The sequence below is a fragment of the Lathyrus oleraceus genome, chromosome 4, assembly GCF_024323335.1.
Source record: "Lathyrus oleraceus cultivar Zhongwan6 chromosome 4, CAAS_Psat_ZW6_1.0, whole genome shotgun sequence".
Taxonomy (NCBI): Eukaryota; Viridiplantae; Streptophyta; class Magnoliopsida; order Fabales; family Fabaceae; genus Lathyrus; species Lathyrus oleraceus.
The window spans coordinates 162,056,528-162,200,706 of record NC_066582.1 but is presented as its reverse complement, the minus strand read 5'-3'; the positions used below and the strand labels follow the sequence as shown (position 1 = coordinate 162,200,706).

Here is a 144,179-nt window from a genome sequence, read left to right as displayed (position 1 = left end):
TAATCGATGATGGATGTCCTCTCTGTCAGATCTTTATTATCTCCTCACCTAGTAGTAGGTAGTAGATAATAGATTTTTGCTCCTCCTGTGTTGAAGTTTATTTCTTCCCCAGTTTAGTTGAGTGCATGTTTCCTTAGTGAAATTGCTTCCCCTGCATGATTAAGGTATTTCAGTTTTATCATGACTTACTCGTATCCCCTGCAGATGTTGTTGTTTCCCCGACTGAGTCTTTCCATTTTGTATGGAATTCCTCTAGTCCCCCAGTAGTTTTAAGTCATAGCCTGGCCTACGCATAAATCCTTTATCCCCCAGAGTCTCTGTCTCCCAAGCGAGTGTTCCTTACGGAATGCATTATACTCCTGCGGACTTTCGGTCTCTGATTTCTTTTCCTTTCTGACAATATTTCCCCATAAAGATTTTACTTTTACATTCATATCATATGCATCATGAGGTCTCTTAGGGACCCAAATTTGTTTCTTTATGCTGTTATTTAAGCCTATTTTATTTAGTCGACATGAAGATTTTAACCTTCGCCTCCTCAGTTAGAATGTCCTTAAATAGGGGCAGCTGTGAGACCCCAATTTTGACCCTACGATCCCTCATGCAATTTCATCATAAGCATTAGCATTAGGATCATACCTTGGCATCCTCCTCACCCTTCTTTCATTGGGTTTGTTTTGGGAGATATCACCAAGCACTTTGTGATTGTATTATACTTGTATTTTATCATTTTACTAACCAAAATACCAAAAATATATCTTTGTATATGCCTAACCCCTTTGTAGGTAGGGCATGATCTCCATTGATCTATTAAGTTCATATCCATGGTTTGAGACCCTCATGAAAAAGAGCACAACCCTGAGTTGATCCCAGAATGGTTATGAGCATCATATATGAGTTCCATTGATCTCCACATGTCACATTGATCAATTGTTCTTCAAGAGTTTGGAAGTGATTTGCCTTGGAAACCCTAGTTTGACTGGGTATCTTGAGTAACTTCTCCAATAAGCTATCACACCAATTAATCAAATTTCTCAAGGGACACTTCAAAATTCACCATCTTATGCATATATGATCTACCATGAGCCGAGAAAGTCAAAAGAATTGAAGGTTAGCAAGTTGGTTGATGGTGGTTGGCCAAATGAATTCATCTGATCAAAACTGGGTCTCCCTAAACCCTATCTCCTATAATTTCCACCATATGAAAATTATTTCAAGAGAAACTTTACTCTAAATGACATTCCAAACAACTTTCATGTTGAGACCTAGAGCTAATTTTGCTTGAAAATCATTTTCTATGTTGAAACATTTTAGGTCATTTTGTCTAAACCCTAATTTGAAAGTCAACTTCCCAAGGCCATAACTTTCTCATTTTTATGATATGAAAGATTTCCAAGTTTCACAATCAAATTAAAGATTTATACTTCAACTTTGATGTTTGGAATGAGAGCTAATTCAACTTTTACGAGCATGTGATATAACGTTACATTATAGGTCATTTTTTACCTATACCATTGAAAAAGTGATTTTTCCAAATTTCAAAATTGCATAACTCTATCATTCTAAATCCAAATTACATGAAATTGGTTACCATTTTTAAGGTATTTGAAAGAGCTACAACTTTGATGAAGACACTTTTCTCATTTGAAGCTCACATAAAAAGTTAAGCAAGGTGGAACATTGAGATATATGGCTTGACACTTAGAAAACATTTCATCATGTTGAAATTTCCAAATTTCCACCTCAAAACTCTCCATCTTCCATGCTCCAAATGAAAAAGTGTTGAACATCAAACTTGTTCCCCTTGATCCAAGCTTTCCAAACAACCCAAGTTCATGCATTTTCGATGAGGTTTTCTAGGTCTGCGCGTGGCTTTAATAGGGCTGCATAATTGGAAAGAATCCAACTTCAAAACTTCAGTTCACTTTGCCTTGTCAATCAAGCTTCCATTCATACTTCAATTGGAATCATTTTAGACCTTTTTGCATTGCATCATGTGTCTGTACATGCCCATGCACTCGTGCCACCCACATTGCTAATTTTGAACAGATTTTAAAGTGTGCAAATATCATTCTATTTAGCTATAAATAGCATGCTTCTGAGCTCATTTGAACAACCTTTTGCATGCTAGCTTTGCCCTCCGTTGAAACCCTCTCATTCTAAAGGAAAACCTGAGAAATTTCAATTTGAAATTTGAGTTTGAATCTCAACTGTTGGAGATTCAAGAACTCCAGGATCCAAAGCCTTGCAACCTCTCTAATCACTTCCTGTTAGCTTCTCAAGTGTGATCAGATCATGTTTGGAGCAAGCAACATTAAGAGCTGCATAGCATTGAAGGTAATTTTCATAAAACTTCATCTCTTCGATTCTCTCTCAATTCTACTCAATTCTACTTAATTCTCTTGGATCTTTGGTTGTCTGAAGTCCTACCAATGCATGCAAGAAGATTGAGTTGCTTAGAGGTCAAATCGAAGCAACTCAGTTGATACACCTCAAAGTTCAACTCCTCATATCTTCCTATATATGTGGAGCTAGTTTAAATTGAGGTCAGATTCGGGCTCTACACCATTTTTTCTTTCAAATCATGTCCTCATTTTTCATTTTCTTGATGGTGATGAGTGAACCAGTCCGGCCAGGGTCATTGGAGAAGATAACCGACCTTTGGACTCCGGCGATGCGCTGAAAGTGTTCAGAGCCATTGATCTTTTTTAAAATGTTTTAATCTCATGCGTCCATTGTGATTACCAAGCCTATGTCGCGTTGACTGCAGTGCATCATGGAACGCGCGTTCTAGGCCACTTGATCTGCCACCTCAATTAATGAGGGAGATCAGGTGGCTCACGTTTTTTTTCATATTTTCTGATTTTGTTTTAATCCTTTTATTTTCATTAATTCATATAAATTTTAATATTGATCCCAAAAATATGAGAGTTTCACCAAAAAATTTCAACTAATTTCCTCTTTCATATTCTGAATTAAAATTATTTTTTGGATCATTATTAATATTTTTCAGGATTTAATTGATTTTGTGATTATATTTAATTGTTTAAAAATACTTTTAAGTCTTTAAAAATTCTGAAAAATTTTCTCCAAGGTCGTTTGACCTTGTTTGACCTATGATAAATCTCATGGCCATTTCTTTGATGTTTTGATGAGGTTTTAGGAATTTGACAAACCATATTTAATTAGAATGTATTATTTTAGTCTTTTTAATTTGTATAAATGTCAATTAATTGTGTTGACCAATTGTGATGACTTGTTTGAGTTTGACTCTTGTTGTTGGGCCTTGGTCAAGGTTGATTTGATTTTGTCAAGTTAATATCATTGGATTTAGGGGATTGATGGAATGTACTTTCCATCTCCCAAAATGAATGGATGATATTAATTTGGTAAAAGTCCTCCTTTGACCAATTTGAGTTTTGATCCATTCGCCTCCATCTTCATCTCATTCCCCTTATTTATGCATTCATCTCATTTGGTCTATGATGTCTCAAAGTTCTAAAGCTAGTTGATTGAAAAATCAACATAAGTATGGATGAGATTAGGCCACATCTTTTGCATATTCTCTTTGTGTGTGGTATGAATCATGAGCATAGTCCATTATACTATGTCTCAAACATGCATTAACACCAAAATTCTATTTCCCGACCTCAAATAGTTGTGACTTCTACATAAGTCCAATTACGATTGCTTAACATAGCGTTATATTTGTGACACAAAAGGCATAGCATTCTAGTTGGTGATTGTAAAACAAGGTGCATGAAATTTGGAACTTCGTCTGATACATCATTCAAGATCCCTTTGAGTTCATTTGCAATATGATCATTGTGAGACTGTTATTTTGAACCTGTGACTTGTGGAATTCATCTATTACATGGTCTAATTTGAAGAAGATAATGGAGTGGCTAAAGCTTGGATGTGGCTATCTTTATTTGATGTCCTTGCTCTTCAAGACTGATATAATTGTGCATTTATGTGTTGCTTAATTCTAAATATCCAAGGGATTTTGGGGTTTCTATATGGCATTCTTGCCTATTGGATTGCTAACCATCAGCCAGATCTTTTCAAATCTTAACTTTTAATTTTGTAAATAAGATTAGTCTCTTCATCTTCTCCCCATTTCTTTAATTTTAAAATCTCTCCCTCCTTTTAAAATTTTCTTTGTTTGAACTTATTTTGGTTCTAAACTTTGACGACTTTGCAAAAAGATAGAAATTTTGGCCTTATGTCATTGCATTTTCAAACTTCTTTTCTTAAATCAAACTTGTAAATAAACTTAACTATATTTGACTTAAACTTTCAAAAAGCCAAAAAGAAATAACTCATTCAAACCATTTTTAGGCCTTTGTGCCTTTCAAACTTAATTTTTGTTAAAAACAATGCATCCACTTTGAAATTTGTATCACGAAGTACCAGGTTTTGATCCCTCATTTTTATGTTGGTATGTAGGCACAAGTCCGAAGGTCTTGTCAAACGCAACAAATATAATTAATTGAATTATTTTCTCATCCCCCTATTCTATTTGTTTGTAAACATCATTTTTGTACCAAATACATATGCACACAAAAAGGGCTCCCTAGGAGTACCTAGGACACTTTGGGTGCTAACACCTTCCCTCTGTGTAACCAACCCCCTTACCTGTAATCTCTGACATTTATTAGTTTTGATTTGAAAACTTCTTACTTTTGGGCTTTGTTCGTACTTTTTTCCTTTCCCCTTGAAAATAATAAAAGTGTGGTGGCGACTCTTGTTATTTGATGTCTAGTGTATCCATAACTTGATGATCATGAATTTACCGCTACACATTTGACTTAGGCAAACGTTATGTCTAGCATGTAGTTGGTTCACCAAGGTGAGATATTTTTTGGCAACTTGCAGAGACTTCAAGCAGAATACAGAATGAGACAACCACAGAGCTAAGAAAGCTATATGTTCCACATCAGAGACGGTGTTAGTGTCTTTGTCATGATAATGTGTGATGTGAGTCAAATACGCTTCTCGAGAGGTCGAAAAGGCTATGGTATCTTCAGAATAAATCTAAGGGTCGTATACGCTTCTCGAGAGGTCGAAAAGGCTAACATCACTTCATGCAACAATTTGAGATTTTGCGATGAAGAACTCCTTGAGGAGGGAAGAAATCACAATATGGCTTTGCATATTTCGATGAATTGCAAAGAAGATGCTTTGCCAAATATGCTAGTTGACACTGGGTCGTCACTCAATGTGCTTCCAAAGTCAACATTGTCAAAGTTATCTTATCAAGGAGCTCCCATGAGATACAATGGAGTAATTGTCAAAGCTTTCGATGGCTCTCGCAAGACTGTCATTGGAGAAGTGGACCTTCCAGTCAAGATAGGTCCGAGTGATTTTCATATTACTTTCCAGGTAATGGATATTCACCCAGCCTACAGCTGTTTGTTGGGAAGGTCATGGATTCATGAAGCAGGGGTTGTTACTTCCACTCTGCACCAGAAGCTCAAATTTGTCAAGAATGGCAAGTTGGTGATTGTGGGAGGTGAGAAAGCGTTGTTAGTCAGTCATTTGTCATATTTTTCCTATGTGGAACCTGAGGATGAGGTTGGAACTCCATTCCAAGCCTTATCTATTGTTGCTGAGAGAAGAGTTGGGGCACCTATGTCCACTTTGAAAGATGCGCAGAAGATTGTTGAAGAAGGTCCTGTTGATCAGTGGGGGCGCGTGGTAGAGGTCGCCGACAACAAGGGAAGAACTGGTTTGGGGTTCCAGAAGGGCTCGTCAACCGTTAGATCAGAAGAGATGCAACTCAGCTTCCGTAGTAGAAGTTTCATTCATGGCAATGAACAACACTTGGCTGTTATGCTAGAGGACAATAAAGAGGAGACTGCACCAACTTTGTGACGCATGGACAAACATGCAACAATTGGACTGTTGTTGATATTCCTGTTATTTTGCATCGATCTAAGTAATTGCTTTTATATTTTAAAAAATCCTTCTCCTATGCCTAAGGGAGAAGTGAACATTGTTTGGGCATTTTAAATTGTTCATCAATAAAATTAATTCTATTCATCCACATCTTTGATGTTTATTTTTACTTTTTGCTTTATTCTTAAAATGGTAATCACAAAAATCATAAATAAACAATATAACTTTCCAACTGCATAATATTTGGTCACAAATTCACTTCTCTAAAAACAAAATATCAAATCATTATGCAGGTTGGTTCCTAACCCCATTGAATACAATGATCCTCATCCTTCTCCAAATTTTGAATTCCCTGTGTTTGAGGCCGAGGAGGAAAGTGATATAGAGGTGAGTGATGAATTGTCTCGTCTCCTTGAGCAAGATGAGAAGATTATTCAGTCATTTGAAGAGCAAATTGAGCTAGTCAACTTGGGTTCCGAAGATGATGTGAAAGAAGTCAAGATTGGGTCTCGACTGTGTCCAGATGCTAAGAAGGGGTTGATTGATCTGTTTCGAGAGTATTCAGACGTGTTTGCTTGGTCCTATCAAGACATGCCTGGTTTAGATTCTGATATTGTGGAGCATATATTGCCGTTGAAGCCAGAATGCCCGCCATTCAAGTAGAAGTTGAGAAGAATGCAACCTGATATGGCTGTGAAGATCAAAGAGGAAGTTCAAAAGCAGATTAATGCCGGTTTCCTTGTAACTGCTGAGTATCCACAATGGGTGGCCAATATTGTGCCTATGCCGAAGAAAGATGGAAAAGTCTACATGTGTGTTGACTATTTATATTTGAACAAAGCCAGTCCGAAAGATGATTTCTCTCTGCCACACATTGATATGTTGGCAGATAATACTGCTAAATTCAAAGTCTTTTCGTTTATGGATGGATTTTCCGGATATAACCATATTAAGATGGCACCCAAGGATATGGAGAAGACCACGTTCATTGCACCCTAGGGAATATTCTGTTATAGAGTGATGCCTTTCGGTCTAAAGAATGCTGGTGCAACTTACCAGAGAGTAATGACTACTCTTTTTCATGATATGATTGCATAAAGATATTGAATTTTATGTCGATGACATGATTGCTAAATCGATTAATGAAGAGGAACATGTTGAGCATTTGTTGAAGTTATTCCAGCGCTTGAGGAAGTATAAACTCCGCTTGAATCCCAATAAGTGTACTTTTGGTGTTCGTTCTGGTAAGTTGTTGGGCTTTATTATCAGCGAGAAGGGTATTGAAGTTGATCATGCCAAGGTCAAAGCAGTACAAGAGATGCCTGCGCCCAAAACTGAGAAGCAAGTCAGAGGCTTTCTCGGCCGCTTGAATTATATTTCCAGATTCATTTCCCACATGAATGCCACATGTGGGCCTATATTCAAGCTTCTTTGGAAAGATCATTCTTGTAATTGGACCGAAGACTGCCAGAAAGCATTTGATAGTATCAAAGAATATTTGCTTGAACCTCCAATTTTGTCTGCACCTGTTGAAGGAAGACCGTTGATCATGTATTTGACTGTGCTAGAAGATAGTATGGGTTGTGTTCTGGGTCAACAAGATGAAACTGGAAAGAAAGAGTTTGTAATTTACTACCTCAGTAAGAAGTTCATCGATTGTGAGACTCGGTATTCTATGCTTGAGAAGACTTGTTGCACATTGGCTTGGGCTGCTAAGCGTTTGCGTCAGTATATGCTGAATCATACCACTTGATTGATATCCAAAATGGATCCAATCAAGTATATATTTGAGAAGCCTGCTTTAATTGGGAGAATTGCCCGTTGGCAGATGTTATTATCAGAGTATGATATTAAATACCGATCTCAGAAAGCGATCAAAGGTAGTATCTTGGCTAACCATTTGGCTCACCAACCGATTGAAGATTACCGGTCAGTGCAATATGAATTTCCTGATGAAGAGATTTTGTGATGAACCATTGCTAGAAGAAGGGCCAGAGCCTGGTTCCCGTTGGGGCATGGTACTTGATGGAGTTGTTAATCAATATGGAAATGACATTGGGGCAGTGATTATTACTCCTCAAGGCACGCATCTACCATTTACAGCTAGATTGACTTTCAAGTGTACAAACAACATGGCAAAATATGAAGCTTGCATTATGGGGCTTGAGGAGGCCATGAATCTCAGAATCAAGTATTTGGATGTCTTCGGTGATTTAGCTTTGGTAGTAAATCAGATCAAAGGAGAATGGGAGAAAAATCAACCTGGTTTGATACCATATAGAGATTATGCGAGGAGGATTTCAACTTTCTTTACAAAGGTTGAATTTCATCATATCCCTCGAGATGAGAACCGGATGGCAGATGCTCTTGCAATGTTGGCATCAATGATTGTAGTGAAGTATTGGAATGAAGTTCCCAATTTATCTGTGATGCGTCTTGATAGGCCAACCCATGTGTTTGCTGTTGAAGAGGTCAAAGACGAGAAACCGTGGTATTACGACATCAAATGTTTCCTCCAAAGTCAGATTTACCTGCCTGGGGCATCTTTGAAAGATAAGAAGACTTTGAGAAGATTAGCTGGTAGTTTCTACTTGAATGGTGATGTACTATACAAGAGAAAATTCGACATGGTTTTGCTCAGATGCGTGGATAGAAACGAATCAGACTTATTGATGACCGAAGTGCATGAAGGTTCCTTTGGTACTCATTCCAATGGACATGCAATGGTGAAGAAGATGTTGCGAGCAGGTTACTATTGGCTGACAATGGAATCTGACTGTTGCAAGTTTGTGAAGAAGTGCCACAAGTGTCAAATATATGCTGATAAGATTCATGTTCCTTCGACACTTTTGAATATTATTTCTTCCCCATGGCCCTTCTCCATGTGGGGAATTGATATGATTGGGATGATTGAGCCCAAAGCTTCAAATGGACATCGTTTCATTTTAGTGGCCATTGACTACTTCATAAAATGGGTTAAAGCGACATCATATGCAAACATGACCAGGAAAGTTGTTGTAAGGTTTATCAAGAATCAGATCATATGTCGTTATGGTGTGCCAAGTAAGATCATTACTGATAATGGATCGAACTTGAATAACAATATGGTGGAAGCTCTTTGCAAAGACTTCTGGATTGCACATCATAATTCTTCTCCCTACAAACCCAAGATGAATGGGGTTGTTAAAGCTGCGAATAAGAACATCAAGAAGATTATCCAGAAGATGGTTGTCACATATAAGGATTGGCAAGAGATGCTCCCATTTGCTTTGCATGGGTATCGTACATCCGTCCGCACCTCAGCAGGGGCAACCCTTTTCTCTCTTGTTTATGGTATGGAAGCAGTGCTCCTCGTAGAGGTTGAGATTCCTTCATTGCGTGTGCTCATGAAAGCCAAGTTGACTGAAGCTGGATGGTGTTAGACCAGGTTTGACCAGTTGAATTTAATTGAAAAGAAGAGGTTAACTGCCATGTGTCATGGTCAGTTATATCAGAAGAGAATGAAGAAAGCTTTTGTTAAGAAGGTCAAACCTCGAGTGTTCAGAGAAGGAGACCTTATGCTCAAGAAGATTTTGACGTTCAAACCAGATTCCAGAGGAAAATGGACTCCCAATTATGAAGGCCCATATGTTGTTAAGAGAGCATTTTCCGGTGGTGCCCTGATTCTTACAACTATGGATGGTGAAGAGTTCACTCGTCCTGTGAACGCCAATGCAGTCAAGAAATACTTCGCCTAAAAAAGGAAAAGAACAGGTCGCTAAGTTTCAAACCCGAAAGGGCGGCTTAGGCAAAAATGAGCGTCTCGGTGGATTGAAAACCCGAAAGGGCGATCTAGGCAAAAATTAGACACATAAAAACAGAAAAGAAAATCCCGAGAAGATGAGTACCCCACCTTGGGGCAACTTATGCAAAAATTAGGGATTATGGCAAGTAACTGCATTCTGCTGATCTTTAGTGATATTTTGAAGACTTGTTTGAGCACAAGAATTGACGTTGGTTCATCTTCAGCAGTGGTCAAGAGCACAGTGGATATCAAGATTTGGTAGAAGGATTAAGGATCATTTGTATTCAATGTAACCCTTTTCCATGTAAATTACCATTTTTATCTTTGTAAAATCTATGGAGTCTCGTCATTTATAGACTACCATTCTATTAAATAAAGTTAAGCTTTTATCCAATTGTCTCTATTCTTATTTACTTCAGCCAATAGTTTTAAATTTTTATTATGATCATTTTAAAATTAAAAATTTTAAATCAAAAATCAAGTTTTCTTTAATATATAAAAGCACGAACTTTTCCAAAGTAAGTAACAGTAATATCAACAACATTTTAGTGAAAAAGCAAGTCCTTAAGTGTGAAGCATCTGAGGTTCCCCAAGCAGTAACTCTTCGGGTATCTCTAGACATCGGTGTTGATTCATTTCCTCAGTAGAGTACTTTTCCCCAGCTGAGTTGGTTGGTTCATTACTCTGTGGCGTATTATTTTCTCCAGTGAAGTTACCAGAATGTTTGTACATCCCCAACGAAGTTTGTACATCCCAGTGGAGTTTCTGTCTCCATCCCCAACAGAGTTTCAACCTTCCCGACGGAGTTCATTTTTCCTCAGTCGGTAGATCGTCATCAGAAGATGTTTGGTCTCTCCCTAGTAGATCTCCCTGGTGTCCCCACTGATCGTCGTATTTTTGCTCCCCTGACAGAGTTACCTCCTGGTTTCTGAGCAGCTTGTTGATTTATTCCCCAGTAGGGTTGTCTCCCATTTTTATGGTGTTAACTTAAAATCCCTTACAGTTTGGATGTTTTATCCTCAGCGGGTCTCTTCCCCCAGCCAAGGTTAAGTCTTTGATGTCGATCTCTCTGCTCTCCAACAGTTTGTCTCCATGATTTTTGTGGACTGACCGATGATTGTACCGATGGTTCAATTTCTTTTGCGACACCTTTGTATCCTTTGTGATCGTTTTGTCAGCATAATCACCATGTATACATATACATTCATATAAATTCATGATTTGCATATCCTGCATCTTCATATTTGATTTATTTGAGATTTTATTCTTTGTTATGGCGGTACTTTATCCCCATACCAAATCTGGTGTCTGTCCTCCTTCGATTATAGAGTGTCAGCCCCTAAGCAAAAAAGACTTTAACCTTTCTCTGTTTCCCCACTGAGTTTGTCTCCTCGTGGATGATTGTTATTTCAGTTTCCTCTCCAGCAAATTTTCTGGATGGAATTACTCCCCTTGAGTTATGTCCTCATTGGGTTGAGTCTTGATTAACCGTTTTATTTCTAGCTCTTACCTAGATAGATGTTTTGGTCCCCTAAGAGTATATTACCCAGTAACTGGTAATATTCTTCTTAGTTTGCAGTTTGCTACTTCTTGCCTTATACCCGACAAAAGTACCCTTTGGTCTCCAGTAGAGTCCCCTGAAAGTATATCCTTGATATGTTCACCCTACCCAGTGACGGATATCTTTCTTTCCCCCGCAGGAGTTTATCCTTGATATGTTCACTTCAATCAGTGACGGATATTCTCTTCTTTGGTATCCTACCCAGTAAAAAGGTAGTTGTAATTACGATTTTTGTTCCTCAGAGAGTTAATCTTTGATATGTTCATCTTAACCAGTGACGGGTTTTCTTCTCCTTGGGGTCTTCTACCCAGTAACCGGTAGTTGTAAATCCTATTGTTCCCCTTGAGCGGAGTCTATCCTTGATGTGTTCACTTTAACTAGTGACGAATTTTCTCTTCTTTGGTATTCTATCCAGTAATTGATAGATGTAATCCTTATTTTCTCCCCTTTCAGAGTCTATCCTTGATATGTTCACTTTAACCAGTGACGGATTTTCTCTTTGATTGGTCTTCTACCCAGTAACCGATAATTGTAAATCCCATCTTTGTCCCCTCGCAGAGTTGATCCTTGATATGTTCATCCTAACCGGTGATGGATTTTCTCTCTGACGATTTTCTATCCAGTTTTTCGATAGATGTAATTACCCTTTTTGTTCAGTTGGTATATCCTTGATATGTTCATCCTAACCAATGACGGGTATCCTCCTTGACATCCTCAGGCAAGTCTATCCTTGATATGTTCATCTTAATCGATGATAGATTTTCTTCCTTGTCGAGTTTATCCTTGATATGTTCATCCTAACCGATGACGGATACTCTCACCCTTGGTCTTCTGCCCAGTAACTGGTAGTTGTAAATCCTATTTTTCTGCAGTTTTTCCCAACAAGGCTATTTCTTACCCAGTAATCGGTAATGAATATTCCTCCTGGATTTTCCTCAGTGAGTCATCCTTTATATGTTCATCCTAACCGATGACGGATGTCCTCCCTATTAGATCTTTATTATCTCCTTACCTAGTAACAGGTAGTAGGTAATAGATTTCTGTTCCTCCTGTGTTGGAATTTTTATTTCTTCCCCAGCTGAGTTGAGTGTGTTTTCCTTAGTGAAATCGTTTTGTATCGAACGTGAGTCGAGTATTTCAATCTTACTCGTATCCCATGCAAATGTTTTTGTTTCCCCTGCATAAGTCATGTACTTCAGCTTTATCCTGACTTATTCGTATCCCCTTCATGTGTTGTTTGCTTCCCCGACTGAGTCTTTCCATTTTTGTATGGATTTCCTCGAGTCCCCCAGTAGTTTTAAGTCTTAGCCTGGCCTACGCATAACTCCTTTTATCCCCTAGAGTCTTTGTCGCCCCAGCGAGTTTTCCTTAGGGAATGCATTGTGCTCCTACGGACTTTCGGTCTCTCTGATTTCTTTTCCTTTGTGGCAATATTTCCCCACAGAGCATTAACCTTTTGCATCCAGATCATATGCATCATGAGGTCTCTTAGGGACCAAAATTTGTTTCTCTATGTTGTTATTTAAGCCCATTCTACTGGGTCGAGCCGAAGATTTTAACCTTCACCTCCTTAGTTAGAATGTCCTTAAATAGGGGCAGCTGTAAGACCCCAATTTTGACCCTAAGATCCCTCATGCAATTTCATCATATGCATTAGCATTGGGATCATACCTTGGCATCCTCCTTACCCTCTTCCATTGGGTTTGTTTTGGGAGAGATCACCAAGCACTTTGTGGTTATATCATACTTGTATATTATCATTTTACTAACTAAAATACCAAAAATATATCTTTGTATCTATCTAACTATTTTGTAGGTAGGGCATGATCTCATTAATCCATTGATCACATCTAGGGTTTGAGACCCTCATGAACAAAGAGCATAATTAAGAATAAACTCAAGAATGGTTATGAGCATCATATATGAGTCCTAATTTCTTCTACATGTTATATTGATCAAGTTTGTTTCAAGAGTTTGAGGGTGATTTGCCTTGGAAGCCCTAGTTTGACTGGGTATCTTGAGTAACTTCTCCAACAAGCTATCTCACCAATTGATAAAATTTCTCAAGGGACACTTAAAATTTCATCATCTTATGCATATATGATCTACTATGAGCCAAGAAAGTCAAGATAATTGGAAATTAGCAAGTTGGTTGATGGTGGTTGGCCAGATGGATTCATCTGATCAAAATTGGGTCTCCCTAGACCCTATCTCCTACAATTTTCACCATATGAAAATGATTATAAGAGAAAACTTACTATAAATGACATTATAAAAAACTTTCATGTTGAGACCTAGAGCTAGTTTTGCTTAGAAAATCATTTTCTATGTTGAAACATTATAGGTCATTTTGTCTAAACCCTAATTTGAAAGTCAACTTCCCAAGGCCATAACTTGCTCAATTTTTATGAGATGAAATATTTCCAAGTTACACAATTAAATTCAATGTGTCTAATTCAACTTTTGTCTTTGGAGTAAGATCTGATTCAACTTCTTTGAACATGTGATATGAGGCTACATTATAGGTCACTTTTGACCTATACCATTGATCAAGTGGTTTTGCCAAACTTCTAAAATGCATAACTCTATCATTTCAAATCCAAATGACATGAAATTGGTGACCATCTTGAAGGTCTTTGAGAGAGATACAACTTTGATTAATACACTTTTCTCATTGGAAGCTCCTATGAAAGGTTAAGCAAGGTGGAATATTGAGACATACGGCTTGACACTTAGAAAAAAATTTAGATGTCAAAATTTTCCAAACTTCCACCTCAAATATCTCCATGTTCCAAGCTCCAAATGAGATAGTGTTCAACATCAAACTTGTTTATCTTGATCTCACCTTTCCAAAGAGCTAAAATTCATGCATTTTGGATGAGAAATGCATAGGCTGCACATGGCTTGAACAGGTTGGTATCATGTGGCATGGATCAAACTTCAAATGACAATGCTCAATTGCCTTGCAATCCAATCCATTTCCAATGCATCTGAACTTCATTTTGGACTTTCAAGAAATCATTTCATGGGCCTATGCACGCCCATGCACCATGCTTTCATAATTTTCCAATTTTGGAAAGTGAAAGTGAGTGTGCAAATATCATCCAATTTCTCTATAAATTGAAGCCCTTATGCTCAGAATTAACACACACATTGCGCCAGCTTCGAATCTCCATTGAAAACCATTCACATTGAGAGGATAACCCTGATAAATTCATTTGAATTTGAGCTTGAATCTCCACTGTTTTGGAATTCAATTCTTCAGGAGTCCATTGATTCTAAGCCTTTCTATTCCTCTTCTGCAAGCAATTGAAGTAAAGCAAAGCATGATTCAGATCAAGACCTAGCAAGCTCAGACCTCCATTAAAGGTAATTTGCAGAAAATTTGATCTCTTCGATTCTCCTTGTTTCTTGCTCAATTCTATTCATTATTGTGTTGGTTGAAGTCCTACCAATGTAGGCAAGGTGTTTGAGTTGCTTTGAGGCCAAATCGAAGCAACTCAGATCATGAACCTCATTTTTCAATTCCACATATCTCTCAATATAGTTGGAATTGGAAGAAATGGAGGTGATATTCATGCTCAGTGATGTTTTCTCTTTAAAATCATGTTCCTGTTTGAAATTTTGGTGATGGTTCATGTTGACCAGTCCGGCGAGGCTCAGCGGAGAAGACAACCGGAGCTCTGGCTCCGGTGATGATGTGTCTTTGGTCTGGACCGTGTGATCTAATTCTCATGTTCTAATCTCAGCCATTCCTTTTGATTACTCATGTTACAACGCGCTTGACTAAGGTGTTGGTGGAACGCGTGTTGTGGATCATCAGATCTGCCACCTCAATTAATGAGGGAGATCTGATGGTCCACGTATTTTAGCATTTTTTGAATTTCCATTTAATTGCATTTTCTTCAATAATTCATATAAATTTAATATTGATCCAAAAAATATGGGACTTTCACCAAATATTTTCAAATATTTTTCTCTTTCATATTCTGAATTAAAATTATTTTTTGGATCATTATTAATATTTTTCATGAATTAATTTATTTTTCATTTGTTTTTAATGGTTTAAAAATATTTTTAAGTGTCCAAAAATTATAAAAGTTTTTATCCTAGGTCCTTTCACCTTGTTTGACCTATGATAAATCACATGGCCATTTATTTGGTGTTTTGATGTGATTTTAGGATTTGGACAAAACATATTTGAATTTAATGCATTATTTTAATATTTTTAATTGAATAAATGTCATTTTAATTATGTTGACCATTTGTATTGACTTATTTGAGTTTCTCATTTGTTGTTGGGCCTTGGTCAAGGTTGATTTGACTTTGTCAAGTTAATATTATTGGATTTAGGGGATTGATGGAATGTACATTCCATCTCCCAAAATGAATGAATAATATTAATTTGGTAAAAGTCCTCCTTTGACCAATTTGTGATTCCATTCATCCCTTTCCCTCTTCATCTTATTCCCCTTCTTCATCCATTCATTTTCAATTGGCCAATGACATCTCAAAGTCCTAATGCTAGTTGATTGAAAGATTAACATGAGTATGGATGAGATTAGGCCACACCTTTTGCATATTTTTGTGTGTGGTATGTTTAATGAGCATAGTTCTTAATACTATGTCTCCAACATGCATTAACACCAAAAGTTTATTGCCCGACCTCAAATAGTTGTGACTTCTACATAAGTCCAATTACGATTTCTTAACATAGCGCTAAATTTGTGACATAAAAGGCATAAGCATTCTAGTTAGTGAGATTGTAAGTCTCCCCTCTTCCATGGTATTGTGTGGAAACTTGGCCTTCTTTCCTTCCTTTGGAAGATGTTTTGGTTCAAGGATCCACGCTTATGGCAAGTGGGTTGAGTGTTCTCCAAATAATGTCTTGAATCAAAAGCAAAACAAAACTAACTATTAACTTACTAACCATTAACTTTTACTTTCAAGCTTTTATTTTTAATGCAATTTACTTTTATTGTTCTATTATCATTTGTCATTGTACATATCATTCTAATTGTTTTTGTTTATGCAATTTTCACTTTGTCCACTTGGACCATATTGTGTGATATACTTTGTTGCTTTGTTTGTTTGATTGGTCTTTGACCATTAATGCACATAATAATAACAAAAACCCTAAAAGACATTTGAGTGGACTGTTGTTTTGGTCTTGCCCAATTGGACTTAGAACTTAGGCAAAATTCCTTTGCTAATGGACTTGGCCAATGCCAATTTGTTGAAGAATCAAGAACTTGCAAGTTTGAACTTCATCTGATACATCATTCAAGATCTCTCCAGATTCATCTGCAACATTGATCATTACTAAGTTGTTATGTTGAACCTGTGACTTGTGGAATTCATCTGCTACATAGGTTCTTTTGAAGAAGATCACTGAAGTGAATAAGCTTGGATGAGGCCATCTTTATTTGATGTCTTTGCTCTTCAAGATTGATATAATTGTGCATTTGTGGGTTGCTTGAATCTAAAAAGTCCAAGGGAATTTTAGGTTTCTATTGACATACTTCTGTATTGGATTGCTCCCATTTAGTCAGATCTTTTCAACTTTAAACTTTTAAATTTTGTGCATAAGGTAGTCTCTTCATCTTCTACCCATTTCTTTAATTTCAAAATATCTCCCTCCATTTTCAAAACTTCTTTGTGTGAACTATTTTTGTTCTAAACTTTGACCACTTTTGCAAAAGATAGAACTTTGGCCTTATGCCATTGCATTTTCAAACTTACTTTCTTAAATAAAACTTGTAAATAAACTTAATCATACTTGACTTAAACTTTCAAAAAAGCCAAAAAGAACTAACTCATTCAAATCATTTTAGGCCTTTGTGACTTTCAAACTTAAATTTTGTTAAAATCAACACACTCATTTTGAAATTTCTAGCACGAACTACTAGGTTTTGATCCCTCATTTTTATGTTGGTACGTAGGCACAAGACCGAAAGTCTTGTCAAACAAAAAAAAAATTTAATTAACCAGTTATTTTCTCATCCCCCCATTCTATTTGATTGTAAACATCACTTTATACAAAAATACATATGCACACAAAAAGGGCTCCCTATGAGTACCTAGGACACTTTGGGTGCTAACACCTTCCCTCTGTGTAACCAACCCCATTACATGTGATCTCTGACTTTTATTAGTTTTTATTTGAAAACTTCTTACTATCTGGGTTTTGTTCGTACTTTTCCCTTTTCCCTTGGAAACAATAAAAGCGCGGTGGCGACTCTTGTTAATTGATCTCTAGCTTGTCAATAGCTTGATGATCATGAACTTCCCGCTACAGTGATTTTCAAATTACTTTCCAAGTAATGGATATTCACCCGGCCTATAGTTATTTGTTGGGAAGGTCATGGATCCATGAAGTTGGTGTTATGACATCTACTCTGCATCAAAAGCTGAAATTTATTAAGAACGACAAGCTCGTCATTGTTGGTGGGGAGAAAGAGATTTTGGTGATCCATTTTTCATCCTTCACCTATGTGGAAGTTGGAGAGGAAGTTGGAACGTTGTTCCAAACCTTATCTGTTGCTGATGAATTGAATAAGACTAGGGCATCCATGTCTTCTCTGAAGGAGGCAAAATAGGTTATTCAGGCTGGTGGCACCGGTAAGTGGGGTTGTGTTGTGGAAATAATTGTGAACAAGAACATGGCCGATCTAGGATTTCAATAAGGGTCGTTCAACACCAATGTCAAGGCTATGCAAGAAGTTCTCCGCAGTGGAGGGTTCATTCACAAGGATGATCAACACTCAGCTGCAGTTATTGAAGACGATGATGAAGATGAAAGTTGTGCCAATTTTGTGACACACGACGAAACTTGCAACAATTGGGTTGCTGTAGACATTCCTTTAGTTATGCACCATTCAAAGTAATTTGTTTTATTGTTTAAGAAAAATCCTTCTCCTATGCCTAAGGGAGAAGTGAAACATTCTTGGGCATTTCAAATTTATCATCAATAAAAATACAATTTTATTCATCCACATCTATGATGTTTGTTTTTACTTTTTGCTTTTTCTGAAAATGGTAATCACAAAAACCATAAATAAATAATAATCTTTCCATCTGCATAATATTTGTTTGCACTCCACTTCTCTAAAATTAAAACATCAAATCATTATGCAGGTTGGTTCTCAAACCCACTGAACATAATGATACTACTCCCTCTCCAAACTTTGATTTCCCTGTGTTTGAAGTTGAGGAAGAGAATGATGATGAAGATGTGTCTGATGAGTTATCTCGTTTGCTTGAGCAAGAGGAAAGAGCCATTCATCGTTTGAAGAGAAGATTAAATTAGTTAACTTGGGTTCCGATGATGATGTGAAGGAAGTCAAGATTACGTCTCAACTATGTCTAGAGGCTAAGAAGGGGTTGGTTGATCCTCTTATGATCAATTTGGGTTCCTACTTCCCCAATCCATCATTGACCAATGAATTCTCTTCACGTCAAATGCTAGTTGATTCATCAATGACCTTGTCTCAGATGAATCAACATGAGCCTGACTGAGATAGGTCCCTCCCATTCTATTTTGTGTGTGTGGTATGTTTTAGGAGCTTGGTTCTTTATACCAAGTCTCTAACATGCATTAACACCAATATTTTTATTTCCTGATGTAGAGGTAAATTCATGACCATCAAACTATGGATAAACTTGACGTAAATAAAACCAGAGTCACCACCGCGCTTTTATTGTTTCTAAAGGAAAAGGGAAAAAGTATGAACAAAACCTAAAGATAAGAAGTTTTCAAATCAAAACTAATAAAATTCCAAAGTTTACAGGTAAGGCGGTTGGTTACATAGAGGGAAGGTATTAGCACCCAAAGTGTCCTAGATACTTCTAGGGAGCCCTTTTTGTGTGAAAGTGATTTGGTCAAAATGATGTTTGATAAAATATAAAGTGGGGGATGAGAAAAGAATTCATTAATTATATTTTTTGTGTTTGACAAGACCTTCGGTCTTGTGCCTATGTACCAATATAAAAATGAGGGATCGAAACCTCGTAGTTCGTGGTAAATGTTTTAAAGAAGTTGGTGAATTGCTTTTAACAAAAGTTTAACAAAAAAGGCACAAAAGGCCAAAGATTTGAATAAGGTTGTTAGTTATATTTGTCTTTTTTTTTTAAATTTAAGTCAATATGGTTAAGTTCATTTACAAATTTGATTAAGAAATGATTTTAAAATTCATTAGCATAAGGCGAAAGTTTCTAATCATTAAAACATGTATACGTTAGAAAACACAAGCAAATAAAGTTTTTGAAAAAATGGAGAGATTTTGAAATTTAAGAAGTGGGAGGAGATGAAGAGACTATCCTAGACAAAAATTAAAAGTTAAGGGTTGAAAAGATCTGACCAATAGGATGCAATCCAACAGACAAGAATGTCATATAGAAACCCATTTTCCTTTGGACTTTAGCAGGCTACAAGCATAAGTAATATCCAAGCAATTATATGAAGGCCATGACATCAAATAAAGATAGCAAGAATATCCAAGCAAGCGACTCCAATAGCTATAAGTCTTCAACTTCTTCCAATGCATCAGATGAAATATTCCTTGATCAACTCAGAACAATCATCAGACCTCAATAATAATAACATTATAACAAGTAAGCATAAAGTCAAAGTGACAGATGAGTCAAAGTCCACTCAAGGTCTCTTGTATCAGATGAAAGGTACACAAGGATGGCTCAATCTTAGATAGTGGCATTGGCCAAGTCCTCAAAGTATAGGGAAATTGTCTATTCTAAGTCCAAAAGTTCATATCAAGTCCAACAGTCCACCAACATATTTTTTAGGGTTTTTATTGTTATTAGGTGTTTTAAAGTTCTAAGACCATAAACAAAATAAAAACAAAGTAAACATTATATACAATCAGAGGATATGGGTCAAGTGAGTAAAGTGAAAGGGACTGAAGTATAAACAAGTGACATGAAATGTAAATCGCAGATAAATAGTAAATGAACTGAAATTTAAATTGCATAAAGTAAATGACTTGAAAAATAAAGTAATATGAATAAAACTCAGTCAAGTGTTAGTCAAGTGTTAGTGAAGAGTCTTAATTATTAAGTCATTCGTTGGAGAACACTCAACCATTGATTCACAAGTATGAATCCTTGAACCAAGATATCATCCATGAGAAGGGCTCCAACTTGGATAATTCAATAAGTACGCCACTAGCTCTCATGAAAGGAAAAAGGTCAAGTCCTCACAATACCATGAAGAATGGGAGACTTACAATCTCACTTGCTAGAATGCTATGCCTTCTTGAGGTCGGGCAATACAAATATAGGTGTTATGTAGAAGTCACATATATGTTAAGCAATCGTAATTGGACTTATGTAGAAGTCACAACTATCTGAGGCCGAGAAATACAAATATAGGTGTTAATGCATGTTAGAGATTTGGTACAAAGAACCAAACTCCTAAAACATACCATGCACTAAAAGAAATAGGGGAATGACCTATCTCAGTCTGACTCATGTTGATTCATCTGACACAAAGTCATTGATGAATCAACTAGTCAATAGACATGAAGGGATTTCATTGGTCAATGATGGATTGGGGAATAATAGGGATGAAGATGAAGAAGGAAGGGGAAATAGAATCCAAATTGATCACATGAAGAATTTCATCTGATCAAAATTATCCCTTCATTTTGGGAGATGAAATGTATATTTCATCAATCCCCTAAATCCAATAGTATTGGTCAAACAAAAGTCAAATCAACCATGATCAAGGCCAAACAGAAAGTCAAACATCATAAGACCATAAAAATGGCTCAACACAATTTTCAAACATTTATTCAATTAGAAATCAATTTAAAAATGAATAAAAATGCATTTTAATCTGAACAAAACCTCAAATCTCTTCAAAACACCAAACAAATGGCCAGGGGATTTATCCTTAGACAAAAAATTTCATGATTTTTGAAAGTCATAAGTATTTTAAAATAATTAAAAATATGTCCAAAAACATTTAATTCATGAAAAATATTAAAATTAATCAAAAAAATAATTTCAATTCAAAATATGGAAGAGGAAAATATTTAAAGATTTTTTGTGAAAGTCCCATATTTTTTGGATTAAAAATGAAATTAATATGAATTAAACAAAATAAAGGGATTAAATGAAAAATCAGAAATTAAAAAGAAATTAGGAAAAACGAGGGCCATCAGATCTCCCTCATTAATTGAGGTGGAAGATCTGATGGACAAGCGCGCGCGTCCCATGGTACATTGCAGTCAACACGTTGCAAACTTGGTATTTAAAAGAAAGGGATCAGATTAAAACGTGAGATCATGATCAAAGGGTTTGGAGAGTGCCAACACACCACCGAAGTCCTAGCTCCGGTTGTCTTCTTCGGTGGACCTCACCGTACTGGTCCACCATCAACCACCACTAAAATAAAAAGTGAGTATACTATTTTAAAGGAAAAATGCCGAGGAGCTCGAATTTGGCCTCAATTTCTTTCAATTCCAACTATATTGAAAGATACATGGATTTGAAATTTGAGGAGCATGATTTGAGTTGCTTCGATTTGACCTCAAAGCAACTCAATCTTGTTGCCTACATTGGTAGGACTTTAGTCAACCAAAAATTAATCAAAATAGTTAAGAATTGAGGGAGAATCGAAAAAGAGAAAATTGAGAAAATTCACCTTCTGTTTGGCAGTGATGAAGCTCGATCTGGATCTCAATTAGCTTGTCTTGCTTCTAATTGCTTGCAGGAAGTGAAAAGGAAACTCAAATGACTTGGACTTCTGGAGTTTCAACTTCGAAACATAAGTGAATTTAAAACTCGATTTTCAAATGAAAACCTTCAAGATTATCCTTTAATAGAAGTGAGGGTGTTTGAAGATCAAAGCTTGGGCCAAGGATCCCTGATTCTGAGCAAGAGGCCATGTATATATATGGTTTTGCATTGCTTTTCACACACTTTCCAAAATTTTCAAAAATAGCAACCTTGGTTACATGGACGCATGGGAGTGTACAAGGCCCATTGAATGATGCCAAGAGGTCTAACATTTTGTGCTAATCAACTTGAAATGATATCATGTGATCATGGATTATGGAAATGGAAATTGGACAAATATTTTACCAAATGAAGCCATGTAAAGAACCCATGCACAAGTCCCTCAATTCTTGTCTAAATGAAGTGACCTTGAATGTTTTGCAAAGGTGATATCAAGGGGAACAACTTTGATGTTGAACACTTTTTCATTTGGAGCTTGGATCATGATGAATTATGAGGTGGGAGTTTGAGAAATCAAACATGATTGAAAATTTTCTAAGTCCCAAGTCAAATGACCATTTCTTCCACCTTGAATAACTTTTGCTATGAGCTTCAAATGAAAATGGTTTCGTCATAAAATTTGTATCTCTTTCATTACTATTAATTTTGGTTACAAATTTGACATCATTTAGATTAGGCATGAGGGATTTATGCATTTTAGAAGTTGAGGAAAATTGTTTGCTCAATGGTATTGGCCCAAAATGATCTATGATGTTTCCTCTTGGAACATGCCATTGCAAGTGGAATTTTAACTTTCACAAATAATAGAAGTTGGGGAAGACCTATTTTAATTGATTATGAAACATGGATGACATTCATATCATAAAAATTGAGCAAGTTATGGTCTTTGGAAGTTGACCTTCTAACGAGGGCACATACAAAATGACCTATAATATTTCACCATAAAAATGACTTTCCAAGCAAAATTATCTCTTGATGTCAACATGAAAGTTGTTTGGAATGTCATAAGGAGTAACCTTTCTCTTGGAACAATTTTCATATGACAAAAATTGTAAGAGATAGGGTCTAGGGAACCCTAGTTTTGATCAGTTGACTTTCTCTGGTCAACTTCTATGAACCAACTTGCAAACTTGAAGTTCTCTTGATCTTTGGGACTCATGGAGGATCATACATGTATAAGATAATATAAAATTAAGTATCCATTTTTATCTTTGACAAATTGTTGAAGAAACTTGTTGAGGAAGTCACACAAGATACCTAGATGAATTAGGGTTTCCAAGGCAAACAAGCTTCAAACTCTTGATGAATTGTTGATCAAATTGGAAAATTAAGAACATGGGGATCCATATATGATATTTAGAACCAATTTGAATTATTGTTGAATTGATCTCTTGCACTGAGGGTCTAAAACCCTAGTTGTGAACTTGGTTGGGCACAAATGAACACACACACACACACCTACAAAGAAACAAAGACATACATAGACATATTTTTGGTATTTTGGTTATTAAACAAAAGAAAACAAAGTATGATACAATCACATGTGCTTGATGATCTCTCCCAATACAAGCCCAATGGATGGGGGGTAAGGAGGATGCCAAGGTGTGATCCCAAAGCCAATGCAAATGATGAGATACCATGAGGGAATTAATTATTTGATTTGGTGATTTTCAGAATTTTTGTTCATAATATGTAATTAAAGATGATGAACACACTCAACTTGGAAAGGTCTAAATCAGGGTCAAACCCATTGTAGATCTACTGTGGGTTTCTTCTGCAAACTCCATGAACCGACTATAACACAATGCAAAAGTCTTTAATGCAAAAGTCTTTAACACAGTGGGCATGTAACATACAAGCTTTTGAAATATTTAATTTTAGGTTTTTTATTTTAGACCATTTAAATCAAAATTAAAATCACAAACGTATTGTAAATGGTATTTGTGATGTTTCTAGGTAGTTAGTTGTTATTTTTGATGTTTAAATGGATCTGAAATCGTCGGATTTCGTGCTGGTATTACAGGTCTAAAACAGGGTTGAAGTGATCCTAATAAAGATTAAAAATGATGATTATTTTTTTATATAAATTAAATTAAATTAATAATATAAATTCACCGTTAGATTAATCAAAAGAATGAGAATCGTACACCATTGTATAACACTAAATTCGTCCCCAAATAATTTTTTGAAAGTTGTCATTTGTAGAACATCATAGTAGAAGCTCCTCAAAAAATGCCGATTTGATGCTCTAAGTACATCATTTCCATATACATCATGTCACATACTTGAGTTTCACAATAGTTGTTTTTTATATAAAAAAAATTAATCAATTCAATACTTTGATATCAACTCTATGATTATTTTGATTTTATAAAAATAATTTTTAAGATTTCACTAATAATTTAAATTTTATTTACCAAAATATCTTTAATAATTATACTTAATTGAGTTGAAATGTAATAAATAAGTGTATAATAAAAAAATTAATTAATAAATATAGAGTTGATATAAAAAAAGGATAAATAATTTAAAAAATATATATTATTAAACAGGGTGAGTACTAAAATTATCATATTACAATTTTTTATTCTAAATTGAAGAAAAATATAAATGATTGATAGAGACTAAATAATTTCTCAATCAATCAAAATGAATATTGATTAATCTTGATTTTAATAAATATAAAGTATAAATTAATGGTTTTTTTACCGAGATAACCCACTTTTTCGAAAAAATTCCCAAAATACCCCACTTTTCAAGAAAATTCCCAAAATACCCCACTTTTAGGAGGAGGCGCCAATTGGATTGGCGAACCCTCTTAAAAATTGCAAGGAGGCGCCAATCCAATTGGCGACTCCCTTAAAAAGGTCTCAAATGAAAAAACCTCCAACATGAAAGTTGTATAGCTTTTCAAGACAATGAATTTGGATATATATTTTGCATAATTTGGATATTTTATGAGAAAGTTATGGGCAGTTGAAGTTGGACTTCTGATTTTTTGAACTGTTATCTGACCTATAATGTTTTGTATTATTGCATATGTTTGTGTTAGAGTTATGAAATTTGGTCCAACATAACATTTTAAGTAGACATCTTAAATTTTCCAACGCACTTGGTCCCACCTCAAAATAATTAAAAATGAGTGAGTTAGGTCCTTGCGAACTTGACCCAAAATTAGGGTTTCTGTCAAAACATGTGTATGTCAATTTTGCCAAAAGGGACCAACTTCAAGCCCTTCTGTTTGAATGATAAAAGCCTCAAATGAAAAAACCTTCAACATAAAAGTTGTAGATCTTTTCAAGATAATGAATTTGGACTAAAGTTTTGCATCATTTGAAATTTTTTTGAGAAAGGTATGGGCACCTGAACTTGGACTGTTTGACATTTTAATTGTTATCTGACCTATAATGTTTTGTATTATTGCATGTGTTTGTGTTAGAGTTATGAATTTTTGTCCAACATAACATTTGAATTAGACATCTTAAATTTTCCAATTCACTTAGTCCCACCTCAAAATAATTAAAAATGAGTGAGTTAGGTCCTTGCGAACTTGACCCAAAATTAGGGTTTCTGTCAAAACATGTGTATGTCAATTTTGCCAAAAGGGACCAACTTCAAGCCCTTCTGTTTGAATGATAAAAGCCTCAAATGACAAAACCTTCAACATAAAAGTTGTATATATTTTCAAGATAATGAATTTGGACTAAAGTTTTGCATCATTTGCAATTTTTATGAGAAAGGTATGGGCACCTGAACTTGGACTCTTTGACATTTTAACTGTTATCTGACCTATAATGTTTTGTATTATTGCATGTGTTTGTGTTAGAGTTATGAATTTTTGTCCAACATAACAAGTGAAGTAGACATCTTAAATTTTCCAATGCACTTGGTCCCACCTCAAAATAATTAAAAATGAGTAAGTTAGGTCCTTGCGAACATGACCGAAAATTAGGGTTTCTGTCAAAACATGTGTATGTGAATTTTGCCAAAAGGGACCAAATTCAAGCCCTTCTGTTTGAATGATAAAAGCCTCAAATGACAAAACCTTCAACATAAAAGTTTTAGATCTTTTCAAGATAATGAATTTGGACAAAAATTTTACATCATTTTCATTTTTTATGAGAAAGGTATGGGCACCTGAACTTGGACTCTTTGACATTTCAATTGTTATCTGACCTATAATGTTTTGTATTATCATATGTGTTTATTTTAGAATTATGAAATTTTGTCCAACATAACAATTTAAGTAGACATCTCAATGGAGTTTCAGTCAAAACATGTGTATGTGAATTTTGCCAAAATGGAGTTTAGACAAAGAAACCTAATGTTTTGAGTTTACACAAAGATAAATTTGATATAATACGAATTGATATTAATAAAATTTGGATTTTACACAAAGAATCCTAATGGTGATGACCGGGATCACCGAACCGACCTCCGGTCCCACATCCCCTAACTACCCTAACCCTTGGCCCTAACCCTCGTTGACGATTTTGCACCGGTGTTTGTTCATCTGATGGTCCAGGAGCGTCATTACCTCCTATAGGAGAAGATCCGTTGAGGTATTCAGCCAACTCAGCATAGTCTTCAGTATTCAATGATGGTGTACCGGCGTAGCTGAGCTCATGACCCATGCCAGAGAAGTTGGGGTGTGGTTGACTCATGGATGGGCGACCGGGACGGTTGAAGGGAGACATGGGTGTGAATGATGGGTCTAGGAACGGTTGGAAAGGTTGTTGGGGTGTTTGGAAGAGATATGGTTGTGGGATGTTTTGGTATTGTGATGTTTGGGGTTCTTGGCTACGGTAGGAGGAGGGGCGGTTAGTGTTTTGGCTAAGGCGACTTTGGTAGGGTGATGGTGTGGGTGCGAAGCGATGTTCGGTCTGAGGTTGATGGTCCATTTGTTGGTGGTGGTATGGGGGATGTTCTTGGTATTGGGGTTGGGTGAATGGCATGTTTTGGTTGTATGTTTGTGTGTTTGTGGAACGGAAAGTTTGACGGATAGGTGGTTGTGAGTAACCGGGCTGAGAATGTTGTTGGGGGTTAGATGTTGATCCTTCTTGTGTGTAACTTGTCTGGCGTGGGTCGTAGAGGTACATATCATCAGCGATGAATTGAAATCCAACCGATCTGTACCAAGCCATATAAGTACGACTTGGTTTTACCTCATTTGGCATGACGCGTCAGTTAAGACATGGTCATGACGGTGCTTCCACTTGTGACACTCTGATCTTGTGAAGGTTTGCCAAGGGTTGTAGTTCCATTGGTCGTTCACTTTACGCATATGCCATTCTCCTAGGCTAGCTAGGGGGGTCTGGGATATTCTGGACCATACCGAACTGCAGCTTCACACGATCGGTGTTGTGCATCTCCACTGTTGTGAACCGTATTATCGGTGTGCATGCTGTCCATACGGCTGCGTCTTCAGGGTTGACCTGATGCTCATGATCCATATTAAGGTATGGACGCCAAATGAACTGAAATGTTAAAGAGGATAGGATTTAAATGAATGTAGAAAAAGTCAACATAATATGACGAATTGATGAAGTTATTTTGCTTACGTCTGTCGGTCGAAGGTGATCCAACAGGTTGCGATACTGAGTAATACAGTGTCTCGGACATCTGCTGTAATTCATACCACGTGCCGACCATCTACACCAAAAAGTTAAAATAAATTAGTTATGGGTACTAAACTGTAAGGAAGTAAGTAAATATATAGCAATTTAAACAACTTACTTTTTTGCATATGGAAAAGTGAAGGGGTTGCTATTGACCGGTGCTAGAGACGGTAGTCTTGACCATCCCCATGCTTGTAGCAAAACAGCACATCCAGAAAATGTAGATGTGTCTTTGTGGGAGTTTTTGCACAACAAACTATAGAGATAGGCTAGACATGCGGATCCCCAACTGTAACTACCTATTCTATCTATATGTCTAAGTAAAGGTAAGTACATAATATGCATGCTAGAACCACTACCTTCGGGAAATAAAAAGGATCCTAGTAACAACATAATGTAACATCTAGTTTTGATTATTCGAGCATCTTCGGTAGAATGCTCATCTAAATATAAACTATTATAATATGACTTTAGGCGTGAGAGTAGTATACCTTGACCTCTAGCATTATCATCTAACAAATCAGTGTCTAAAAGCTCCATGCAAATTGAATTTGCATAGTTGGTCTTACCATTAACAGCTTTGCCTTTAATTCGTAGTCCTAAAAGCATGTAGACGTCTTCTAACGTCACGGTACACTCACCGGTTGGAAACCAAAATGTGTGTGTCTCTGGCCTCCATCTTTCGCATAATGCTAGAATGAACTTGTTATCTATAGACCAAGACATAATCTTGCTAATGTGACCAAAACCGGCGAGTTCAACATAAGGTTGAATCATCGGGTCCATTGGGACAAATTCGTGGACTCGAGTTCGAAACCTTGATACATCCTATAATAGAAATAATATAACACTTGACTAAGTTGGTATTTCAAAATAAAATGGGGTTGGTGGAGATGAAACATAAAAAATTAGTATAAGAAAAAACTTACGTATGTTGCGATGTTTGCAACTGTTCCTCTGTGTGCTTCGCCCATTGTGAGTAAAGACATATTGTTGGGGAGTTGGTGTAGATGAAATTGGAAGATTTTGTTGAAGATGAAATTGTAAAAGAAGTAATGTAGATGAAGTAGTGAGAATGTTGGTGTGGAAGAATTGTTGAAGGAGTGGATGAATTTATAGGCAAATGGAGGAGAGCATAAAAAATTGTGTTTGCATGGTGTCTCCACCTCATTTGGCGACCATGTACAATAATAAAGAGGGGGCGCCATTCAAATTGGCGACACCATAGGGTACATGCATGCAAGGCTAGTTCTGAATGCTTGGTTTCGAGGACTGACTCCATGGGGGCGCCATTCAAATTGGCGACCATGTACAAGCCTTAAGTGTAGGCGCCAAACCAATTGGCGCCACCATCTGCATGTCTGACACGTGGCATTGTTGTCTCCTGCATGCTGAACAACTCACTTATGGATGGCTTGCATGATTGACACATCATCTCTGACCATCTTAGGTGTCCGACACGTGTCTGTCTTGTGTCCTGCATGCTGATGACTAGCTTCTTGATAGCTTGCATGGTTGACACATCATGTCTGACCATCTTAGGTGTCCGACACGTGGTTGTCTTGTCTCCTGCATGCTGATGACTAACTTCTTAATAACTTGCCTGGTTGACACATCAACTCACACTGTCTTGCAGGATTGACACATCATCTCAGACATGTGGCTCTCTAGTATCCTGCATGCTGAAGACTCACTTCTGTCTTGACTGGTTGCCTGTCTGATACATCAACTCACACTGTCTTGCCTGACTGACATATCATCTCAGAACTGTCTTACATGTCCGACACATGGCTATCTTGTCTCCTGCATACTGAAGAGTCACTTCTTGATAGCTTGCCTGGTTGACACATCAACTCACACTGTCTTGCAGGATTGACACATCATCTCAGACACGTGGCTCTCTAGTATCCTGCATGCTGAAGACTCACTTCTGTCTTGACTAGCTAGCATGCTTGACACATCAACTCACACTGTCTTGCATGACAGACACATCAACTCATGACTAGCTAGCTTGCTTGACACATCAACTCACACTGTATTGCATGACAGACACCTCATCTCAGAACTGACTTGCATGCTTGACACATTATCTCAGAGTAGCTTCAATGTCCGACACATCATCTCAGAACTAGCTAGCATGTGAGACACTGATACCATCTATTTAAGTGTCTTACTATCAACATCCAAGACACTTCACTCACATTCATCTGCACTTGCAAAATAGTTTTCATCTCCAAAATGTCATCTTCATCATTATACAGTGTCAACGTTCACTGCAACGGTGAAACTTTTGAGTTTGAGCTTCATGGTTTTTGTTTTAGAAACACTGATACCATTAGAGTCACGTTGAAGAGAAATGAAACTTTTTTGCATTTGAAAAAAAGAATACAATCCTTTATAGGATCAGGTATTCTGTCAAAGATGACATATCAAAATCCTATATTTTTTGAGAATGGTCAATGCAAGTTTTTCCCCCTTAAGATACGAGACGATGAAGATGTTGAAAACATGTTTCTTAGTCATGAACATTCAGGCATGGATTGTATCGAGTTGTACATTACTCTACAACCATGTATACCATCTCAACAGTCTCAACTAACCGATCAGGATGCAGCTGGTGAAGATGCCGCAGATGATGCACAATGGTCAGATGAACTCAACCCAGAAGCAGAAGTAGAAGTCGACGTTGTTGATGAAGAAGAAGAGGAGACTGAGATACAGGTTGATCACATCCTGAACAATGACGATGAAGATGAGGCTCAACCACCACCAATACCTCCTAGTCATGCCTACAATCCTCCTCAACATATGACAAATATGGATCTTCACGATGATGAAACGTCCGACAGTGTCTTCTATAATCCGTATCCGAGACCAGTAGGCGAATTAAAGGTGGGAGACATGTTTCGTACCAAAGAAGAATGTGTCTTGGCAATAAAAAAATTCCACATGAAAAACTTTGCTGACTTTACAGTGAAACGCACTGATTCTAGAAGGTATGTTATCGAATGTCGTAACATGCTTTGTAAGTTTCGTTTGGCTGCATCTTACAAGAAGAAAAATGACTCTTGGGAGATCGCTTCAATAGACCCACCACACAGTTGCGTTGCAACTAACATTGAACAAGATCACCGTAAACTGAGCACAACTTTGATATGTCAAGACATTCTGCCATTGGTAAATAAAGACCCATCAGTGAAGGTGAGTATAATTATATCCCATATCCGAACAACATATAATTATACTCCATCTTACAAGAAAGCATGGATTGCGAGGACAAAGGCTGTTGAACAGGTTTTCGGCAACTGGGAGGATTCATTCAAGGAATTACCACGGTTTTTATGGGCACTAAAAACTTATGTCCCAGGAACTGCGGCAATTCTGGAGACAGTGCCAACAATGATGCCAGACGGAACCTGTGCTACAGGTAATAGAATATTTCACCGTCTCTTTTGGGCATTTGACCCGTGCATCAAAGGTTTCGCTTTCTGCAAACCTCTCTTGCAAATTGATGGCACCTGGTTATACGGAAAATACAAGGGTACTTTGCTCATGGCAGTTGCACAAGACGGTAACAACAATGTATTTCCCATTTCCTTTGCTCTTGTTGAAGGTGAAACGGCTGGTGGATGGGGTTTCTTTCTTTGACATCTCAGAACGCATGTCGCTCCACAAGCCAATCTATGTTTGATTTCAGATAGACATGCTGCCATTGAAAGTGCCTACAACAACCATGACAACGGATGGCATGATCCTCCTTCTACACATGTCTACTGTAATAGACACATTGCACAAAACTTCATGCGTTCTATAAAAGATAAGAATCTTCGCAAGAAGGTGGTGAATGTTGGGTATGCTTTAACTCAACCGTCATTTCAATATTATCGTGATGAGATTCGACTGTCTAATGAAGACGCGGGGAGATGGATAAATAACATCCCAGTAGAGCAGTGGACAAGAGCATTTGACGGTGGTTGTCGATGGGGCCACATGACAACAAACATTGTGGAATGCATGAACGGGGTTTTCAAAGGGATTCGAAATCTGCCGATAACCGCCTTGGTAAGATCAACCTATTATAGGTTGGCTTCTATATTCGCAACCAGAGGTGAAAGATGGAGTGCAGTGTTAATGTCCGGACAAGTATTCAGTGAGTGTTGCATGAAGGTCATGAAAGAGGAGAGCATCAAAGCTACGACACACACTGTAACAGTGTTTGACCGTCATAGAAAAATTTCAACGTCCAGGAAACAATGGGCAACAACGAGGGGAGACCAAATTTAGCCTACGCTGTTAGACTACACAGAAGTTGGTACGATTGTGGAAAATTTCAGGCCTTCCGCATACCTTGCTCCCATGTCATTGCAGCATGCGCTTATACTCGTCAAGACGCTTACACCCATTTATTTGATGTGTACAAGGCCAGCACCATCATGAATGTATATAGTCAAAGCTTTTCAGTACTACCAATGGAGGATTACTGGCCTCCATATGAAGGAGATATTGTTTGGCACAATGAACAGATGCGTAGAAAGAAGAAAGGAAGGCCAAACAGCACACGTATCAGAACAGAGATGGATTCCACAGATAAAATGATAAGATTATGTAGTATCTGTCGTCAACCAGGACACAACAAAAACAACTGTCCCAATCAAGGAGCATCATCTAGATCTTAAGATTTTTGTAACATTTTATCTAGATCTTAAGCTTTTTGTAACATTTTATCTACATCTTAAGCTTTTTGTAACATTGTATTTCTGTAACAATCAATCATTATATATCATTAAGTTCTTGTTACAACGAGTTTCATAACCAACATCAGTACAAAACATCTGAAAACATAAATAATTCTAACTGATTACAACAATCAAATTAATGTCGTCTCGACCGAACATCATTTCCCTAGCATCCTTATCAGTCTTCATTCGCACCCAACCAAAGATACTGTCAAGTCTCTCAATACTTCTGATTTTTTCCCCTTCTGGTATTTTCCCGTCTAACCATCGAACCAGCTCCCTCTTCAGTTGATCTAACGTGGTGATGTTCCAAAACAGCATCACCAATTGAGGTTTGTCTCTCGCATAAATCACCTTACCGTATCGGCGACGAACACCAAACATGATAGCCAAATGATTATATGAGTTGTGGAACAATAGTCACACAACGCATCTATTTATAAGACAAAAAAGGCATTTTATGAGGGACTCGCCAATTGAGTTGGCGCCTCCTTTTAAAACCTACACAAAGGCGCCAATTGGATTGGCTAAGGCACCTGCCCTAGCCAATCTAATTGGCGCCTCCATTCAAGTTTTAACAACAGTCGCCATATGAACAACTTTCATGTTCATCAAAAATTCATTTGAAACTTGGAAGCTCATCATTCATTTCAAAACATTATAGGTCATTTTGACAGAAACCCTAATTTTGGGTCAACTTCGCAGGGACCTAACTCACTCATTTTTAATTATTTTGAGGTGGGACCAAGTGCATTGGAAAATTTAAGATGTCTAATTCAAATGTTATGTTGGACAAAAATTCATATTCCTAAAATAAACACATGAAATAATGCAAGACATTATAGGTCAGATTACAGTTGAAAAACTCAGAAGTCCAACTTCAACTGCCCATAACTTTCTCATAAAAAATCCAAATGATGCAAACTTTATATCCAAATTCATTGTCTTGAAAATATCTATAACTTTCATGTTGGAGATTTTTTCATTTGAGGCTGTTTTAAGGGAGGCGCCAATTGGATTGGCGCCCCCTCTTAAAAATTACACATAGGCGCCAATTGGATTGGCTAGGGCAGGTGCCCTAGCCAATCCAATTGGCGCCTCCTTGCAATTTTTAAGAGGGGTCGCCAATCCAATTGGCGCCTCCTCCTAAAAGTGGGGTATTTTGGGAATTTTCCTGAAAAGTGGGGTATTTTGGGAATTTTTTCGAAAAAGTGGGTTATCTCGGTAAAAAAACCTAAATTAATAGTCTTAATTATAATTTTGATCTCTATTTTGTCTAACCCACGCAACTTAAAAATGATGACATAATAATGTTGAAATGATGTGTCACTTATAAAAAAATGTCAATTAATCATATAATAAATATAAGTGATCTGTTTTATAAAAAAAAAAAGACATATCATTCATTTTCAATGCAAATATATGATAAATAAATCAAAATTGTTTAAATTTAGAATAGGATAAAACAAAGGAATCAAAATTATAATTAAGATAAAATAATAATTTAAAAGAGTATAATTTATAAGCTATAATTTTTTATTAAAACTTCTTGGTAACAAAATTTGTAATATATTAGTTGTAATAGAATTAAAGTATATTTTCCTATTTTCATTCTATTTAATGATATTAGACCTAAAATGTTCCTAATTGATAATTGTTCTTTTATGCAATTAAGTTAGATGAGGAGTACTTTTGTTAATGATCATGCATGTTTGAATAAGATTGACAAGTAAATATGAGTAAAGAAAATAAAGAGTAGTTAGGTTTAATTTATTTTGTGAAAATATAATTTTACTGTTATTTTTTAGAATTTGTGTTGCTATAAAGGAGATATTAAATTAATCAGTCAAGTAAAAAAATTCACATATATTATTAATTTATTAATCAGTCAAAATAAATACAGTTTAAAAAATAAAAAATATATATATATATTATACAAAGTCATCATAACCTAATTTTATTCATATTTTTTATAGAGTCATTAATATTATTATTTAAAAATTAAAAATATACAATTTCCAAACAACTTTCTGACTATTTTATATCTTTAACAAAAAAACTCAATAAATATAATTATTACAAGAAAAGAAAAATATAATTTTAATAGTTCATACATATCTTTTATAAAAAAAAAAAAGAGAATCCATAAATATTAATGCCCACAGAAAAGATAATACTTCCTTCGGATGTAAGTATTAGAGAGAATTGAATTAAAAAAATCTGTATTTTATCTATAAATTAGACTATATGCATATATTTGTTGATTTTTCTATTTAAAAAATGAAATAAATGATTATTATAATTAAATTTTAGAAAAAAAATGTGAGTATAAAAACGCGTTGTGGTGACGGTATAAGAATGAGAGTGAGGAAGAGTTTGGAGTATAAGAAAGCGTCTTAAAGAGATTTCTCCAACTAATTCTTCATATTTTATAATCTTTAGGTTGCCCAAACAAATGACTTGTTATTGAGTCTTTTGTCTCCTTCAACCTCATTTCTCTCTCTTTCTCCCATACCTCTTCATCACCTTCTCTTCTCCTCCTTTTCTTTCTCTTCACTCCATATCCATAGCTGCTCTTCTGTCTCTTTTCATTCCAACCCAAAAATGATTTTCTATTCCACCACCTAGTAGATCACTTTTTTTTTCTTCTTTCTATATGTCTATTATCTATTATATACTGCACACACTCACATCACAAACACCAATAAACAAAACAAAAACAAGGTGAACAACAACACAGTGTTCTTAGACCAAAAAAAAATTATATTTATTTATTTACTATAGTCTTTCTTTCTCTATAGTAAATAAAAATAACTTTCCTTGTTTTCTCTTTCTGTTTCATTTTGTTTTGTTTTGTTTTTCTCTTATAATATAAATTAAACTTTTTTTAATTTATATATCTATATATTTTCTCTCTCTATTTCCTTGATGGCTGGTTTGGATTTAGGAAGTGCATCGCGCTTTATGCAAAACCTTCACAGACAAGACTTGCACCTTCAGCAGCAACATCAGCAACACCATCACGATTCCGAAGAGCAAGAATCGAATCGAGTTGGTGGCGGCGTTGGTGGTGGTGCAGCACCGTTTTCATCCAACGACGAAGATGACCGAAGCCAAGGCTTGGAGTTAGGTTCGGCTGCGGGTCCAGGTGACGTAGTCGGACGTCGTCCACGTGGCAGACCGCCAGGCTCGAAAAACAAGGCGAAACCTCCGGTGATTATCACGAGAGAAAGCGCCAACACTCTCAGAGCTCATATTCTTGAAGTTGCTAGCGGTTCTGATGTTTTCGAATGTGTTACGAACTACGCTCGCCGCCGTCAGCGTGGGATCTGTGTTTTAAGCGGAACTGGCACGGTTACGAATGTTAGTCTCAGGCAGCCGGCGGCGGCTGGTGGTGCTGTGACTCTTCATGGAAGATTTGAGATATTGTCTTTGTCTGGATCTTTTCTGCCACCGCCGGCTCCTCCTGGAGCGACTAGTTTGACGATTTATCTTGCAGGAGGTCAGGGACAGGTGGTCGGAGGAAGTGTGGTTGGTGAACTCATTGCGGCGGGACCGGTGATTGTGATTGCTGCTTCGTTTACTAATGTGGCTTATGAGAGGTTGCCTTTGGATGATGAGGAACAGGTTCAGATGCAGACAGTGGCGGGAGGTGGTGGTTCTCAAGGCTCTGGTAGTGGTGGTGCTGGTGGCGTTGGTGGCGTTGGTGGTGGGAATACTAGTCCATTTCCTGATCCATCTTCTGGTTTGCCGTTTTTCAATCTGCCTTTGAATATGCAGAATGTTCAGTTGCCTGTTGACGGTGGTGGTTGGGCGGGAAACAACTCCGCTTCACGTCAACCTTTTTGAGGATTTAGAATTTATCAATTCAATGAATAATGTTTTGTTGATGATGATGAGAATGATGATGAAGTTGGAACTTGGAAGTGATTATTTTGAAGGTCAGTGTTAATTTATGGAAGAAGATGGTGATTTAGTAGTGGATTTTGAGTCATGTTATTTACTTGTTTTAGCACAGTCTCATTGATTTTTCAATTGGATAATCTTTGGGATTTTACTTTCCTTGTTAATTGTTAGTATTATTATTATTATTACTATTATTATTATATGGATTATGATATATATGAACATGACTATTTTATATCTTTGGTTATTTACATGTTTTGCGCTTTTCTTTAGTTATAACAATATATAGTTACATGTTTCAATGAACATGCGAGTCGAATGATGAATGAATCAACCAGTTTGGTTACCACCTTTATTTCTGTGCCTTTTCCAGTTTTAATTTGCTTTGTTTATCGATTTTGAATACACCTATGAGTGTAATAAGATTCATCACATTTTACACCTATGTAGAGGAAAAGAAAAGAAAAAAAATGAAACGTGTGATGGGATGTGTAATGTGACTATATGATCTAGACGATAAATTCGAAAATCTTTTGAAGTTTATACCACCTTTTTATCACAATTTTCCCGGATGGATTCTTAAGGATACAAATTTTATATAAAATGGTATATATAATTTACATGTTAAATGTGTATTAAATGTTTGCATAAAAAATAAAAGGATTTCCTTTGCGGCTTTTAGTTATGAGAATAGAATATATGGGGAAATTATCTTGTTATGTAGAAAAAATGAATTTATTCAACAATCATATGTGAACAAAAGTTTTCTTTAAACGAAGCTTTATGTTGAACTTCGTCTCTAACTAAAATATATATAACATCATTGAAATGGAAAACCTTAATGCTTACTTTAATTTTCATCTTTTTTGTGGAAATATTAGTTTCTTATTGTTTGATTTATATTATTTAGTATGGAAAGCTGTCATGAATTGACTTATGTCATTCATATACACTTGTGATTTTCTGGCTATGTAAGAAGTCAAAATTGCCTTCTCCAACGCTAGTCAACATCAGTACGAACATATATCATGGCCTTATTGTAGCATGAAAAGCCATAGATTCTCTGAGTACGAACTGGAATTCCAGTTTTTAGTACCTCTGCCTATTAAGTAGTAGTTAGCACTCTTTTGGTGAAAGGTATGATCTGGTTAAGTTATTGGGAAGAGTCATTATTCATCAATGCCCTCTAGTGATGAGTAATTTCTTTTACAAATGTGAGTTTAACCCTTCATTTGTCTCTCCAACCCCTGAAATGAGATGACTCATATAGACTTGCAATTACGTTAACACCATACAATTAGGTTGGTAATGCCTAAACACGATGGATATCACATTGGATTAAGAACGATCATATGAGACACATGAGCACATCTTTTTCTAAAATTATAAATTAGATAATATATGAGTGATTTCACTTATAAATTACATAATATCTATATTTATATTCAAAGTCAAACTTCTAACTCGTTATAGTACGAGGATAATAATACATGAGACGATCTAATAACATGTCTTGCATATTTTTTATCACATATTTCTTTCTCTTCTTACCCTTTTGCGTTTTATTATTGTCGAGGTAATATCCAAGACAATAACAAATTCACGGTAAGAGTTGTTTAGGAGTCGTTTTCTAGTATGTTTTGAGAGAAATAAATTCTTATTATACACTTTATATGATAAGTGATTAAAAAAATGAGATAGAGTAACTAAAGTTGATCCGCATGTCAAAATAAGTGTTACTATCGTTGGCTTTTGTCCTCTAACCTTCCATTTTCCTCTTTCTCAATTATTCTATCTCTTCCTATATTGTTGATTTCTAATTAAGATTAGGAGTGACAAACAGACATATTCTCTCCGTTTAGACCTACCCCACAAATGTCTGCAAAATAATAGGGCAGGGAGTGGCTGACATTGTTGGGGGCATGAGTCTAACACCTTGATTCGTTGCGCAAAAAAAATGAGATTGGGGTGTGGCGGGCCCAAGGACACTGCACCTTTAAAGGTTAAAAATTATGTTAGTGTTCATGGCTACAAATGGCCACACAAAAATAGGGCAAAGCGGGACAATCATATTAGAAGGCGTGTAAAATCTTGATTCACTCTACAAAAATATGCAAAAAAAAATGACATGGCCGATGAGTCAGGTTCGTTATGTCGCCCCTAATTAAGATATAGACTCACTCTCTATAATTTTTATTTTTATTTTCAATCTCGTATATTTATTATTTGCAATGTTATTATAATAAAAATAGATAAATATTTTTTTTAAAAAAATTATGTTAAAGCGGAAACTACATTGTTAGGGTTTTTTACGCGCAAAGATCTATTGATATTAGTATAAAAGGTACTTTAACTCAAATACTAAAAGATAACACTTAGAAAGATTGTAAACAAAACAATTGATTATCCCCCCCCCCCCCCCCCCCCCCCCCCAATTACAATCTTAAGGTCCTGAATATCTCCCTAAATTACAAACAAGCCACCCCTTAACAAAGAGTTTTGATTTGATTCAAAATTTTGTTGATGTGTACAATATCTCCTTTGGAGATTACTCTGTTTTTAAGATCCCAAATGACAACTAAACATATGTATTTCACCTTTTTTGGTCACATTGTCACCATCATTGAGCCAATTGTATAAAATGATGTTGTATATCATAATGGGAAGCCAAAAAAATCCTAACCATTTGAAAATTAACACCAGACAACATAGGGGAAGAGGCATGACAAAATCTAGTGATTCTTATCCTCCTCCTCAAAAAAATAAAAAACACGTGATGATGAAATGATAACTCAAATATACCCATTTACACCAACAGTAACCGGGCTGAAAGACCTTTCGAGAACAATCACCAAGGGAAAAAAATACAACTTTGATGAGATGATGTTTTCTATATCCTTTTTATGATATGTTTGAGGAGAATGACTTCATCGAAATTTGCAGATTTACTGGTCATATGGTTGTATGCACTTTTAATAGTGTATTTTCCACCTATCTCGTGTAACCATAACAATTTATTCAATAAACTTGAATTCAATCTTACTTCCCACTCCAGACCTATACACTTCATCTAGCATTCTCCCCTCTCAAACCAAGAGACTATGCCTCCATGATAATGATAAGGAAACCCCTAGTTTGTTAGCTAAAATCACACATCTTGAACCATAAATGTATTAAATAAACCTGTATACAATACTTAGAAATGAGTAGGGCCACGCCATGGCTAACATCAAAATGAATAGTCAATCCCATTTCCCACTTTGAGGATCCAAGAATTAGAAAACTAAAGAGGATCAGTCATAGTAATAAGTGGGTGGCTCTCAACATGAGTTAACTCCTTCCACCATTGAGAGCATTTGTTATTGATAACCATTTCTCAAATTGTCCTGATGTTGCCTAAATTGTATTTAGAGCTCAAGAGAGGATACCAATTTTTTTATTTGTCAAACATTAAGCGTCATTTCCACTTCCCTAGTAAGGGTAAATTGAGGATATTGAGATCATTCACTTTAAGAATGCCTCTATCTTTTGGTGTGCACACATTTTTCCACTTCATAGAACAAGATTTCTTGACATTACCATCAACTCTTTATAAAAAAAATCTTCTCAACTTTTATTATTTCTTTCAACACATATTAAGGACCCCTGTAAAAAAAGAAATAATACAAAGTAAGTTAGTCAAAATAGAGTTAACCACATTTATTCTCCATGTGATGGACAATTGTTGCCCTTTCTAATGTGACAATCTTTTGCATAACCTATCGGTGACTCGTAAACAAGTGGATTTGAGCCTCGGGTTAATACCATCTAGAATGCTCAAACGATAAATGGAATGTTCCGTCTAGTGATGAGTAATTTCTTTTAGAAATGTGAGTTTAACCCTTCATTTGGGTATGCAACCCCTAAAGTGAAAGGACTCATATACACTTGCAACTACGTTGCTACAACATCAATTGGACAAATGTCACATTATCTTGAAGACTTTCAATACAACGTGACAAAAGCACCAACAACTCTATTAGTATAATTATGTTACGAATGCCTAATTACAAGGGATCATCACATTGGATTAAGAGCAGTCATCTGAGCGCCATGAGCACATCTTTTTCTAAAATCTTAAATCATTGGATATATGAATCCTCTCACTTTTAAGTTACTTAATATTCATCTTTACATTCAAAGTCAAAATTTTAACTCATTATTGTCACATCTACGCCCTTACCTTCATTTTTTTATTTATTGTACAAGGACAAATAGATAAGAGGATATAATCACATGCCATGTCCATCTCTCTTTATCACTTATTTATTTCTCTTCTTACCCTTTTTGTTTTAGTGATGTCGAGGTAATATCCAAGTCAATAATAAACTCACAGTAATGGGTGTATATGAGTCATTTTCCATTATGTCTTAGGAAAAAAAACGTTTATTATACACTTTATAAGATAAGTGATTAGAAAAAAATTGAGGTAGAGTAAATAAATTTGATCCATGTGTCAAACAAGTGTTATTATCGTCGACTTGTGTCCTCTAACCTTTCAGATGTCATTTTCATCTCCCGCAATCGTTTTCTCTCATCCTCTATTATTGATCTCTAATTACGATTAGGGGTGACAAATGGGTATGTCCCCCGCATTTAGGCCCACTCTACAAAATCCCATAATAAATGGGGCATGGAGAGGCAGGTATTATTGAGGGCACGAGTCTAAAACCTTGATCCTCCATGCAAAAAAAAAATGAGGGTGTGATGAGAAGGACCCGCGGGCACTGCACCTTTAAAACCTAAAAATTGAAAAAATTATGTTAATGTGTGCACCTGTAAATGCCGGTAAAAAATGGAGCAGGGTTGGGCGGTCATATTAAAGGATGTGTGCCTAAAACCTTGGTTCATCCCACAATAAAAAGTGCGGGAAAATTGACATGCCTAACGGGTCATATTTGTTTTGCCACCCCTAATTAAGATGTAGACTTAGTCCCTTTAATTTTATTTTTTATTTCCAGTTTCACATATTTATAATGTTATTATAATAATAGTAGACACTTTTTAAAAAAAATGATTTTGCGTTAAATCGGAAACTACGTTATTATGGTTTTTTATGCATAAATATTTATTAATATAAATATAAGAGGTACAAATACAAAAAGATACAACATATAAGGATTGTAAACAAAACAACGGGTTATCTCCCAGTTACAATATTAAGGTTATGAATACCTCCCAAATTACAAACAAGACGCCCTTAAGAGAAAAAAAATTGGATTCACAATTTTGTTAATGTGTACCAAATCTTCATTGGATATTACTCTAATTTTAAGATCTCAAAAGGAGAGCGGAGGAGGAACAAAGAGAAATCCAAAAAAGCAAAGTTCATCACTCTTCAAATTTTAAGGTAAGGGGAGTTATTCATATATGGGTGGCTAAACAGAGGAATCGTGAGGGTTCATTACCCTCATATCTTCTCACTTTCCCTATAATATGTGATTTGATTGTTTGTGGTCAAAGAGGGTTTGGGAAAAACCCTCTGAGGAGATCAATTCATAATATTTTCTTGAGTAATATGATATGTATTTTAATTTTATATGTAAAGACACTCTTTTTTATGCCTTGTTAATATGATTGCATATTTGTATATGGTGGTTGCCTATGAGTTAAATTGATAAATTATATGACGCCTTACGATAAGACAAGAGTATATTATGTTGAAGCCTTATGTTAATACGAGATCAGGTTGATAAAGTAAATTGTTGATAATCCTAATTTTTAATATGCAACATATGCGAGTTTTGAATTTGTTCGATAGCGAGAAAAGCGCATAAAATTGCAGAAAGGGATTGACCGTCTTGTTTCAGGCGTAACTTGAGTTTCGTAAGTCTGTTTGAGGTGTTGTCAGTTGTGTTAAAAAGTTAACACAATAATATTTCTTTTAAAATGGGGAAATTGAGCCTAGGATAGTTACAATAGTAGCAATTATCCAGTTTTTTATACCAGAGGCGTAGTCAAATTTCAGTTATGCATTGATCATATTATTTCACGCGTAACTTAAGTTCCGTAAGCCCATTTGAGGTGCGGTAAATATCGTTAGAAAGAGAATCTATTGATATTTTAAAATAGGGAATTTCATAACTTTATCATATGCCTATGATTTTTGGTGCTAATTTGAAGTCATACATTCTGTTTTAGAGTTGATTTAAATTAAAAGAGTTGAGTTTGATATATTTAGAGTTGAGTTTGAGGTATTTGATATATTTAGAGTTGAGCCTGAAATGTTTTGGGGATGACTTTAGAGTCCTTTTGTCAATGTTAGAGTTAAAGGTAAATAATAATGTGTTGTATTGAGTTATCTTACGTGTTATGAGTTAACCTTGTTGAACGTGGGGGTTGTAGAATATTATTGTTACCTTGTTGGTGGGATTACATGAGTAATAATATTTGTTATATGATAGAATTAGAGAATTGGAACCATGAAAGAATTTCTCATTGTATTCATTATCAGTTAATACAAAGGGCTCTATGTATATATATATGGACTTACTTAGCTAACTAACTGAGTCTGTTATAACAACCTAACAGCTCAGCAATGCTAGACTAACCGAAATACAAAATATACTAACAGAATACAAACTACTCTATTAGTCCCCCTTAGAATCTGCTGGTGGGCTTGTCAAATCAGTTTTGTTCAACACACGCAGCTTAGCACACAGAGGTACAAATTTGGCAGCAGACAGAGGTTTAGTCAGAATATCAGCCCACTGATCATGAGCTGGGACATGTGCCACAAATAGGCTTTTGCTGAGAACTTTCTCACGCAGAAAGAAGATATCAAGTTCCATATGCTTGGTTCTGTTGTGGAGAATAGGGTTATGAGCAAGTGTGACAGTGCTCAAGTTGTCACACAAGATCCTAGGCACCTGAGTGGAGCAGTGAAGTTCCCTAAGTAAAGACTGGATCCAAAGAAGCTCAGCAGCCAACTGAGCCATGTTGCGGTACTCTGCTTCAGCACTAGACCTGGCTACCAGCTGCTGCTTCTTAGACCACCATGAAACAACATTAGGACCAAGATAGACACAGGCCCCTGAAGTTGACCGCCTATCATCAGGGTCTGATGCCCAGTCTGCATCACAGAACCCTAACAATTGCATAGGCTGCTGGACAGTAGAAGGTTGGATGAGCAAGCCATGATGCAGAGTGCCACTTAAGTACCTCAAGATCCTCTTGACTGCCTTCCAATGATCCTCTAAAGGGTTGGACAGGAATTGACAAACTTTGTTGACAGAAAAGGAGATCTCAGGTCTAGTTAATGTAGCATATTGCAAGGCACCAACAACTGATCTAAACTGAGTTGGATCATCAACAGCAGCTGAACCAACGTGAGATAACTTGCTGCTAGAGACCATGGGAGTGGGCATACCATTGGCATTGAGCATATTCAGTTTGGAAAGCAAATCAGAAATGTATTTGGTTTGAGAAAGAATCAGAGAACCATTAGGGAGATGAGATACTTCAATGCCCAAAAAATAGTCAAGCTGCCCCAACTGCTTTAGGGAAAATTTGTCATTGAGATGCTTGATTAAGGAGGTAATAAAGGGAGCAGAACTGCCTGTGATGATAATATCATCAACATACACCAGAATCAGAACCTGAAGCTTTCCTTGATGCAGCAGAAAAAGACTAGGGTCACATCTGCTAGCCTGAAAACCAAGCTGAATCAGTGCACCCTTGAGTTTGTCAAACCAGGCCCTAGGAGCCTGTTTTAAACCATAGATAGCCCTATTCAACTTGCAAACCAGTATCTTGTCAGCTGCTTCAAAGCCAGGAGGTTGCTGCATAAAAACCTCCTCTTCAAGAGTGCCATTTAGAAAGGCATTATTAACATCAATTTGTTGGATGGTCCATTTATTACTAACAGCAATAGTTAAAACAATTCTAACAGTGACTGGTTTGATGACTAGGGAGAAAGTCTCTTGAAAATCACAACCAGCCTTTTGATGGAACCCTTTAGCTACTAATCTGGCCTTATACCTGTTTATGGAACCATCAGGATTTTCCTTTGTTCTAAAAACCCACTTACAACCAATGGGCTTCCTGCAACCAGTAGCTTTCACCAATGTCCAGGTCTGATTTCTCATCAGTGCCTGATACTCTTCTTTCATTGCCTGAAACCAATGGGGAGCAGCCAAGGCCTGAACAACAGAAGTTGGTTCCATGTGGGCTAAAAGAAGGGTAGGATGACGTTTGGGAAGAGTGATACCTCTTTTGGCTCTAGTTTGCATAGGATGCACATTTTGAGGATTAATGAAAGGTAAATTGGTATTGGGAGGGTTGGGACTAGGGCTGGGACCAGCTAAAGAGGAGCGATGTTGAGAGGAAGAAGGTGAGATGGTACTGGCTTCAGCTGGACCAGAAAGAATAAGGGCAGGAGAGTCAGAAGAAGAGGAGATAGGGATGGCAGTTATGGGATGGGGAACAAGAGAAACTGACTGTGAACTAGAAGTGGGGGATGACTGATCAGAGGGAGCAGATTGCTCAGGATTGAAAGCAGGGCCAGACCTGGGAGTAGTACTGTGGCTACCAGCGTGATTAGAATTAGAGTTGAGGGAGGAAGAGGAAGGAGAGGGAAAATGAGACTGACTGGCAGCAGAGGAAATAGAGAGAGGAGGGACAGACCAGGTACGAGAAGGAAATGAGGAAGAAGAGGAAGATTTGGAGGGAGTGGAAAATAATGTGGAATAGGGAAAAAGAGCTTCATGGAACACAACATCCTTAGAGATGTAAATATGTCCATCTGAGGCAAGACATTTATAGCCCTTATGAGCTGTGGAGTATCCAAGAAAAATGCATTGTTTAGACCTATAGGCTAGCTTATGAGCGTTATAGGGACGCAGGAATGGGTAACAAGAGCATCCAAAGACTTTAAGGTTAGAATAATCAGGTGGTTTGTTAAGGAGTTTATAGTAAGGAGAATAATTGTCAAGTGTAGGGCTGGGAATTCTGTTGATGGGATAGGCTGCTGTGACAAAGGCATGATCCCAAAACTTTAAAGGGAGGGTGGATTGGGCTAGGAGAGTTAAACCAGTCTCAACAATGTGCCTATGCTTACGCTCAACAAGACCATTTTGGTGGTGTGTATGGGGATAAGTGAACCGATGGACAATACCTAACTCAGTGAGATACTTGGTGAGAGGCCTAAACTCTCCTCCCCCATCAGTTTGGACACACTTTATGGGACAACCAAACTGTAGTTCAACCATTTTCTTAAATTGACGAAACTGAAACATGGTGTCAGATTTGAGTTTCAAGGGAAAAACCCAAACAAACCTAGAGTAGGCATCTACACAGGTGAGGAAATAAGTATATCCACTAGAGGATTTCATAGGAGCTGGCCCCCAGAGGTCACACGCAACTAATTCAAAAGGATGAGTGTAGACCGTAGTGGACAATGAAGAGGGTAATCTGTGTGACTTGCCAAGGCAGCACGCATGACACAGTTCTGTGGGAGGTTTGGGAGGGATAGCTAGGTTACAAATTTTGAAAATCTCAATGAGAGCATGATGGTTGGGGTGTCCCAATCTGGTATGCCACAGAACATACTTATTAGTGGCTATAGACGATGAACTATTAGAATGTGGAGAAGGTAACTCAGTGCTAACAGTGGCAGAATTAAGAGAAGAGTTGAAAAATTTGCTTGTAGTATTATTATTGGAAGAATTATTACAACGTGACATAAGATTTGGCATACAATTGGAAGTATTACAACTACTTATTGCAGAGGAACAAGGTAAACTACAGCTAGTACTACAAGTATGAAGACTGGGACAGGACTTGGACAGTTGAGACGCAGCAGGATTAGGAAACTTGTAGAGGCCATCATCTCCAACAAGGCCACGGAGTAACACTTCAGAGGAAGCCTGAGATTTGACAACACAAAATTTAGGGTGAAATTCAAAAAACACACTGTTATCTTGGGCAAATTTGCTCACACTCATCAGATTCTTGGTAATGTGAGGGACAAGTAAAAGATTGCTAAGAGTAAGAGATAGGTTAGGTTTGTGTGGTAAAGGAAAGGACATAGAACCAACAGAATTGATAGACAAACCTTGGCCATTTCCCATGAAGACTTGCTCAGTACCAGGCAAAGAAATGGAGTCAGACACATTAGAGGCCTCAGGAGTAACATGATGAGAGGCCCCTGAATCAGGATACCACCATTGATTATTGAAGCTAGCTTCAGTGCCTGCATAGAAAGCCTGTGGTGCAGAGGATCTGGGAGGTGCAGCTCTAGGAGAAGCATAAGCAAACTGAACAGGATACACAGCACGTGGAGCCACAAGGAAGGGATTGAAAGGAGCTCTATGCTGTGGATAACCAGCACCACTGGAATTGGAATTGGAATAACGATAATAGCATACTGAAGCATCATGACCAGGTTTGTGACAAATCTGACACGGCGTTTTGCCAAAACGTCCTCCACCACGACCAAAACGACCGCCTCCACGGCCATAACGACCTCCACGCGAGCCATAAGCGTGATTCTCAGCATTAGCGGTGACGTGACTTGTTCCTTGAGGAAACGCGTCAGTAACAGATTGATCAGCGGCGACCGGCGCAGGCGGTGGTGCTGCTTGAGTGAGATTAACCGTCGCCGGCTCCGTAACCACGGCTTTGCGATGTTTCTCCAGACGTGATTCATGAGCCAGTAGAGACGACTCCAGTTCATCTAAAGAACTCAATTTATCCTTGTTGTTGGCGGCGGCAACGATGGAGTCATACTCCTCAGGAAGAGAATCCAAAACAATCTCAATTAGGTTACGAAGAGGAACCGGATCCCCAATTGAGACCAGCGATTCACTGATCTCACGCGTGCGAGCAATAAGCTCCTCTATCGTCAACGTTCCCTTCGTGAGACGACGGAGCTCCGATCGTAACTGGCGCGCTTTGGTGGAGAGAAGAGTGTTGAAGTAACGGTGGATTTCTGTCCAAACTTGCCACGCGTGTTTACACTCAACAAGCTTCGGAAGAAGCGAATCGGAGATGGTGGAAAGGAGCCAGGTGCAAATTAGGGCATCCTGTTGCTCCCATTCAAGAAACGCACTGTGAGATGCAGGATCGGAAGGTGACGGCGGCGGAATCACCGGAACTGTGACAAACCGTTGAAGACGATGACCGCGAACGACTCCGTCAATCTGTTGCTTCCATTGTTTGAAATTTTTATCGTCAAGCTTTACAGAGATAAGGTGAGAAAGCTTCACCTGAGAAGAAGGAAAAAGAGGCTCCATGGATCGAAAAAGATAAGCTCACGATACCATGATAGAATTAGAGAATTGGAACCATGAAAGAATTTCTCATTGTATTCATTATCAGTTAATACAAAGGGCTCTATGTATATATATATGGACTTACTTAGCTAACTAACTGAGTCTGTTATAACAACCTAACAGCTCAGCAATGCTAGACTAACAGAAATACAAAATATACTAACAGAATACAAACTACTCTATTATTATAGAACATTACTATTGCCCTTCTGGTGAGTGTAATTGTTGATTAATAATATGTTTACTTTGTTGATGAGCAATGTTGAGCATGTATAATAATTTTATTACCATGTTGGTGGGCTTACATGAGTAATAATATGTTTACTCTATTAATGAGTATTGATGAGCACATATGTTCATAATTTATTCTGTTGGTGAGTAATGTTGAATGAAAATATAATTATATGCATGTGTTGAGTTGTTATTACATGTATATGTGTATATATATTTTGAGGTGAGTAGTTCAGATGAGGAACTACAGTTATGGTCTGTTATTGGTATAGTTGTCGGTTCAGATGAGGAACCGTTGTTGAGTAGCATATTGATATTGTCAGTTGTGTTTCATGCATCATATTTATTGGTGGTCTCAGATTCTTTGGTGGAATTTTTGGTTCAAATGAGGAACCAGAGACGAGTCTCAGATTAATTGGTGGAATCATTAGTTCAGATGAGGGACCATAGGCGGGCCTCAGACTCATTGATAGAAACGTTGGTTCAGATGAGGAAGTAAAGGATTTGATCAATTAGTAACGTACCTTTGAAATCCAAAGACTTGGTACGACATGCATGTTTAGTTAGGAGTGATGAGTCACACGGCATTACATAAAGTTACATTTGTGATATTTCTATGTTGGTGAACTATTTTATGTGGTTGTTGAATATTGTCGTTGAACTATCCTAACTACTTAAATACACCGTTAACATTATAAATGTATTTATCACCTCTTTTTGTTTGCTTGTGTGGTTCTTTGTACCAATGGTACAGATACCCAGGTAGAGGAGTATTAGCTTCTGTTGTGTGAAAGGATTGGCGTAGATGCCTACTTTAATTTATTGATGTTTTCTTGAGAGTTTGTTGAATTTATTTCCTTATGTTGGAACTAAGTTGTTTTATGAAAGTATGAGATATTTATGTTGAGTTGGTGATGTTTTAATTTCCGCTGGTTAAATTTTGAGTTGAGAAGGATGTTTTATGAGAGAGGTGTGACACCCTATCATAATTTAAAAATAACAATTTGCATAATATTTTTAAATACGCTTTTTGGGGTTAGGGTGTTACATAGTTGGTATTAGAGTAGGTCAGTCCATTTGGCATAGGTTGTGCAAATCTGTTTATTTCCCTGGAATACGACATGTGTATGAATACTGTCGATGCTCGTTTTCCTTTCCTAACTGCTTGCCAGTAGGAGCGGGATTGAAACAAGTGGGGGAAGAGCTTTTGCTTCTCTAAGATGTTTTAGGTGTGAAGGGTTGGTTCAGCATGCCACTGATTGCAGGTGTGCATGTTTTTAGATGAGGTTGTGTTTTTTCCCAAACCCGAAGGGAGTACGAATTCAAGATTCATGTTTGTCGGTTAAGTAGAAATGTCCTTGAGGGAAGACGATCAGGTGTTCGTGTTGTTCGCCTCCTTGAGAATGGAAAGCAATGTTGTGGCTAGTGTTATGTCTGCAGTGTGTGAGGTTTCTGATGTTTTTCCCGAGGATATGTGTGACTTGCCGCCGGAGCGAGAAGTTGAATTCGCCATAGATTTAGTACCTAGAGCTAGACTTGTGTCGATGGCACCATATCAAATGTCTATATCAAAGTCAGGCGAGTTGAAGAAACAGTTATAATATCTGCTAGAGAAAAAGTTAGTCAGGCCTAGTGTATCATCGTGGGGACCACTAATGTTATTGGTTAAGAAGAAGGATGGTATCATGAGGTTATGTGTTTATTATCGACAAATGAATAAGGTTATTATGAAGAACAAGTATTTTCTTCCTAGAATTGACGACCTTATGGATCATTTGTTTGGTGCTTGTGTGTTCATCAAGATTGATTTATGATCATCCTATCATCAGATTCAAGTAAAGGCTGAAGATATTCCTAAGACTGTATTTAGAACTTGATACGGTCACTATGAGTACTCAGTTATGTCGTTCGGTGTGTCTAATGCCCAAAGTGTGTTCATGGAGTATATGAATATGATCTTTCATCCTTACTTGGATCAGTTTGTTATGGTGTTCATAAATGATATTCTAGTGTAGTCTAATTCAGACAAAGAGCATGCAGAACATCTGCGAGTTGTGTTACAGACTTTACAAGAGAAGAAGTTGTACGTTAAGTTGTCCAAGTGTGAATTCTGGTTGCAAGAAGTGAGTTTCCTTGGTCATGTGATCTCTAGTGGTGGAATAGCAGTTGATCCGTCTAAGATAAACATCGTGAGGCTCCTAAGTCGGTTATAGAGTTAAAAAAATTCTTGGTTTTGGCTAGTTACCGTAGGAGATTTATAGATGGTTTTTCGAAGTTATCTTTGCCCTTGACTCAGTTGACCTGGAAAGGACAAGCTTATGTGTAGGATGTTCAGTGTGAAGAAAGTTTCCAAGAGCTGAAGAAAAGGTTGACGAAAATGCCAATTTTGATCTTACCGTATGTGAAGGAATATTTTGTTGTGTATTGTGATGCTTCTAAGATGGGCCTAGGTGGTGTGCTTATGCAGACTCGTCAAGTTGTAGCATATGCTTCGAGACATCTGAAGATTCATGAGAGAAATTATCCTACACATGATCTAGAGTTTGCGACAGTGGTATTGATGCTTAAACTTTAGATGCACTATCTGTACGGTTCGAGATTTGAGGTTTTCAGTGATCATAAAAGTTTGAAGTATTTGTTTGATCATAAGGAGTTGAATATGAGGCAGAGGAGGTGGCTTGATTTTTTCGAAGGACTATGATTTCAAGTTGAGTTACCATCATGGTAAAGCTAATGTGGTAGCATACATTATGAGTCGAAATTCCTTGCATATTTCGGTGCTTATGGTTTGAAAATTAGATTTGATCGAACAGTTTAGGGATCTTAGCTTGGTGTGTGAGATGACACCAAGAAGTGTGATATTGAGTATGATAAAGTTAACTAGTAATGTACTAAAGAGATCAAGGAAGGTCAAAAGTTAGACTTGGGATTGATTGATCGGTTGCAGTTAATCAATCAAGGTAAATAAATGGACTTTGGAGTAAATGAGAATGGAGACACAAGGTTCCGAGATAGAGTTTGTGTGCCATATTTTCCATAGCTTAAGAAACGAATTCTTGAAGAAATTTACAAAAACAGTTTGTGTTAGAACAATATTTGGTTTTGCATCTATACCTTGAGTTTTGATGATAACAATGTTGTATTTGTATGAAAATAATTTTGGTACCCTAATGGTTTTTTATTGTGTAGCTTTAATAGCCAATTCTGATTCTGATTATATGACGTGCAACGTCATCAGTGTTTGAACATTTGTTCTAAATTCCGCTTTTGCGCTAATCACTCATAAGAAGCTCTGAAAGATGTAAAGTTGTTGCTGCAATGTTCTTTCTACTTTTGTGCTTATTCACTCCTGAGAAATTCTGGAAAGATGTTATGTTGCTTATACAAAGTTCTCTCCACTTCTACTTCTGGACGTGACTCTGATCATCATGCTTCTGAAGAATGGCAAGCTTCAGAAGTTTTGTTACTTAGCTGAAGATTATGAAGATCCCAAGCCATACTTTGAGGTTGTCAAGGTTCTGACTGATGACTTTGAAGATTTTGAAGATTCTGAAGATCTCAAGCCAGACTTCTAACGCTGTCAAGGTTCTGACTGAAGATTCTGAAGTTTCTGAATCCAGTTGTATGTTTCTTCTTTTCATGCTTCATCAACTGTTTCTCAAAAGCCAATAAATTTGAAGATAATATCAAGTGGATACGTGATCAAATAGTACATAGTACAACTCAAATATTCCTTCAACTTCTTAATTTATGGGCGAAGGACAATACTATACATCACACCTGTCACTGAAATTATGGGGGAAGGATTGTACGATGTATAACTCCTGTCACCAATCCAACATTGAACAATCTCTCTATTGATATCCCCATTTTCCCCTACATTGGTCTCTTTTCTTATGCTATATAAGTGGGACTTGGATACTTGAAGAAAATGCCAGTTGAGACACACTACAATATTTGACAAGTCTGTTTCTACGTGACAATCTATCAATTTTGTACACAGTTTTCTTTAAGTGTTTTTTATTTCATTTGTATAAAATCTGCTTGTGTATAAGCAACTTGTAACACACAAAATATTATTCAAACTGTTTGTTTGTATTTCCTTGAGAAGACTAGGTTTTAGTCGGATCCTTGAGAAGACAAAGAAAGTTGTTATTTGTGATTTTTCTTTAAGGAGACTAGGGTATAGTCAGATCCTTGAAAAGACAAAGAATGTTATTCTTTGTGACTTTTTTAATCAGTTGATTATAATAGATTAAGTCCTTGTGTATAAGGCGAAATCACCTTTGCGGATGGACTGGAGTAGCTTTGAGTTTCAAGCGAACCAGAATAAAAATACTTGTGTTTTTATCTCTTTGTTCTTAGTATTGTGTGGTACTTTCGAGTTGGTAAAAATATTTTGTTTTCAAAACCCAATTCAACCCCCCCCCCTCTTTCTTGTGTTTTTCACACCTTCAATTGGCATCAGAGCTCCAGTTCTGATTGTGATAAAAAATCTATCAATACTTCATCGTGTTCAGTACCAATCCAGTTTATGTGTGAGAAATAATGGCTTCCGCTAGTGTGAGAAACAATGGCTTCCGCTAATGTTGCTCACGCTATTAACAAAAATGAGAGAGATCAATATAGTGTTAAACCACTAGTATTTGATGGTGAGAAGTTTGATCATTTGAAAAATAGAATAGAAAGTTTCTTTCTTGGTTATGATGTTGATCTCTGGAATCTTGTAGTCGATGGCTACGTTTACCCAGTTAATGTTGAAGGAAACAATATAGCAAGAAGTTCTATGACAAATCAACAAAAGAAGGATTTCAAAAATCATCATAAGGCTAGAACTGTATTGCTAAATGATATCTCTTATACTGAGTATGAGAAGGTAACAAACAAAGACTTTTCCAAATCTATATTTGACTCTCTGAGGATGACTCATGATGGGAATTCTCAAGTAAAGAAGACAAACACATTGGCCTTAATCCAGAAGTACAAAACATTTAGAATGGAAGCTAATGAAACCGTTGAGACTATGTTCTCATGATTTCAGATGCTTCTTGCAGGACTGAAAGTTCTGGACAAAGGATACTCTATGGCTGACCATGTCAAGAAGATAATCAGAAGTCTCCTTAAAAAAAGGGAGACCTATGGTAACTGCTTTGAAGCTGGAAAAGGATCTTAACAATATTAGTATCAAAGAAATTGTTAGTTCTTTGAGAAGCCACGAAATAGAACTCGAGGAAGATGAACCTCATGAGCGAGGTAAATATGTTGCTTTAAAGTCTATGTCTGAGAAGATAAGAGCTTATCAAGCTGAGGAAGAATCATAAGTTTCTGATGAAGACTCAGAAGATGATGATGAGTTGTCTTTGATTTCCAAGAAGGTCAACAGACTCTGGAAGCATAAGCATAATGTTCAAGGAAAGTTCAGAGGAACTAGAAAGACTGTTGGTCATTCTGATTCTTCATCTGGACAAAAGAAGCAAGGTTCTGGTAAAGATGTTATCTTCTTTAAGTGCAAGGAGACAGGTCACTACAAGAATGAGTGTCCTAATCTGAAAAGGCACATAAGGCCTAAGAACAAGTTTTCTAAAGGCAAGAAGGGATTGATGGCTACATGGGACGACTCAGAATCAGAAGAAGAAGATTCTGACGAGGAACAAGTCAATGTTACATTGATGGCAACTACAGATGATCCAGAAGGTTCTAAAGAACTAAAAGACAAGATGTTGTCAGAATCAGAATCAGACTCCGATTCTAAAGAGGTATTTTCTGAACTATCTCGTTCTGATTTAAAGTCACATCTCTCTGAAATACTGGAAAAGTACCAGTCTTCTGAGTAGGTACAAGGACCTTACAAAATTCCAAGTAGTTGCTTATGAAACTCGTAGTGAGCTTGAGAAAGATATTTCTTCCCTAAATGAAAAAATATTTTCTTTAGAAAGTAACAACTCTGCTTTGAAAAATAATTTTTCAAAACTAGAGGAAGAAATAGTATCAGAAGCTTTTGGTACTGATTGCGTCATTAGATATGACAAAGCATTCCAGTACTTTCTTGCTAAAAGCATAGATAGAAGAAAAATGGCTTCCTTGATCTATGGAGTTAGCAGAAATGGAAAGAAACGTTTAGGTTATATAGAAACTAGAAAACCTGACGAAAGTCAGAAGGTAAAATCAAAACCTCTCTATGAGCATTTCGTGTCTGCTGGTACTGAGCTTTACTGTTCTGCACAGACATAGAAACATGCACTGATATGGAAGAAGAACTCAGTTCTAAAACTTAAGTATCATGCACAAATGTCACTTGACTATCCTTTTGCCCAAAGACCCAAAGTTGTAAGAAACTCTAGGAGAACTAACAAAATAGGACCCATAAAGTAGGTAGCTAAGGATAAGATAATTTATGTTGCAAACATCCTTAGCAGCTCAGTTGAAACATCAGTCATGGTACCTGGATAGTGGATGCTCGCGATATATGACGCGAAAAAGGTCAATGTTCCTAGATTTGGAAGTTAAGCCTGGAGGCTTCGTTGGTTTCAGAGGAAACCAGAAAGAAAAGATCATTGGCTCTAGAAATTTTGGTAATGGTAAAATTCCTTCTATTACTAATATCCTTTTAGTCGATGGTTTGATGCATAAATTATTGTCTATTAGTCAACTTAGTGGCAGTGGTTATGATATCATCTTTAATCAAAAGTCTTGTAAGGCTGTTAGTAAGAAAGATGGTACATTCCTTTTTAACAGAAAGAGGAAGAACAACATTTATAAAATCATACTTTCTGATCTTGAGGATCAAAATGTAAAATGCTTAATATCTGTTAATGAGGAGCAATGTGTATGTCATAGACGTTTGGGTCATGTTAGCATGAGAAGGATTTGTAATTTAAATAAGCTTGGATTATTCAAAGGCTTACCCAACCTGAAGTTCTCTTCAGATGCTCTTTGTGAAGCATGTCAGAAAGGCAATTTTTCTAAAACATCTTTCAAAGTGAAAAATGTTGTTTCTACCTCTAGACCGTTAGAACTTCTGCACATTGATTTGTTTGGGCCAGTGAAAATTACCTCTATTAGTGGTAAGAAGTATGGATTGGTCATTGTTGATGACTATAGTCGTTGGAAATGGGTAAAGTTCTTGAAAACAAGGATGAGTCACATTATGTGTTCTCTACCTTCCGCTCACAAGTGCAAATAGAAATGAATTGTAAAATAGTCGGAGTCAGAAGTGATCAAGGTGGAGAATTTGAAAATAACCATTTTGAAAATATTTTTGATGCAAATGGAATTTCCCATGATTTCCCCTATCCCAGAACTCCACAGCAAAATGGGGTTCTAGAAAGGAAGAATAGGACTTTGCAAGAAATGGCCCGCACCATGATCCAAGAAACTGATATGGCTAAGCATTTCTAGGAAGAAGCAGTTAACACAGTTTGTTATATTCAGAACATGATTTCTATTAGACCTATTCTGGGTAAAACTCCTTATGAATTATGGAAGAATAGAAAGCCCAACATTTCTTATTTCCATCCTTTTGGCTGTGAATGTTTTATGTTGAACACTAAAGAGAATCTTGGCAAGTTTGATTCTAAGGCACATAAGTGCTTATTGTTAGGATATTTTGAATGCTCAAAAGGCTACAAAGTCTTTAACATTGAGACACGAATTTTCGAAGAATCAATTCATGTTATATTTAATGATAAACTTGACCCTGAAAAGTTAAAGCTAGTTGAGAAATTTGCAGATATCAAGATTAATTTCTCAGAATCTGAAGATAAATACTTAGAAGGAAAAACTAAAGAATCTGAAGCAAAAGACTCAGAAACGACTCAACCAGAAGTTGTCGCTGGTCCAACTCATCAGAAGAAGAGTAGACCAAGAACTTCTCATTCGGAAGAATTGATTATGGGAGATAAAGACGCGCCAGTCAAAACTCGATCTTCATTCAAACCTTATGAAGAAACTCTTCTGGGTTTGGTATCTCTAATAGAGCCCACATCTATTGATGAAGCTCTTCTGGATAATGAATGGATTTTGGCTATGCAAGAGGAACTGAATTAATTCACCAAAATATACGTTTGAGATCTTGTTCAGAAACCAAAGGGTTTCCATGTCATTGGAACCTGATGGGTATTGAGAAACAAACTCAATGAGAAGGGCGAAGTCGTCAAAAACAAGTCTCGACTGGTTGCTCAAGGTTATAGTCTGCAAGAAGGTATAAACTATACATAAACCTTTGCTCTAGTTTCCAGGTTAGAGTCTATTCGTCTTTTAATTTCGTTTGCAGTAAATCATAACATCGTTCTTTATCAGATGGATGTTAAAAGTGCATTCTTAAATGGATACATTTCTGAAGAAGGGTATGTACACCAACCCCCTGGTTTTGAAAGTTCTTAAAACCCTGATTTTGTTTTCAAACTGAAAAAGTCGTTATACGGTCTGAAACAAGCTCCCAGAGCTTGGTATGATAGACTAAGTAACTTCCTTTTGGAAAATGATTTTACCAGAGGGAAGGTGGACACAACTCTCTTTTGTAAAACCTTTAAGAATGATATTCTGGTTGTGCAAATTCATGTTGATGATATTATTTTTGGTTCTGCTAATGCTTCGTTGTGCAAGGATTTTGCTAAGTCAATGCAGGCAGAATTTGAAATGAGTTTGATGGGAGAACTCAAGTTCTTTATAGGGATTCATATTGATCAACGTTCAAAAGGAACACACATTCACCAGAGCAGGTCTATAAGGGAACTTCTGAAGAAGTTTAACTTGTCAGAATGTAAGCCAACAAAAACTCCAATGCATCATACATGCATTCTGGAGAAGGAAGAGGTAAGCAGTAAGGTAAGTCAGAAGCTTTTCAGAGGTATGATAGGCTCTCTCCTTTATCTAACCTCTTATAGACCCAATATTTTATTCAGTGTCATTTGTGTGCTCACTTCCAATCAAATCCTAGGGAGACTCACTAAACTGTTATTAAGACAATCTTTAGGTATCTTAAAGGTACTACTAACCTTGGCTTGTTTTATAGAAAATTGTAATACCCCAAAATTTACCCTTCATTTTCCTGGAAGCATACGCTTTACACCTCATGCATGCATTCATTTTTAGGTCATTTAGCATTTGCATTTCATCATGGCAATCGGAATCGGATCCAAGAAGCTTGAACATCATCTAGGACACTTTGTGGGGCTCTATTTAGATGATCAGTCAACACAAGGGAAAGACTTGAGTTACTTCCAACAGGGGTCTATTCGTCAGTCAAAACGTTAATCTTGAAGGAGCAAAGGTTTGTTCATGAGCTGTCATGCTCCCTAGGCGAAGCCCACGTGTTTTGAAAAAAAAACGAAAAACAAAAAAAAAATGAAAAACGAAAAAAAAATTAAAAAATAATAATAATAAATAAATAAAAGAAAAAATCTTGGACTTGGACCTCTCTCATTTGAGCCCACAGGTCCACAAAAATCAGGTTATAAATTCAGAGTTTCAGTGAAACAAAAGGCATTCTATTCCTATTACCCTGTCTGGGAAAAAGATAGTGAGAGAAGAGCTAACAGAGTTTAAAGCAGCCTCCAAACCCTGAAGGGAACTCAACTGCACAGAATCACATCTGCCTCACATAAACCCAAAAGATTGTTTTGTAAACCTCACGGGTGCAATTCAATTTCAACCAAGCTCTCCAATCAGGTTTGCCCTATATCCATCATCTTTATGCCTTTAATTTTAATGCTCTAAATGTATGAGGTATTATGGGTGAATTTGATACCCTTTTGATGCATGTGTTTGACAAGAGGTTTAGGCCTCCTACCCTTGGTTGCTTTTTGTGAGCTTTTTGTGAATTTTAATGGCATGATTCATGTGGTTACATTTTGATTTGGGGGCAACTCTTGGTTACCCTATTTTGTTTCTCTAACCTGTTTGTTGAGTTTTGTTTTGTGAGGGCTCATATGACTCTTGCAGAGATGGTTTGCCTGGTGTTCTACTTTATTTGTGGGATACCGCCTGGAGGTTTCATTCCGATTACCTGTACTGACTCACTTTCTTTGATGGTGTTAGCTTGGAAGTATCCCTGGGTTTCCCATTCCTCTAATTGATGTTACTTCGGATCTTTATCCGCGTGGTACTTTTACATTTTTCCCGTATTTTACTGCTTTCCTAGCTGGAAGACCTCGATAAGAGGCAATGTTTTTGTGTGTCTATTTTTTTTACAGGTTCCTTCGTCGAGGACTGCCTTTTTGCATGAGCATCCCAAACCCTAACCCTTCATTGATTTTTCTTCTCCTAAACACACGTTTACTCCTTCTACTACAGGTGAGTAAGTCTCCAAAGGTCGAGCATCCGGTAGATTGCGTAGTAACGTCGTTCGTCCAAAACCCAATCCATAACCCCGTAGTTAACCGAACTACGCTTGCTCTGATTCTCATTCCAAATGAGATACGTAGGCATAAGGCGCAATGTCTTAGCGAGCACATATCCCCCCAACCCATAGGTCAGCCGAGCTACGAAGACTCTGATTCTCATATTCAGATGAGACACGTATGCAGTGGATGCGACATCCGCGCGAGTCATTTTCATTTAACCCCATTTTTTAGTAAACAGCACAAGATAAACTCACACCCTTTAGACAAGAACTACAAAAGTGGATCCCGTAGAGTACTACGGATGCGTAGGGGTGCTAATACCTTCCCTTCGCATAATCGACTCCCGAACCCAAGATTTGGTTGCGAGACCTTGTCTTTTCCTTTCCCCTTTTCAGGTTTACTTCGAGCGTTTCCTTTCCCTCCTTTGGGATAAATAACGCACGGTGGCGACTCTTCTGTCATTTTCTTTCGCCGGTTGTTTTTTCGCACACTGTATTTTTCAAGTTGCGACAGCTGGCAACTCTGCTGGGGACCCGGTTTCCCTAAGCGACTCCCTCCTAACTTTTGTAGTTTGTTTGTTTATTGGGTGTTCTTGCTTCTGTACAGTTATTTATTTATCTGCTTTACCTTATTGCATTGTGTACATATCATTGCTGTATCTGTCGGCTGGCTATGGCTGCTTGGTGATCTTTGTGAGATGAGTTCTATACCCGAACTCGAGTGCACTTAGGATAGGAGAATGACATAGTCTTGTCGACTTGTGTGGAGTTATTCCTTAGCAAGTTGACTTGCAAGCCCATTCACTTGGTGGAGGTCATGTTGAGATCAATAATGTCACACAAGTAAGTTGTGGTTAGACATTACTTTTTCCAATATAGACCTTAGAAGCCGAGGACCTTAGTTTACCAAACCCATCTTGGCCTATTCGTAGGACGTAGTGCGAAAGTCGTTCAAGTGTAAGATTTGATACGATTGTTACGCGATACTACACTCATAAGAGTCTCTCTTGAGAATATTTTTGGAATACGAGTAGTCGTTCCTCCGATAATATCCGAAAGATGGGATTATGACTATGGGAACCTTTTGTAGAACATGTTTGGCAGGTTTAAACCTTAGTACACTCCTTTTGGGTGGTTCTTAACCTAAACTCCATGCTCGTGACTTGTAACAAACCCTTGATTCATGGTTGATCCGATCAGGTATCCTTAATATCAATGAAACTTGGGTGTTGATAAGGTGTAAACCATAATCCACCAAAATGGGTGGTTGATATTAAGGATAACATGATCCATCCCATGACCTTTGTTTGGTGTGCTCTTAATTTCTCTCCAGACAATGCAACCAGACAGATGTTCAAGCAAATACAGCGATCCTGATTCCCATGCCACTGCACTGCATTCACATCATTTTGCATTCATAATCATTCACACATGTTTATCCATTTCTATGGGGTTTATATCTTCTACTTGATTCTAGTCGGAATTTTCTTGGTTCTCATCAACGGCTTAGTCTTTTTTTTACATCATTTATCTATTGAGAGACTGGAATAGCTGACCCAGGCATTCACCGGTACGGTACCCGCAGAAACCAACAGAGAGTAACGGAAAGCCTACAGGCAGAGTTCGCCGAGATGAAAATCCGCATGAATCAATTCATGGATGTGGTTCAAGGGGTGGCTCAGGCACAGCAAGAGCTCAGGCAGATGATACAGAGGAATCTCCCTGCTCAACCAGAGACGGTGACTGATCCTCCAGCTGGAGAGGCTAATGGACCCAATGGACTGGGGCCTATCCCAATCCTACATGTCACCTCCGGTCAACATCCCGTTCATGATGATCAGGACGATCAGTTCCCCCTGCTGGAGGAAGACTTTGGTATAGGTCATGGTGTGGACCCCATGTTTAGAAGATTGGAAGAGAGGTTGAAGGCAGTGGAAGGACAGAATCCTCTGGGAGTAGATGTTGCTGACTTGGGGCTGGTCCCAGGTGTGAGAGTGCCACCAAAATTCAAGGTCCCGATATTTGACAAATACAATGGCAACTCTTGCCCGAAGACCCTTGTGCAAGCCTATTTCCGTAAAATGGTTGCATACTCCGATGACGAAAAGTTGCTTATGTACTTTTTCCAGGACAGCCTAGCTGGGGCATCCCTGGAATGGTATATGAGGCTGGACAGAGCCCACATCCGTTGCTGGAGGGATTTGGCTGAGGCTTTCGTGAAGCAGTATCAGTATAATGCAGACATGGCTCCGGACAGAACTCAACTTCAAAATCTGTCTCTTAAAAGCAATGAGTGCTTCAGAGAATACGCTCAACGCTGGAGGGAGACAGCTTCCCGTGTTCAACCTCCTATGTTGGAGAAGGAAATGGCTAACATGTTCATGAACACTCTGCCAGGACCTTACTTGGAGCGCCTGGTGGGTTGCAATGCCTCCAATTTTGCTGATGTAGTCTCTATCGGAGAGAGGGTGGAGAATTACCTGAGGACATACAAGACCCAGAGTGGAGATGGATCCTCATCAGGGGTGAAGAAGCCGTTCATTCATGGACAGAAGAGGAGAGAAGGGGATGCAAGTGCCATATCTTCTTATCAGAACAGGGATAACTGAAGGAATAACTTTCAGAACTATCATTAGAAACCGTATGTTGCGGCTGTGACCATTCCAGCTGCAGCACCACTACAACAACAACCACAGCGTCAACCAGCTCAGTACCAACCACAACAACCGGGTAACAGACCCGCCTATCAACCGAGGCCAAGGACGATGAACCGGCGTTTCGACACTCTTCCAATGTCGTACGCTCAATTGCTTTCTAGCCTTCAACAACTACAACTTATGCAGTTGCGCACTCTGGCTCCTCCCGTTGGTAGGCTTCCGGTGGGTTATGACGCCAACGCTAGGTGTAGCTTCCACTCTGGGGCACCTGGCCACAATATTGAGAACTGCAAAGCTTTTAAGCACGTAGTTCAGGACCTCATTGATTCAAAAGCCATTAACTTTGCACCAGCTCCTAATGTCGTCAACAATCCCATGCCCCAGCATGGTGGAGCCAACGTTAACATGGTTGAAGGAGAAGTCAAATTAGTCTCTGCGGTCAACAATGAAGATGGGGATAGTGACTGCGACATCGATAACTGGGTGCGTCCGAGGATCCCGGGTGAAGTTCTCAACAATTGGTCTTCTGAGGAGATTGCCCAAGCCACTTGTCTGGAGGAGTAATTTTCTTTGTTTATTCATGCATATCCAAGTCTTACGTTCCGCCAGGGCGTAATGACTCATTGTAGGGCTCATCTATGTGACACTTGCATTTTTTATCATAAATAAAGGACGTCTTTTTGCATTCAAATATTTCGTTCCCTGTCTTTCTATTTTTGCAGTTTTTCAAAAAAAAATGGCAATATTTTGTTTAGTTTCCACTTTTTTTCTTTTTTTTTTCACATACCATCACTCATGCAGATGCACATCACCGGATCCTATTGATAACGGTTCTGCTATGGCTCGCTTCGACTTTGAAAATCCAATCTTTCAAGCTGAAGAAGAGGGTGATGAAGACTGTGAACTCCCTGAAGAACTTACCAGGTTATTAAAACAAGAGGAAAGGGTCATTCAACCGCATCAAGAGTATGTTGAAGTGATTAATCTCGGCACCGAGGACGCCAAGAGATAAATCAAGATAGGGGCTGCTTTGGAAGACAATGTGAAGAAGGGGTTGATTGAATTGTTGCAAGAGTATGTTGACATCTTCGCTTGGTCTTATCAGGATATGCCAGGGCTTGACATAGACATCGTGGTACATCGCTTGCCGCTCAAAGAAGGTTGTCCTCCGGTCAAGCAGAAGCTCAGAAGAACAAGACCAGAGATGGCTGTCAAGATAAAGGAAGAAGTGCAAAAACAGTTGGATGCAGGGTTTCTATCTGTCACAAATTATCCGCCATGGGTTGCAAATATCGTTCCGGTACCTAAGAAGGATGGAAAGGTATGGATGTATGTTGACTACCGAGATCTGAACAAGGCTAGTCCTAAAGATGATTTCCCCTTACCTCACATTGACGTTTTGGTGGATAACACGGCTCAGTTCTCGGTATTCTCCTTCATGGATGGCTTTTCTGGCTATAATCAAATTAAGATGGCACCAGAGGACATGGAGAAGACAACATTCATAACCCCATGGGGCACCTTCTGCTACAAGGTGATGCCGTTTGGTCTGAAAAATGCCGGAGCAACATATCAGCGAGCGATGGTGACTCTGTTCCATGATATGATTCATCATGAAATCGAGGTTTATGTTGATGATATGATTGCCAAATCTCAGACAGAAGAAGAACATTTGGTGAATTTGCAGAAACTGTTTGAGCGTTTGAGGAAATTCAAGCTGAGGCTTAATCCGAACGAGTGTACTTTTGGGGTGAGATCTGGAAAACTACTGGGTTTGGTTGTTAGCGAAAAAGGGATTGAGGTGGATCCGGCCAAAGTGAAAGCGATACAGGAAATGCCTGAGCCAAGAACAGAGAAACAAGTCTGTGGTTTCTTAGGGAGGTTGAACTACATTGCAAGGTTCATCTCTCACCTAATAGCCACGTGTGAGCCAATATTCAAATTGTTGAGAAAAGATCAGGCTATCAGGTGGAATGATGATTGTCAAAGGGCGTTCGAGAAGATAAAAGAGTATTTGCATAATCCTCCTATCCTTGTGCCTCCGGTCCCAAGGAGACCGCTGATTATGTATTTGATAGTACTGGACAATTCCATGGGTTGTGTTCTCGGTCAACACGACGAGACAGGTAGGAAAGAGCATGCCATCTACTACCTGAGTATGAAATTCACAGATTGCGAGTCGAGATACTCAATGCTTGAAAAAACATGTTGTGCACTTGCATGGGCTGTGAAGCGATTGAGACAATACATGTTGTCTCACACAACCTTATTGATCTCCAAAATGGATCCAGTCAAGTATATATTTGAGAAGCCAGCTCTCACCGGAAGAGTTGCTCGTTGGCAAATGGTACTGACAGAGTACGACATCCAGTATACTTCCCAGAAAGCCATCAAGGGGAGTATTCTGTCAGACTATCTTGCTCAACAGCCGGTTGAAGATTATGAGCCGATGAAGTTTGATTTTCCAGATGAAGACATCATGTTCCTCAAGATGAAAGACTGTGAAGAGCCAGTTGTTGAAGAGGGACCTGATCCATACGAAAAGTGGACTTTAATGTTTGATGGGGCCGTCAACGCCAGAGGAAGTGGAATTGGTGATGTCATTACAACTCCGAAAGGTGCCCACATGCCTTTCACCGCTCGTCTGACTTTCGAGTGCACCAATAATGAAGCTGAGTATGAAGCCTGTATCTTGGGTATTGAGCAAGCCATTGATTTGAGAATCAAGACTTTGGACATCTTCGGAGATTCAGCTCTGGTAATCAATCAACTGAATTGTGATTGGAACACTCTCCAGCCTACTCTGGTCCCCTACAGAGATTACACGAGAAGACTGTTGACTTTCTTCACAACAGTAAAGCTGTACCATATACCTCGTGATGAGAACCAGATGGCAGATGCTCTTGCTACTCTATCCTTCATGATCACGGTGATCCGTTGGAACCAGGCTCCTAAGATCGACGTGATGCGCCTTGATAGGACCGCGTATGTGTTTGCTGCTGAACTGGTAGTTGATGACAAGCCCTGGTATCACGACATCAAGTGCTTTCTGAAGAATCAAGAGTACCCTGCAGGGGCATCCAACAATGATAGAAAGACTTTGAGAAGATTGGCAGGCAGTTTCTTCTTGAACAAAGACGATGTTCTGTATAAGAGGAACTTCGACATGGTTTTGCTCAAATGCGTGGACAGACACGAAGCAGACATGTTAATGCAGGAAGTTCATGAAGGCTCCTTCGGTACTCATGCCGGCGGACATGCAATGGCTAAGAAATTGTTGAGAGCAGGTTATTACTGGATGACCATGGAATCTGATTGTTTCAAATATGCTCGGAAGTGCCATAAATGCCAAATTTATGCTGATAAGGTGCATGTGCCGCCGAATCCTTTGAATGTGATGTCTTCGCCGTGGCCTTTCGCTATGTGGGGCATCGATATGATTGGAAAGATTAAGCCGAGCGCTTCCAATGGGCATCGCTTCATCCTTGTTGCCATCGACTATTTCACCAAGTGGGTCGAAGCAGCGTCATTTGCGAAGGTCACTAGACATGTGGTTGCCCGATTCATCAAGAAAGAAATCATTTGTCGCTATAGGATTCCCGAAAGAATCATTACTGATAATGGTTCTAATCTCAACAACAAAATGATGAAGGAGTTGTGCCAGAACTTCAACATTCAGCATCACAATTCTTCCCCTTACCGCCCTAAGATGAACGGTGATGTTGAAGCGGCAAATAAGAACATAAAGAAGATTGTGCAGAAGATGGTCGTTACGTACAGAGATTGGCATGAGATGCTACCCTTCGCCTTGCATGGGTACCGTACTTCAGTACGTACATCGACCGGGGCAACCCCTTACTCCCTTGTGTATGGTATGGAAGCAGTCCTACCTGTTGAAGTGGAGATTCCTTCTCTAAGAGTCCTGTTGGATGTCAAGTTAGACGAAGCTGAATGGATTCGGACAAGGTTCAATGAGTTAAGTCTTATCGAAGAGAAGTGAATGGCAACCATTTGTCATGGGCAGTTGTATCAAAGTCGGATGAAGAGAGCCTTTGATCAGAAAGTGCGTCCTCGATGCTTCCAGGTCGGAGATTTGGTGTTGAAAAGGATCCTTCCTCCTCAGACAGATCACAGGGGCAAGTGGACTCCTAACTATGATGGACCGTATATTGTCACCAAGGTTTTTGATGGTGGGGCCTTAATGCTTGCAATGATGGATGGTGAAAACTTCACTTCCCCGGTGAACTCAGACGCAGTTAAAAAATACTTCGCATGAAATAGACCCGCTGGACAATAAAAAGAGTAGTCCAGGCAAAAATGGGCATCCCGGCGAACCAAGAAAATGAAAAAGGTTCGGGCAAAAATTAGGGATTAAAAGTGAAAAGATTGTACACCCGGTAAGTTGAAAACCTGAAAAGGAAACTTAGGCAAAAATGGGTATCCCGGTGGATTGAAAACCCGAAAAGGGCGATCCAGGCAAAAGTTAGGAATTAAGCGAATGACTGCGTTCTGAGTAGTTCTGAATCTCATCTCGTGTCAATGACTGGAAACTTTTGAAGGATAGGAAACAGTCCAATCACTCTTTTCAGAAAACTGATCATCTGGAGGATCTTGAAGACGAGCAAGTCATAGCAGAGTTGGAACCCAATAGAAATCCATTTCACATTGCCATTAGATTAATGTTTGTTTTTATCTGTTGTGCGATTACCTATTTCTAGGGATTGCTTCCTGATGTAAATGCCTATTCATAGGCCGTTCAATCAATAAAATCATGTTATTCAGTATATCTCTGTTTTCATTTTCATTTTTCTGTTTTGTTTGCAAAAATGACGTCCGAATTTTTTGATAAACATTGCATCATGACACATAAGAGCTTTACAGGTACATGCTTAATAAACATTTAAAATTGCTGTAAATTTTAAGTGCTTTGGATCGTCTATTCAGAACAGGTACCCTCGGGGCATTTCCTTAAAATCCCCTGCAGATGATCGTGAATGTTTTCCACCAACAGACGAATTCGGTATCTTATCCCTGCAGAGCTGATCAGAGCGTTGGATTCTTCAATCCCCAGCAGATTCTGACCACTGTACCTCCCCCCAAGCGGTGGTTTCAGATTATACACTCCCCAGTAGAGTTGACAGTGTCAGACTATATACCCCCAGCGGAGTTGACAGTGCCAGACTGTATCTTCCCAGCAGAAGCAGCTGCTCCTCAGAGTTTGAGGCCAGATCGATAATCCCAATGCCAGATCCATGGTTTCTTTCCTTGAAGCAGAACCTCGGTACCGTATCGGTGTTTGCTTCCCCTGCTGAGTTATCTCTCGCAGATCGTGGTTGCCAGAACCACTATCGCTTTCCCCAACAACAGGTTTTCAGTGTCGTTCTCTCCCTAGTCAGAATCTCGGTATTTCGTCATTTCTAGAACACCGTGTGGCGGGTCATTTCCCCATAGAATTCTTTGCGCTGTGCATCTCCAGCAGCCTTGCCAGGGTCCAGAAGATGGTGATCATTTCCCTAGCAGATCCCCTTGCCTCGACTTGGCATTCTACCCAGCATTTCGCATCCCTACTTGTAGGATCATATTGCATTGCATCCTCCCAAATCGCGTAGCATTTCCATTTTCATGGAGCATTACGCCATTGAAAAATTCAAACATACGCATGTAAGCATAAAACATTCTCGGTATCCCAAGTGATAAGCCAGAAGTTGTTTCCAGTACTCAGACTGAAGATTGTTCATGACTTACCTTTATTATCCCCAGCAAGTGTCATTGGCCCATGCGCCGCCTCTATTATCGTTCCCTATTTCTACCGATGCTGACAGGCATGAAGTGTTTCCGGTATTCAGACCGAAGTGGCGTTCAGGCTAGTTTTCCGATGTTCAGATCGAAGAAGTTTTCGACGTTTAGGTCGACGCAACTTGTGGCATTCAAGCCAGTTTCTGGTATTCAGACCGAAGTGGCGTTCAGGCCAGTTTTCCGATGTTCAGATCGAAGAAGTTTCCGACGTTCAGGTCGATGCAACTTGTGGCGTTCAGGCCAGTTTTCCGATGTTCAAATCGAAGAAGTTTCCGACGTTCAGGTCGATGCAACTTGTGGCGTTCAGGCCAGTTTTCTGATGTTCAGATCGAAGAAGTTTCCGACGTTCAGGTCGATGCAACTTGTGGCGTTCAGGCCAGTTTTCCGATGTTCAGATCGAAGAAGTTTTCGACGTTCAGGTCGATGCAACTTATGGCATTCAGGCCAATTTTCCGATGTTCAGATCGAAGAAGTTTCCGACGTTCAGGTCGACGCAACTTGTGGCATTCAGGCCAGTCTCTCGGTGTTCAGACCGATATTAATAATCTCATATCTCCCGATGTTCAGATCGAAGTCATTTCCAGTATTCAGACTGATGAGCGACATTCAGGCCATGGTTATTTCGGTGTTACCATTTATTTTGGTATCCAGGTTAACATTCTTTTTCGGTATTCAGACTGACTCTCATCGTACCAGACAGATTCTTCTTTCAAGACCACCTCTTTGTCGATTCTGACAGGCATTGTTACTTCACTTCACTTCAGTGCAAATTTTCGGGCTTTTATTGTATTCAATCCCTTGATACCTCGAAAGCACGAAAGCCGCTGCTATCTTCTTTCCAGGTCTCCAGTTGATTGAATAGGGGCAACTGTAATACCCCAAAATTTACCCTTCATTTTCCTGGAAGCATACGCTTTACACCTCATGCATGCATTCATTTTTAGGTCATTTAGTATTTGCATTTCATCATGGCAATCAGAATCGGATCCAAGAAGCTTGAACATCATCCAGGACACTTTGTGGGCTCTATTTAGATGATCACTCAACACAAGGGAAAGACTTGAGTTACTTCCAACAGGGGTCTATTCGTTAGTCAAAACGTTAATCTTGAAGGAGCAAAGGTTTGTTCATGAGTTGTCATGCTCGCAAGGCGAAGCCCACGTGTTTTGACAAAAAAACGAAAAACGAAAGAAAAAAAAATGAAAAAAGAAAAAATAAATAAATAATAATAATAATAATAATAAATAAATAAAAAAAAAAAATCTTGGACTTGGACCTCTCTCATTTGAGCCCACAGGTCCACAAAAATCAGGTTATAAATTCAGAGTTTCAGTGAAACAAAAGGCATTCTATTCCTATTACCGTGTCTGGGAAAAAGATAGTGAGAGAAGAACTCTGGGAAAAAGATAGTGAGAGAAGAGCTAACAGAGTTTAGAGCAGCCTCCAAACCCTGAAGGGAACTCAACTGCACAGAATCACCTCTGCCTCACATAAACCCTAAAGATTGTTTTGTAAAGCTCACGGGTGCAACTCAATTTCAATCAAGCTCTCCAATCAGGTTTGCCCTATATCCATCATCTTTATGCCTTTAATTTTAATGCTCTAAATGTATGAGGTATTATGGGTGAATTTGATACCCTTTTGATGCATGTGTTTGACAAGAGGTTTAGGCCTCCTACCCTTGGTTGCTTTTTGTGAGCTTTTTGTGAATTTTAATGGCATGATTCATGTGGTTACATTTTGATTTGGGGGCAACTCTTGGTTACCCTATTTTGTTTCTCTAACCTGTTTGTTGAGTTTTGTTTTGTGAGGGCTCATATGACTCTTGCAGAGATGGTTTGCCTGGTGTTCCACTTTATTTGTGGGATACCGCCTGGAGGTTTCATTCCGATTACCTGTACTGACTCACTTTCTTTGATGGTGTTAGCTTGGAAGTATCCCTGGGTTTCCCATTCCTCTAATTGTTGTTACTTCGGATCTTTATCCGCGTGGTACTTTTACATTTTTCCCGCATTTTACTGCTTTCCTAGCTGGAAGACCTCGATAAGAGGCAATGTTTTTGTGTGTCTATTTTTTTTACAGGTTCCTTCGTCAAGGACTGCCTTTTTGCATGAGCATCCCAAACCCTAACCCTTCATTGATTTTTCTTCTCCTAAACACACGTTTACTCCTTCTACTATAGGTGAGTAAGTCTCCAAAGGTCGAGCATCCGGTAGATTGCGTAGTAACGTCGTTCGTCCAAAACCCAATCCATAACCCCGTAGTTAACCGAACTACGGCTTGCTCTGATTCTCATTCCAAATGAGATACGTAGGCATAAGACGCGATGTCTTAGCGAGCACACATCCCCCCAACCCATAGGTCAGCCGAGCTACGAAGACTCTGATTCTCATATTCAGATGAGATACGTATGCAGTGGATGCGACATCCGCGCGAGTCATTTTCATTTAACCCCATTTTTTAGTAAACAGCACAAGATAAACTCACACCCTTTAGACAAGAACTACAAAAGTGGATCCCGTAGAGTACTACGGATGCGTAGGGATGCTAATACCTTCCCTTTGCATAATCGACTCCCGAACCCAAGATTTGGTTGCGAGTCCTTGTCTTTTCCTTTCCCCTTTTCAGGTTTACTTCGAGCGTTTCCTTTCCCTTCTTTGGGATAAATAACGCACGGTGGCGACTCTTCTGTCATTTTCTTTCGCCGGTTGTTTTTTCGCACACTGTATTTTTCAGGTTGCGACAAAAATCAAGTGAGTTCAAGTTAGTAGGTTATTATGATGATAACTATGCTGGAGACATAATAGAAAGGAAAAGTACTTCTGGTAGTTGTCAATTTCTAGGAGACAATCTGATCTCGTGGTCTAGAAAAAGACAATCATCAATTACGCTTTCAAAAACCAAAGCTGAGTATATCACAACTTCTGGATGCAACATTCAAATACTCTAGATGAAGAGTCAGCTGGAAGATTATCAGATATTTGAGAGTAACGTTCCTATTCTCTATGATAATACTTATGCTATTTGTTTATCCAATCCTATATTGCATTCTAGGGATAAACATATTGAAATTAAACACCACTTTTTATGTGACTATGTCCAGAAGGGTATTTTTCATTTGAAATCTGTTGATACAGACCATCAATGGGATGAAATATTTATAAAACCCCTTGCTGAAGATAGATTTGTTTTCATTCTGAAAATCTTATTTATGGACTCTTGTCCAGAATGAAAAGATGAATTTCAGAATGTGAAGCTTCCAGAACTCTTGATTAGGTTCTGAGAATTTGTTTGTTGATTATGAGACATGAGCTTCCTGAAGTGAGGAAGTTTCATGAATCAGAAAGGTTCTGATCAAAAGCAAGCTTATTGATTTGTCTTCTTGATTTTGAACAGTTGTTGCATTAAATGATTGTCATTTCGTGTGATATCATGCGACTCTTAATGGTGACAACTGTCTCACTTTTTGTGCATGTGTGATGTTGGTGTGACACATTGGGTTTCACAATTCTTGAAATTAGGTTAAAATCTCTTACGCTTTCCCCTATGACGGTGTATTCCTTTTGTTGTCATCATTACTAATTTTTTCTTTATATAAACCCACTTCACTCACATTTTGACACTACGCTCACAATTACTCCCACACTTTTCTCTCTTTCAAACCTTCAAATACCCTCTATGTAACTATTCTTCTTCATCTTCAACATTCATCAATGGCCGACTCTCTAAAATAAGCAGAAAGAGAAAAGACATTGAGGAAGGGACTTTTGCACCAAAGAAGAAGAATAAGGTTGCACAATTTATGGACGAAGACAAAGTGCCTCTAAGTAAGCGCCAAAGGAAGATGCTTCTAAGGGACACTTCTGGTGATGCCCAACAATCAACCAAGGCTCCAAGTGAAACTACTTCTGGTAATTCTCCTACAGCTAAAAGTCTTTTTTCTTCCGATTCTGTAATTTTTGAACGTGTCTTACCAATACAACCTTCTCCATCTCCATCTCAAAACATCCCCATCTCACAACCACCATCCATAAATATCATCGTTCCACAAACAATTACAGAAATTTCTGAACCTCCAATATGTGATCAACACAAACTAGGATACACTACTGTTTTAGGACGCCCTCCATCAACTCTACCTCCATCCATTTATAATCCACCTATTTTTTCTCCCCACACCGAAAATCCAAATATAATCTAAAAGGTACTCCTAAAGGCATGTTTAATTTTGAACCTGAACCTGAAGTATGTGATTCTGAAAGATACGAGGCCACTCTCTCCCTTCTTCCAACTATTTATAGTCCAAATCTTCATCTAAGCATAACTGACATTTCTGTCATAAATCCTAGTCAACCCAAACAAAAAAAAACAAATGTTGGTAAGATTCTGAAGAAACTCAAATCAGACTGAAGGAGTTGTCTTCACGATGCTATGATGACTATTTGTTTATCATCTAATCTAGCATAGAATGGCGATGCTTGGGAAGCTTATAGAAGATGGATAAACTCCAATATCTCCAAGCTGAAGAACTTTGGATATAAAGTTTCTGAAAGAAAATTCCATTCCGACTTTATACCCCTAATGGAATTCTAGAAGTTACAACATACTCCACTGTGTCTTTCTGCTCTGGAGGTTAAGGATGTTGCTAAGGAAGCTAAGGAAGATTTTGCTTATCCAGAATTTGTCATGGAAGATGCTGCTGCTCAGTCGGATGCTTATGAAGAATAACATATTGTTGTCTCTGAAAATCAACAGTCTCCTGGAACTCTTCTAGGTTAATTCCTGAAGTACTTCTGAAGACCATAATTGATATGCAAGCTGAGCGTGCTTTCGTCAAAGAAAGTTTGGATAGGAAGGAGATGATGTTTTAGTTGATTCTATCCAGACTTTCGCCCCCTCCTCCGCCACAAAACCCTTAAATTTTATAAAATAGTCTTTTCACTTTTGTGTTATTATTTTGTTTAAGTGTTTTTGTGTTTCTTTTTTAAACATGATTGTACTATTTCTGTCTTCAGGCACAATTCAATGAAATCATGTTTGTCTCTTTACATTACTTTTGTCTATTTCTTTTTGATCGATGACAAAGGGGGAGAGACGTATTTAGGGGGATAAACGCAATTGATTTTGATATACCTATATTCTTGAAACATAACCCAATATTTTTTAATGTTTCAGATAACAACTACTGTGAAGAATAGTTTGTTAATTGTCTTTCAGGGAAAAGTCAAAAGCATTAGAAGCTCTTGAAGTTTTTCAAATCAGAACTTAAGTTACCAGTTTTTGAAGAAATGGTCTATTCTCTGAGTCTGAAGCTTTAACTTTGATGTTTGAGAAAGATCAACCAGGAATCATAACCAGGAACCTGGTCTTAAGGTTTATAAGAAGGCTCTGAAGCTTTTTAAGAAGAATTCGTAACCAGGATCTGAAACTCTTTCAAAGAGAACCAGGCTCTGAAGCTTCTTCAAAAGAGTTCAACCAAGCTTTTGAAGTGAAGTTCATCAGAATGTTGATTTTGATAACTAGTGTTCTAGATAAGTTCAAGCAACTTATGAATAAAAACCAGATTCCGATGGAAGATCATTCTGGTACTTCAAAAAGGTTAATCAGGAAAGTTATATTTCATTATGATTTTATTTTTTTAGGAATATACATCTCAGGGGGAGCTTTGTGCTTATGTAAGATGTATCTTTATGTGATTTCCTTGTACAAAATTGTCCATCAAAATACATGTTTTTGTCATCATCAAAAAAGGGGAGATTGTTAGGACAATATTTGGTTCAACATCTATACCTTGAGTTTTGATGATAACAATATTGTATTTCTGTGAGAACAATTTTGGTAGCGTAATGGTTTGTTATTGTAGAGCTTTAACAACCAGTTCTAATTCTAAGTATATGACATGCAACATCATCAGTTTATGAACATTTGTTCCAAATTCCACTTTTACACTAATCACTCATGAGAAGTTCTGAAAGATGTAAAGTTTATGTTGCAATGTTCTTCCTGCTTCTGTGTTGATCCACTCTGGAGAAGTTTTGGAAAGACGCTATGTTTCTACTATAATGTTCTCTCTACTTCTTCTGAACGTGACTCTGATCATCAAGCTTCTGAAGAATGGAAAGCTTATGAAATTCTGTTACTTAGATGAAGATTCTGGAGATCTCAAACCAGATATTAAGGTTATCAAGGTTCTGACAGAAGAGTCTAAGGATTCTGAAGATCCCAAGCCAGACTGTTGACGCTGTCAAGGTTCTGACTGAAGATTCTGAAGTTTCTGAATCCAGTTGTATGTTTCTTATTTTCATGCTTCATCAATAATTTCTTAGAAGCCAATGAATTTGAAGATAAGATAAAGTGGATATGTGATCAAATAGTACATGGTATAAATCAAATATTCCTTCCACTCCTTAATTAATCTACGAAGAACAATATTATACATCACTCCTGTCACTGAAATTATGGGCGAAGGATTGTACAATGTATCACTCCTGTCATCAATCCAACAGTGAACAACCTCTCTACTGGTATCCCCATTTTCCCTCTAACGGTCTCTTTTCTTATGCTATATAAGTGGGACTTGGAGACTTGAAGAAAATGCCAACTGAGACACACTACAATATTTGACAAGTCTGTTTCTATGTGAAAAGCTATCAATTTTGTACACGACTTTCTTTAAGTGTTTTGTATTTCATTTGTGAAAAATTTGCTTGTGTAGAAGCAACTTGTAACACACAAAATCTTATTGAAACTGTTTGTTTATATTTCCTTGAGGAGACTAGGTTTTAGTCAGATCCTTGATAAGACAAAGAAAGTTATTCTTTGTGATTTTTCCTTAATTGAGAAGATAAAGAAGGTTATTCTTTGTGACTTTTGTAATCAGTTGATTATAGTGGATTAAGTCCCTGTGTATAAGGAGAAATCACCTTGGCGGATGGACTGGAGTAGCTTTGAGTTTCAAGTGAACCAAGATAAAAATACTTGTATTTTTATCTCTTTGTTCTTAGTATTGTGTGGTGTTTCAAGAGAATAGCGATCCAAAACACAGCGGAAATTAAAATTTTCTCCTTTAGTGATCCTTACGAATGGGCATGATCAGTGATAGAAATCGTTACCTCTTGTGGCGATGGAAACCTTTGATGCAAATCTAAGGAGTGATCACGAACGTTGAATGGTTACAACACCTCTACTCAGTCCACACAAACGGATTCCTTCAATCTCAATGCTAGCTATTATTAATGAAGGCTTTGAGTGAGTGAGTGAGAGAGAGAGAGAGAGGGAGAAATGAAATTTTCATCTAGCCAAATGCTTCTGCACATTGGACCCTTAGACATTTATCCTGTTACGCAGGATGGGCAAATTCCATCTAGGTCACTTATATCCCTCAACATGCTTTGTGGAGTACCCATCAACTTTCTTTATGGTCATCCAGTTACAGGCAACGTTTGATCAGCAATAAAGCACTCGAATCTACATCTAGGGCCCATAGTGGTTTCAGGTCGAAGGGTGGTATACACCACTATCACCATGAGAATAACTTATGACACTTTGCATAACATTCTATATAGTATTCTCATAGCGGGTAAATCCAGTATACACATTACTCCTAATATTCATACCTATGTTTAAGACTTGATAACTCCTTATCCATGATCCATGAGATGTGATCATCAGTCTATATACATAGTAGTCTTAATGCTTTAATGTTATCCCACTTCACAACAAAGCTCTACTATTGATACTTTAAGAATAGTGTCCTTATGTTTAATGGGATCTCATGATTAAGTCACACTTGATACATTAAACGAATTAACTATTCTAGGGACTTTATTAAACAAACATAATAAAGAAAAAAACCTTTTATTATTAATAAATAATTCGATACAAGTACCAAAAGTATTGACCTCTAGGGCTTACACCAACCGAAATCACCTTGGCGAGTGGATTGGAGTAGCTTTGAGTTTCAAGCGAACCAGGATAAAAATACTTATGTTTTTATCTCTTTATTCTTAGTATTCTGTGGTGTTTTTGAGTTGGTAAAAAAAATTATTTTAAAACCCAATTCAACACCCCCCCCCTCCATTTCTTGTGTTTTTCCCACCTTCAGTTTAAGTATTCATCCTAGAGCTACTAAAGGTACCAAGATCTTAAGAATACGTTTTGGTGGCCAAATATGAAGAAGGATGTAGTTTAGTTGGTGTATTCTTATTTACCTTATCAGAAGTCGAAAACCGAGCATCAAAAGTCGTCAGGATTGATGCAACCTATGAGTATACCTGAGTGGGAGTGGGAGTGGGATATCCTCTCTATGGATTTTGTGGTGAGTTTGATGAAGACCATGAGAGGAAGTGATTCGTTTCAGGTTATCGTGGATAAATTGACTAAGTCATCGCATTTTATTCCAATAAAGATCAGTTACCCATTGCAGAAGTTATTAGAGATCTATATTAGTGTGATTGTGAAGCTACTTGGTATTACTTTGAGTATTGCTTCAGATAGAGATCTGAGGTTTGCATCAAGATTTTGGGAGAGTTTGCAGGAAGCCTAGAGAACCAAGTTGAGGTTGAGTTCTGCTTACTATTCACAGACAAAAAGTTAGACATAAAGGACTATCCAATCTTTGGAAGTTTGTTGAGGGCTTGTGTCTTGGAGAAAGGAGGTAGTTGGGATACTTACTTACCTTTGATTGAGTTTACCTATAACAACAGTTTCCATTCTAGTATTAGAATGACACCTTTTGAAGCTCTGCATGGTATAATGTGTATGCCACCTTTGTGTTGGTATGAATAAGGGGAGAGTGTTGTGCTTGGACCTGAGATTATTCAGCAGACTACTGAGAAGATTAAGAAGATTCAGGAGAAGATGAACGCATTTTAGAGCAGACAAAAGAGTTATCATGAAAAGCGAAGGAAGACACTTGTGTTCCAAGAAGTGGATAATGAGTTCTTGAGAGTCACTCCAGTGACTGACATTGTTCATGCACTGAAGTCTCAAAAGCTCATGCCTCATTTTATTTGTCCTTATCAAATCCTTCATAGAGTGGGAGAAATGGATTATAAAGTTGCTTTCGAATCTTCACGATGTTTTTGATGTGTCTTAACTTTGGAAATATATTCTGGATTTGTCTCATGTGATCCAATCTAATGATATGCAAGTGAAGGAGAACTTGGCTATTAAGGCATCACTCTTATGGATCGAGAATCGAGAAGTGAAACATCAGAAGGGTAAATAGATTTCTTTAGTGAAGATGGTGTGGGGAGGACCTTGTCGCGCCGTGAAAAATACTTGAGCGCATCACACACTCGAAGATACAATAGAGTCTCCTCCGAACTTTATTTATTCCCGAAGGAAAGGGGAAATATTGATAAAAACCAAGGGAAAGAGAAAAAAGGTAAGGAAGTCAGTTATGTAAGGGGAAGGTATTAGCATCCCTCACATTCGTTGTACTCAACGGGAACAATTATGATTGTTCTTTTCTCGAATGAGAGTTATCTAAAGGTTACTTACAAAAGGGGAAAAAGGTTTAATAATTAGTGTGCTCGCCAAGGATTCGAACCCTTGTGCCTATGTATCCTGATAGTGCAATAAGGAAATCAGAACTTCGTAGTTCGTGGTAGAAAATAGAAATTTGTTGGTTGTTTTTAGTGAACATTGTTAACATTCACAATCTAGCAGTTAAACGTTGCTTGTATGCTCACGCATGGGAGACTTAAGAGTTTGTTTGTTTGCGGTAGAATGGATGTGCTTGGATCTTACTCTAGCAATTAAACATTACTTGTATGGCCGTGCATGATAGGCTTAAGCATCGTTCATGGTAGAATGGAAATAACATGTCCTTTGTGAAAATGTTTGAATGCCCTAAGGTGGAAAATTGGATTTGATGGGTTGTGATTGTTTTTAGATTTGAAAAATGAATGTCTTGATTTGAATTGCACTAAAGTCTACGAACAAAGACGAATACTTTGAATAGCTAGGGCCTATGCCCCATACTCAAAGGCAATCTAGAGAAGGATATGAATAATCCCTCTCATCATTCTTCGTAACTTAAGGCTCGTGGCACACAATTCAAATCGTATTTTTAAATGTTTTGAATTTATTTACAAAAATGGTTTGAGTATCAACAGAAAAGAAAAGAAAAAGAATATGTGCCAAAGGATCCAACAATAGTCAATTCCTTGATACCCAACCTACCTGCAACATTTATGTGGAAGGAGACTTATCAGTTACTGGACTTGAATTGCACTTAAGTTTAGGAACGAAGGCAAATGCTTTGAGTAACTAGGGCCAATGCTATGTACCCAAAGGTACTCTAGACAAAGATAGGAATAATCCCTCTCATCGTTCTCCGTTACTTAAGGGTCGTGGCACACAATTCGGATTATAACTGACAAGTTGTTGAAGAAGGCCAATATGCCATCCTCCAAAACACAACAACAACTAAGGCTCATCTACCTGAGTATTTGCACCACACGGGTAAAGAACAACACAGACAAATAAATAGGGGGTGAGAATAAATTCACATATGTTAATGGTGCATAGAAAAAAAGAAAGGATAGTACAATTAATATCTATCATCAACCACATAAATCATCCACAACAATAATCAATCACAAATGCGGTTATGCATGAAATGTATTCATCTCCTATACTTCAATGCATGTGATACCAAGGTTTAGGATATCATAGGTATATTACTGATTAATCCACTCGTCATTGGTTCCTCTCTGAACCATTTGACCTGTGACTGGTTCCTCTTCGAACCATTTAACTCGTCATCGGTTCCTCTCTGAACCAGAGACTCGTCACAAGACCGAAGTCCTACCTATCTTTGATATACATGATGCATGAATGCAACAAACAAATATCATACTCGTCTTAACTTTTGACTACAATACTCTTCATTGGTTCCTCTATGAACCTAAACTCAACATGACTATTTCCAATACAAGGTCATAACAATTGTTCCTCTCTGAACAAAACATCTCAACATAACTCAACATTTTTCATCATAACTCAACATAATAATTAAATCATATAATTTCTCAACAATACTCATCAATATAATCAAAACAACATCAAATAAACATTGACAAAAGAATCCACTCTAAAAATCGATTGCAATGACCTAAAATCGGTCAACTTAAGGGCTGACAATCAACACGTCACAAGGATGACAGTCATTCACCTGTCACCCTCCTCTCTCACTTGACTGTCATTGCTGACAATATGGGGACACTACACTCATCATGGAGCTTTAATGGTTGAACTGTCACACGTCGAACGCCCGTTATCGCTGACGTATTGGCGTTTCCTTCCCGTAGCGGTGGCGGTTGGCCCGTCACTGCTATGCAGAAAAGCAAAAATCAACTTTTTTGCCATGGTGGCACTTCTAGGCCTCCGATTTCAAACCCAAAAGACCTCACACGCACATCAATTCATCAATCATGAATAATACAATATTTAATCACACCAAACATCACATTTTAGGCATATACATCATAATTCAAACATGAAATCATCCTTATATTTCATCAAGTCATAACATAAACTTAAGAGCATCACAAATCAAATTTAACACACATAATCATAGAATTTGCAGCAATTTCAGATCATAAAACAGAATCACATAAATAAAATCCCAAGAGGTTTACACAAGAATCTCATGATTCAAAACCCTCATCAATGAAGGAAAAGGAAAGGAACAAGAAAAGAGGATAAGGAATCATTTTTATCCTTCATACTTAAACACCCATATCATAAACAATTCCTTCCTCTTACCTCAAATTTGCAACAAACTTGAAGTTACAACAATGTGATCTCTCTCTTATCATACTTTTTCCTCTGCTAGGGCTCTCTCTGACTCTATTGACAACTTATTCTCCCAAAACAACTTTAACTTTAATTCCCCTATCTATTTAAATAAAACCCTAATATATTTATTAACTCACTAACTCTCAATTCTAACTAATTCCACGCATTTCTTTAATTTTAAATAAAAGTCTAATTTCCTCATCAAAGCTCAATTTCTCAATATTTCTATTATTTAAATAATTTTATTAATGATAATTCTAATAAAATTATATCCATCCTCAATAATACCAATAAATTAAATAGAACATTCAAATAAAATAATATAAAATATTTAAACTCAATTAAAATAAAATAAACAAAAACCCGAGGTGTTACAAATGCGACCTGCTCCACATGCTAGGAAGATAAAAGTAGTGTTTAAGAAATATGCTAAAACATTAATGGCATTAAGATTACTCTTGCTAAGATTTATTTTAAGGATGAAGGTCAACTCAAAACCTCTCAAAGTAGCCTTCAAGCACCACAAATTTTCTCAAGAATCAACACAAATGGTGATGAAGTTGGAATATGCAAAAAGCCAAAATATTTTCCTATTGGTCTACAGTCAACCAAGGGAATAACTATGAGTTTTACTATCGGTTAAAATTCCAACCGAAGGAATAACTAAAGCCCATTATTTAAAATTTCAAAATTCCACCATATTTTGTTTTCACATTGATCAAATGTATTGATGTGAAAACTTGCTACCAGGTGGATTACATTTTAGGACATCCCTCAATTGGGGAATTGGACCAATAGGAAAATATATACATATCTCTTTAATTAGACGATTGGACCAATAGGAAATATAATTTGCATAAGTTATTCCAGAAAACTCTATTCCATTCATCCACTCAAAACAAAACATAAACAAAATTCACTCGGGACTAAACAAAACAAAACTTCAAGAAAACCCTCTAAAAACTTTATCTTCTTCCAAAAAATACCGCTTAGATAAGTGACCCGAGATGAAAATCTAGGATATGCATTACTTTTCCCTTCCGTTACACTATAGAACTGGGGTTGAAAAAATGAGATTTCATACCAGCCATACAATTGACCGAGGTGAAAAGGTAGGATATAAATTTTGTTCCCCTTTGGTTATAATGCAGGCCCAAAGTGAAAATTAGTTTTTCAACTCGGCCAGTCGCCCGATGTGAAAAATGACATACTTACCATAACAAAGTACCTTACCTTGGAAGGCCATACGATGTGAAATGCCTATTCCACCATATTGTGAAACTTCTTTTATTTAGTATTTGTTGGGGGAGAATATGGACTCAATTAGTCTAGAAAGGAGAAGTTGAAAAGACCATTAAAAAAAGACTTATTTTAAAATAAAATAAAAATGCTGGATTTTCAAAACCAGAGTCTTATGAAATCACTCGTCGAAGTATAATTTTATACAATATATGCAATTTTACTGATTATATGGTATGCACTTATAGTCATAAACAAAATGAACGAAAGATGAAGAAGTCAAAGCAAACAATGCCTCAATTAATCTAAATTTGTTTTAGATGATATGTATAAATCAAAGTTATTATATTTATTAATAAATCTATTATTATAGTTTCCAATTTTAATCATAAGTAAGATCTTTCAGAATCATGATCTAACATATAATTAATTTTATAAGGGAAATCACTATGAAGACAGTAAAATCTAACAACATGTCATTTCTAAGAAAATGATCTTGTAGTGGTTTAACATGCTCATCCTCACTTTCTTCCTGATCCATTATCTAATAGTTTTCCATTGTAAATTTCTAGTCTTCCACTATGATTTGAAAGCTTTTTACGGAGTCTTTCAATACAATCATAAGATTCAAGATAATATTAAAAATTAAGCAATCATTAATCTGAATCTCATCTTCGAATGTATACAAGTATGAAACTAATCTCTGCAAGATCTCCACTCAATCTCGACTTCAAGAACTATGCTCTAAGCGTTATTCCGCAACAACTTCTCATAAGTCCAACCGACTCTATGTCTGAGCCTTGATATGCCTGAAGGCAATAGAAACTCCATCTATGTCTATAGAAATTTTCATACAGTTCTACCAAAGAAATCATGGAGAAAAGAAACTCTTTCTTTTTCATTGTTGGATTGTCAATCCCAACAACAACCATCAAAGAAATGACAACTTGCGATCTTTAAAACTTACCAAAATGTTAAACCTAAATGAATCTCCTTATACACATTACACATTACACATCCATGGTTGAGAAGGTAGATGTTGAAGAAGAAGTGAAATCTCATATGCAATCTTAAAACAAAAACTCAAATGATTTTTGAAAGTTTGAGAGAAAAGTATGTTGTGTATGCTATGATTCTCAAAATTATATGCATGTTGTGATATATATATATATATATATATATATATATATATATATATATATATATATATATATATATATATATATATATATATATATATATATATATATATATATATATATATATATATATATATATATATATATATATATATATATATATATATATATATATATATATATATAGAGAGAGAGAGAGAGAGAGAGAGAGAGAGAGAGAGAGAGAGAGAGAGAGAGAGAGAGAGAGAGAGAGAGAATCATTTATATATGTGCTGGAGATAATGCACAAAAATGAAAGAAAATACATATTCGATTTGAGTTAAGGGAAAATGATATGGATAGAGTCGAATGAGTGAATACTTTGAATCAAGAATTCAAAACTTAGAAAATTGTATTTATGATTCGAATATGATTATTTCATTATTCGAGACATTGATTTGTCTCAGACAAATTCTTGGCTCGAAATAGAAATACATAACCAAAATCCAAAATCTGCATGCATTTTTTTATCTGACTCGTGCCATATTTTGATTCGAATCAAGACCTCCATGATTCGAGTCGTATTTTTCTATGATTCGTATCATAAATAAATAGTCAAAGTCCGTTTTTTTCATATTCAACTTTTTATTTGGACTTTTCCATGATTCAAATCAGAAATATATAATCAATTTCTGATTTTTACATTTTATTTTTTATCCGAGTCGGCTAATTCTCTGATTTGAATCACACTTCAAAAAGTTCAAATTTTAAGAAAATGAAGTGCTTATTTAAATCAAGACTTGGTACGATGCGAGTCATGCTTTCATGTGTTTCTTGATCCAAACCTTTGATTAATTGACCATAACCATATTGTGTCAACTTTAAACAAATAGTTTGACTTATACATGCGTAAAAACGATTTAATACTCAATTCTAGAATGCACAACTATGCGAGAAAACTCAATTACAACAAACAAACCAAAAGACTAAATTGACAAGTAACAAAACATAAACCATAACAAAAAATCCTAGAAGGCGTAGCAACTTCAGTAACGTAACTTAGATCATGTGAATATGCATCCTTTAATCCAATTAACTCATCACTACAGCAAAAATCACATCTTAACTCGAACGTGGAGTGGATTGTACCTCAGTTACTCAAGCGAGGTAATGAAGGGCGACATGAAAAATTCTCATTTTATCCATCGGTTTCTGAATAACCGAGGGGTAAAGTGACAATGGTCATGAGTTTGATCCCCAGTGAGATCCTATAAGACATTTTTAAATGGCGAAAAAACCTATCCCCCAGTTTTGAAATATAATTAACGCGTAAAACTGACTTGATTTTATTATATCTAATGTAGATTGCTTGTATCATTTAGCCCTAGATGAACATATAACTTTTTAAATTGGTTTACAAATAATTATATGAATAATTATATTTGAAGAACAAATTACACTAATTAATATTTTTTTGGGTATCTTATAACTTATCATTCATCTCACGTTCTTTAACTGTTAAAATCTCTACGATGCTTCTAGTTTTTTTTTTCAAATTTATTTCATACTTGTTCATTTAACAAGTTAGAAACAAAGTTAAACGAAATCGAGGTGAAAAGTGAATTATTTTTTGATTAAAAACATAAACTGAAGTTGCTGAAATTCAAAACATGTACCTTGAATTAATTTATCCATCGATTTTCTAGAAAAATTGATGGGTAAACTTTTTTAAAGCATAAACTGAAATTGCTGGGATAATCTGAATTAATTTACCCCTCGATTTAAATCGAGGGAATAGTTTGTTCATTTTAAAAAGAAAAAAACATAATGCGCTAAAGTATTATACTTTTTGTTTTTCTACGTAAGATAAAAGTATTATCATAAAATGTAATATTTGTAGTCGTGTATGTTCATGTGAAACTCATTCTTTGCTTCATATATTTCAAGAAAGTCCAACTTAATGTTCGTGGGCCTTTTCAAAGATCTTTCAATATCAAACACTTGTCTTTCTCTCTCTTAGCTTAGTCAATCAATTCTTTCAAGACCAATACTCCATCCAAAATTTGTCTGTTAGAAACAAATGTTGTTTGACGCTCAAAGATCACATTTGGCAGCACCTTCCTAATTCTATATGCCAATACTTTTTATAATATTTTGTACAGACTACCAATAAGTAATATCGGTCTATAATCTCTAAGGAATTGGTGTTTGTTCCTCTTGGAAATTAAGGTCACAAAGGAAGCTGATAGGTAGTTTAGAATTATTTATAGAGTTCATTCATGAATTCAAGCACCTCACGTTTAATCAAATCCCTTCATCTCGCAAAAAAGTTCATTGGTTTTATACTGCTTTTTTAGTTATTGCATGAGTTACATAATAAGTATTACCTCCATGTTCAAAAATTTTGGGTTGGCCATATTGCCTCCACATATGGAAACACCTATATATAGTAAAATACATAAGCCTCAATAGTTAAAATCACTTATGCTATGCTACTAGTTGATAGTTCATAATTTAATGTGTGGATATAATAATTAATATAAGTAATTTTTTTACTACTTCGGAATCACATTTGTCTTCCTACTCATGACCTCATTCTTCCAGTTGGTTGTGGGGTTAATGAGATGCATGAGATGATTATATTATTTATGTTCATGTGGATCAAATGATAAACAAGTGTAAGGTTCAATTATAGGTTGCTTAGGTTTCCGGCGCGGCCATGATTTAAATATTATAAAGATGTAAAGTCACTAACTTTTATTCTTTTAAATATTCTCCACTTAATATATGATATAATTATAGTTATGCCAATTAAATTAAAGTGGCTTCTGTTTTTAATGAAAAAATGCTAGCGTTGCACATAGTAGTGAAGGTGCACTAGCCTTGAATCAAACATGTTGTAATGGTGCTTTATTATACTCCAAGAACTGCATTTAGTGTTATATATGTACCTGGATTGCATGATGATGATGATGAATTTGATGTCAATCTTTAGTTCTTGGAATTGTGAAATGAGCATGTGATGATGTCTGCTTGGTTAATGTATCACTAATCAGCCTTTGGCATCTTCAAAACTTTTAACCTTTAGCTCTATGCATCGGTTATTGGAAGAAACTTAGATTTTTTGCTTGTGCAAATAATTTAAATAAGTAAAAGTTAAATCGTTAAGTTGTAAAATCCGTCGTTGAAATTAAAAGAATAGATAGAAAATTATATAGAACCATTTTTAAAATAAATATTTTAAAAATTTTAAAATAAAATTTAAAATATTTAGAAAGTTTACACATTTTTTTAATTCGTTAATAATACAATAGACAGGCAAAAGAGATTAAAGATAATCTAATCATATTTGAAAAATATAATATTCCCTTGTTTGTGCAGTAGGAAAAGACAAACGGGAGAGGACAAATAGAAGGGAGAGAGGACGAAAAGATGATGGAGAGAATGAGGGGAGATAGCATAGAGAGAGAGGGCCTTGAGAAGAAGGGTTAAAAAGAGTTATGGTGTGAGAGGATATGTACTTTCTTTTACAGGAGAAGATCTTGTACTCATGGAGTGTTGTGTTTTTATTAGGGGAAAATATAAGTCATTTCACTTGTTGGCAAACGTGAAATGTGATGATAAAATATAGAATTAAATGTGAACGAAGTTAATCTTGTGAATTGTTCAGTTATAATTTATTTGAAAATAGTAAAATAAATTTATTTTTATATACTATATTAATTAAATAATTTAGCAATTATAAGATAATTTGGATTGTAAAGTCAAAGTTTGCATATAAAATGAATTTGCAATTGAAAATAAATTGATTATAATAAAAGATGATTAAAATGGTTTGAATTCTCTATTTCGTTTCTACTTGGTAAAATGAGTTCTAACTAACAACTGATAAATGTATGATTATAATAATTTAGTTGAAAGACCATGACCAAACTCTTGGTTCAAGTTCTAATTTATCCAACAAAACCCTAATAATATTTTAGCTGAAACTAGTGTTATTAAAAACATGAAAAAACATGAATGTAAACTAAACTCTTTATCATTATTAGATAATTGAATATCCCAATAGCAACTAGCTAGGTCCAATTATAAAACCTATGGTCAGTGTAAATTATCTCCTTATAAGTTTTGTTGGGAAATAAAAAAGTTCAATTAAATCAAAAGCAATGACGATCAACCAAGTTCCTTCAATCTAATAAAATTATAAAAGGGGAAGGTATTTGGTTATCTAATTCGATCAAATTGATTTAATAAAGGGGAGGGAAAAGTCATCTGATTCACTATATTTTAAAATTGTTACAATAAATTATAAAATAAATTACAAAAAAAATAGATTTCAAAATTCTTGAAAATAAACTCTATTTTCTACTCGGGTTTTTTACAATCTATTCAACTCTCAGTATATAAATCACACAAATCCAAAGTGTTTAAAGTGTTTTCTAAATCCCTTTATAGTTCCAAATGGTACCAAACTCCAAGAATAAAATCCTTGAAATTTTCACCCTTACTTCTCACTAGGATTTCTACACATTATGCAACTCGTACTAACAACAAGTGAAAGAGAATCATATTTATAACTACAGAAACCCTGAAGCATATTTATAATTTCCGTTGCGCCACCATTTTATCGGGGCACCTCCACGGCCATCGTCACTCGGCTTGCCTCCGACACTCCGCTCACCATAAAATCGACAATACTAAAACATATTTTTTTTCTCTTTTTTTCTCACTTGAGGTTTAAAGACATATTACAAAAATTCTCTACCTTGACTTAAAACAGATGGTGATGTCAATTTAACTATCAACCACCTTTTTTCTCTCTCCAAAACTTGAAACACACTTCATCAAATTGGATCAATTCTAAGATATACTTGAACGTTGATCTTGACATTGATTTGTGGAACATAATTGCTAAATTCTCTTCTGAAGCCACCTTTTGAACCAAAATATTCTTTGACTCGATAATGTCCCTTATAAAGTGAAAACAAATGTCCATGTATTTTGTCCTCTTACGATAAACTTGATGATTGACCAATTAAATGACATTTTGATTATCACAATTTATCTTTACATATTCTTGAGTGATCCCTAACTCCTCAATTATGCCTCTCATCCATATGGCTTCCTTGATCCCTTCGACAAGGGAAATATATTCCACTTGAGTTGTAGATAACGCTGCCACTGACTATTGATTTTCCTTCCAAGTTATAATTGTCCCAAAAAACATAAACACAAAACTTTGTAGGGTTTTTTAGTGTCCACATTACCTGCATAGTCTGAATCTATAAAATTCTGCAAATTTTATTCCTCTTCAATTGATTTTGTTTACTTTAAACCACCTATTAAAGATCAATTAAAATACCTCAACACTCACTTCAAAGCTTCTCGATGAACCTGACTAGGATTTGACATAAATCAACTTACTAAGTTAATTGCATATGATAAGTTTACTCTACTACTAACCATACCATATATAATCCTTTCAACCTCTTTTTTTATAGGGAGTACTCTCTATTATCCTTTTCTCTTTTTAGTTTTGAGGATATTTCTTAACCTAGAGTTTTCTGAGATGACCTTAAAGAGTGTTAAGAGTTTTAGCATCTTACATTCTAAACCACTCCACACTTTCTTGATGTAAATAGTTTGAGATAAGAACTATTTGTAATTTTTTTCCTCAAGGGATAGATGTTGGACCAGATGTTGAGACTACTTGTCCAACTTTAAAAAACAGTTTAAGAACAGGTTGACAACAATGATACAACAATAATAAACAATGCAGAAGTTGATAACTAACACAAGAGATTGGTAACCCAGTTCAGTGAAACCACACCTACGTCTTAGGGGCACTCTATCCAAGAAATGAAAATCACTAAAAATAACCATAAAACCCTATGAAGTTGTATGTCTCTCCCTAATCCTAGTGACTTCCTATTTAGGTCTCCCCCTAAATATGAGAACCCACTCACTTTCTTCAACCACTAATCCCTCGTGATAAACCTCAATAACAATTTTATTGATTGTTTAATATAGAATTTAACTAAGATAAACCAATAACTATGCAAAGTTATTGAAATAAAAAGTAGTGTACAATAGTAGATTCATGATTAATCCTTATGAGGGAATTAGTATGGAATGCAAGGAACAGACTCAGCCTAAGACTATAAACTTTATCTTTTGCTCATTAATCTTCAAGGCATGACAGAGTCTCTATTTATAGAAATCCATTATAAGATTTTCTCCTTTGGATAATGATCTGATTTCGTCTAGAAATAGTGGAGATTTTGTTTAGATTTGTTGCTCCAAATCAGCTCCACAAAATGAGATTTGATTTGATTTGATTTGAATTTAAATTTAAATCATATTGATTTAATTTAATCTAATTAATTTATCAAATAAATCATATTGCTAAAAGATAGCAACAATATTTGTTGCACACATCAGCAAAACATATTCCATATAACTGAAAAAGCGCACACATATCAACATCCTTGTTCTGTAGACAATGGATAGATTGTTGCATACATGTTGGGACATCGGTTCCCACGGGTGTCCTTCTGCTCCAAAATATCTTGAAACCTCCATTGTTGATTTTCATAATGTAGTCAATCCAAAAGGAACAAGAATCACCCCATTTGGAAAATTTTGGCAAAACAACATTCTTCAAGAACAAACAAGATGAGTACCATCACATCACACACAACAAATCAGCAGCATCAGTAGATACCATATTGAAGCTAGAAGCAATGCATATCATTGTATCCAACAACATAAACAAGATTAGTTAATCATGAATGAACACAAAGTTAGTAGTCAGTAGTCAAAAGTCAGAGGCTACTACTAAAACAAAAAATTAGCACACAACAACCATATGCTAGGCCAGATGTTTTAGGAAGTGTGCACACATAAAATCAGTTAGTACCATACAATAGTCAATATTAAGCATAACACATGATATGTCTTCACAAAAGACAAAAATTAGTAGTCGAGTCAGTAGTCACACTACCCCCACTACACACACCATTACTCCCTTTTTTTCCCCATAATTTGGCCAAGGTCTTCCTCAAAAAGTTTGGTCGGTCAGCCTAGTGGTTAGTATGTTATCACATACACACAATAGACCAGTGCTAGCAAAAAACAACCAATAGTACATATGTTGAAATAAATGCTAAAGCATCGGGTCGCTTATTGGTAACGGGTTTCTAAAGGCTTATCAAGCCATTACAATATCATGACAAGGAAACACACATGCCCAAATACAGGGGGAAAACATGCAAAATAACGCTTGAAATCAACATCCTTTAGATTTGGTCATCCATTCATCCTCTTGAATTCATGTAGGTAACCCAGTATTCATCATCCCCTAAGTCAAATTCATGAGCTTGAACAGGTCTCTTTGTCAAGGACTTCATCTTGGTCAAATATTTCTTCCCAGTTACAAATGTTTCACCTAATGGTCCATTATTTTTCTTCACAACATTTTCAAAATAACTAGAACTATCTCCCTTATTCTTGTTTTCCTCAGCCTTGGTGATACTAATTCCTTTGTTGGAGGAACTCATCTTTAGGTTTTCAGAATTGTGACTAATTTTGAAAATAATAAGCACTTGAGGATGAAGATAAGAACCAGTTATCTGAGAGCAAGATAAATGTAATAGGAGGTTGTTCTTGTTTGTATTCGAAGGTCCAAAATTAAGAAGGTTTTGAAACAAAACAAATTTGATTTGTTTCACATGCAACACAAACCAAAAGAGAGAGAAACTCCTTTGCACGCCTCCCTATCTTTGACTGCTATTTATTATCACAAATGCAAACACCAAGTACACCCCTTAACTTTTCAAAGTGGATTGCATCTAATGCCTTAGTAAAAATGTCAGCCAACTGTTTTTCAGTTGCCACATGTTCAAGAGCTACAAGTTTGTCTTCAACAAGCTCCCTTATGAAGTGATGATGAATATCAATATGATTGGTTCTACTATATTGAACATGATTCTTAGAAATATTGATAGAACTCAAGTTGTCATAGAATATATTCATGATATCTTGTCCCATATTATACTCCTTCAACATTTGTTTCATCTAGAGCAATTGAGTACAACTTTTCTATGCATCAATATATTTAGCTTCAGCAGTAGATAAAGAGACACAATTTTGCTTCTTGCTGAACCAAGATATTAAGTTGTTGCCAAGGAAAAAGCATCCATCAGATGTGCCTTTTTCTATCATCAATACTTCCAATCCAGTCAGCATCACAATGTCCTACCAGAATAGGATTAGTTTCATGTGAGTAGATAATATTATAGTCACATGTCTAATTGACATACCTCAAGATTCTCTTTACTTGAGCAAGATGTCTGCCCTTGGTTTTTTCTTGATATCTGACACACACACACACACACCAAAAAAATATGTGATGCCAGGTCTGTTTGATGTGAGGTAAAGCAGACTTTCAATCATGCTTATGTATAGGCTTTGATCTACATTAACTATATTTTCATCTTTGGTCACTTTCACATTAGTAGCAACATGAGTTCTTTTGAAGATATCATTGTCAACGCCAATTTTTTTTACTATAATCTTAGCATACTTGCTTTGAGATACAAAATTTTTGTCTTCCATTTGCTTAACTTGAATACCGAAAAAGTAAGTGAGTTCACTTACAAGTCTCATCTCAAACTCAGATTTCATTTGTTGGACAAAATGTTCCACCATCGAGTCTGATAACCCTCCAAGCACAATGTCACTAACATAAATTTATGCTAATGTGAGCTTTCCTTCATCTATCTTCACAAATAGAGTTTTATCTATTCCTCCTCTTTTGTAGCCATTGTGGAACATAAATTCAATTAATCTTTCATACCAAGATCTTGGAGCTTGCTTTAACCCATAAAGAGTTGTCTTTAACTTGTACACATGGTCTGGAAAATTGGGATCAATGAACCCCTTTGGTTTCTCTACATATACTTCTTCATTGAGATAACAATTCAGAAAAGCACTTTTGACATCCATTTGATACAATCTGAATTTCATCATGCATGAAATTCCTAGCAGTAATATAATGGACTCAAGTCTAGCAACTGGAGAAAAAGTGTCATAAAACTCCACGCATTCTATTTGAGTGTACCCTTGAGCCACTAACCTAGCCTTGTTTCTTGCACATTACCAATTTCATCCGACTTTTTCTTAAGAATCCACTTGGTACAAATAACATTCACATCCTCTTGCATGGAATTTATCCAGAACTCATCATTTCATCAGTTGGTACCAATTTCGTCCACTTGGTACCAATTCCATCAGGTCTAGGGACTAACTCAAACACAACATTACTTCTGAATTAAGATAGCTCATCTTTCATGGAATTTATCCATAACTCATCATTTAGAGTTTCTTTGACATTCTTAGGTTCAATCTTGGAGATGAAGCAAGAGTTGGTAATCATATTTCTGAATCTGGTGATGACTCCTTTATTCATATTTCTTATGACATTATCAATAGGATGATCCTTCTGAATTTTGATGGAAGGTCCTCTGATGATAATAGTTTCTTCATAATTTTCACTTTCAGTCTCAATGTCAGACCCATTGCCTAGGACATTTGTTGGGACATCTGTCTGTTGGGGGAAAATATCATCTTCATCTTCAACAACTCCTTTTTCTTTAGGATTATCATCAATAATAACATTAATGGATTTCATCATAGTCTTGGTGCGAGTGTTGAACACTCTATAGGCTCTGCTAATGACATAGGGCCCATTTGTTTTGGAATTTTTTAACAAAGATTTTTATAATGTAACATAATTTTATGTAAAAAAAAATTTACAAAGAAATTTTTTCATAAAAGCTTCAAATTAAAACTTGGTTTGAATAGATATTAAAAAAATATTATTTTAGATATTTCATCATTTTATTGAAACCTATTTTTAGTATCAAAATTTTAAAAAATCACTTAATTTTGAAGTTATTTCAAGTGATTTTTCATAAAAATCATTTTTGAGATACAACTTTTTAAAAAAATTGTGACTTTGACTATATTTTGATCTTCAATAATGTATGTTTATGTTAGAGAATGTCAAAATTAGTCTTTCAATTTAGAAATATCGAATATAAAAAAACTTGTAATATTTGAAAAAACGGTTTAATAAAATCTTTTTTTGAAAATACAAAGAAAAAATCCATTTTTTAAAGCTAAAACAAATAGGCCCATAGTATCCAAGGTATATCCCTTCTTCACTTTTTGGATCCATATTTTCCTTTTCTCACAATCTTCCAAATGTAGAACTTACTACCAAAGACATGAAAGTATTTGACATTTGGTTTTCTTCCTTTCCAAAGCTCATATAGAGAAGTTTTTGTGCCATATTTGATAGTTACTCTATTATGGATGTAACAAGAAATGTTCATAGCTTCGACCCAAAAATGATAAGGAGAATCCTTGGCATGCAACATAACTCTAGAAGCTTCTTGTAGAGTTCTATTCTTTCATTTTACCACTCCATTTTAATGAGGTGCGATAAGTGTTGAGAATTCATGACTGATCCCTTCAGCATAACAAAAATCAGAAAACTTGGAGTTCTCAAACTCCTTGTCATGGTAACTTATTATCTTGACAATTTCACTTTCTTTCTCCTTCTGGATACAAAGGTATAAATCTTTTAACACGTCAAAAGTATCAGATTTTTCTCTAATAAAATTAACCCATGTATATATTGAAAAATCATCCACACAACAAAAAGATATATGTTTCCACCAAGACTTTATACTTGAATAGGTCCCATGAGGTCCATGTGAAGTAATTCAAGTATCTTTGAGGTGGCTAGATGTTGGATATTCTTGTGGGACATCTTGGTCTGTTTACCTATTTAACAACCAGCACAGATTTTTCCTTCTTCAATTTTCAGCTTATGTAAACCCCTGATGGCTTCTTCAGATATTATCTTCTTCATGCCTTTGAAGTTTAGATGTCCAAGTTTATGGTGCCATAACTTAGTTTCACAAACCTTTAACATCAATCATGATGAGGGTTGTGGTATCCATATATAGAAATTGTCCTTGGACCTGGAACATTATTTTAGCACTTCTTGCTCTTTTCCAGAGAAAATACATTCAGACTTGTTGAATTTCACATTAAGTCCTTGATCACATAGTTGGCTAATGTTGATCAACTTTGCAGTCATACCTTCTACCAGCAACACATTCTTAATACAAGGTAGACATGGACTGATCATTATGTTTATGCCCTTGATTCTTCCTTTTGCTCCATCACCAAAAGTAACATAACATATTGATTAGGGTTTCAACTCTTCAAGATATTTCTTTTCACCATTCCTTAATTTGGAACACCCACTGTCAAAATACCAATCTTCTCTTGAGGAAACTATAAGAGATGTATGAGCTATAAGACAAGTGTTTATTTCTTTGGGTTTCCACTTCTTATTAACTGAGTGTTCTTCCTTTTCTTTCCTTTAGGCCTTGGTTGAGTATAAGACTTAGGATATCCATACAACCTATAATAAAAAGATTTTATATGGTCATATCTTCCATAGTGGTGACACCTCATATGATTTTTTGTCACCTTTGATATGAGCGTGCACATGTTGAGCATGATCCTGAAGCATGTAGTCCTTCACCAAGAACTCTCTTTTCTGTTGAGCCCAATAACCTTCTTGTCTCCAATATCCAAGATCTTATCTAGCATATTATAACCATTATTCAACATACGTACATATTTTTTCATATGTTCAATCTTGGAAATCAGCTAAGCAACTTTTTCTTCTAGGCATGTGGTGGTACAAGTTAGATTCTACTTTTCTTTATAGAGTACACCTATGGTTATCTCAACAATCATGCAAGCCTCCTCCTATTTGGTTTAAAGAAGTTCATATGTGTCGGCTAACTCTTCTTCATTCAAGTTGCCATTACTAGACTTTTTTTAGGCTCATGTCTTCTGGTGAATGCCATCACTTTGTTAGTCATTCCTTCTTCACTTTCATCATCTGAATCAAACCAAGTAACTAAGAGTCCATTCATCTATTTTCTTTTAAAAAACTAGGGAATTCATTTTTTATATGACCAAACCCCTCACATTCAAAGCATTTGACTCCTTTGGGTTTGTCCTCATCTTTGCTTTTTCTCTGTGGGCTGATGTCAGACATCTTGTCTGGCATATTTGTCCTCCATATCATATCCATCCTTCTTAAAGCTTTGTTGAACTTTCTTCTAACAAATTATATAGCATCATAAAAGCTTTCTTCAGTATCCTCGTCACTTTGTTCTTCATTCTCTTGAGTGTTGGATACAAAGGCTACACCATTGTTCTTCTTTTATAATCTTCCATTTATAGACACTTTAAAGGTTTATAGAGATCTAATGATTTCATCCACCTTCAAGATGATTAAATATTGAGCTTCTTCAATGTTTGTTACCTTCATGTCAAACATTTGAGGAAAAGATCTGAGGATCTTTTTGACCAACTTCTCTTTTGATATCTTCTCTCCCAAGGCAAAAGAATCGTTGGCTATATCACGAAGTCTAATGTTGAAATCAGATATAGATTCATATTCCATCATTCTTATCTTTTCACACTGAGTTGTGTGAAGTTGCAGTTTAGACATCCGCACTTTAGATGTGGCTTCATGAGCAGTCTTGAGAATCTCCCAAGCTTCCTTAGCTTCAATACAAGTGTTGACGAGTCTGAACATTTTTTTGCCAACATCGTTGAATATAGCGTTCAATGCTTTATCATTTGCAAGCGCTTCATCATCATCATCCTTGTACTAAATCAACTTCATTATTCAAACTTGTTCTACCGTCTTGAGAAGTAACCATAGGATGTTTACAACCTTTAATCATGACCTTCGAAGTCTTGATTTCTATGGATTTAAGAAAAGCCATCATCTTGGCTTTTCGATAATCATAATTTTTGCCATCCAAAATAGGTGATCAATTGACAGACCCTCCATCATTAGTGATGCCCATTTGAACATAAAATATCTTCCCTGGAGCTCACCCAAACAGAACAGGGTGCCTGCTCGGATGCCAATTATAATGATGTTCCTCATGGGACAGATGTTGAGACAAATAGTCCAACTTATAAAAATAGGTTAAGAACAGATTGACAAGAATGATACATCAATAATAAATAATGTAGAAACTTGTAAACTAACACAAGAGATTGGCAACCCAATCCGGTGAAACCACACCTACGTTTGAGGGGTACTCTACCCAAGAAAGGAAATTCACTACTTCGAATTAGAACAATTAGTCTTATAAGAACCTTCAAACCCTATGAAGTTCAATGCCTCTCCATAATCCTAGTGACTTTCTATTTAGGTTATCCCCCCCCCCCTAAATATGAGAACCTCGTTCACTTTCTTTAACCATTAATCCCTAGTGATCAACCTTAATAACAAGTCTATTATTTGTTGAATTTATAACTCAACTAAGACAAACCAAAAACTATGCCAAGTTACTAAAACATATAGTGGTGTACAACAGTAGATTCAACACTAATCCTTATAAGCGCATTAGCATGGAATACAAGAAATAGACCCATCCTAAGACTCTAAACTTTCTCTTTTGCCCAGTGATCTTTATGTCGTTACAAAGTCTTTATTAATAGTAATCCATTTTGGGCTTTTCTCCTTTGGATAATGATCTGATATCGTCCAGAAATAGTGGAGATTTTGTTGAGATTTGTTGCTCCAAATCAGCTCCACAAAATAAGATTTGATTTTATTTGAAGTCAAATTAAAATCACATTTATTTAAATTTAATCTAATTAATTAATCAAATAAATCAAATTTCTACAAGATAACAACAATATTTGTTGCACACATCAGCAAAACACATTCCATGTAACTAAAAAGTGTGCGTACATAGTAACATCCTTTTTTGCAGACAAGAGACAAATGTATTACACATGCTGGGACCCCTCATGTGTCCTTCTGCTCAAAAACAGCGTGAACCCTCAATTGTTGTTTTACTTAACGCATTCAATGCAAAAGGAACAACACAATTCAATCTTCTTGAGGCTTCTCGTAATATACATCCCCTTTATTCTTTTAGCTTCACCAAAATATTTCGTCTCAGATTCACCATCCAAAATCTCCTTGAGATTTTCGATCTCTATCTTGCTAATGCTTGCCATAAAAGTATCCTTAACATACAAAAGGAGGTAGATAATTATTTTATCATTCATCTTCAATACATATATACAATTATTATAATTACTTCTCACAAAACATGTTTAAGAAGAAATTCATCAAACTGATGATACCATTGTTTATAAAGTGACTTCAAACACAAGAAGGGGGCGAATTTTGTTATTTGGTTTTTAAAATATTTTTTCAAAATGATCGATTTTAAGGTTGATAAATTTTAAGATGTAAGAAGAAGAAGAGGAAATGATACAGCATCGAAAAATAAAATACGTAAATGTAAAATATAAAGATAGAAAGATCACTTTAGAATTTATACTAGTTTGACCTTTAACCACATGGCTTTATCTAGTCCGCAATAGTTTCCCCATTGAGATTTATACTAAAACAGCTTGAGCTTTTACACTAGAATCAGCCTAACAAACTTCCTTACATTAATACTTTTAACATGTTTATCTTGCAACCTCAAAGTCAATTGCAAAGATACAAGACACTGTAGCACCTCAAATTTGCACCCATCATTGTACATACATTCTCATATTAGGTCACAGCATATCACGGTCCACTGCATAGCATTGCATTGTCCCAGTTGCCTCAAGTGCAAGCCAATCAAGAAATTAGGTCAAACTGATCAGGAGATCAGTCAATCAATCAAGCAAGCACAATTCTCAAGGAGCCAAGGCCCTAGGGTTGGTTCAACATGTTCACATGACTTGGAGGTCCATTTGAAGTGTTTAAGTCAAGGGGTGGATGTTCAGAAGCCCTCAGTTCATGCACAATCAGTCAGAAACCCTAGAAAGTCAAACTTGGTCAACTGTGGTTGATTTTATGGTTTTGATGGATGGATTTGGTTTGAGAGAGTTTATTCATGTCCAAATAGGCCTCATATATCATGGCAAACAATATCATTGAAGAATTTGAAGCCAATCAGAAAATTTCCAAAAATAGAAACTGGACCTGTAATTTTAACTGCCAAAAATGGAAACTTCTTGATCCCAAACTTACATCATGATACAAGCTTCAAATGAATTTTTGCCCAACATGAAAGTTGAATATCTTGTTCTCCCATTTCCAAAAAGTCCAAGAACACTCAATTCCCATGTATGGTTGGCAAGATATGATCAATTCAATTTCAAAAATTTGTGAACTTCAAAAGGCCATATCTCATGAACCATTTGGCCAAATTTGGTGGGGTTTTTTCCTACAAGCTCTATTTGTTCCCCTCTTTCCAAAAATGCATTCATCTGTCACTAAAACCTCACCATGCAAAATGGCATTTTTGGACTTGTCTTCATTAATTTCAAGTATGTGCAAAAAGTGATTTTTTGAATTAGACATTTTCAGCACATTTGGCCATTTGGGATTTGTTTAAGATGGTATTTGAAACTTGTCCAAGGCCCAAACTCGGCCAGAATGCACACCCCATGTGCATATGTTGAAAATTAGCAAAAGGAGCAAATTGAGTCATTTGAGATAATTACAATTAGCACTTGCTTAGCAGACTTAAAACAGCAAATATAAGGGATATTTTCTGTCCATTCAACCCTAGCTGCAGCCTGATATCACACAGAAACTCTCATTCTCTCTCAATTTGCATTTTTCACAAATTGCAATTTCTGCTCAAAAACTTCAAAAGACACGAGCAACCCTTTGTATTTTCATCATCTACCAACAATCTTGAGCTTGTTTGGAGCCCTGTTTCCTTGCTGTAACATCATTTCATGCTGCTGCTACACGAAGCCACAACAATGGTGAAAGTCGATCTGAGTGTTTCCAAGCCTTGCTGAGCTAAAGTGCTTCAAGAATCCATCAATATCAACCATATGGAGCACCTGTTTGAGCCTATATCTCCAGAATAACCATTGCTTCACTCTTTTCTTCAAATCCAAGTAAGTTTTCGATCTCCTCTATTGCCAAAATCATGAGATGTTTCTGGTAGGTCTTTTGATGCTGATTCCATTGAACTTTGTCTCACTTAAAATGGTTGTGTCATGCATGAGAAATCTGGATTTTAATTTGTATGCTCAAATATGCTTTTAGTCGATTTGCTTTGATGATGATGATTTCATGAAAACCGTGTTTGGTTTGTTGCTGTATGATGTTGCACGAATATCATTGCCATGCTGTTTGCGTAATTCTGTTTGAAATTTGTTTTTATGATGATGAACAAGATGAAGCTACACTGTTCCATTTGAAAACCCTAAATGCATTTCCAGAAATCTGAATTTCACGTGTGGTTGTTTGTGGCTGTATGATGTCGCATGAATGTTAATGTTTCATTGCCTTGCTCTTTGTTCAATTCTGGTTGAATTTCGTTTTTTATGATGTTGGTTGCATGAAGTTGAGATGTTGTTGCTAAAACCCTAAGGGCATTGAACCCAGAACTCGATTGGCTGTTGTTGTTGGATTTTGGCTGCTTGCTATTACTGTTCCATTGGTGACAACCAATGAGAACATTTCATTTCCCTGGCCAAAACGCAGAGTTTCAATAACCGGTCCAGATAATTACTGAAATGCCATTGTAACCAATTAAATATTTATTTCATGATTATTTGTGCAATGTTTATTTCACTTTGGTTACTCATCTTTTAAAAATCATAACTCGTGCATTTCAAATCCAAAATTCATGAAATTTTTTTTCATCATATTCACATGAATGTCTATTATTTTATCATGATTTTTAATGATTTTTTGGATGGCTGGATTTTTAATGGCATTAGAGTTCTTGACATGTATGCACATTTTGTACCTTTTGCCAATCCTTTTGTGAAATGATGAGGATGCATCCAATGACCCTGAAAGTTTTTGTGCTTAATCTACACTCATTCATGTTTGTTTTGATGTAGAGTTCTTGAATTTATCATATTTGGTTGTTGAGATATGAATTTTTGAAGTAGGGTGTGACAATGTGTGTCACACCAATGATATGCAATTTCATGATTTTTGATGACATGCTTCCTGACCTCCAATTAATGTGAAATTTTGCATGAACCTACTTGTATATGTCTAGTTTATGTGTGAATTTTCTTGGAATTAATTGTGGCATTTCCTAATTGTTTGAGATTTTTCTCCCCTGTCTAGTCAAATGTTGACTTTGTGTGATACATCTTGCCATTCCATTTGGGAAATTCTCATACTTTATTGGATGATCATGAATTTTTACATGTGCATACTAGACATCTTAAGCTTTGCCATGGTGTTGACCCCATTCATTTCTCATCTGTTGTCATTGAGTTATGATTTTTTGAAGTTGATACATGTTTGTTTGACTTCTTTGAGCATGCTTGAAATTGTTTTGACTTTCTGATTTTAATTGACCATCTTCCCATGATCCAATTGAGCTGAAATTTTATATGCATGTCATGTTATGGATTGTGATTGATCATGATTTATTTGCTGATTTTTGGAATTGATTATGATTGGTTTTGAGCTAAGTCTTGCTGTTGACTTTTATGAGCCTTCATTTGCCATGCTTTGACTTCTGTTGCTTATGAAATCATGATGATGAATGATATGAACTTGAGACCAATTGGGTTTGCTTCTTGAATGTTTAAACTTGATTTTGATTGACTTTCCTTTGCTGTTTTGACTTTCTCATTCATTTTTGACCCTAGGCTTGTCCTAGGGGTCTCCTGGCTTATGTTTGAGATCATTGTTTCAGGTTAAGCACAAATGCTTCAAAGAAACTTTTTGCAAGTTGATTAAGCTTGATTGTTTATTATGAGCTAACCTCTTTGTTTTGTAGGTGGCTTGACTCATATGATTTGAGTCTTGTGCTTTGCACATTCATCTGATTATGTTGACTGTTAATTCCTACTTCCTTTTGCTTAAACTTTTGAACTGTGTACTGATCTGTTTGACTATTTCAGGTACCATTAGTTGCTTAAGTTCTTTGAACTTGCTTTGCTTTGCTATTTAGCAACTTGCTTGAGGTATAATTCCTTTTTCTTCATGTAGTCTGGAAGACCTGGCCTGTTACTTGGCCAGGCAACTGTCTGAAGTCCTCCTTAAGAGGCAATGTTTGTGTATGTTTAATTTGTCCTTGTACAGAGTCAAAGACCTCCTAAGTGAAGAGGCAATTGGCAGAACCAAGGGATAAGCAACCTATCCCCTGCTATTCAGTGTGTCTTCTGTTTTGCTCACACCACTGTGTTGATGCATTACAGATAAAAACCCAAGATCTTGTGCAAATTGTACAGTTGAGTCAGTATCAAATGTGTAGAAGGGTTCCCACTTTCTGAACCCACACATTCTTGTCAAATGCTCTCCCTGGCCAGGGATAAGAGCAATGAGGCACACCCCTCATCTCCTTTCATCTGCTTCACCTTAGCCCCTCAATGGCAAGGTTAAGAGCAACATTCTACCCAATTCCAGAGGTTTGTTTGTTGAGGTTGATATGACCCCTCGACTAAAACCTAACCCTTGTGTGAGCCCCTTGTGTGTATATAGTGTGTGCTACCTGTGCTTGTATGTTTGTTTGACTTGCTTCCTGTGCAAGTTAGGTTTAGTTTAGACTAATCCTTGTTTGCTTTCGCCCTCGTTGCGATCCTTTCTCTCTCCCTCGTTGCGATCGAGCCTTTTCCTTTCTCTCGCCCTCGTTGCGATCGAGCCTTTTCCTTTCTCTCGCCCTCGTTGCGATCGAGACTTTCCCTTTCTCTTGCCCTAGTTGCAATCGAGATCCTTTGTCCCTCCGTAGCCGAACTACGGCAACTCTGATTCTCATGTTCAGATGAGATACGTAGGCACGAGATGCGATGTCTTGTCGAGTTTGACTAACGACTAACGACTAATCCTTGTTTGCTTTCGCCCTCGTTGCGATCCTTTCTCTCGCCCTCGTTGCGATCGAGACTTTCTCTTCTCTCGCCCTCGTTGCGATTGAGACCTCCCCTTTCTCTTGCCCTAGTTGCAATCGAGACCCTTGCTTCCTGTGCAAGTTAGGTTAGGTGTGGCTTGCTTCCTGTGCAAGTCATGTCTAGGATAGGTTGGCCCTCGTGCCAGTTAGCTAGAAACCTTAACTTAGGGACGACTTTGCATGACAACATCTAGGCTCGAGTCGTAGTCTCCCTAGAGTTGTGTCTCCCTCTGTTATCTGGTTAGGCTAGATCCTTTATCCCTGCGTAGGGGAACTACATCGCCCTGATCTTCACACCAGATGAAGTATGTAGGCAGGAGATTGAGCTGATCTCTCCGGGCGCCTTTTTTTTTCTTTTTCCGCCCTTTTTCTTTTTCAACCCTTTGTGTCTTAACCACCCTTGCGTGTGTTTTGGTTCGGATGCTGATGTAAGCCCAGTGATTGGCATTCAGGCTCCACGTTTGCCTTCTTGTGTGCGTTTTGGTTCGGATGCTGATGTAAGTCCAGCGATTGGCATTCAGGCTCCACGTTTGCCTTTGCCTGTGTTTGTTTGTGTGCGTGTCAGCCGAGCTACGAATGCTCTGATTCTTCTCTCGTCCGAGAAGATACGTATGCATAGGATGCGACATCCTAGCGAGCATGTGTCGTTTCCCTAGTCCGAACTACTTCGACTCTGATGTCTATGCCTGATAGACTAAGTAGGCCCAGGATACAATATCCTGCCGAGTCAGTTTCAGTCTGTTTCTTGTGTCTCTTTCAGCCAGTGTGTGTGTGTTTGAGCAGTGTTTTAGCAACCATTTCCCATCCTATTGTGCGTGGATCCCGTCGAGTACGACGGATGCGTAGGGGTGCTAATACCTTCCCTTCGCATAACCGACTCCCGATCCCATTCTCTTTGGTCGCGAGACCATGTTCTTTCCTAGGTTTACTTCGAGCGTTTCCTTTCCCTCTTTTGGGATAAATAACGCACGGTGGCGGCTCTGTTGTTTCTGTTTTTCCCGCCGGTTTTTCGCGTAATGCGACAGCTGGCGACTCTGCTGGGGATAGAAGAGAAGTTGACCTATGCTGGTCCATCTTCCCTGAGCGAGTCTCTCCTAGCGCTCTCTAGGATTAGGGTTTTGGTTGCTTTGTGCTGTGTGTATTTATTGCTTTCATTATTTGTTCGTTTCATTTATTGATTGCATTGATTGTGTGCATTAATGTTTGCATTCATATTCATTATTCATTCTGCCTGGCTGGTCGTCTGTTTTTTCTGTATGGGGTGGGAGTCAGTCGAGGTAAAAGGTCCAATACCCAGACCATGAGTGAAATCTAGGATGATTAGGAATAGAGTGATTCATGGGAAGCGGGTGGTATTGCGCCACTTAGCGGAACATTGATATCACGAGCAGTTCAGACCCTGGTGGGGTACTGTCGTTACATACTTCGGGTGTGTATATGATAGTATTCTGCGAAAGGTTATTTATGCTGCGTTTCTCTCAGCTTTACCCTGGCCTAGACTACACCCGTGAGTGGGGAAGGGTTGATCATTACAGGTACTGTTGGTGACTTTGTTCAGACAGTGTGTTCAGTTGACCTTGGATCTTTTAAGTTAGATTTGGGTTCCGAGTTTTGACTGAAGCTTCGACCTAGTGATTAGAGATTTGCACAACCAGCCAGTCCAGTCGGCATCATTTGCATCATAGCATATTTATTTTTTTCAAAAGAAACGCAGTAAAAAAAATCAAAAAAAAATCAATCAAAAAAAAAAAAAGAGAAAAAAAAACTAATCTCTGCATGCATATCATTTCTCAGGTACATTCCAGAGCTTGTCTACTGATAGAGATGACAACAGTCTCAGAGCCGAAGCGGAAGACCTGTTCCTACAGTTTCCATCGTGAGCCGTTGACTTCACTGATTGAGTTGGGTAGCTTTGTGACAGATGATCGTCTGAAGAGTTTCGTTGGACAGTATGGAGATATCTTGACAGTGCTGAAGACAGTAGTGGATCCGGTGCCTCTGCAGACACTACTACAGTTCTATGATCCAGAGCTCAGATGCTTCACATTTCAAGATTATCAGCTAGCACCTACTCTCGAGGAGTACTCTATTCTGATGAACGTCCCGGTTCAGCATCAGACTCCCTTCTTGGACGTCCCAAAGGAGGTTGACTTCAGATTGATTGCCAGAGCTCTACGAATGAGTGTCAAGGAAGTTGGTGAGAATTGGAAGCCCTGTGGGGAAGTAGTGGGTCTGCCATTGAAATTTCTGTTGAGAGTAGCCAGAGATGAAGCAGAAAAGGGAAATTGGGAAGTTTTTCACGCATAGCTTGCCGCCTTGATATATGGAATCATTCTATTTCCCAGTATGCCAAATTTTGTTGATCATGCTGCCATCAGCATTTTTATCAGAGGGAATCCAGTCCCAACCCTTCTAGCTGATACTTACTATGCCATCCACAGTAGGCATGGTAAGGGTGGAGCCATCAGGTGCTGCTTACCTCTCCTGTTCAGATGGTTTATGTCGCTGCTGCCTGTCAGTGGACCATTTGTGGATACCAAGAGCACTCTTAAGTGGACTCAGAGGGTCATGTCGCTCACCTCCTACGACATCAGATGGCAGTCATACCGGATGGATGTGAAGGATGTTATCATGAGTTGTGGTGAATTCCGGAATGTGCCACTCGTGGGGACCAAGGGTTGCATCAATTACAACCCAGTTCTTTCTCTTCGCCAGCTAGGGTTTGTCATGAGTAGAAGGCCACTTAAAGCTGAGATAGTTGAGAGTGTGTATTTTGAGAAGCGTACTGACCCTGTTAGATTGGAGCAGATTGGGAGAGCCTGGAAATTTGTTGAAGCGAAGGATGGATCCGTCTTAGGGAAGAAGTTTGCCATTGCAATGCCCGATTACACCGATTGGGTAAAGAAGAGAGTGGAAACTTTGCTGCTACCCTATGGTAGGATGGAGCCGTTGCAGGAGCAACCACCTTTGGTTCTTGCTGATAGTGTGCCTGCTGAGCACTATAAGCAAGCCTTGATGGAGAGTCGTTGTCTGAGAGAGAAGGAGCAGGACACCCAGATGGAGTTGTACAAAGCTAAGGCTGATAAGCTGCACTTGGCCCATCAACTCAGGGAAGTGCAAGGAGAGGATGCTAGTAGAGCAAGGAACAAGAAGAGATCATATGATGAGATGGAATCCATGTTAGATATAGAGCATAGGGAATGCTTGAGGCTACAGAGAGCAGAAGTCAATTATCAGAAGAAGATCAGAGACTTGGAGAAGCAACTCAAAGACAAAGACGCTCAGTTGAAGAAGGAGATGGAGTTGAGACAGAAATCAGAGGATTATCTTGGAGGGGAAGTCTTGGAGCTTAGAGGACAGTTGAAGGAGAAGATCACTCCTCTACCAGAATGTTCAGAATGCACACTGTTGATAGACCAGTGCCATTACCTGAAGACACTCATTCCGGAAGACTGTCTGTCTTAGATGTTATCTTTGATGTATTTGTTGAGAATCACCTCCAGGCTTGTTGGAAGGGATTCATTTGTTTGTACTCTGTCTTTGGATCTTTATTGTTGAGAATCACCTCCAGGCTTGTTGGATGGGATTCATTTCTTTGTACTCTGTTTGTGCGAATATTCTGTTGACTTGGTTGTATGACCTTTTTACCCTTATGTATAGATAAGGTTGTCAGTATTTCCTTGTTGTTCTCATATTTTCCTTGTATCCCGTTGATTCTCTTATTGCTGCAGGTTGCCATCTTTTGAGGATGGATCAGGCTCTTTGAATGCCTGAGAAATGAGCATATCATGTGCATCATGCATCATTAAACATCATACTCATCTCATTTGCATAACAGGTGTTCTTGTGCCGTCTTCTCACTTTGGTTCCTGTGTTCAGGCAGGATAGCTGATCAAAGACCGCACCGCTACTCAACGCGACTCAACCATCAACGCAATATGGATCAAGTACAAGCCGAGTTAGCTGAGATGAGGGCTAACATGGCCCAATTCATTCACATGATGCAAGGGGTTGCGCAAGGACAAGAAGAACTCCGAGCACTAGTTCAGAGGCAAGAAACTGCAATTCCACCGCCCAACCAGGCTTTGCCAGAAGGAAATCCAGTTCCTGACACTCCCGCTGCTGCTATTCCCGTCAACAACTATGCTGTAGGTGAAGAGTTGAGGGGTATTCGAGTCGACGGTCAACCGATTGCTCCAGATACTGCTAATGCCAGGGTAATCCATGCTCCGGCCCGTAACAGAATTCCGATTGTTGACAGACAAGAGGATTTGTTCACTATGCTCAGTGAAGACGAAGATATTTTGGGCAGAAATGACGCGAGAGATCGTAAAGTTGAGGCCCTTGCTGAGAAGATCCGGGCAATGGAATGTCAAAACTCCCTCGGTTTTGATGTTGCAAATATGGGATTGGTTGAAGGACTGAGAATCCCGCACAAATTCAAGGCACCGTCATTTGACAAATACAACGGTACCTCCTGCCCTCGCACCCATGTGCAGGCATACTATAGAAAGATATCCGCATACACTGATGATGAGAAGATGTGGATGTATTTCTTCCAAGATAGCCTATCTGGGGCATCCTTGGACTGGTATATGGAGTTGAAGCGGGATTCAATCAAATGCTGGAGAGATCTGGGAGAAGCGTTCCTCAGGCAGTACAAGCATAATATGGACATGGCTCCGACCAGGACTCAGCTGCAGAGTCTATGTCAGAAGAATAACGAGAGCTTTAAGGAGTACGCCCAGAGGTGGCGCGAGTTGGCTGCGAGAGTTCAACCCCCTATGCTGGAAAGGGAGTTGACCGACATGTTCATCAGCACTCTGCAAGGTGTATATATGGACCGGATGGGAAGCTGCCCATTCGGAAGTTTTTCTGATGTCGTCATCTGTGGCGAAAGAACCGAAAGTTTAATCAAAGCTGGTAGGATTCATGATACGGGTTCTTCTTCGTCATCGAAGAAACCCTTCTCTGGGGCACCTCGCCATAGAGAAGGAGAGACTAATGCTGTACAGCACAGGGGGGGGTGTACAGAACCAATGCAAGCAGAGAACAATACCGTCCGGTAGCTGCAGTGACTATTCCTGCACCTCAACCTCGTCCACAACAACAACAGAGAGTTCAACAACAACCACAACAACAACAACAGCAGCAACGTCCGTATCAGCCCAAGCAGAGGATGGTTGATCGACGTTTTGATCCATTGCCAATGTCGTACGCTGAACTATTGCCCGAACTACTCCGGTTAGGGTTTGTTGAGCTGCGTACAATGGCTCCTCCAACAGTTTTACCTCCTGGATATGATGCAAACGTCCGATGTGACTTTCATTCTGGGGCACCAGGCCACCATACAGAAAGATGCCGATCTCTGCAACATAAAGTTCAAGACTTGATCGATGCTAAAGCGATCAACTTTGCTCCAGTGCCAAACGTAGTGAACAATCCTATGCTTCAGCATGACGGGCATAGGGTGAACAATGTTGAAGGAGGAGAGGCTGAAGATTTGGTTGTTGATGTTGAGGATGTTCAGACTTCTCTGTTGACAGTAAAGGGTCGTTTGCTGAAAGAGGGTGTTGACCCAGGTTGTAATGAAGAGTGTTTGGGCTGTGCAGAAGTTGTTAATGGGTGTGACCAGCTGAAAGCTGGTATTCAGAAACTGATTGATGAAGGCTGTCTCCAGTTCAGCCGGGCTGTTAAAGAAAACGGGTCAGTGTCTACTGTCACCATTTATTTCAAGCCGTCTGAAGGACGAGGGCGAGGGGCTGTCAGTGCACCTACAACAAGTAATGCTCCAGTTACCATTTCCACTTCGGTAACTATCAGTGCTCCGACTACTATCAGTGCGTCTGGCAGAAGACCGGTTGAAAACAGTAGGGCTGTTCCCTGGAGATATGACAACGCTTATCGCAGCAATCAGAGGGCTGGTAACCAGACAAGGCCAGCAGTGCAAGCGCCTGTTACAATCAGTGCACCGGTAAGAACTCCTGCAGTTGCAAGTCCTGTGGTGGACAATGTCGGAGGGCCAGGAGGTTTTACCAGGAGTGGACGACTGTTTGCTCCTCAGCCTTTGAGAGATGCTACTGCTGAGGCATCTGCAAGGGCTAAGGGCAAACAAGCTGTGGTTGACGAGGAACCGGCTCAGAAGGAGGCTGAGGGTTCTTTTGAAAAAGACGTTGAGGAGTTTATGAAGATAATCAAGAAGAGTGACTACAAGATTGTAGATCAGCTCAACCAAACTCCGTCCAAGATTTCCATACTCTCTTTGCTGATGTGCTCTGAGGCACACCGGGACGCATTGTTGAAAATGCTGAACATGGCGTACATCCCGCAAGAGATATCCGTCAACCAGTTGGAGGGTGTACTAGCCAACGTGAGTACCAGGCACGGTGTAGGTTTCACTGACCTAGACCTAACGCCTGAGGGTCGCAATCATAACAAAGCCTTGCACATCACTATGGAGTGCAAAGGTGTTGTTTTATCTCACGTGCTGGTAGACACCGGGTCGTCCCTGAATGTCCTACCCAAGCAGATTCTAAAGAAGATTGATGTCGAGGGAGTTGTGCTCACTCCCAGTGACCTTATTGTGCGTGCTTTTGATGGATCCAAACGGTCTGTGTTTGGTGAAGTCACCTTGCCGGTAAAGATAGGTCCGGAAGTTTTCGACATCGTGTTCTATGTGATGGACATTCAGCCTGCTTATAGCTGTTTGTTGGGACGTCCGTGGATACACGCAGCTGGGGCAGTCTCGTCGACTCTCCACCAAAAACTCAAGTATGTCTGGAACGGTCAGATTGTGACCGTATGTGGCGAAGAAGAAATTCTGGTGAGTCATCTCTCCTCATTCAAGTATGTTGAGGTAGATGGCGAGATCCACGAAACCCTGTGCCAGGCATTTGAGACTGTGGCGCTTGAAGGGGTAGCTTGTGCTGAGCAGAGGAAGCCAGGTGCTTCGATTACATCGTACAAGCAGGCCAAGGAAGTTGTAGACTCTGGCAGAGCTGAAGGCTGGGGCAAGATGGTTGACTTGCCGGTTAAAGAAGACAAATTAGGCATTGGGTATGAGCCTCTCCAAGCAGAGCAGAGCGTACAAGCAGGTCCGAGCACCTTTACCAGCGCTGGGCTGATGAACCATGGAGATGTCTTTGCTACTGATGGTGAAGACAGTGATTGTGATTTGGACATCTGGGTCCGCCCTTGTGCACCTGGGGAATCTGTCAACAATTGGACGGCTGAAGAAGTGGTCCAAGTTACTCTACTGACAGAGTAATTTTCTTTTGTTTTTTCATTTTTGCATGAAAACCCTACGTTCCGCCCAAGGCGTAGTGGTTCATTGTAGGGCCACATCATGTTTACAATGTTTATAAATAAAGGACGTTTTGCAATCAAATTTTGAGATCTTTGTCTTTCTTTTTTCAAAATAATAAAAATGGCAATGTTTTTTTGTTTCTCGTGACTTTATTGGAATCTTTTTCTAAAAACAAAACATTAAACATGCAGAAGTGATATTTTGGCATCCACTGTGAGCGACTCTGTTATGGCTCCATATGATTTTGATAATCCCATCTACCAAGCTGAAGAGGAGAGTGAGGAAGACTGTGAACTCCCTGCAGAATTGGTCAGACTACTGAAGCAAGAAGAAAGGGTCATCCAACCTCATCAGGAGGAGTTGGAAATTGTTAATCTGGGTACTGAGGACGCCAGAAGAGAGATCAAGATTGGGGCTGCTTTAGAAGACTCTGTCAAAAGGAGGCTAATTGAGATGCTAAGAGAATATGTGGAAATATTCGCCTGGAGATATCAAGACATGCCTGGGTTGGATACAGACATCGTGGTGCATCGATTACCTCTTAGAGAAGAGTGTCCGTCGGTCAAGCAGAAGCTTCGCAGAACTAGTCCTGATATGGCTGTCAAGATCAAGGAAGAGGTTCAGAAGCAGTGGGATGCAGGATTCTTGGCTGTTACCAGATACCCACCGTGGGTTGCCAACATTGTTCCCGTACCGAAGAAGGATGGCAAAGTCAGAATGTGTGTCGATTACCGGGATTTGAACAGGGCGAGTCCGAAAGATGATTTCCCATTACCTCACATTGATGTATTGGTGGATAATACGGCTCAATCCTCGGTATTCTCTTTCATGGACGGTTTCTCAGGCTATAACCAGATCAAGATGGCGCCAGAGGACATGGAAAAGACGACATTCATTACACCTTGGGGCACGTTCTGCTACAAAGTCATGCCATTTGGGCTGAAGAATGTCGGTGCTACCTATCAAAGGGCAATGACGACTCTCTTTCATGACATGATGCACAAAGAAATTGAAGTGTACGTGGATGATATGATTGCGAAGTCGCAGACGGAAGAGGAGCACCTGGTTAATTTGCAGAAGCTGTTTGACAGATTGGTCAAGTTCAAGCTGAGGCTGAATCCGAACAAGTGTACGTTTGGGGTGAGATCCGGGAAGCTCTTAGGCTTCATTGTCAGTGAGAAAGGGATTGAGGTAGATCCAGCAAAAGTCAAAGCTATTCAAGAGATGCCTGAACCGAAAACGGAAAAGCAAGTCCGTGGGTTTTTAGGGAGGTTGAACTACATTGCAAGGTTCATATCTCATCTAACTGCCACGTGTGAACCCATTTTCAGGCTACTCAGAAAGAATCAGGCGATCAAATGGAATGATGACTGTTAAAAAGCTTTTGACAAAATCAAAGAATATTTGCAGAAACCTCCAATCCTGATTCCTCCAGTTCCAGGGAGACCATTGATAATGTACCTGTCAGTTACCGAGACTTCGATGGGGTGTGTATTGGGGCAGCATGACGAGTCTGGTCGAAAAGAGCATGCCATATACTACCTAAGCAAAAAGTTTACCGACTGTGAAACAAGATATTCACTGCTCGAGAAAACTTGTTGTGCTTTGGCCTGGGCTGCTCGCCGACTAAGGCAGTATATGTTGAACCATACTACTCTGTTGATTTCTAGGATGGATCCAGTCAAATACATCTTTGAGAAGCCAGCTCTCACCGGACGTGTTGCCCGTTGGCAGATGATCTTAACAGAGTACGACATTCAGTACACGTCACAGAAGGCCATCAAAGGTAGTATTTTGTCCGACTATCTTGCCGAGCAACCGATTGATGACTATCAGCCTATGATGTTTGAATTCCCTGATGAAGACATCATGTATCTGAAGACGAAAGATTGTGAAGAGCCGCTTGTCGAGGAAGGACCAGATCCTGATGACAAGTGGACACTGATGTTTGATGGGGCTGTGAATATGAACGGTAACGGTGTTGGGGCAGTGTTGATCAATCCCAAAGGTGCTCATATACCTTTTTCTGCCAGATTGACATTCGACGTCACCAACAATGAAGCTGAGTATGAGGCTTGTATCATGGGGATAGAAGAAGCCATTGATCTGAGGATCAAAACACTTGACATTTTTGGAGATTCTGCTCTAGTGATCAATCAGGTCAATGGAGATTGGAATACAAACCAGCCACATTTGATTCCATATAGAGATTACACCAGAAGAATACTGACGTTCTTCAAGAAGGTGAAGTTGTATCATGTCCCCCGGGACGAGAATCAGATGGCTGATGCCTTGGCTACTTTTTCCTCCATGATAAAGGTTCATTGGTGGAATCATGTGCCACATGTTGCGGTAAATCGACTCGAGAGGCCTGCGTATGTGTTTGCAGCCGAGTCTATTGTTGCTATTGACGAGAAACCGTGGTATTATGACATCAAGAATTTCCTTAAGACTCAAGAGTATCCTGAGGGTGCGTTGAAGAATGATAAGAAGACCCTGAGAAGGTTGGCTGGAAGCTTTTATCTGAATCAGGATGATGTGCTATACAAGAGAAACTTTGACATGGTCTTGCTCAGATGCGTGGATAGACACGAAGCAGACATGTTAATGCAAGAGGTGCACGAGGGTTCGTTTGGTACCCACGCTGGTGGTCATGCAATGTCGAAGAAATTGCTGAGAGCCGGATATTACTGGATGACTATGGAATCCGATTGCTTCAAATATGCTCGGAAATGCCATAAGTGTCAAATCTATGCTGATAAGGTGCATGTACCACCAAGCCCGTTGAATATCATGAACTCGCCTTGGCCGTTCGCCATGTGGGGCATCGATATGATTGGGAAGATAGAGCCAACTGCTTCTAATGGACATCGCTTCATCTTGGTTGCGATCGACTACTTCACCAAATGGGTGGAAGCAGCTTCCTTTGCCAACGTCACCAAACAAGTGGTTGCCCGGTTCATCAAAAAAGAAATCATTTGTCGTTATGGAGTTCCCGAGAGAATCATCACTGACAATGGTTCAAATCTCAACAACAATATGATGAAAGAGCTTTGCAAAGATTTCAAGATCGAACATCACAATTCTTCTCCTTACAGACCAAAGATGAATGGTGCTGTAGAGGCAGCTAACAAGAATATCAAGAAGATTGTGCAGAAAATGGTCGTTACGTACAAAGATTGGCATGAGATGTTGCCTTTCGCTTTGCATGGGTACCGTACCTCAGTACGTACGTCGACCGGGGCAACCCCCTACTCCCTCGTGTATGGTATGGAAGCAGTCCTACCAGTTGAAGTGGAGATCCCTTCTCTGAGGGTGTTATTAGATGTCAAGCTGGACGAAGCCGAGTGGATTCGGACAAGGTTTAATGAGTTAAGCCTTATCGAAGAAAGACGGTTAGCAGCTGTGTGCCATGGGCAGTTGTATCAGAGAAGGATGAAGCGAGCCTTTGATCAGAAAGTGCGTCCTCGGATATTTCAGACTGGTGATCTAGTTTTGAAGAGGATCCTTCCTCCCGGTACAGATAACAGGGGCAAGTGGACTCCTAATTACGAAGGTCCATATGTTGTGAAGAAGGTCTTCTCCGGTGGAGCCTTGATGCTTACAACTATGGATGGTGAAGATTTTCCTTCCCCTGTTAACTCAGATGTAGTCAAAAAATACTTCGCATAAATTGACCCGCTGGACAAAAAGAATAAAAGAGTCCAGGCAAAAATGGGCATCCCGGCGAACCAAAAACAGAAAGAAAAGGTTCGGGCAAAAGTTAGGGATAAAAATGAAAAAATTGTACACCCGGTAAGTCGAAAACCCGCAAGGGCGGCTTAGGCAAAAATGGGTATCCCGGTGGATTGAAAACCCGAAAGGGCGATCCAGCCAAAAGAGGGATTAAAGCGAAGACTGCAGTTTGAGTTATCTGTACTTCATCATGCTTCGTCAGCTGCCATCTCGACAGATGTGATCGGTCCAGTCAGTCTTCTCAGAAAGCAAGGAATTGGGAGGAAACTGATGATCTATGAGTTATAACGGAGTTGGGAAACAGTGGATGCCGTGCTCACATTGCCATTAGGATAGTTTATTTTCCTTTGGTGCGCAATTACCTCTTCCTAGGAATTGCTTCCCAATGTATTTGCCTTTTCAGGCACACTTTCAATCAATAAAAGTCGTTATTCAGATAAATCGCTCTCTTGTTTTTACTTTTACTGTTTTGTTTGCAAAAACGTCCGAATTTTTGATAAGCATTGCATATAAAAACATGAAGGCTAAACGATGACGTGCAGAAAAATTAAAACATTTGAAAATCATTTTGAATGTTGAGGATACTTGAGCATATCTTGTCCACGTACCCCCTGGGGCATCTGTTGTTCCGTTGCGCAGGTCGTTACCCGTGAGCAGTCTCCAGCAGTTCTTTCCCCAGACAGAGTCATTCTCCTGACTATGGTTTGTTTTAGTCTTCCCCAGCGAAGCAGTTATCTCTCCAGCAGAGTTCATCCTACCAGTGGATTGGACGGGTGTCCATAGCAGATCGATATCCACATCCCCAGCTGAGTTGATTCTACTTGTGAATATTGTGGGTCGTCCCCGGCAGAGTAACAGTTATTCCCCAAAGCATAGTCTATTTTACCTGAGGTTTGTATAAGCCTTATCCCCAGAGAGTATTCTGGTTTATCTTCCCCAGCGGAGCATTTATTTCCCCAAGCGGAATTTTTGTGGATTGATTGGGCTATCCTTTTCCCCTAGCAGAGTTGCTTTATTACTCCCCAGCGAGCTGCCTTGTCTTTCCCTAGTGGAATGGTTTTGTTTGGTTCCCCAGCATTCAAATTTGTTTCCCCCAGCGGATTTGTATTGAAGATTCCTCAGCACAGTCGTCCTGTGTATTTCCCCCGCAGAGCTCGCATCATACTGCATTGCATATAGTAATCATTGCATCCTCCAAACTGCGTAGCATTTCCATCCCATATGGAGCATTACGCCATAGAAAAATTCAAACATATGCATTCATGTGTTCGAAACCACATCAGACTGTATCCCCGGCAGAGGCGGATCATCTTGTTTAACGCCAACACAGCAAATCAGCTATAGTTGCTACAGGCAGCATTTCAGAATTGATTATCCCCACAGAGGTTTATTTCCTCACCCGATGGTGACAGAAAGTTTGTTTCTCCTCAGTGAGACCCCCCAGCAAGTGATCAGCCTTGCCTTGACATATTCCCAGACCTTGTTCTTGTGATACCAGTAAGTGTCATGTCAACACCCGCGTGTGTTCTATCATTTTTTGGTGTCGGTAAACACCATTGCTTCGGTGTCGGTAAACATCGAGTCTCACCCAGTCATCGGTAAATGTTTGGTCATTTTTGGTGTCGGTAAACACCATTGCTTCGGTGTCGGTAAACATCGAGTCTCACCCAGTCATCGGTAAATGTCTGGTCATTTTTGGTGTCGGTAAACACCATTGCTTCGGTGTCGGTAAACATCATCTTTCGGTGTCGGTAAACATCGAGTCTTTCCCTCAGTCATCGGTAAATGTCTGATAATTCTCCAGCTAGAAATCCCCAGTAGAGTCATCTGTAAATGTCCTATCTGGTTCCCAGTTGTAAATATTTGTTTGTCTCTCCCCCAATAAATTTCTCATCCCCAGTCATCGGTAAATGTCTGGTCTTTTCTTTTGATGTCGGTAAACATCATCTTTCGATGTCGGTAAACATCGAGCCCCATCCCAGTCATCGGTAAATGACTGGTCATTCTTTGTTCTTTTGCTAATAAAACCAAGACCCCCAGAAGTCGTCGGTAAACGTCTTGTCTGGTATCACCACAAAGATTTTGTTCCTCCCCAAGCGGAGATGCCATCGGTAAATGGCCTTGTTGAAGTGGACATCGGTAAATGTCAAGTTTCTTTGAAGCCACCATCGGTAAATGGTCTTGCTTCCTTTCTACATCAAATTATTTCCCGGCAACCATCGGTAAATGGCCTTGCTGAAGTTGATATCGGTAAATATCAAGTTTTTAACCATCGGTAAATGGTTCTGTTTTTCTCAAGTTGTTTTTCCAGCAGCCATCGGTAAATGGCCTTGCTGAAGTTGATATCGGTAAATATCAAGTTTTTAACCATCGGTAAATGGTTCTGTTTTTCTCAAGTTGTTTTTCCAGCAGCCATCGGTAAATGGTCTCGCTGAAGTTGATATCGGTAAATATCAAGTTTCCAGTTTTTTCCAACCATCGGTAAATGGTTTTGCTTTTCTGAAGTTGTCATGCAGTTGTCATCGGTGAATGACGTGGTTCTTCTTGTATTATATCTAGTCGGTGCAAATTTCTACGGTTCTTTGGTATTCAATCCTTGTTTACCCTGAAAGTCTGACAGCCGCTGCTATCATCCATTCGGGTTCCCAGCTGATTGAATAGGGGCAGCTGTAGCACCTCAAATTTGCACCCATCATTGTACATACATTCTCATATTAGGTCACAGCATATCACGGTCCACTGCATAGCATTGCATTGTCCCAGTTGCCTCAAGTGCAAGCCAATCAAGAAATTAGGTCAAACTGATCAGGAGATCAGTCAATCAATCAAGCAAGCACAATTCTCAAGGAGCCAAGGCCCTAGGGTTGGTTCAACATGTTCACATGACTTGGAGGTCCATTTGAAGTGTTTAAGTCAAGGGGTGGATGTTCAGAAGCCCTCAGTTCATGCACAATCAGTCAGAAACCCTAGAAAGTCAAACTTGGTCAACTGTGGTTGATTTTATGGTTTTGATGGATGGATTTGGTTTGAGAGAGTTTATTCATGTCCAAATAGGCCTCATATATCATGGCAAACAATATCATTGAAGAATTTGAAGCCAATCAGAAAATTTCCAAAAATAGAAACTGGACCTGTAATTTTAACTGCCAAAAATGGAAACTTCTTGATCCCAAACTTACATCATGATACAAGCTTCAAATGAATTTTTTCCCAACATGAAAGTTGAATATCTTGTTCTCCCATTTCCAAAAAGTCCAAGAACACTCAATTCCCATGTATGGTTGGCAAGATATGATCAATTCAATTTCAAAAATTTATGAACTTCAAAAGGCCATATCTCATGAACCATTTGGCCAAATTTGGTGGGGTTTTTTCCTACAAGCTCTATTTGTTCCCCTCTTTCCAAAAATGCATTCATCTGTCACTAAAACCTCACCATGCAAAATGGCATTTTTGGACTTGTCTTCATTAATTTCAAGTATGTGCAAAAAGTGATTTTTTGAATTAGACATTTTCAGCACATTTGGCCATTTGGGATTTGTTTAAGATGGTATTTGAAACTTGTCCAAGGCCCAAACTCGGCCAGAATGCACACCCCATGTGCATATGTTGAAAATTAGCAAAAGGAGCAAATTGAGTCATTTGAGATAATTGCAATTAGCACTTGCTTAGCAGACTTAAAACAGCAAATATAAGGGATATTTTCTGTCCATTCAACCCTAGCTGCAGCCTGATATCACACAGAAACTCTCATTCTCTCTCAATTTGCATTTTTCACAAATTGCAATTTCTGCTCAAAAACTTCAAAAGACACGAGCAACCCTTTGTATTTTCATCATCTACCAACAATCTTGAGCTTGTTTGGAGCCCTGTTTCCTTGCTGTAACATCATTTCATGTTGCTGCTACACGAAGCCACAACAATGGTGAAAGTCGATCTGAGTGTTTCCAAGCCTTGCTGAGCTAAAGTGCTTCAAGAATCCATCAATATCAACCATATGGAGCACCTGTTTGAGCCTATATCTCCAGAATAACCATTGCTTCACTCTTTTCTTCAAATCCAAGTAAGTTTTCGATCTCCTCTATTGCCAAAATCATGAGATGTTTCTGGTAGGTCTTTTGATGCTGATTCCATTGAACTTTGTCTCACTTAAAATGGTTGTGTCATGCATGAGAAATCTGGATTTTAATTTGTATGCTCAAATATGCTTTTAGTCGATTTGCTTTGATGATGATGATTTCATGAAAACCGTGTTTGGTTTGTTGATGTATGATGTTGCACGAATATCATTGCCATGCTGTTTGCGTAATTCTGTTTGAAATTTGTTTTTATGATGATGAACAAGATGAAGCTACACTGTTCCATTTGAAAACCCTAAATGCATTTCCAGAAATCTGAATTTCACGTGTGGTTGTTTGTGGCTGTATGATGTCGCATGAATGTTAATGTTTCATTGCCTTGCTCTTTGTTCAATTCTGGTTGAATTTCGTTTTTTATGATGTTGGTTGCATGAAGTTGAGATGTTGTTGCTAAAACCCTAAGGGCATTGAACCCAGAACTCGATTGGCTGTTGTTGTTGGATTTTGGCTGCTTGCTATTACTGTTCCATTGGTGACAACCAATGAGAACATTTCATTTCCCTGGCCAAAACGCAGAGTTTCAATAACCGGTCCAGATAATTACTGAAATGCCATTGTGACCAATTAAATATTTATTTCATGATTATTTGTGCAATGTTTATTTCACTTTGGTTACTCATCTTTTAAAAATCATAACTCGTGCATTTCAAATCCAAAATTCATGAAATTTTTTTTCATCATATTCACATGAATGTCTATTATTTTATCATGATTTTTAATGATTTTTTGGATGGCTGGATTTTTAATGGCATTAGAGTTCTTGACATGTATGCACATTTTGTACCTTTTGCCAATCCTTTTGTGAAATGATGAGGATGCATCCAATGACCCTGAAAGTTTTTGTGCTTAATCTACACTCATTCATGTTTGTTTTGATGTAGAGTTCTTGAATTTATCATATTTGGTTGTTGAGATATGAATTTTTGAAGTAGGGTGTGACAATGTGTGTCACACCAATGATATGCAATTTCATGATTTTTGATGACATGCTTCCTGACCTCCAATTAATGTGAAATTTTGCATGAACCTACTTGTATATGTCTAGTTTATGTGTGAATTTTCTTGGAATTAATTGTGGCATTTCCTAATTGTTTGAGATTTTTCTCCCCTGTCTAGTCAAATGTTGACTTTGTGTGATACATCTTGCCATTCCATTTGGGAAATTCTCATACTTTATTGGATGATCATGAATTTTTACATGTGCATACTAGACATCTTAAGCTTTGCCATGGTGTTGACCCCATTCATTTCTCATCTGTTGTCATTGAGTTATGATTTTTTGAAGTTGATACATGTTTGTTTGACTTCTTTGAGCATGCTTGAAATTGTTTTGACTTTCTGATTTTAATTGACCATCTTCCCATGATCCAATTGAGCTGAAATTTTATATGCATGTCATGTTATGGATTGTGATTGATCATGATTTATTTGCTGATTTTTGGAATTGATTATGATTGGTTTTGAGCTAAGTCTTGCTGTTGACTTTTATGAGCCTTCATTTGCCATGCTTTGACTTCTGTTGCTTATGAAATCATGATGATGAATGATATGAACTTGAGACCAATTGGGTTTGCTTCTTGAATGTTTAAACTTGATTTTGATTGACTTTCCTTTGCTGTTTTGACTTTCTCATTCATTTTTGACCCTAGGCTTGTCCTAGGGGTCTCCTGGCTTATGTTTGAGATCATTGTTTCAGGTTAAGCACAAATGCTTCAAAGAAACTTTTTGCAAGTTGATTAAGCTTGATTGTTTATTATGAGCTAACCTCTTTGTTTTGTAGGTGGCTTGACTCATATGATTTGAGTCTTGTGCTTTGCACATTCATCTGATTATGTTGACTGTTAATTCCTACTTCCTTTTGCTTAAACTTTTGAACTGTGTACTGATCTGTTTGACTATTTCAGGTACCATTAGTTGCTTAAGTTCTTTGAACTTGCTTTGCTTTGCTATTTAGCAACTTGCTTGAGGTATAATTCCTTTTTCTTCATGTAGTCTGGAAGACCTGGCCTGTTACTTGGCCAGGCAACTGTCTGAAGTCCTCCTTAAGAGGCAATGTTTGTGTATGTTTAATTTGTCCTTGTACAGAGTCAAAGACCTCCTAAGTGAAGAGGCAATTGGCAGAACCAAGGGATAAGCAACCTATCCCCTGCTATTCAGTGTGTCTTCTGTTTTGCTCACACCACTGTGTTGATGCATTACAGATAAAAACCCAAGATCTTGTGCAAATTGTACAGTTGAGTCAGTATCAAATGTGTAGAAGGGTTCCCACTTTCTGAACCCACACATTCTTGTCAAATGCTCTCCCTGGCCAGGGATAAGAGCAATGAGGCACACCCCTCATCTCCTTTCATCTGCTTCACCTTAGCCCCTCAATGGCAAGGTTAAGAGCAACATTCTACCCAATTCCAGAGGTTTGTTTGTTGAGGTTGATATGACCCCTCGACTAAAACCTAACCCTTGTGTGAGCCCCTTGTGTGTATATAGTGTGTGCTACCTGTGCTTGTATGTTTGTTTGACTTGCTTCCTGTGCAAGTTAGGTTTAGTTTAGATTAATCCTTGTTTGCTTTCGCCCTCGTTGCGATCCTTTCTCTCGCCCTCGTTGCGATCGAGCCTTTTCCTTTCTCTCGCCCTCGTTGCGATCGAGCCTTTTCCTTTCTCTCGCCCTCGTTGCGATCGAGACTTTCCCTTTCTCTTGCCCTAGTTGCAATCGAGATCCTTTGTCCCTCCGTAGCCGAACTACGGCAACTCTGATTCTCATGTTCAGATGAGATACGTAGGCACGAGATGCGATGTCTTGTCGAGTTTGACTAACGACTAACGACTAATCCTTGTTTGCTTTCGCCCTCGTTGCGATCCTTTCTCTCGCCCTCGTTGCGATCGAGACTTTCTCTTCTCTCGCCCTCGTTGCGATTGAGACCTCCCCTTTCTCTTGCCCTAGTTGCAATCGAGACCCTTGCTTCCTGTGCAAGTTAGGTTAGGTGTGGCTTGCTTCCTGTGCAAGTCATGTCTAGGATAGGTTGGCCCTCGTGCCAGTTAGCTAGAAACCTTAACTTAGGGACGACTTTGCATGACAACATCTAGGCTCGAGTCGTAGTCTCCCTAGAGTTGTGTCTCCCTCTGTTATCTGGTTAGGCTAGATCCTTTATCCCTGCGTAGGGGAACTACATCGCCCTAATCTTCACACCAGATGAAGTATGTAGGCAGGAGATTGAGCTGATCTCTCCGGGCGCCTTTTTTTTTCTTTTTCCGCCCTTTTTCTTTTTCAACCCTTTGTGTCTTAACCACCCTTGCGTGTGTTTTGGTTCGGATGCTGATGTAAGCCCAGTGATTGGCATTCAGGCTCCACGTTTGCCTTCTTGTGTGCGTTTTGGTTCGGATGCTGATGTAAGTCCAGCGATTGGCATTCAGGCTCCACGTTTGCCTTTGCTTGTGTTTGTTTGTGTGCGTGTCAGCCGAGCTACGAATGCTCTGATTCTTCTCTCGTCCGAGAAGATACGTATGCATAGGATGCGACATCCTAGCGAGCATGTGTCGTTTCCCTAGTCCGAACTACTTCGACTCTGATGTCTATGCCTGATAGACTAAGTAGGCCCAGGATACAATATCCTGCCGAGTCAGTTTCAGTCTGTTTCTTGTGTCTCTTTCAGCCAGTGTGTGTGTGTTTGAGCAGTGTTTTAGCAACCATTTCCCATCCTATTGTGCGTGGATCCCGTCGAGTACGACGGATGCGTAGGGGTGCTAATACCTTCCCTTCGCATAACCGACTCCCGATCCCATTCTCTTTGGTCGCGAGACCATGTTCTTTCCTAGGTTTACTTTGAGCGTTTCCTTTCCCTCTTTTGGGATAAATAACGCACGGTGGCGGCTCTGTTGTTTCTGTTTTTCCCGCCGGTTTTTCGCGTAATGCGACAGAGACCTATCTCTCGAATTACAGTTTCAGTACAACAACAGAATTACACAACTCTAAGTATAATCTTTTCCCTCTCTCAATACTAACGTAATGTTCTTGTGTTAGATTCTTGCATGTTCTTGTACCTTGCTTCCCAGTTGCGTTGAGTCAACATAAATTGGTTCATAGCTTCATCTAGAGGAGGTGGCTCATTTCCAGACATTTCTTGAGTGGTCTTACTTATTCTAAAATTATTTTGGGAGACCTCATAAATTCGTTAAAATCCTTATCTAAAAGATATGACTTCCTTTGAAGTTGCATGTCCCTAATAGATTCAGTGGGAGAACCCCAATACGGTTTTGTTATTTATCTTATCGCTTTCGTTTCGTTTTATTTATAGAGTCTCCTTCATGATTTCACATCTCTAAGTCAAGTTATGAAGCGGCTCCTTTTTAGCATGTATAAATCAATTGTTATATTTGAGTTTGATCATGATGTTTCTAGTCAATTGGTTGAGTTAGTTGGAACAAGAACCATATGTGTTATTGGTTCAAGTTAGGTGGAAAGAAAAATTTCAAAGTATTTTGAAAGTCATGAAAAAATGAGATTTTTTGTGCATGACTCGAATCATGTACATATCCTGACTCAAATCAAATTGAACAAAGACAAAACAAACCTTTTCAACTTTTCTGACTCGATTATGTGTTTTAACTTGATTCGAATTAGGCAGCCTTGTGATTCGAATCATAAGTCGCACATGATTCGAATCAGACAGATCTGACTCACCTCTACTTCAAATGATTCGAGTCAGACTTTACACCTGACTCAAATCAATCCAGTTTTCACATTTTTTATGTTTGTCTCTATTCAGATTGACTTGAATTAGACTTTGCACTTGATTTAAATCACGAGCCTTCTAACACGAATCAGTCTTTATGCTTGCTTCGAATCAAATGAGAAATAGGTCAAAAAATTTATATTTTCTTATTCCACTTCACTTGCTCATTTGACTCAAATCCTGAAATGTTCTTGACTCGAATCTAACTAACTTTTTCCATTCATTTTTGGGCTTAATCTCAAGCACATATAAATTCATTTTGTCGTTTTTTCAAGTGCGATTTCATAATCTACATTGTCATTTTGTGAAATCAACGCCTTCTCACTTTTGAAAACTCAAAAACTCTAGCAATAGAAATTATTTCATCTTCAACCTCTTGTTTTAATTTCAGATCTTGATAACGAGAGATTTGTAATGGATTGAGGGAGACGCTATCTTAAAACTAATTGTTCTTGAAGGTTTGGTAAGGTTTTTCCTTAAGCTTGCAAGATTGAGGTTGTTGTCATTGGTGCTGACAAATTTTAGTGAAAAGAAGGAGTTTATTCTCTCCAGATTACCTTGGTAGTGAAAGTGTAGAAGGCTCTGGACAAGGTGAATTTATTCTCAAATCTTCATACAGTTCATCACTCAAGAAATCGGTGGGATCAAGGGGTGATTATCACATACGAATACTGTGAGCATATTGGTGAAGTCGGAATATTCAATAAGAGTGAATTGAGTAAAGATTATGTAGAAGAGTTTAACATTAGGTTGCATACGAGTCAAGATACAGATAAGAGATTTATTTTTCTCAGCATTGTTGTGGATTAGTAATTATATTAACTCTTACAATATTTGTCAAAATAAAAAGGAACAGAACAAGTTCCATGGAAAACTATTGAAAATGGAGTAGGCAAAGTAAATGAGAACATCAAACCACTATACATCCCACTGTAACCTCTCTCACACTCTTGCATTTAATTTCTGTAGGATATTGCATGCTTAGATTTTCAATTCTTAATGTAGTTTATCCTTTATTCAGTTGGTACCTATTTATTACGTAAGGTTAGGTTTTGTTAAGATTGGTAGTTAATTGAGCTTTAGTGGTGATTAAATTCTAGAAAGCTAGTGTTGTTTGAATATAACATTAATTACCGTGGTTGAATTCCGATACAAGTATAAGTATTTATTTTCTCTTTAAAACTTTCGCGCATAATTTTTAAAAACCTCTGATATTCCATTTTCTGAAAATCATTTGAATTTTTTAATAAGGGTTTATTCCTCCCCCCCCCCCCCCCCCCCCCCCTCACACACACACTTCTAATTTTCGTTTCTCTACTCCACATTCTCACCCAACATCCTTGGTGGTGGATCTTGAGGAGCTTCTTGGTAGAAATTTTGAATTGATTGTTACTCCAGTTAAAACTTGAATGATCATCCCACCCTGGATTATAGGTGTTGAAGTAAATATCTAGTTCTTGACAATTTCTTGCATAATGTGCCTCTGCAACGTTGAAATCACATCGTAATACTCTGACTAGATTAACATTCGTTAAAATTAGAGTTGAGGCCGCAACTTTCTTTGATAAGGCTTGAAGTTGTGCTAACAAAGCGAGTTTATCTCCATAATTCACATCTTCCTTAACCTAGCATTCACAATAAGAAGAAAAATACCTCGGTAGCACTGAGCTAGACAAAAACTAAATAAGAAGAGATTGGAAAAGTAGAATAAATTGAAAAATTAAAAATAACAAAAATAAAAATACCAAAAATAAAATTAATTAATAATAACTAAAATAAAAATACTACCAATAAAAAAATGAAAATAAAAATTCAAATGGAAATAACATAGAATTCTAAATATTAACAATCATTAGATAAAAATTAGAAACTAAAACAAACAAAAGAAAAAATAATGATAAAACAACAAATACGTTTTTACAAAGAAAATTCAAAATTAAACATAAAAATTTAAAAATAACAAACTACACACAATTATTGTCTTATTGAAATAAACAATCCCCAAGAATGACGCCAAAAACATGATGACATTTCGACAAGTGTACCGACAATGTCGAAGTAATAATTTAAATGATCGTTTTCACGAGGATTGCAACTTAACAAAGTAATTATGTGTGAATTAAAATAGTAACAATTAAGGGTTTTTAATTTAATCTGGTTCTAAAACAAGAACAAGCAAACAAAGAGAATAAAATTCAAGATGAGAAAAGCGTTTAGGTATTTTATATTGAATCCCCTTATTTTACATATCGATGAATTATGAATTTATTTAATTTCAATTAAAATATTATCTCATTGCGAACAAACAAGACCACTACACCCAACTCCTTGATGTGTAACTCACTAATTTATACGATAATTCCCTAATTCTTTATGCCAATTCAAAGTTAAATTTAGGCATTTTAAGTTCGTTAATTCAAAAGCAATGACTTCTAATTACCTATCCATTATTAATTACAAATTTGAATAAATTCCCTTGATTAGTTAAGTAGACTAACAGTCATATATCCCTACGTATCTATATTGATTTGCGCCTCGTAAACTTACAAAAATTATTAAACTCAAGAATACTCTAAATAAGATAATAATAAGAAAAGTGTCCAATAAATCTCAAAGAGACATATGATTCAAAAGAGTAATAATAAGGTTCATCTCAAAAAGAACTAATCTAGAGAAACTTAGCTACTCATTAAAAAATTTACAAATACCATGAGTTGATAAGTCTTCATCATCAAAATCTATGGAAAAACACTTCTTCAATGACCCCCACGCTCTTAAAATTTTGATCTTGAATATTCCTAGTCGTCACTTTATCTTCAAGTATCAGAACTCCCAAAAAGTTAGAAAAATGACCTTTAAGTAACAATGTATGAGTGTCAGCAAAAGCGCAGCATCACTCCATGATGGAAAGCATCATGCCACCATGCGAAGTTTCATCGCGCCAAGATGGGTTGCATTGCGTGCGCAAGAATTCTAGGGGCTAGATTTTGTCTTAGCTTTCTTTTGCAAAAACTTTGTCTCAATCTGAGTTACGAAACTCCATATATGATCAAATTACTAAACAAACGTCATGATGTATATTATGCTGAAAAATGATCATTTCTTCACAACTTCTTCACTTTTTCTTTATAATTCTTTTAAATCTCAACTCTTTCACTCTTTGTAGTGTTTGATTTATTCTTCACACTTTTCTATGAGTTTTGCTTATTATTGTTTCGATTTCATTCAAATTTTCTCGTAAAAATCATGTAATTATGATTGTCGTCACAACTCCAAACTTACTATGTTGCTTGTCCTTAAGTAACTAGTCTGCACACTAAAAAATTCATCAGAATTAAAAATTTTCCCCTTATCAATGAACATCACCTTTATTTTCTCTGATCAATACTCCAGTTCCCTGCTTCAATCCAATTAACTCAAAAAAGTTCTTCCAAACATACAAGTACTCAACCTATCTCTCATCTCATATATATGCATTCAAATTGACTGTGTAATCACTCAGTCAAAATACAAAATAATTTAATAGTGAATTTGTAAAATTTCTAATTGAATCAATCAAAATCATATTTAAATACACACTTTTGAGGTCTTTTTAAGGTTGTAACATGGTCTATGTTAAGGTAGAATAATTTAAGATAGTAGGCTCTAAACTTTGAAGTTAGGTACCTAGTTTTCCTTTTGTTATCGGAATCCTTCTGTACCACTCTTTCTTGCTCACTTGGAACTGGAGAAATCTTATTGTTGGTTTGGTTTCTCAAATTTTTCTCAAATTTGTTTTAGGAAGTCATTTTTAACTTCTTGTTTTGTTTTTCTTTCTTTTTCTTTTCCTTTTTGACCAATTTCTCTAGTACACAACCCCAAAATTAAATGTTGCTAACTTTGAAAAACAACCCCAAAATTATTCTTTTGCATTAGATAAAGAAACTAATAATTTCTATCTAACTTCAAAGAGGGTGGAAAGATTGAATTTTTCAATTCAAATGGCTATCTAACATGGCTATGTCACTGAAAGAATGGATATGGCTCAAAGTGGTTAGCAATGGATATAATCATATTAAAACATGGTGTCTTAAAAAATGCTAAGATTTTTCACAAACCAATGTCTCAGTGTGTATTTATGAGACCAATAGACTCAAATTAGAAACAATGAAAATTCCAAAAATTAACTAATGTACGGATACTCTCATAAGAAGTAAAAGTGAACATTGAAAAAATTTGGCTCAAACTTTACTATCTGAGTTATCTGGAGATTGAGTATAAGTAGTCGACTTCTCTTTTCTTTATCAAATGTCAATCTCCCAGGGAGCTTCCATGATGATCACTTTTGTTCATTTTTTTATGGTGACTTTTTTTCTTTTCTTTTTCATAATGTCACTGGTAAGGTACCAAATCAAAAGAAAAAGAAAAACAGAAGCAAACAAGTTCATTAGTTCTAAGAAAAGATAAGTACAAAGGGAAAAGGTATCATGAAATCTAATTAGTACTCTTACTTGGATCATATTATAATAAGGGAAATAAACTAAAATAAAAACTCAAAATGAAATAAATCTAAATCACATTGATTAGTGGGTTGCCTCCCATGCAACACTTATTTAAGATCACGAGCTTGATCAATTACTTCTCTGTTAGGGCGTCATATATGACACAAAGAACATATCATCCTTCAATTTGATAGTAGTGAACAAGGCATAAATGGCTTCCAATACCTTATTGATTTCCTCCCTTCCATCTACCTTGTTGCTAAAATAGCTTTTAGGGATATGCTTTTGTTGAAGATGTTCATATTGGTATCTATAATTAAGAAAATTATTGCATTTGAAACTTCATCCACAACCAGATCACCCTCCATTTGAATTCTTGTTCTTTTCCCAAAACTATTTTTCAACTCAGATTTTTCTATTATTCATTCAGTTGGTTTGTCATGTGGCTTGAATTTTTCTTCTTCTTTCTCAACTTCGTGATCCTTAAGATTGTTCAACATTATCACATCGGACTCTCCACTTGCTTTAGCTACCAATGGTATAAATACTTGCCCTATGTGATTTTAAATATTTTTAAATGATGCTTTTATGTTCTTATTGGATTCTTGCATGTTCTTGTGTCTTGCTTCCCAATCGTGTTGAGTCAAAATGAATTGGTTCATAGCTTCTTCTAGAGGAGATGGCTCCTTTTTAGGAATTTCTTGAGTAGCCTCACTTGTTCTATAAAATTATTTTTGGCAGACCTTATAAATTCGTTAAAAGCCTCCTCTAAACGGGATGCCTTCCTTGGTGGTGGATCTTGCGAAGCTTCTTTGTTGAAATTATGAATTTGATTGTGACTCTAGTTAAGACTTGAATAATCATATAACCTTGGATTATAGGTGATGAAGTAAAGATATGGGTCTTGACAATTTCCCGCAAAATGCACCTCCGCAACATAACACTCTGGTGTACAATGGCCATTTTAGTGACCTTTCCCACAAGAATCACATCGTAATTCTTTGACTTAATTAACATTCATTGAAATTAGAGTTGAGGCTGATAAGGCTTGAGGTTGTGCTAACAAAGCAACTTTAGCTCCATCATACATGTTTTCTTTTACCTAGCTAGCATTCACAAACAGAAGGGAAATACCTCAATAGCACTAAACTAGACAAAAACTAAATAAGAACAGAAATTGAAAAAGTAGAATAAAACAAAAATTAAAAAATTAAAATGACAAATATTAAAATAATTGAAAAAGTAGAATAAAATTAAAATTAAAACTAACAATAAAATATAGAAAATATAAATTCAAACAGACAATAAGATAGAAATTTAAATATTAACACTAGCTAAAATAAGAAATTAAACAAACTAAAGCAAAAATAATAATAAAACAGTAAAAAAATTGTCTTTTTGAAGTCAACAATCCCCGACAACGACACCAATTATTGCATAATTATTTCCTTGTTGAAATCAAACTACACACAATTATTGTCTTATTGAAATGAGCCTAGAAGTTTAAAAATAACAAACTACACACAATTATTGTCTTGTTGAAATCAACAATCTCTAGCAACGACGACAAAATATTTATGACCTTTTGGCAAGTGTATTGATAGTGTCAAAGTAATAATTAAAAAGATCATCTCAACGAGGATTATAATTTTACCAAGTAATTATGTGCAAATTAAAATAGTAACAATTGAGAGTTTTTGATTTATTTTGATTTTTAAACAAGAACGGGAAAACTAAAAGAATAAAAGTCAAGACGTGAAAAGCAATTAGGTATTTCATATCGAATCGCCTTATTTTACATGTTGATGAACTGTGTATCTATTAATTTTCAATTAAATTATTATTTCACTGCGAACTAACAAGACCACTACACTCAATTTCTTGGTGTGTAACTCACTAATTTATACGATAATTCCCTAATTCCTTAGGTCAATTCAAAGTTAAATTAAATGTTCTAGGTGTGTTAATTCAAAAGCAACGACTTCTAATTACCTAACCCTATTTAATTATAAATTCGAATAAATTTCCTAGATCAGATAAGTAGACTAACGGTCAGAAATACCTATGTATCTATATCAATTTGCGCACTTGTAAACGAATAAAAAGCATTAAACTCAAGAAAAATTTAAATAAGATAATAATAAGAAAAGTGTTCAATAAATCTCAATCATATATATGGTACAACAAAGTAATAATAAGGTTCATCTCAAAAAGACCTAATATAGAGAAACTTAGCTACACATTGAAAAATTAAGAAATACCATGAGTTGATAAGTTTTCATCATCAAAATCTATGAAAAAATTAGCTCACAAACAATGCTCTCAAAATTTTCCTCTTTAATATTCTTAGCTGTCACTTTATCTCTAAGTTTCAGAATTCCAAAAAAGTTACTCCCTCTTTCACACAATAAGTGACCTATTTGGAATGAAAAAATGTCCCAAAACAAATGATCCATTTCAATTTCCAATTCACTTTTTCAATTCTACCCTCTAATTAATATTACTTTCATCACTCTCAATACTTGATAAGGGGTACTTTAGTAAAAATATCATTCTCTCTCTTTCATTTATTTATTTTTATTAACGTGTGTGAAATGCCCAAGTGAGTCACTCATTGTGGAGCAGAGGGAGTAACAAAAATGCCTTTAAATGGAAATTTAGATGTGTCAGTAAAAATGCAGCATTGTGCCAAGATGGATTGTGCCACGATGGGAAGTTTCATCGCACCATGATGAGTCGCATCGCACGGGCGGGAATTTCAAGGGCTAGATATCTATTTTAGCTTTCTTTTGCAAAAAAAAAACACTCGTCTCAATGCGAGTTATGAAGCTTTATATATGATCAAATTACTTTATAGACGTTATGATGCAAATTATGCCGAAAAATGCTCGTTTCTTAACAATTTCTTCTGAATTCTTCTAAGTATTAATTCTTCTACTCTTTGTAGTTTTTTCTCTACTCTTCATAATTTGTCATGATTTTGTCTCATTATTCTTCCGATTTCATCCGAAATCGCTAGTAAAAATCACGTAATGGTGATTGTCACAAGTTAACAAGACTTTTTTATATAGAATAAATCATTTGAATAAAAAAGGAAAGTTTCCTGAAATGGATCTACTCTTTAATATATTAGGCATACATTATAAATGATTAGACATATGTTACAATTCTATTTAATTAGAGTATCGTTCTATTTGATTCCATAATGAAATTTTGTTCTCCCTCTAGAAAGATGGCAAACACAATGTGGTAGACAATGTGTATGACAAATCGGATGCAATGACAATTAAAATGAAGATAAAGTAAATTGAACACAATAAGTTGGTAACCCAGTTCAGTGCAATAACATTATGTTTAGAGAGTGTTAACCCAGGAAAAAAGTTCACTCTTAATAGTAAAAGTACAAATTAATCTTAGATGAACTCTTCTAGTTTAATATCTTTTCTTTAATAATACCCGTGAATTTCTATTTAGGACCCCCCCTATATATGAGACTCGTCTCACTTTCTATCCACAATTATCCCTAGTGTTGGAAAGATTACAAAAGGTTAGGATGATGGAACTATTACAACTCATTAAACCAAAATCTATTCCTTTATATAGGAATGATCAAACAAATTGAGTTTCATAATATAAAACACACAAAAACACAAAGACTCTACAAACAGAAATTCCTTATAATATCTCTTAAGGTATGAGCCTTATGATATGGAGTGAAACTCCTTAAAATAGCAAAACAATCAGATGCAGCTTGTGATTAGGGTTTTGGAAAACTTGCAACTGAAGAAAACTCCCAAAAGCACAATTTCAAGATGTGATTTAATTTGATTTTCAATATATCTTAAATTAAATCCCAATCATTATAATTTGATCTTGATTTGTGATCTATTTATGAATCATTTCCTAATTCCAAAAAGTGCATAAACACATAGACAAATAAGGAAACAAATATGGCGCTTGATTCTAAAATGGCACAACAGCTTATGGTGCAAAATGTTCCACAATATGTGGGACATCTTGCTCCACATCTCTGTGTCGTGTTTTGAACACATATAAACCATAAGTCTAAGCATCATGTCATGGTATCTTGCATAACATGTTGTCTATAAAAATGTGTCACTCACTTGAAACAATAGTCAATCGTTCTAATTGATTAGAGAACTATTCTAATCAATTAGGCCTAGCAAAAAAGGAAATATTTTTTTTTGGATATGTTCCCTAATTGATTAGATAATTTTCTTAATCTATTTTTTATCCTTTTTGTCCAATAATTGATTTAGATATGATCCATAATTGATTATAGGTTGAATTCTCGGTGTATAATAAATTAAACAACATCATAATCGATTAGACATTGGCCCTAAAATTATTTTTAAGATGGTTTTAAATATATATGAAGTTTTGCAAGTCATTTTAAAGAGTGTGTACATTGTCTTAGTACTTTAAAAGATATTATTGCTCATTTATGCAGTAGTGTACCAAGCTAGAAAAAATAAAAACTAAAGCATATAATCATTACCAATATTTCAAAAATGTCAGCTCCTTGGATGTTATTTTTGGCAAATGGTTCTCTTGCATCAAACATCAGAACTTTATTGCTTTTTAACTTACTTAAATCTTTTTATTTCTTGATGATGCTCATGATAGTTTTTCTTTATTCCATTTGTCATTATCAAAACATATTATACCTGTTGAGAACATAGAGTCACAACCATGTAAAGATTTTTTTAACTAACATACATTAGTCTTATCTTCTACAACCTACAAGTTGCTCTGTATAGATTATCTATTCAATGTTTCCATGTAAGAAAGTTATTTGATGTACACATGTTAAATCTAAATATTATATTTATTCAAAATAGCCAAAATTACCCTTATAGAATAATGTTTTACCATAAGTGAAAATATTTCATTGTAATTGATCCCATCTATTTGAGTAAAACTCTTTTCTACAAATCTTCCATTAAGCCTTGGTTCTTTAACTCGTGGAATATCTTCATTATTTTTAAAGATCCACTTGCATCCAATCACTCTTTATTTCTTAGGTAGTATCACAATCTCGCAAGTATAGTTCTTTATCAGTGAATATGTATCATCATTTACCGCTCTTAACCATATTTGACAATATTTGCTTTTGACTATTTCTCTGAAGGTCTTTGATTCTGAGTCTTGCATCCCTTCAACCATATTTGAATAAAAACATATAAGATCTACATTACCATATCTCTAAGATGGTGTGATCTCCCTTCTAACTATATCACAAGCCAATTCATAATTAGGAGCCATTATAGGTTGCCATTAATATTATTGGAAACGGTAGTCTCGGCTGCCTCCCTCGTCTCTAGTCTCACTACTAGGAAACTTCAATTAAAGTTGAGTCTTCTTCAGCATGTTTATGATTGTCTAACCTCTATATCTTTGCACTTCATCCTTATACGAGTCTCATAAAAAGAAACATTTATGTTGATGATAAATTTTGATCCTTTAATAGTCACCCTCCATAATTTTTAATCCTTCTCTCGTTCAAGATAACCAATGAAGAAACACTTCACATCCCCATAATTATGTTTGTCATGCTTGACATGTGCGAATTATAAAGCTACAAAAAAATTCAAATTTGCGTAGTCTACCATTTTTCCACTTCAAATGTCCATAGGTGTCTTAATATTTATTCATGTGGATAGATATTTATTAATTAATTAAGTTGTTATTGCAATAACTTCAATCTAGAAACTCTTTGGTAACCTATATCCCAATAATATTCACCTTACTCTCTCCCAAACGGTTTTATTCATGTGTTCTGCTAGGCAGTCTTATTAAGGTGTTCCAGTAATGGTTTTATGCTTCTTAATATCCTGTTTCCTGCAAAATTCATCAAACTACTCTAAAAAAAATCCAAGCCTTTTCAATTTTAAATATATTCAATTTAGTTTCCATTTGATTTATTTTAAGAATATACCATTATTAAACCTTTCAAATGTGTCACATTTACTTTTTAAAATGTAAACTCATACTCTTATATTGAAAACATCACTAATAAAGAGGGCATATAAACCACTCACATGAGTTTCCACCATTTATAGACCTTATATATCTGAGTGAACATACTCAAAAGGTCTACGAGAATTGTGCACACCACTTTCGCCTTGTGGTGTTTTCCTAGTATGCAGTTATCACAAAAATCCATTTTATTCAATTTCTCACTCCCTATCAACCCTTGTTTAGCAAGTTCAAGTAAACCTCTTTCATTGACATGCCTTAATATCAATTTGGCGTAGCTTAGTTTTGTTATGAAAGAAGGTGGAGTCGTCCGACTCTGAAACAATAAGCGCATGAAAGTTTAGACACATATGATAAGAGCATCCTAAATCTATAACCTAACTATTAGATGTCTCCAAACTTGTTTCCACTAGTACACCAATACTTTCAGAACCATCTTCATCCGAGGAAACCAAAATCTAAGTAGAATCACCATTAATTCCTCTTTCGGTACAATCCTTCTTGAAAGTGATCGATTTTGTATAAAGTGAAGCATTTACACTTTTACTTATAAAAAACCTTAGACTTGGAATTTGACATGGATCTCTTCCCTTTCTAATTTCCTCTAAAATCACTCCTTCTTCTTAACACACTTAAGCCTTCACATTTATCGTCAATCTTAAAATATTTATATTTTTGATAACTTCTTTGATCTTACATTTGTTTGGACTTCATCGAAAGTACCTTCCTTAACATAAAGAAGAGAATTCTTAGAGTGCCCAAAGGATCTGGATAATAAGCTCAACAAGCTAGGATCTTGTCTTCATCACCAATTTTCACCTCTATATTTTGCAAATCATTAATGATCTTGTGAAAATATGCAAACTGCTCAATAATAGATTTATTATCCACCATATGGAAAAGAATAATGTTGTTGTTTCAGACACAATATTTAATCCAAGGACCTGGTCATATACATTGATTCAAGTTTGACCCATGTCGCAGCCCCAATCTTCTCCTTTGTGACTCCTCTTAGAACTTTATAGGCACAAGTTAATGACATTTATGCCCTTTTGTATAAACTAGGTTTTCTTTACTTGTGTTAACAGACATTCATGCATCTATCTTCAATGATTTCAAAGACATTTGTTTACCAAAGATTGATTGCATTTATCTTCTTATTTTATTGTTTATTTAAAAATTAAATGATATCTTCCTTTGATTACACTACTATCTTAGGGGTTTGATACCTAGATTTTCCTATAAAAGCACTTGTTCATTAAGTTTTACCCTAAACTAAACTCATCTACATCCCCTCCAAACTCATAAATATCGTTATTTGGGATGAATTGCAAGATAGAAAAATCTTCAACTTTTCTTAAATAGTTAAGAAGTATTTCAAGGATGTGTGTTGTTGTTCTTACATACATGCATTGGAGAAACTAATTTTACCAACCTTGAACAAAATATTTTTCTATTCTTGCACTATATCTCACATAATGATGTTGTTGTTTCCACTTCTTACAAGACCATTATTACATTTTAGAATAACTTCCCAATATTGTCAGTCAAAGAAAATATTCTATAATTTATTGCATTCCTTGTCTGAGAACATTGAGAAATTTATTCTTAATCATATTGATATTATATTGCAAAAAATATTGGTATTTCACAAAACAAGATCTTGCATTTTTTTTAATATAGTCCTTTATTTGAATATTGCAACACACAAAGAAATTGGTGAATGGAAAAAAAATTAAAAAGAAATAATACATGTTACTTTCAATTTTTTTCTATTCACCATTTTTTGCAATAGAAGTTATTTATTACCTCGGCGGATTTAGCCATCGAGGGGGAAATATCCCTATTTTATTTTATTTTTTATTTAAAAAAAACTATTATCTCAGTGTTTCTAAAATGTAGAGGAGAAAAGAAAATCAGTTTTGTCTATAAACGAATCTTTGTCGTCCATTTATAAAGTAACAACGCTTAAGATATTGTGAACACACCAATCCACAAGAAACCCTCTACATCCAATCAAAACATGAACACCACAACTATATATCTTGGATGCTACATTGTGAAACTCAAACATTGATAATGAAAACATTTCGATTAAAAACAGTGAAAGTTAAAGAATATTGAAAACAATCTCTAGGATGAATTACAAGAGTAAAAACAAAATTGATTCAACGATAGGGTTCTTACTTAATCTCTTATCTTGTAACTGGAAAAAAAAATTATCTAACTTTTTTTGTTTATATCAAAAACAAATACATGCAAACTCAAATCTAGTATTTGATCTTCGCCAAGATTCAATGAAACAAGGATCAAGTGATCTTCACCAACATTGACAATGATGACGACGAATTAGATTCAGATTTTGTCAAAAATTTGTACCGGTAGATTGAAACGAAAACAATGTAAAATTAAAAAAATATATATATTTTAATAAAACTATGAATATATATATATATATATATATATATATATATATATATATATATATATATATATATATATATATATATATATATATATATATATATATATATATATCTCCACCTACTTTAAGAGTAACTTTTTTTTAACTTACTCCAAATCATAACTTTTGAATTAAATCTAATCTAATGGTTAAATTAGTTTTTTTTACTTAATTAACCATTAGATTAAATTCAATACAAAGGATATGATTTAGAGTAAGTTGAAAGAGTGAGGATCAACTTACTAGAGTAAGTTTTTTTAACTTACTCCAAATCATATCTTTTCAATTGAATATAATCTAATGGTTAAATTAGTTTTTTTTACTTAATTAACTATTAAATTATATTCAATTCAAAGGTTATGATTTGGAGTAAGTTAAATAATTTACTGTTGGGGTAAGTTGATAGAGTAACTTATTTAACTTATTCTAAATTATAGTATTTGAATTGAATATAATTAGTATTTGAATTGAATATAATTTAATGGTTAAATTAATTGTGTTACTTAATTAATCATTGAGAGAGAGAGAGAGAGAGAGAGAGAGAGAGAGAGAGAGAGAGAGAGAGAGAGAGAGAGAGAGAGAGAGAGAGAGAGAGAGAGAGAGAGAGAGAGAGAGAGAGAGAGAGAGAGAGAGAGAGAGAGAGAGAGAGAGAGAGAGAGAGAGAGAGATGTTGGGGATCGAGTCAAATGTCATTTCCATTTTTTCTCTTGTTTCTTAAGGAGGAAAAGTGATGACTTTCCACGATATTTGGTGTTATATCACTAAAAAAGTAATAACTTTTTTCCAACCTAGATAAAATTGGTTATTCGTAGGAATAACAAGAAAATAGACTAATAGGTTTCTAAGAATAATTTAGATTTTTTTCTATTATCATTGGTTTATGGAGAGGGTGAATGGTCAGTTTGATAATGGGAGCAAAGTACTGGAGTTTATAGCTTCCTTTCTGGAAGAATCCAATGTACACATACTGTAAATCCACTGTTTCATTAAATTTATTCTGCTTCTATTGAATTTGACTTAGAGATGAAAAACACTTTAGGTGATGTAATACCCTTAAAGATGATTTTCGGTGCAGAAGATTCAAGTGTGTAGGAAATATATTGACAATTTTGGTCACAGAGTATAACAATATAAATTTAGTGTCACAAGGTGGCCGTGTGAACTTCTGACACTTTTTTTGTTTGTTTCTTAAACATCACAAATATGTAGGATGATGCAGCCAATATGTGGTGAACAAAAGGAGAAAATAAATTACTGATCGTGTCGCACTTCATAGTATAGTAAACCAATTTACATTGATGGCTACAAGTTAATCATTACTTACTTCAGCTTCTCACTCTTTTTCTCTTTTCACTTTGTTGCAGTCATCTTTGCTTTAAAAAACATTTTTTATCTCGGATACTTATTTTATCTCGGATACGAATGAGATTTTATCTCGGTTACATAAGGTTTGTAACCACATTAATTTTTTTTTCACTTTATCCCTCAATTTTTTATTAATTGAGTGTATAGTTGAAATGGTAATTAGTTCAATTTCCAGTAATAACATATTTATATTTTTTAAAACTAATGTTATACACCTCTCGGTTTATGTCAAAAATCGAGAAAAAAATATATTTTTTTATAGTGCAAATTATATTGTTGACACTGAATATTAAATTACATTGTTTACAAATATTCATTTTTTATTAAAATACAAAGTTTTTTATGTTAAATTGTTTTGGTTTCAATCTACAAGTACAATTTTTTTATAAATCTGATTCATCAACATGTTGTTATTTTTAGGGAAGAACAAATCAAGATTTTGTTGTATACTCATTCCTTTTCAAATTGAATGGTTATGCACTCATTCAACTTCTGATATAACATAAAAAAAAATGTTATATACATAACATAAAATTTAAGTTAAAAGATAAGATATTATGTAAGAATATCAACCTTGGAAGGAATTTTTTTTACACTTGCAATTCATCCTAGAGATCTTCCAAGCTTCTTCAAATTTCACTATTTTCATGGAAAATGCTTTCATTATCAATGTTTGCGTTTCACAAGATAGCGTCCAAGATATATATTGGTGGTGCTCACGTTCTTATTGGGTATAGAGGATTTCTTGTGGATTGATATGTTTGTAGTATCTTGAGCATTGTTACTTTATGAATGTAGGACATTGATTCGCTGTAGGTTGAATGAGTAACTATACCCATCGATTTTTTTATAAAACCGAGAGGAGATGTTATTTCTCTTTAAATTCAAAAATAAAATAAAATAGGGACTTTCCCTTCGGTTTTATAAAGGAACCGAGGTAATATATCACTTACAAAAAAATGTTGAATAGTAAAAAAATTGAAAGTAACATGTATTATTTCTTTTTCACTACTACGAAAAATCCCTCTCATAACGGTTGGAAAATGGATACCATCACGTTGACTAACCGTTGTGAGGTAGGGTGTGGTTGTAAGTATGTTATTTTCCACCACGGACGTATGACCATTGTGTAATATATAAAGGTCATGAGTTTGATTCTCAATAATTGTATGTTATATAATATTTGGTGTGCTACCAATTGTCATACCTCAAAATTTTCCCTATCTTTTTCATTTCATATGGCTCATGGCTCATTTCACCTGCATACTCATAATCATTACATGTTCAAGCAAGCATATGTGGTTTTAAGGGTCTTCTTATGTATGGTACAAAGTCGGTGGATCAAACTAATGTTGGTCTTGATTATTGTAGCACAACAAGGGTGTTTGGTTCATTCCTTGTGAATTAACTTTTGTGGAACCCTAATGCTTAGACTTGGGTCTTTGGATTGCAACATAAGACATTTGATTTTGGAGGTTTAGTGATCATTTTTCATATAAAGCCTACTTAGTGTTTATTCTTGACTTTTGTTTGATTCTTGTTTTGATTTTTAGTCAAGAGTAAGGATCAAGAAGACATCATTCAAGGCCATTTCAAATTTACGCTCAAATATTCAAATCATGAAGGGAAGTTACTTGACATGCAATATATTTCATTTACAACCATTTTTCATTATCTAAACATCCATTTTACATTGCAAATCCAAATTACAAAGACCAATTACATAAGATTACACTTTTGACCTACAATTGACTTTTGGTCAATTATTGAATTTTGATCAAACAGTTGACCAAAGTCAACTACCTTTCCTAAGTCTTATCCTAATTCTTCTTCATTCATTAAACCACCCCATTTTTGTTCAAGACACTTCATAACCCTTGGTGTGTCCAGAGACTTCCTCAAATTCTTCATGTTTTCCAAAATGTCTCCATAATCCATGTCTTGAGCCATGTTACGCGTGTCTTGTTATTTTGATCAAACACACCAGTCCTGTAAGCTTAGATACACACCATTAGCATTCCTACATTTTCACAAAAAAAAAAAATGACAATCATTCAAGGTCCTAAAGTCACAAGTCATACACCAAATCATATTCACACATGTACATAAGCATTAACATGACCAATTAACAGGCTAGATTGACTAACATTCAGTTCCATTTACCATCATATTTAACTTAACAAATTTCAAACAATTCCAAGTCACCAATTGTAACAATAACAACATCTTATACATTTGCACTAATAGTCCAACTTATTAACTTCATTTCATTCTAACATTTTTCGTCTAAAATCCAACACAAAACATTGGTCTGCCCACTTCATATTCTTATGATGTTGATCTAGGAAGATCGTCACTGTCACGAAGCATTAATCATGATCCACAACTTGTTGTAAAAGGCTCATAGTCCATGCCTCACACCTATTGATGGAGGGAGAAGTATTGTTTATGATAAGAGAGATGTTATCAGTCCGCTGGCTCATGAGCCGACATTCTTCGATGTTACTTGGAGCATGATTTACTTGCTGCTTTAACTACCATTTAAAACCATGAGTTCCATAGAGTTTTCTCTCAGAACCAACTGCAACAACTTTCTCCAGTTAAATATTTTCTTCACAAAACCAAAACAATTCAATTTGTTGGACACACCACTCTATCATACCCTCATACTTTTCCCTCCCATTTTCACCTCATCTGACTTTTGGCCTGAGATTCATCTGCACTCCTTCATGACAAATACATATGTGGTTATTTATAGTTAACAAAAGCTAGGGTTTGCTTGAGAATCAAACCTTAGGGATTGTGGTGGTGCAATAAACATGGAAAGCCCATTATATGGATCAAGGTATGAAACCCTAATTCTTGTTTCTTGGGACCTTGGTTTATGAAGGTTGCATCATGGTATTCAATTATGCATAAAATTCGAGTTCTTGATCCTTGGTACTCATTAATCATGTGGTTTTTATGAGCTTGGACTTGATCATGAAACCTTAATCTTGGGGTCCATTTGATATGGAGTTGATTATTGAGCATTGTGCTTGTTTGGGGACCTTTTATTAGGTTGTTTGCATCTTAAAACTCTAATCATGGATGCTTGGCATTTATGGACAATGTGGTTTATCTATTGATCTTGAGATTGGTTGTGGAACCCTAATTCATTGAAGTGTGGTTCTTGATCATTATGGATGCATCATACCATTTTCATTTGGAGTCAAACATCATTCTTGACTGTGGTCAAGCAGAACTCAACCTTAGGATTGATCATCTATTGACCATGGCTTATCAGATGTTTATTTGCTTGATGATTCATTTGATTCAAGGCCTTATTATTCAAGTCTTATTCAAGATTTCATTCAAGTATTAATCATGTTGCATTCTAGTTTAATTCCAAGTCCTCATTCAAAGTTCATGTTTCATTCAAGTATCATAATCCATTGATTCATACTTCATAGGGCATTCATTGGCTCATGATTTATCATGCATTCCTAGTCCACTAATCTTTGATTCATGGTGCATTCCTAGTACATTGGTTCATGTTCCATCATGCATTTCTAGTCCATTTGTCCAATTTTCATAGTTTTATTTCAAGGTCCATTTATTCAAGTTTCATAAGTCTATGATTCACTCAAAGATCATGATTCAAAGGCTATGATTCAAACATGGATTTTGGTGGGAAATTAAAATCAAAAGCATGTTTCATTGAATCAAAAAGGATTGTTTCCATTCAAGAGGTCCATTCATTCATACAACTGCCAATTTACAATAAATCATACAAAAAATAAGGTCTGACCTATAGTTGACTTTTGGTCAACTGTTGACTTTTTGGTCAAAACAGTTGACCAAAGTCAACTGACCTAATTTCCATATTCCTAACCCTAATGTCCATTGTTTCTTAATTCTTCCATCCTTTTCATCTTCTCATTAGACTTTCATGACCTAGCTTGCTTGATGTGCAAGCAAACCATTTTGCTCCAAACTATGCCTTGTTAACCATGTTTATTTCCTTCATCTTGAAGTCATATCCAAACTCCAAGCTTGATACCAGCCCTGCACTCAATACATCATTAAATCAATTACATTTCGTGAAGTGCAATTGTGCATCAATTTTCAATATATATAATTCATCAATGCATAATATACCAACATTGCATTCATCCAAATTCATAGTCATACACATATTTATAACATGCCATAATTTAAAATGACATTCATTCAAACACATATTAATGCACTCATTCAAACACATAATAATGTATTCATGTAGCATACATACATAACATAACAGGCCCTTATTTTTAATGTCAATATGTTTTATAATAGGAAATGAACAAACATCATAACATTCATCAACTAGCCCTTTACTTCTATGATAGTCCATGACCAAAATTCACATAACAAGGCCAAGCAATCAACATTCTCAATCAACATACATCAGTTCAGTGCAGGCCATTAACACCATTTCAAAAGGGACATGAATGCATTGCTAACAATCAAATTTCCTACACTAATAACCCTATTAATCATGTTAACAATGGAAGTTATGGTACATAGCAGAAATTTGATCAAGATTGCAGCAGGACAGGTGACAAACATGAGCATATCATACTTAACATTCAGACCTAGCATCCTACCACTAACAACATCACAACGGGCCAAAACATAGCAATGCAAACACTAGGCCAAGCATTAGTAGTAAGGCATTCACCTAATAGCATAACATAACACATTCATTCTATACTAGTTTTAAATTCCAACATAGCATTAAGCATTGCATTGTATCTAAAAGTATCACATTCAAAATCAACCATCATCATATACTACATATTCAACCATTCATCATGGCAAGGTTCACATTCCAATTCAGAATTTCCTACTGACATGCAAAGATAAGACTAACAAGCAAGTTATTCAAATGCTAACCTAACCATCATTGACCTTCCTAACTAGTTCACTACACTAACAGTATGTTATTTCTAACTAACAGAAATGTAATTTTTTTACTAACATCAGCCAAGCATTTCCTAATAGATTAACTAACCCATCATAATAAAGCTAACAGAAATGGCATTCCTAACTAACTAACCACATGTCTAACAACATAGAAACTGTCATAACTAACTTCGGCTCACGACCTTCTAACTTCCTAACAAAATCCTAAGAGAAACTGAAACTACAAACTAACTTCACAAATTTCTAAGCTAACAATCAAGCTCAAACTGATTGCGTTGAGGTATTTAAGGGCTATACAACCATCTTCAATCCTTATTCTAAGGGATCATCAATTCTTCACTGAATTCTCATCCTCACAATCATCATCTTTTTACTTAATCCTCACCATCAGAGTTCACACGATATCAAACATTTTTATGCACGAAGCCACACATAATCATACCCAATCATTCTCACAATCTCATATTCAACCTTCTACTCTCTCATCATACTCAAGCATAAGGAAATTCACAGAGCAGAAGAATTCATTCCTAGAGGCTAAAGAATTCAAAGAAGAAGAGAAGTTTGGCCGAGGAAGAAGAAAGAGTCGAAGAAGGGAGCATACATGAAATCACTTTCATCATCACCTTTGAGTTCACCTCACTAAAGCTTAGTGTTTCCTCATAGGTAAGCCATATTTCTCCAATTAAAGGTTACTATTGTGTAGGGATTTGGGTGAGGAATCAAAGCCCTATAATTGGGAGCTTTGATTCCCCCTGTTGAGGATTTAATTTGAATTTTAGCATTTAGGGTTCTTGGATAAACTGATTCGGTTTAGGCTTTTGATTACGAAATAGGTGAAATTAATGTTGAATTTGAATAGAGGATAAAGATACAAGTTTAAAGGTGTATGAGTTCCATGGTTTGGCCCTCCGACACCGCTGGAAGAGACCTCTGGGGCGGCAGAGGAGGCGGTTTCTCAGGCCAAGTGTGGTGAAGATGTTTTGAACCACTGAGCGCGTTTTCATTTATGAGTTTGAATATTGAAGCTTCTCTTCCCTCTCTCATAAGAAATTGGGCTTGCTTCTCCCCAAGCCCATCATTTTCCTTTTTTGCACCTCAATAATGCTAGGACACCCCCCTCTCATTCAAGAAAAAATAAATGTGGGCCATGAAATGGGCCTTGCGCCCCAGATTCTTGTTACACCCCCAGTCCAATACCACACCTCCCTGCTAAGAGCATGAAACTTGATTTGGACCAGCTCTGAATTGGCTTGCGCCCCTTTTTCCTTTTGCACTTCTTTTGAATTTCATACCCCCTACCGTTTTTAGTTTTATTTTTATTTTCTTTGTACTTTTATTATGGCTTTTACCATTATTTTGATTGATTCATTTTTCCATGAAAATTAGGATAAAAATTAGGAGTATAGTAATTAGTAAAAAAATGTTGATTAATGATTTATTTAAACTTTAATTGTTTTTTGTTACTTTGATTTACTTCGAGAATAAGATGATTAATATGTAGAAAGTACTCATAGTTTTTTGGTCAATTTAGCAACATGATTTGCATTGATTAAACTCCTATTTTGTGTAGTTGATTTTTAGTCACTTTGTTGATTAAAAATTTATTATCTTAATACTTTCTTTTTAGATGTTTTTGTTCACTTTGATGCATGTTTAAGTTTAGACCTTAATCTTTAATTTATGTTCTTTAGAATTAGAATTCCATTTATATCCATTTAATTATATCTTGATGCATGAACCATGACCTTAATTTTGGACTTATTAGATTTTACCATTGCCACTTGATTGATTTTAAGGTATGGTTAACCATTGAGTGTTTGTATGATCCTTCTCCCATTCTTGTATGGTGTATGATGATCCATCCTCCGCCCTTCATTGTGGGTAAAATTTCCCACATTCCCATGAACATGTAATAGAATAGAACTTTATTTTATTTATTGTTTTCCTTTGCATGTTATTAAATAAGGTAAAATTGAAATGATAAAAAAAACCATTTTTCAAAAGAATAAAAACACACTTGATCCAACGTCAAGTGCCTTTTCAAAATCAAATACAATTGAAAGCAACGTGAGTGCTTGATTTAATGTCAATTATCTCATCCATTCCATTCCCATTTCACTTCTAATTCTATCTCATATTCTATTCTCATACCTTGATCCATTTCTAATCATCAAAATTATTTTTATAATAAATTGCATGATGTACGTACTTGTGCACAACATTCTCAAGTACTTGGGTTGTCGGTCGCTCGATACTTGACATCTATCTGAAAATACTTAACAATAAAATGAGTTTAATTCGGTCCTCTTAGGGCAAAAAGTAATGGTTAGGATGTAACTTTCCTCTCAATTCCTGAGTATTCTGATTGTCGATCGTACTTAGTCGGTGGTTAGACGCTTATCTCCCTCTAAATACCAATGGTTAAACTCGCCAAACACATTTCATAATTACAAAACAATCAAATATTTTCTTCTACCTTAGAGCAACATGCAAACCTTTCACCCTCAATACTTCAACACTACAATCAACAACCACAATGCTCACCTAAAAGCCACACTTATTTCTCTTGGTTTAAACACCATCTCTCTCTTCCTTTGGTTTAAACATAATTTTTTCCGGTTTAAACACCACTTTCATTTTCTTATTGGTTTAAACACTACTGTTATCACTTTTCCAATTTCAACACCGACTCTTGGGTTTAAACACCATTTTCATTTACCTTTAGTTTAAACAGCACTTCCATTTCACTTTCGGTTTAAACACAATCCTTATTCCTTCCTTTAGTTTTAAACATCATTTCCCGATTTAAACACCACAGTTCCATCTCCTTCCCTAGTAAACATCATTTCATTTTCTTGTTGGTTTAAACACCAATTTTCCGATTTAAACACCGATCATTTGAGTTAAACACCATTTCTTGTTTCTTTTGGTTTAAGCATCACTTTCATTTACTCCTCGGTTTAAACATCATTATTATTCTTTCTCCCTTCCTTATTAGGTTTAAACAACATACCTATCACTTTTATCCCTTACATTACCCTTATCTATTCTTTTGGTTTAAACACCATTTCACCAAATCTTTCATCTTTCATTCAAACCTTCTTTTATCACCCTTAGTTCCACGAACTACTAAGCTTTGAATTCCTTATTTCACTATGAGGATATGTAGGCATGAGGGTCACAATCCTTAATGAGAAACCTTAATTATTAATTATTTTTCTGTTATCATCGCAAGCAACCTTTAGAAAGTAGCACCCACTCAAGTAAAGAACAATCAAAATAGTTCTCATTGAGTACAACATATGTGAGAGATTCCAATACCTTCCCCTTCTATAACTGACTTCCTTACCCTTTCTCTCTTCCCCGAATGTTATCGATGTCTTCCCTTTCCTTCAGGAATAAATAAAGTTCGATGGCGACTTTGTTATATCTTCGAGCGTGCGATGCACTCGGGTATTTTTTTTGTAGTTTCACACTCCGATCGTCCTTCAAAATAACAATGGACCTTGTCATCTCCTTTCTATTTTTAATGTTCTTATGCTAAGAAACCAGTTAGGTTTGAGCCTAGAGGTGGTTGAAGTCTCACAGGATAAGTTGCTTTCATTGGTTGTTGAACGATTGATTGATTCAAATAGTAATGTAAATAACAAAGATGCGGGCTATGTCGAAAATCAACAGTAGAACATTACTGATGCAATTGATTCGCTCCCTAGGCTTGCCACCGGAAGTGATGTAAATTTAAAATTTACGAGAATAGATTATTTTGAATTCTCTTCAGAGTGTGCCATATTTAATTTGTTGGACATCCCATTGTATCATAGTTGGATAGTTGATCCGTAGGATCATGATACTGTAACTACAAATTCACAACATAACCAAATTAAATTACCTCTCAAATACCATCTAAATTACATTCAAAATTAAATTCATATTTCAAACAACGTCAAACTAACTTCACCCAAACCATCTAACTTCCTCTAACGGTTAAAATAGTTGAATTAGCCACACTCACTGCTACAGTTCCTTATGAAATTCACTTCTAACAAAACCTTAAAAAAATTAGATTCACTAACTATACTAACCTCTTTACTAACTAAAATCCAATTAATTTGATTTCTAACAGCCCTAACCTCAATCCCTCACTAACTAAATTCAAAACTAACTCAAACCAGAAATTAACATTTCCAACTGTTTTTAAATAGTGTGAATCATCCTAACAAACTCTCCCTCTAATTACACTTGAAGCTAACAGTGCCCTAACTGCCCTAACGGAATTACCTGACTTGCCCAATTCAGTTACAATATCAACTCTTATAAATTTAGTTCATCTCTTCAATCACGGGGGATCAATCACACTCATTTTCTCACAAAATTCCTCAATCCCCAAACACTGAGAATTCTCTCTCAGTCATCAATCACATTCCACAAGTTTCACCTTTGAATCTCTTTGTTTTCACTCTCAAATTCATCTCTCAATTCTCTATGCCCTCCATCTCTCTCTTGAAATCACCACCATTTTGTGGTATAATCATCAACAACCTCATATAATTTCACCTACGAACTAAAGGTAGAAGAAGAAAATAGGATTTCCCATGCAATTTGAAAGAGCAGAAGGGAGCATATGTGAGGAAATAAAAGCTTCTTAGATCATTGTTCTCAACACCGCCACTTGAAGAACCCCTGGAGTTTCTCCAACAGGTAGGCCTTTCCACTCTTCCTCTTTGATTCACAGTTACCACAATGTAGTACCTCGTCTAAGGAGCCAAACCACTAATATTTGGACTCGGTTTCACTCACCATCACTGTTTAATTGGAGTTTTCCATTTTAGGGTTCTTGCACACTTCTCTTTGATTTGTAGCATTGGTTAAGAATTGGTGGAAATGGGTTCAGGATTATGAATGAGGGAATGTAGACGAGTAGTTTGATGTGTGTTTTGAAATTTTTGCACCTCCGCCTCCGTCGGAGGCAATTTTTGGTGCAGCGAGATTTTCGTTGGTGAGGTCACAAGAACATATGTTACGAACGTGGATAAGAAGCACGAAATAAAAGAATGAAGCCTCTGAGTTTCTTCCCCTATCTCTTGGCTTCTTAATTTGGGTATAAGGCCACCTTGGCCCAATAAAATTACACGCTACACCCCTACACAACCTCCATACCCCCTCCCGAGACAAGGCGTAATCACTCTTTGGGCTTTCTATCAGGCCCAAGCCAATTTCTTGCTACACTCTATGCAAAAC

At 36.8% G+C, this 144,179-nt stretch overlaps 1 protein-coding gene across 1 annotated transcript; it reads left to right on the top strand.

Moving 5' to 3' along the window:
• Positions 1-34,713: 34,713 nt before the first annotated feature.
• On the top strand, positions 34,714-36,501 carry LOC127074313 (AT-hook motif nuclear-localized protein 23). Its single transcript, XM_051015626.1, has one exon. It carries the CDS (start codon positions 35,287-35,289, stop codon positions 36,205-36,207), a length of 921 nt encoding a protein of 306 aa, XP_050871583.1. The 5' UTR covers positions 34,714-35,286; the 3' UTR covers positions 36,208-36,501.
• Positions 36,502-144,179: the final 107,678 nt, after the last annotated feature.

Bases quoted from the DNA above. Each gene is read 5' to 3' on its own strand.
- LOC127074313 (XM_051015626.1), top strand. From the start codon at position 35,287: ATGGCTGGTTTGGATTTAGGAAGTGCATCGCGCTTTATGCAAAACCTT.